At 39.8% G+C, this 126,043-nt stretch overlaps 1 protein-coding gene across 1 annotated transcript; it reads left to right on the top strand.

Moving 5' to 3' along the window:
- The first annotated feature begins 33,976 nt into the window (after positions 1-33,976).
- Positions 33,977-103,893, top strand: MBD2 (methyl-CpG binding domain protein 2). The gene is made up of 7 exons (XM_027575739.2): positions 33,977-34,688; positions 50,798-50,957; positions 67,235-67,372; positions 90,059-90,149; positions 91,609-91,789; positions 96,412-96,550; positions 100,202-103,893. The coding sequence occupies exons 1-6, from the start codon at positions 34,150-34,152 to the stop codon at positions 96,536-96,538; spliced, it is 1,236 nt and encodes a 411-aa protein (XP_027431540.1). The 5' UTR covers positions 33,977-34,149; the 3' UTR covers positions 96,539-96,550; positions 100,202-103,893.
- The last annotated feature ends 22,150 nt before the right edge of the window (positions 103,894-126,043 follow it).

Raw genomic sequence — 126,043 nt, 5'->3', positions numbered from 1 at the left:
CACGTTCTGCGTGGAGCACTGGGTGTTATGCACAAACAATGAATCATGGAACACTACATCAAAAACTAATGATGTAATGTATGGTGATTAACATAACAATAAAAAATTATTTAAAAAATTAAAAAAAACTAATGATGTAATGTATGGTGACTAACATAATAAAATTTTAAAAAATTTAAAAAAAAAGAAAAATCTTTATACATTTGCTTGCTTTTGATGTTAATATGAAGGAAATGAATAAATATGGTCTCAGCATATTTTATTATATGCTTTTATATAAGTTATAAATAAATTATATTTATTATTATATAATAATTATTATTATATTAACATCTCCAAGATTGGAGATGTTAATAATTTCAGTTTAGGGGCGCCTGGGTGGCTCAGTCGTTAGGCGTCTGCCTTCGGCTCAGGTCGTGATCCTAGGGTCCTGGGATCAGGCCCCGCATCGGACTCCCTGCTCTGCAGGAGGCCTGCTTCTTCCTCTCCCACCCCCCCTGCTTGTGTTCCCTCTCTCGCTGTGTCTCTCTCTGTCAAATAAGTAAAATCTTTAAAAAATAATAATAATAATTTCAGTTTAATCAGTAATCTCCATGTACCGAATTTGAGTTTAATATAAACTCTCAAAGGAAAATTATATTTATATGCATAGGAGTTATTTCTTAAAGTTGATTCAAAGACCTCATTAAAGTACCTATTAATCCTAAAAGTACTGCTTGTGCCCCTGATTTTTTTTAAATTATTTTTCTTCTCATCAATTGTTTAAGATTTTCTAGTAAAACAAAAAATATAGGGTATAACATGAAAAGCCTCCATAATCCCCACTGCACCTTGATATAACCACTGTTAACAGAGTTAACCACTATTAATGATGTAGAGATATACTACATCAGACCTTTTCTTATAATGCTCAGTAGAGGGTAGACACAGTGATAATCATTTCTTATTTAGATGAGTGGGCTCCTACCATACAGACTTTCTACACTATGTTTTCTCAATTAGTATCTCTTGAACATCATTTATTTTCCATGTACAAGAATGTACTGCATTCTTTTTAGTGGCTGCATGATTTTACAATTCCATATTGATAGGCACTTATCTCTGATTTTCTGCTGCCATAAACATTCTCGTACATATATCTTTGCCCTTCTTCAGGAGTTTGAACCCACCCTTCCCTAGGACAAATCTAACCTAAAAGTCTAGTAAGGTTATCTTTACCTTTTTAAATTAAGAATACACCATGTGAAAGCACACCATGATACATGAGGCCTGTCAGTTCTGCTTCCGGACATACTCTCAAATCTCTCCCCTCCTCTGAATTTGCACCGATGCACTCCATGTCTAGGCCACATACAGTCATCTCTGGCTTAGTTTACAGCAGTGGCCTCCTAACATCTGCCTTTTACCATCTGTGGGTGCTAAGAGTGATCTTTTAATGATCTATAATTTCATTTTCCTGCTAAGAACCTTTCATAGGCTTCCCACAACCTTTAGAGTAAAAGTCAAACTCCTTTCTTGCCATGGTCTTCACAGCACCACTGGGGCATGCTTGAGCTTTCTTCCTTACTTCTCATAACAGTTTATCATTTTTTCCTTGCACTTGGGCCACACCAGCCCCCTTTCTATTCTGGGGGTTTATAGTAGTCTGCAGTCAGCAAGCTGGAGATCTTGCTAGGAGAGCTAGTGAGATAGTTCTAGTCTGAATCCAAAGGCCTGACAACCAGGAGAGCCAATGGTGTAAATTCTAGTTTGAGTCCAACTCTGAAAGCAGAAGACCAATGTCTCAACTCTATGACAGGTAGAGAAAGCAGACTCTTCCTTAGTTAGTTTTTGCCACTATTCAAGCCTTCAACAGACTGGATGAAGCTATCCACATTGGGAAAAGCACTCTACTTCACTCATTCTACCAATGTGAATGTTAATCTCATCCAGAAACATTCTCATAGACATACCTAGAATAGTGTTTAACCTGTATATGGGTACCCTGTGGCCCAAATTGATGCATGAAATTAACCACAGGACAACTTCCAGCCTCCAGACCACTCTATCATTTGAAAGTTTTTTCATATTAACTGGCTTGTTCTCTTTTTCCAGTTCTCAGTTCAAATGTCAACACCTCCAACTGACTTTTCCAAACCACACTCTCTCAGATGACCTCCCCCAGAATCACGTTCTCTCACAACATACTGAGTATTGTTTATAGCACCCAAATATGTAACTGTTTATTTGCTGTTTACTTGTTTTTAATCTCTGCCTCCTACTAGAATGTCAGTTGTATTAGGTCAGGGACCTAGTATGCCTTGTACTTTACTGATATCTACCAAAAACATATGTGCAATAAATGAATGGCACTATTTCAACATCAGTTGGCTAACTTTAATAATGGTAGATTTTTAAAAGTCCTGTATAGACAAATATTCCTTATAGAAGAATTCTAAATACTATATGTAGATAAGCCCCCTCCAGGAGGTGAAGCTTAATCTCTTCCTCTTACAAGTGGACTAGATGGTGACTTCCTTCCAAAGAACAGAGGATGGAAAGGGAGGAATAGTAAATTTACAGTGGAGAAGCCTGGAGTCACTGACTCAACCCGATGATCATATAGGTATCATACACCACTGCTAAGATGCATTCTGAAGGGCACAACATCACATCTGTGGAATTCTTGCCTAAAATCTCAATGTAATCATAAGAAAACCTCAAGACAATTGAGGGACTTTACAAAACAATTGATTAGTATTCATCAAAAGCAGCAAGGTCATGAAAAGCAAGGTAAAAGAAACTGGTAGAAGTTAAAAGAGACTAAGACCTGACATCTAAATGCAATGTGGATCGAATTCCAGAACAAAAAGAGGACATTTATGGGAAAACTGGTGAAACCCAAATAAAATCTCAAGTTTGTGGAAATACGTCAATGTTGTTTCTTAGGTTTTTTGTTTTTATTTTTGTTTTTTTAAAAGATTTTATTTATTTATTTGAGAGAGAGAATGAGAGAGAGAGAAACAGCATAAGAGGGGAGAGGGTCAGAGGGAGAAGCAGGCTCCCCGCTGAGCTGGGAGCCTGATGTGGGACTCGATCCCAGGACTCTGGGATCATGACCTGAGCCGAAGGCAGTCGCTTAACCAACTGAGCCACCCAGGCGCCCTCAGGGTTTTTTTTTTAATATTTTATTTATTTATCTGAGAGCGAGAGAGTGCGTGCACAAGTGGGGGGGGGGGCGAGGGAGAGGGAGAAGCAGGCTCCCTGCCAAGCAAGGAGCCCAACGTGGGGCTCAATGCCAGGACCCTGAGATCATGACCTGAGCCAAAGGCAGATGCCCAACCGACTAAGCCACCCTGGCACCCCTGGTTTCTTAGTTTTGACCAAAGTACCATGTGAGATGTGAACACCTGACGAAACTGGTGAGGGCTGAGAGAGATCTCTCTTTATTATCTTTGCAACTTTTCTGTAAGTGTAAATTTATTCCAAAATAAAAAGCTTATTTTAAAAAATAGATAATCACAAACTAGAATGTAAATAAACCTTAATATTTTTTTTCAAATCTTTACAAATAAAAGAACACAAGAATGAAAAAGAGAGTCCTCTAGCTCAGCATACACCCACACAAAAAGGGAACTGCCTCTGTGAGGTGATGGTTGTGTTAATTAACTTGATTGTGGTAATCGTTTCAAAATATGTACGTATATTAAATCATGTTGCATACCCTAAATATATATGATTTTTATTTGTAATTATACCTCAATAAAGCAACTTATATAGTTGCTGCTGATATTCAAAAGTGCAGTGAACATTTTGCCTTTTTATTAGTTAACATGTATATAAATTGATAACTACTGTCTTCTGAATCATGTTTACAAAAATTTTTTTTGAAGATTTTATTTATTTGAGAAAGTGAGAATGAGAGAGAGAACACATGAGAGGGGGAAGGGTCAGAGGGAGAAGCAGACTCCCTGCTGAGCAGGGAGCCTGATGTGGGACTCAATCCTAGGACTCCAGGATCATGACCTGGGCCGAAGGCAGTCGCTTAACTGACTGAGCCACCCAGGCGCCCCTGTTTACAAAATTTTTAAACCTCCTAGGTCTCAACAATTGTTTTCCATTTCTATTACCATACTGTAAAATTCCTTAAAAGATGCTATCTATGCAGTTAATGCCCATTTAATTTTTATAATTGGAGGATATTTTTGAACATACTGGCACCCGACAGATAATTACTGCTGTTAAAATCATCACTCCATAAAAAGAGTTTCCACATGAGATGATTCTTACTTGTCTATAAGTTTTAGCTTATATTTCTTTTGAATAAAAGCCAGAGAGATTATCAAGAAATCAGTGGTAATGAGAACCTGAAGTCAGAATTGCTGAATATGCAATCCATCTGAGGTGATGGACTTGGAGTACTACCAACAGATTCTTCTACCAGTATCTAAAATGGTTCTTAATACAAGGTAGTTAACTATCCAGGAGCAAAAGCACTTTGTTACTTTTGTTGTCACTGGGGGAATTATTTTCATTCAGATAAAGGCATCTGCTACATTCACTTGTATAATGACAAATTAATAAATAATCCACTATAGAAAATATCCTGGTTTTGGATTTATATAGCATTACCTAAGAAATCAATTCTTACTTGAGACACTTATAAAAATGTTGACTTTACTTTGCCTTTCTTTCCCTTCACGGAAACAAAAGATCAAAATCAAGAAAGACTAAGAAAGATGAGGAAAGATCACAGATTGGAGGAGACTGAGAAAATGTAACAAATAAAAGAGCTAGGATCCTGGATCAGATCCTGGGACAGAAAAAGGACGTGGGGGAAAAAACAGGCAAATTTGAATCAGTTATGCAGTCAGTTTTGTACCAATGTTTGTCTCCTGCTTTTGATAATTTGATTATGGTTATGTACGTTGTTAACATTAGAGAAACTGAGTAAAGAGGAGACAACAACTTCCTGAATTATTTTTGCAAGTTTTTTTCCAACTTTTGTAAGTCTAAAATTATTTCAAAATAAAAAGGGTTTGTTTGTTTTTTTTTTTTGTAATGGCGTTGGAAAATTCCTCAGGAAGTTGTTACTTCAGAGGGAAACATACTATTGCTCAATAGTTCCAATAGAGCTGGTTTTCCCTCCAGGTTTGAAACAGAGCATTGTTTCTTTAGCTGAGCAGCAGATAAAGTACAGTTATTGACCTGTGCTTTAGGAATATTTTGTACAGAAATATACATTTCAAGATGCCAGAATTATGCTCTGCACCACGAAATGTCCGTACTTTGAGAGGCACATTGGAGGCAAGACCAACTGAGAGAAAGAGCCACATTTCTCATCTTGTGTTTATACAAGAGTATTGGCTCATTGAGTGGGCTATTGGGCTAAACTGCCTAGATAATTTAAAATTGGGGAAACTTTTTTCCTCTTTCCATTTTTTTTTCTTTCTGGTCAAGTGCATGTAGTTGATTTTGCTTTTTTTTTGTTTTTTTTTTTAAGATTTTATTTATTTACTCATAAGAGACAGAGAGAGAGAGAGGCAGAGGGAGAAGAAGCAGGCTTCCCACCGAGCAGGGAGCCCGATGCGGGACTCGATCCCAGGACCCTGGGATCGTGACCTGAGCCGAAGGCAGATGCTTAACCATCTGAGCCACCCAGGCACCCTCATGTAGTTGATTTTGAATAAGTAAAATGTAGATATCATTTGACTTCATAGTGGTCCAGTGAAAGAAGTAAATACCCACAAATTTTGCTAATCGAGTCTGGGGGAGTTCACTCTTTGAGATCATCTTGTAAATGATAATCATTAAAAGTAAGTCCTTTAGCAGTTCAACAATAATACCATTTTATAATTACTATTCAGTAATCACCTTGCACATGCTTGCCCATTTGTCTCTCTCTAGTCTAATACATAACTCAAGAAGGAAACATCTTTATTTCCCAGAGGAGGGGGAATGGAGGGTCAGAAAAGTAACTGGCCCGCTCTAGCTTTGACCTCAGATTGGGCTATCTCTAAATGTCTCACTATTTGTATGGGTTGACCTAACCTGCAACAAATTCTACCCTTAGTGAAGTTGTGTCATTGTGAGATTTCAGTAATACAAGTCCTTTGACATATTTGAAATATTCTGCTAATTTTAAGAGGAAATGTGATACTTGAAAATGGTCTTATATAGGGGCGCCTGGGTGGCTAGGTTGGTTGGGCGACTGCCTTCGGCTCAGGTCATGATCCTGGAGTCCCGGGATCGAGTCCCGCATCGGGCTCCCTGCTCAGCAGGGAGTCTGCTTCTCCCTCTGACCCTCTTCCCTCTCGTGCTCTCTATCTCTCATTCTTTCCCTCTCAAATAAATAAATAAAATCTTTTAAAAAAAAAGAAAGAAAATGGTCTTAAATAATTACATTTTATTCAATATTTAGAAATATATGAGAAAATCCAACATCTTCTAGTTATTATTAGGTTCTATTAGTAATGGAATGTATTAAGCTAATAAAGTACATATTTCATAAGTACATTAACCTAACTATATCAAGATCCTAGAGTACTTCTTAATAATGTATAGTATTGCAGTATAATAAATGTGTTTTTTAAAAGCCAGAAAAGAGCTCAGTGATCTAAAAGAACTAACTCAATGTTTACTTTGAAAGTCCACTGCTGGGGCACCTGGGTGGCTCAGTAGTTACATGTCTGCCTTCGACTCAGGTCATGATCCCAGAGTCCTGGGATCGAGCCCCACGTCGGACTCCCTGCTCCTCGAGATGCCTGCTTCTCCGTCTCCCACTCCCCCTTGCTTATGTTCCTTCTTTCGCTGTGTCTCTCTCTGTCAAATAAATAAAATCTTAAAAAAAAAAAAAGTCCCCTTCTTTGGCCCTTTATTTACCATTCAGAACTATAGTGAAAAATTTATGGGTAATCTCCTTGGCACAAAGTTACCATTTCGAAGCAAAGATAAATAAATAACCAATCTTACTCTGATCTCACTGAGAGTTCCAACTAAAAATTTTAATTATGGACTTTGGACATGGGAAATATTATCCAGTTGAGCTTTTATTCTAGAATACAGATGCTCTATAATTGGATTGGTAGACAGAGATCATTTACTTGATAAAGAGGGAAGGAAAACATTGTACCTGTTGCTGCTTTCACCTTACAATTAAAGCGACATAATTAGACACTATACTTTCGCACCCTGTTCTAAGACACAGGTTTAAACCTATCCCTTGCATCACAAAAACTAACAAGTTTCATTCCCTGTGCATCAGCAGCCCTTCTCAGTGAAGTTGAAATGCAGTAAAGGAGGGCGCCTGGGTGGCTCAGTTGGTTAAGCGACTGCCTGCGGCTCAGGTCATGATCCTGGAGTCCTGGGATCGAGTCCCACATTGGGCTCCCTGCTCAGCAGGGAGTCTGCTTCTCCCTCTGACCCTCTTCCCTCTCGTGCTCTCTATCTCTCATTCTCTCTCTCTCAAAAAAAAAAAAAAAACTAAAAAAAAAAAAAAGAAGAAATGCAGTAAAGGGGTTCTGAGATCCTCATTGCCTGATCAGACAACGTTCTCTCCAAGAGATGTAATAAACAAGGAACACCAGCCCTTCTTACCTGAGTTTTCAGAATACAGTGTGACCTGCATGATCATTGTTTCCTCAACTTTCCTGCGCACAAGAATAATCTAGATGGCAACTTAAAATACCTTTTCCTAGGCATGTCTTCTAGAAATTCTAATTTAATAGATTGCAGTGGAGCCCAAGGTTCTGAATTTTAGACAAATGTCACAGATGACGAGGCATATTTAAGACACAAATTTTAAAAAATAAAATGAAGCATCTGGTGCTCCTAGGGGGTGTTATCGGAATACTGGAAACAGAAGAGCTTTGCTATTTGTCAAATTTCAATTTTCCTCATTTATTAATTTTTTCAACCTCTCCTTCAATGTCCATTTTAAAAGGTAATAATAATATCTATCTCTTAAATTTATACTAAGTATTAAATATGAAGGATCCAGGCTCTTGCTCAGGCTCCAGACTCTTTGGTGTGGGCATCAGCAGCTAGCAGTCACTGAGAACTTGTTACAAATGCAGAATGTCAGGCCCGGCCCCAGCCCTGCTGAACCTGAACATGCTTGTTAAGAGGATGTCTTGGATGATTCATATGCACGTTAACGTTGGTGAAGCGCTGACCTAGCCGCTGAGTGAGTGTTCAGGAAATGCTAGATTCTTTCCTTCTCATTATAGTCGTTGTACCAGTAATTCAGTTCAGCTGGAGCTCAGTGACTGTCACCACCACTTCTTATTGCTGGTTTCAGCCCCCTCTCTTGCACAGTGGGAAGGCGGCCATAAATAAACAAATGTATGGGGTGGGCATAACTCTGAGGATTTCTGCCTTTGCTCCTTCACACTGCCCCAGACATGAAGCTGACAACACTGATTTTACAGTCTCTTTGAAGGATTATTTCAGAGCCTCTCTACGTGCCTCACTGAGAGTTCCCTGCACAGCTTTTGCTACCATTTAGCAACTGTTGGTAGCAGGGGAGGTGTAGAGTTAATGATTAAACTGCTCCTTGCTTGAATACAAATTTGGGGAAGGTTTCATAAAAGGGTTTTGGGGCTTCCTTTTTTTTTTTTACTTCCAGATTTGTCATTGAACCCTGCAGCGCCAGAAGAGGAGAATTAGGTAGAACCTGTCTTACTGCATCAAAGACATTTTCAGTAATTGCCTACATTAAGATGTGCAGCCACACATGTTAGTACATGACAAATGAAAATGAAGACTATATTTTAAACGTCAGGGGTGCTCTCAGCGAACAATGGAGAAGGTTGGCTGCGACAATGAACAATTTTAGCTGGAATGCTTCTATTAAAACTGCAAATAAACTTAGTTTAGTGTTTAAAAATAAATAGGCTAATTTTTGGATTTATAGATATTCTAGCCACAAAAAGAAAGTCTTCTTCAATGCTTTGTGTTTCTTAACGAGTTTGCTTCCCAACAGAACTTATTGAAGTCTGGTCTTTGTTAGTGTCCTATCACTCCTATGTTCCTTATAAAAATAGTCTTTTTGATTTTCCCTTTGACACAGGTGAATGGCCATCCTCGGAGGCTTCTGCTTATGCTATACTCTGTAGCTAAGCCAGCAGACTGACTTCAACCACAACCACACCTCTCATATTTTCTAGGCTCTGCAGAGGGTGGTAGATTCATTCTTACCTTTAGTTCCTAAGTTCTTGGGGAAAGATCTGTATATTGAAAGGCTGAACACCAAGTTGAGTATGCCTGAATTCCACATGTAGGTCTTTGAACTCACTACCCATCCTTTGCAGTGTTGTGGGGGGCAAGCTTATCGGCTCTTTTCCATTTTGGTTGGATAGATTCAGCAGTGAAAATGAGACATGCCTCGAAGTTGAGAAAGAGAGGGAGCACATCTTTCACTAAGATCAATGGGTCACCAAAGAATTAGGTCTTCAACAAAAAGGATTTTGTACCTAAATTCACCAAATAAACCATCCTTCATGGTATAGGTTGAATTATATTGTCCCCAAATTCTTTTGTTGAAGTCCTAACCCTCAGTACCTCAGAATGTGACTTTACTTAGAGATGGGGTTTTTACAGAGGTAATCATGTTAAAACGGCGTCGCTAGGGTGAAACCTAATCCAATATGACCAGTGTCCTTAAAAGAAGAGGGAATTTAGACACAGACACTCACAGAGGGAAGACTGTGAAGTGACATGGGGAGGAGATTGCCATCCATCAAGCCAAGGAGAAAGGCCTGGAACACATTATTACCTCAGAACAAACAAACCCTGCTAAGACTATGATTTGGGGCTTTTAGCCTCAAGAACTGTGAGACAATAAATTTCTTTTGTTTAAGCTACCCAGTTTGTGATACTTTGTTGCGACAGCCTTAGCAAATTAATACACCTGTGTCACTGGGAAGAGCAAACAGCAAGGGATGTTGCATCTATCAGGATTAAGGCAGCTAAACTGTCTATAATGTGCTTATAGTGTTAAACAACAAGACTACTGATATGATTTTTTTTTCAATTTAACCTTGGCTTGTTTTTAGCTGAGTAACAACTATGTCTATTATAACTATAGTATCTGTTATAGTCATATTGCCTGCCACAGTTCAGGAATGCTTTCACTTGTATTATTTCATTATCATTACAAAATACTTTATTTGTTAATTCTTTGATGTTCACAGAAACCTTGAGCCACACAGGAGCTTAGCACATCACCTTCCAGAAAGGGGCCAAGTACCAGCAATATTGCTAATACTTTCTGTCTATAAGCCCTGTTGACCTCCCATATCCTTGTGGAACTGGGTAGGATTTCCCCCCCCAGTCAGGAATAATTGTGTCAGATAGCAACAGAAAGCAGAACGTATCTACTCTGGTTTGTGCAGAAATTGGTTGTCTGGAAAATCAAGGGAGAGGTGGACTTAAGGCCATCTTTTTATGGAAATGGTGAGATCTGAAGGGCACTACCTAAGGATATCACACCCTCTCACAATTCCACAGTACTACCGGTGCCTGAAATTCCCACCCTGGAAAAGGGTTCTGGTAGAGCCCTTTGTACAGTACAAATATCCCTTGGGGGAGTTATAGAGTTGACAGTAGAATTTCCTTTGGGTGCTTGTATGGGAAAAGGCAAAGATTTGTGGGAAGGGGCAAAGATTAACTGTCCAATTACAACCAACCTAAAAATGACACCTATAATGCAGGGATGAGTAAATGCAGCTTATTGTCACCTCCCGATTGAATTAAAGGGTTTGCCCCAGTTAATCTAGCTGTCCTAAAAGGCCACTTTCCTTTTGAACTGAATACACAGAAGTCACTGAGTTTCCTGAAATTTATAATCTATACTGGTTTTTATACAACACAGGAGCTGGCAAACTTTCCCTATAAGGGCCAGCTAGTAAATATCTAAGTTTTTTAGGTATAAGGTCTCTGGTGTCTATCACAACGATTCAGCTCTGCCTTTGTAAGTGAAAGCAGCCATAGACAATATATAAACAAATGGACATAGCTATATTCCAAACTTTATCTATGGACTCTGAAATTTGAATTTCATAATTTTTAAAAAGATTTTATTTATTTATTTGAGAGAGAGAGAACACAGAGTGAGCAAGCGAGAGAGAGCACGAGTAGGGGGGAGAAGGAGAGGGAGGACTCCCCACTGAGTAGGGAGCTCAACTCGGGGGATCACGACCTGAGCCGAAGGCAGATGCTTAACCAACTGAGCCACCCAGGTGCTCCAGAATTTCATAATTTTTATGAGTCATAAAATATTCTTTTTTTAAAAGCCATTTTAAAATGTAAAAACCATTCTTAGTTCTGGGTCCTACAAAAGCCATCTGTAGGCTGGATTTGGCGCATAGGTCCTCTTTGTAAACCTCTTGATACAATACAGCTTCCCCCAAAGAGTTGAAGTCCATTAATTCATAATTGAAATCATTTTTAAAGATCAGCTGGTTTGGTAGTTTTGGGAGAAAAATTTTGTATTGAAGAAGGGGGGAACCATATATCACCTCCTTTACCCCTTAATATTCCAGTGTCTATTTCCTAAATCCTGTAACTCATTTTGGCATATAATTTTGTATTCACAAATCTTTTTTTACTGCAGTCTAACCATTGAGTTTATATCCTTTCCTAATCCTTTTTTTTAAAGGTTTTATTCATTTATTTGACAGAGAGAGAGACAGCGAGAGAGGGAACACAAGCAGGGGAGTGGGAGAGGGAGAAGCAGGCTTCCCACTGAGCAGGGAGCCCGAAGCGGGGCTCGATCCCAGGACCCTGAGATCATGACCTGAGCCGAAGGCAGATGCTTAACCAACTGAACCACCCAGGCGCCCCTTATCCTTTCCTAATCTTAATTCTTTCTAACATGGTTCATATTTTATGTTTTTCATATGCTTTTGCTGTTCAAATACTTTTTTTTTAAAAGATTTTATTTATTTATTTGAGAGAGAGAATGAGATAGAGAGAGCATGAGAGGGGGGAGGGTCCGAGGGAGAAGCAGACTCACTGCTGAGCAGGGAGCCCGGATGCGGGACTCGATCCTGGGACTCCAGGATCATGACCTGAGCTGAAGGCAGTTGCTTAACCAACGGAGCCACCCAGGCACCCTGTTCAAATACTTTTAGTCTATGAGTTTTCCCATTTTACCTAGCTGACTTGAGGGTTTCCCAATTCCTTGTCTTTGCTCATGGCTTTGTTTCCCTACTGCCTCCTATGGCTTATCTTTACGTTTCTGGTAAGGATTGGCCATAACTGAATCATAACTTTGCTTCACACTGCCGCCTCAAACTTACCCACCCAGAGCACAGCTGTTACCTCTCAATCTCTTGTAATTACCCCCATATTCATATCAAATAGAGCACTGGTGATTTTGTTACTTTTATTTCTGTTACTTACATTTACTTTTAGCTTAGCATGGTCTTTGTAACTAAAGACAGTATCAGTAGAAGTAATTCATGCATATAATTAGGGATTCCAAACAGTTATGCTTTCTCTTATGTTTTTTTGTGGCCTACACAGAAATTTGTGGGAACTGGAAGACCTGCGCTCCTGTTCTAGTCCTGCTATTTATCACATAGGTAATCTCTGCTGATCACCAAACATCCCACAACCTTAGTTACCTCATCTAAAATGATACCCATTCCTGGGACACTTGGGTGGCTCAGTGGGTTAAGCATCTGCCTTCAGCTTGGGTTGTGATCCCAGGGTCCTGGGATCCAGCCCTGCATTGGGCTCCTTGCTTAGCGAGGAGCCTGCTTTTCCCTCTGCCCCTCCTCCATTTATGCTCTCTCTCTCTCTCTGACAAATAAAACTTAAAATAAAATAAAATAAAATGATACCCACTCTTCTATCTATCCTCTAAAGACCTTCTTTGTCTACTTTAGGGATTCTTTTGAGGACAAATGATAAAGTATATGTGAAAGCGTTTTATAAGAAATGCCAGAATATTTTATTTTTTTATTCTTTTTTATTTTAGATATAAGGAGCAACACTTAACTGGTTTTATTTCTAACTTTTTTCCTACTTTCATCTTTGCTTCTCTTATTTTTAAAAATTTTTAAAACTTGAATGAATTAACATATAATGTATTATTATTTTCAGAGGTAGAGTTCAGTGATTCAAACAGTCTTATATAATACCCAGTGCTCATTACATCACGAGCCCTCCTTAATGTCCATCACCCAGTTACCCCATCCCCCATCCTCCTTCCCTCCAGCAAACTTCAGTTTGTTTCTTATGATTAAGAGACTCTTATGGTTTGTCTCCCTCTCTGATTTCATCTTGTTTTATTTTTCCCTCCCTTCCCCTATCCTATGATCCTCTGTTTGTTTCTTAAATTCCACATATGAGTGAGATTATATGATAATTGCATTTTTCTCTAATGGACTTATTTCGTTTAGCATAATACCCTTTAGTTCCATCCGTGTTGTTGCAAATGAATGCCAAAATGTTTTAAAACTGTATTTGCTCAAACATTCAGAGTTGGGAGAGATCATAGAAATTATCCAGTCCAACTGGGTCATTTTACAGAGAAGGAAAGTAAAAACCAGAAAGATTAAATAACTTGCTTGTGGTCATTGAGCTGTTTAGCGGAGCCAGGTTTCCTGGTTCCTAAACCAGTGCTTTTTTAATCTCAGCAAACTCTTCCTAGACAGAGTGTACCTCTCAGGTTGCTCAGCTCTATGTTTTGGTGGTGTGAAAAGCACAATCCCAAGAGCCAAGTACTTTTATTTTTATTTTTTTAAAAGATTTTATTTAGGGGCGCCTGGGTGGCTCAGTCGGTTAAGCGACCTGCCTTCGGCTCAGGTCATGATCCTGGAGTCCCTGGATCTAGTCCCGCATCAGGCTCCCTGCTCGACAGGGAGTCAGCTTCTCCCTCTGACCCTCCCCCCTCTCATGTGCTCTCTCTCTCATATTCTCTCTCTCAAATAAATAAAATATTTTATTTATTTGACAGAGAGAGAGAGCAGAAGCAGGGGGAGCAGAAGAGGAGAAGCAGGGAGCCCAATGCGGGGCTTGGGCTCCATCCCAGGACTCTGGGATCATGACCTGAGCTGAAGGCAGTTGCTTAACCAACTGAGCCACCAAGGCACCCCAGCCAAACACTTTTAAAGCATCAATTCTGCAGAGTATAAGTAAATATACAAGTTTACAAAGGGCAAGACAATTTATTTTTTTATTTTTTTTAAAGATTGTATTTATTTATTCATAAGAGACAGACAGAGAGAGAGAGAGAGAAAGAGAGAGAGAGAGGCAGAGGGAGAAGCAGGCTCCCTGCTGAGCAGGGAGCCCGGTGTGGGACTTCATCCCAGGACCCTGGGATCATGACCTGAGCCGAAGGTAGATGCTTAACCATCTGAGCCACTCAGGCGCCCAAAGAGCAAGACAACTTAAAGATAAATGCATAAGGATTATAGATGACTTAGAATTTTATTTGACATTATTTGAAATATCTGTGTGGAAATGATTCTTGCTCACTGAGGTGTAGGTTTTGTAAAAACTTTAATAATAAGGATTTACGGGGGCGCCTGAGTGGCTCAGTCGTTAAGCGTCTGCCTTCTGCTCAGGTCATGATCCCAGGGTCTTGGGATCGAGCCCTGCACCGGGCTCCCTGCTCAGCGGGAAGCCTGCTTCTCCCTCTCCCACTCCCCCTGCTTGTGTTACCTCTCTCGCTGTCTCTCTCTCTGTGTGTCAAATAAATAAATAAAATCTTTAAAAAAAAAATAAGGATTTACATTAAGCTTAAACAGATTAGCCCTTCCTTCAGGGTCAATAAGTGGATAACATAAGCTGTCAATAATCATCATTTTCAAATGATTTCATTACAAAGATGCTAACATGGAATAACAGGTTGATAGGAGAACGGTCCTGCCTAAAGTTTAATTCAAATTGATGTAAAAATTTAGACTTGGAATTATTGAAGAGGATATTGACATAATTTTTAGATGAAATAGACAACAGATTAATTTGTTTACAAATTTTTTGGAAGAATACTCTCTTGGACATTGGGTTGAATTCACTCTTTGTCCATTCGAACAGAATTTCACTCATAGAATTTAAGAAAGATATAGCTGGGGGTGCCTGGGTGGCTCAGTTGGTTAAGCAACTGCCTTTGGCTCAGGTCATGATCCTGGAGTCCCAGGATCGAATCCCGCATCAGGCTCCCTGCTCAGCAGGGAGTCTGCTTCTCCCTCTGACTTTCTTCCCTCTCATGCTCTCTCTCTACCATTCTCTCTCTCTCAATAAATAAAAATGTTTTAAAAAAAAGAGAAAGATATAGCTGGCAAGCCTTGAAGTTCATATATCTCAGATCTTTGGACTGTTCTGATTGCAAAAGTCTTCTCTCTATACCCTATTTAATTCTAACTTTTTATTCAAGTGAATAAGGAAGTCTTACTAGGTGTCAAATTAGAGAAAAGCCTGCAGTGGACAACGTTCAGGACAATTGTCCTAGGATATTAGAACTGAGAAGGCCTCCCACATTTTTGTCAGAGTTGGGCTTCTGTAATATGCACCAGCGTTATTCCACTATCTTAACTGGTTTTAATGGCCAGATCCAGGATTTTATACATATTTTTATAAATAAATTCATAATAAAAATGAAAATTTTTGAGTTCTCAGACGGCCTCATTGGAGTCTGGGCCTCTAGCTGGCTCACTAGTCACAGAAGTTTAAACATGAGAAGGATAAAGTCAGTTTTAGGTTGCTATTGATCTGTTTTTCTATATCTGAGGCAAATTTCAAGACATAATAGAATTTGAAAGCCCATGACTTTTGATCAGGCCATTTAATAAAGTATTGCTACAATCCTGATCACAAAGAACACACAGCATGAGGAGAAAATGCATGCCATAAAAATATTACGTATGTGTTTAACTCAAATAAAGTAGAATGCATCTGCTTTAGCAGCAAACCAGACTTGCTGGCATTAAATACCTTCTCCAGTAGGATCACCTTTGCCCTGCCTCACCTTTATCCACTGTTTAGGAAAAATCGCTAAGGTAGATTCTCACATTAACATCATGTTATCAGACTGTAACTTTATTTAATGCTTTCGAATCAGCCCTTTCCACCTTGAAAATCCTTTTACTTATGTTTTCCCTTGTTTTTTGTAAGTCTCTGCAAATGCTTGCGTAACACACAGCCTTTTTACAAAGTATCTCAATACTCTAGTATTAGACAGGAGAAGAGTATATACAGAGAGGGTGGGGCAAAAAACAGAGCTCACCATGAACTGCATCATGTATGTGTTCTTTGAATTGCGCAATGGTTCCATGAAGAGAACAGAATTGAGTCACACATTTATATGTCAATTCAAGCTTTTTTTTTTTAAATCTCACAGCCGATAGCTCAAATCCCCCAAGTCTACTAACTCAGAGATAGACCCAAGCAGAAAGAAGATGTTTTCATTTTCAACTTGATTAGTGGCAAAACTAGGTTGTTTTGTTGTTGTTGTTGTTGTAAAGATTTTATTTATTTATTTGAGAGACAGCACAGCTGGGAGGAGAGGGAGAAGCAGGCTCCCCTGCTGGGAAGGGAGCCCAATGCGGGGCTCCATCCCAGAACCCCAGGATCATGACCTGAGCCGAAGGCAGACGCTTAGCTGACTGAGCCACCCAGGCGCCCCACAAAACTAGGTTTGAAGGAAAAAGTTTTTTTCCCCTCTACCTCCCACCTCACCCTCCCCACCATGAATTGAAGATAAATAGCCCCATGTGAACAGCCAACCTGACTTTCCCACCCAGTAACAGGGTAAGAAGCTAGTTTTGAGGCAGCAGAGGCCTGTCCAGGCATGCAGGAGGCCCAACTCACCTGCCAGTTGACTGATTAGAACCTGGAGGCAAAGCAAGCCAGCAATGCCTCCAGGGAGGCGATCCGGGAGGGATTCTGAAGGCTGAGCCACAGCATGTTAACCCCACCTGGCCTTATGATTGTCAGGCCCTCCTCCTCACTAATTAAACAAATACCTGTTCTGGCCTGGGGGAAGAGCAAAGAGAGGATAAAGAATGAAAAAGAGATAAAGAGAAAAAGTAAATACATTGCCTCTGGGGGAGTACAGCAGAGGTCCTTTTCATTACTAAAATATTAAGAGCAAATGTTTAACACCCCCCCCATCTACAATAGTTGGAAAAATAGATAACCACGATTATTTTGGGTGTGACTCCATTCTTTTACCTGCATTTTATCCAGCAATATTGATTTCAAAGTCCAGTTATACATACAGCTTTGGTTGGAGACAGCTATTCAAGCTCTTTAGAGTGTGGTATCAGTCACTGTCTATAGAGTCCAAAATATCTACCCTGAGGATGGTAGTGAGCAAAGAGAGCTTAACCATTTTTTCAAACAACCTCTCTTGTTTTAAATAGGTAATGCTAAGTCTAAGGGTAAATATAAGGTTTCCCTTAGATTTCTAATTGCAATATCTCATTTATTTACTGAGATAGTTAGAGAAAAGTTTTCCATTTAAGTTGACATGCTCTCCCTGGAAGGATAATCATAAATCAAGACACAAAAACCCTTCTCCCAATTTACAATGATTGTAAGGAGGCTTTCAATAGCTTCTGTACCAATTCTAGTGCTCATATCTCCAAAAATAATATCTGCCACAGGGTATGAAAGATATAAATTGAGAAAACTCAAGTTCTAAAAACTAACTATCCCAAGTGTAGATGAGGATGTGGAGCAACTGAAACACTCATACTTTGTTCATGGGAATGCAAAATGATATGATGACTTTGGAAAGCAGTGTGGCAGTTTCTTAAAAAGTTAAACATAGCATTGCCATATGTCATTCAATTCCTAGCTATTTGCCTTAGAGAAGTGAAAATGGATGCCCACACAAAGACCTGTACGTGGAAGTTCTTACCAGGTTCGTTTGAAATAGTTGAAATTGGAAACAACCCAAATGTCCATCTGTAATGAATAGATAAACAAAACCAGTACATCCATACAGTGGAACACTACTCAGCAGTAAAAAGGAATGGACAACTTATGTTCATCACAACATGGATGAATCTTAAAAATGAATAGCTGAGTAAAAGAAGCCAGGCAAAAAAAGAGCAATTAGATGATAATGTATATATAAAATTCTGGAAAATGTTAATTAATCTATATTGACAGAAAGTAGATCAGTGGTTTTCTGTGGAAGGGCGTGAAGATAGAAAGGGATTACCAAGGGGCAAAGGAAGCCTTTAAGGCTGATGGAAATGTTCATTATCTCGGTTGTGGTATGTGCATATGTTACGATGGATCGAATTGTACTCTCTATAAACATGCGTAGTTTGGTACACTTCAATTACACTTCAATAAGATTAGGGGGAAGAAAAGAAAACTAGCACTTTAGGACATTTAGATTTAGGTCATTTCCTGGCCCCATTCCAGGAGAGGAAATCTTAGTCACTTAGGAGGCATATACCAAGGACTCTACTGGGTCTGAAAAATTGTGTCATAGACTTTATGCAGCCTACAGTTAAGTAAAACTATAGGTGACCATTAAAAGAACTGGCCTTGTCTGATAAAATGCATATAGTCAGATGTTGGTGGTAGGAGACTTATTTATTCCTTTATAAGGCTTACCCAGGGACACAAGCCGGGCTATTGTAAATCTCTATAGGAGAGCGTGAACAGGGTCTTCCCGGATACAACAAGCCCTTTGCTGGAGCAGGTGACATCGGTAGTCCTCTTACATTGGGTGGATATAAAAATGTCAAATTGGGGGCACCTCGGTGACTCAGTCATTAAGCATCTGCCTTCGGCTCAGGTCATGATCCCAGGATCCTGGGATTGAGCCCCGCATCAGGCTCCCTGCTCAGCGGGAAGCCTGTTTCTCCTTCCACTCCCCCTGCTTATGTTCCCTCTCTCACTGTGTCTCTCTCTGTCAAATAAATAAATAAAATCTTTTAAAAAAATGTCAAATTGGGGCACCTGGGTGGCTCAGTCGTTAAGCGTCTGCCTTGGGCTTGGGTCATGATTCCGGAATCCTGGGATTGAGCCCAACTCAGTGGGTAGCTTGCTTCTCCTTCTCCCACTCCCCCTGCTTGTGTTCCCTCTCTCGCTGTCTCTCCCTCTCTCTGTCAATTAAATAAATAAATAAATAAATAAATCTTTAAAAAAAAAAAAGAATCCTAAATCTTTAAAAAAAAAAAATCAGTTGCTCTGTTAATCATTGTTTAAAAAAATGGTCAAATTATATAGCAGCTCCATAAGTCCTATTAAAGAAATAATTGAATTAAATTATTACTTGATAAAGCTCTGAATTTCCTGGATTCATTCACTACTTGTAGATCCAGCTTTTTTATTGCTATTTTGTTCAAACTTCTTTGTGAATTTCAAACTCTTTTTTAAAGCAATAAACTCTTTAATCAAGTAAAATTTCACCCAAAACACCCACCTCAATCATTGTCTCTGCTGTAGATTAAAGTAAACTTATGGCTCTGTTTATTTTATAAGGTTATGTTTTTTAATTCTTATCAATAAGTGCAATGTAACTAGAGAATAGTAACCATAGATTTGCCATATAGGTTTGTGGGTGGTTGTTGTTCATATATCAACCTCAACATCTATTTCTTCATCCTGTTTGGATTACAGAGTTTTCAGAAATTCCAGAATCATATAGATAAGCAATTTCAAATGGGATATATATTTTTTATCAGTGCCCATTGTAAACTGAGTATGCTCTTCAGTTGAACTGATCCAGAAACTGGAGAGGATGTTAATAAATGTTTGCCTCTAATTGGCATCACCAATAATATCTAACAACCAATTTCATTCCTTACCAAAAAAAGTAGGCAAGAAGCACTAAACATTTACAATAAGTGTTAAAATTATTTACTATGAAAGTATCACAACTCAATGAACTGTGCATTTACTTATTATTGTACAACTTTTATTCTGTGGTGAGCACATATAAAGCAGACACATTCAAGTCTCGCCTGATATTTCACAATGGCGGACACATGTTACAACAGTGTTTTTACTTGCACACTTTTATGTGTTCAGACATGCGAAACTCTAAATTAAAACTGAAAAAGAGAAAAAGCTGAGTCAGAACTGAGTGATAAAGTCAATAGCCAGTGAAGTAACACAAGAAGTTCAAGTATCTAATTCAGATGGCAAGGATGAAGGGGTTTTGCAGGTGTAATGAATGTCCCTGATTAGTTTATTCTGAGTTAATCAAAAGGGAGATTATAATTGATAGGCCTGACTTAACCAACTGAACCCTTTATTTATTTATTTATTTATTTATTTATTTTTTCGAGATTTTATCTATTCACTTGACAGAGAGACACAGTCAGAGAGGGAACACAAGCAGGGGGAGTGGGAGAGGGAGAAGCAGGCTTCCCGCTGAGCAGGGAGCCCAATACAGGGCCCGATACCAGGACCCCGGGATCATGACCCGACCTGAAGGCAGACGCCCAACGACTGAGCCACCCAGGCGCCCCACCAACTGAACCCTTTAAAAGAGTGTCTAGAGATCAGAAGCAGAAGTCAGAGACTCTTCTGTCGGTCTTGAAGAAACAGGCAACTCTGAATTCTATAGCTACAAGGAATGAATGCAGCTGCCAACCAAGTGGGGCTTGGAAAAGAACCTAAGCCTCAAATTGAGAATTTGGCCCCAGTCAAGGCCTTCAATGCTCCCTAGAGCAGAGGACCCAGCTCAATTGTGCCCAGACTCCTGATCCATGGAAACTGTGGGATAATACATGTGTTGTTTTAAGATGCAAAACTTGTGTTAATTTGTTATCCCACAATAGAAAACAAATGCAGATGCTTTATTCCCAGGCAGTTAAATACTATGAACATGTCAGGGCTATCACTCAGTGTTAAAAATTCTTTAAGCTCAGAGGTATAGTTGAGAGTAAACTCACGTCAGCTCAGAAAACTCATATCAACTAAAGAAAAAAAATATGAAGAGGCAATCAAAATTATATGGTAGGAACCTGAGGGAGATAGTATGCAACACCCTAAGCTCTATGTAAAAATGAGTTAAGCCACAAACTTGAAATGGCCTCCAATAAATTCAAAGTTGATTTATAACATATTCAAGTGTGTTTTATTATCATTTAAAAATTTTAGTTTACATACTTAAATATATATAAATTACAAAGGTTAAAAAAATGTACCTTTACAGTGAAAGAGCTTTCCAGATGCCACCTTAGTCAAGTGATCAAAGTGAACATCATCAGTAATGGGACAAAAAGAAGTCCTGTATCCCCTGATAGGCTGTAATGAGAAGAACACAGTGTCACTTCTGTGATGTTCCTACCAAAGATGCACATTACTTAAATTTAATCATGAAGAAACATCAGACAAACCCAAACTGAAGGACATTCTACAAAATAACCTGCCTGAAATCTTCAAAAGCTTCAAGATCATGAAAGTCGACAAAAGACTGGAGAATTGTTACACAGTTGAAGGAAACCAAAAAGACAAGAAAACCAAATGTGCTGTATGATTCTGGACTGGAGGACGTTGTTGGAACAACTGGTAGAACTTGAATGACGTCTGAGGATCATGGTTGTCTATCAATGTTAATTTCTTGATTTGATGGTTTCATTGTGGTTGTTATAAAGGAGAACGTCCTTATTTGTTAGAATTACACATTAAAGTATTTGGGGTTATAGAACATTATGTTAGCAGTTTACTTTCAAATAGTGAGGAAACAAATGTTCTTAAAATTTTTCTGGAAGTTTGAGATTGTTTTAAAATAAAAGGTACACAGAAAACTATATACTTGGACTTTTAAGAAAGTATGCATTTGGGGAATCCCTAAAGTGCTTCTCCATGGAGTTCTGGTTTTAAAAATCTGTTTTTTCTCCAAAATGGATGCAATATTAAATAAAACTATCTCTAATCTATATGGCAACCATACAATTTTTTTCTGTTTATTTTAAAAAGTATAAAATTTATTATTTTTCTGTTCTGTGGTTTTGCTAATTGCTTAATTTTGTTTCCTTTTTAATAGATCATGATTTGCATAATCATAAGCTTTGAAAATTTGCAGGAGATTTTGCTAGAATAAAAACAAATTTCTCTTGGGGGACCTGGGTGGCTCAGTTGGTTAAGCACTCGACTCTTGACTTTGGCTCAGATCGTGATCTCAGGGTCGTGAGATTGAGCCCCACGTGGAGCTCCATGCTCAGCATGGAGTCTGCTTAAGAGTCTCTCTTTCCCTTTCCCTTTGCCCCTCTCCCCTGCACTCTCTCTCTCTAAAATAAATAAATCAATCTTAAAAGACCCCACAAATTTCTCGTATCATATTTTCATGCATTAGTTCTCCACTTCTCTATAAAATGTAATGTAGTTTGGGATTTTTTCCTTATTCATCCTCTAGTGCTATTTATTATTCAGGACCAGTTATTTATAGGATTCTGCAAGTTGTGGCAGCTAATAGCAAATCTATCGTAGATATTCAAATGTTATTTTAGTGTAAACCACAAAAAATATACAGTTGGAAAACCATTTCTTTCTGACATAAGCTTAGATGCTAAAAAAATCAATATATAATTATTTTTATTCTTAACTAGATTCCAAGAAATGCCTTCTTCGTATATAATTATTAGAGACAAGTTACATGTGTAGAAAAGTTCATAAACATTTTCGTGTTTACACATCTTTTAAAGGAAAATATTTCCCAATAAATTTTTTAAGATTTCTTTAATGCTTTCATACATTTTTACTGTCATGATACCCCTACGTTGGAATAATTATTCCCTGATTAAGAGATAGAGATGAGTAAGGGAAAGAAATGAGATCAAGAGAGCAAGCTTTACTCTTTCTCCTGAGGCTGCCACTATAATATTTGATCCTTTTAGAGAGGGAGCCTACAGAAACTCTGATTTTCAAGGCACAGCTCACCTTCAACTATCACTTTTCTTCCCCCTACACCAAGCAGTCATACTGGCGAACCAACACTGAACAGTTCAGGGCTATCATGCTGTGCTAAAAATGTCTTTAAGCTCAGAGTTAGAGCTGAGAGTAATCTCTGAAACTCAGATCAGCTAACAAAGAAACAATATGAAGAGTTATTCAAAATTATATACTAGGAAACTGAGGAAGGTAAGTAAGCTACATGCTGAACATGTCAACTTAAGGAGTGACAGTATAATGAGCAACACTGACCCACACATACATAAAGCCCTCACCAGGAATCATTAATCAACATGTGCAAAACTTAAAATTAAATGTTCACAGAGGTGAAGCTGTAGTTCACCACAATGTGTAACTGAAAGAGCCCAGGTTTTAAAACTGCTTTATTTTTTACCAGTTAGGTAAACTCTAATGGATAATTTATCCTTTTAATGGCTTAGTTTTTTCATCTATAAATTGGAGGGCAAAATGGTAAAATATCCAGGAAAAAATGGTAATTATCCTTAGTATCAATGAGATTGTGAGTGAGGTACCAAAAAGTAGCCACATTATAATTTTAAAAAATGGTTATATTCTTACCAAAATCATACAAGCACATCATTAAAAAAATTAAATACTGAGAAGTATAAAAAGAAAATATGCAGTACTACCCTCACCTCTCTCTCTGTTCCTCAGTCCCACTCCTCAGGAGGCAACAATTTTCTGCTTAATTAGCTGCTTCCTCTAATATAGGTTCACCTCCCCAATTGGTGGTTAAATCAACAAAAAAGTTACTACATATTACATAGTATCACAATATTATGAACATGATTATATTTCTTTTCTTTTTTTCCCAGAAATTAATGATGATCTCTTTCAAAACTTCTCTGTGTTCTGTGTAATTTTCACTGATTCCCCCCCCCCCCCCCCAGTTTCCAAGGGGTTTTTAATATAATTTTCGACATAGGCATCAGCATAGATAACCAATCCTCTTTCTGCACCGCACCCCACCCCCGACGTGTGCCTCCTATAACCTCTGTCCTCTCCCTGGAATATTGCTCTCTGGGCACTTGCACAGTTCTTAGGAGCTCCTTTCCCATCATCCTGGACATTCTTTGCCCTTTCTCCTGTATCACTGAAATCCTTTCCTGGATCATTTTTCTCAGTCTTGTTTTCCTTCCTTGTTCTGGTAGAGCACATCCTTCATTGGTTTCCTGGGAAAGACCCCTTAGAAATTCATGTTTTGATACCTATCTTGCAGTTCTGAAAAATGGTTTTTGACTAGGTATAGAATTCTAGTTTGAAAATACTTTTTTAAATTTAAATTCAATTAGCCAACATATAGTACACCATTAGTTTCAGATGTAGAGTTCAGTAATTCATCAGTTGCATATAACACCCAGTGCTCATTACATCACATGCCCTCCTTAATGTCCATCAGCCAATTACCCATCCCCCCACCCCCCCCCTCCAGCAACCCTCAGTTTGTTTCTTACAGCTGAGTCTCTCCTGGTTTGTCTCCCTCTCTGATGACTTCCCATTCATTCCCTCCCTTCCCCTATGATCCTCTGTGCTGTTTTATTGTATTCCACAAATGAGTGAAACCATAGAATAATTGTCTTTCTCTGATTGACTTATTTCATTAGGCAAAATACCCTCCAGTTCTATCCACATCAGTGTAAATGGTAAGTATCAATCCTTTCTGATGGCTGAGTCATATTCCATTGTATATATATATATATACCACATCTTTATCCATTCATCTATCGATGGACATCTCAGCTCTTTCCGCAATTTGAAAATAATTTTAAAAAAATTAAAGGCATTTTTTTCTCCTTGTAGCTTTCAGTGTTGTTGAGAAGTTCAGTGGTATTCTTATTGTCAATGCTTTGTATGGGGATTTTCTTCTCTCTGGGAATTTTTAAGACCTCTCTATTACTGATGGTGTTCTGAAATCTCATGACGCTCTATCTAGAGGGGAGTTTGTGTTTTTCTTTATTGTGCTGGGGCCTGTCAGCCTGGAGACTCATGACCTAGGAAAGTTCTTAAATATATATATTTTGATTATTTATACCTCTTTGGTTTTTCTATCTTTATTTCTGAAATTCTTATTGGTCAGAAGTTGGACCTCCTAGTTTTTTTTTTTTAAGATTTTTATTTATTTGACAGAGAGAGACACAGCAAGAGAGGGAACACAAGCAGGGGAAGCGGGAGAGGGAGAAGCAGGCTTCCCACTGAGCAGGGAGCCCGACGGGGGGGGGGGGGGGGGGGGGGGGGGCGGGGCTCGATCCCAGGACCCTGGGATCATGACCCAAGCTGAAGGTAGACGCTTAACGACTGAACCACCAGGCACCCCTGGACCTAGTTTGATTTTTTTCAATATTTTTCTGGAAGAATTTCTTAAATTTTCAGTACTTCTATTGAGTTTTTAAAACATTCTGCAATCATAGTCACATTTCTAAGGGCTCATTCTTGTTCTCTGATTTTTTCTAATATCATCTTGTTTACCCTGAAACATCTGAGTATCTTAATCTCTAAAGTATATTAATTCGATTCTTATTTATTTATTTTTAAAGATTTTATTTATTTACTTGAGAGAGAGAGAGAATGAGAGATAGAAAGCACGAGAGGGAAGAGGGTCAGAGGGAGAAGCAGACTCCCTGCTGAGCAGGGAGCCTGATGTGGGACTCGATCCCGGGACTCGATCCCGGGACTCCAGGATCATGACCTGAGCCGAAGGCAGTCGCTTAACCAACTAAGCCACCCAGGCGCCCCTTAATTCGATTTTTAAAAAAGTTTATTCAATTCATTTCATTGCTCTGTTTCTTTCAAAGTTACTTTTTTCTACTTTTTTTTCTCTGTTTTTCTATGTTAAGGGCTTTCTTCAAGTGTCTAGAGATTCTAGGCTGCCCGTATTAAAGAGTAAAACATGAGAAAGCTATTTGGAAGCTCTGTGTTCACGGACAGGAAAGATTTTAAGACTGTCCTGATAGAATAAAGAAATAGTGTAATACACAGAAAGCAGGGCATTTACATACTTGGAAGAAGACTTGGGGATAAGTGCTGAAGAGTTAAATAATATCTTTTGAGAAGAAATAGGATAGACAGAAAACAGGTTGGGCTTAGACCAACCTGGTAAAACAGTTGAAATGTAATCAGTTGAAGGATCTTACCTGATTAAGATGCAGCGAGAAAGAACCATAAGAACCTAAGAATGGGGTGGTCTGGTCGAAATGATAGTGAGAGAAAACATTTGGAAGTGAGTTAAGGATAGGCTGTTATGCTGAAGAATCCAGTGATGGTATTATAACCTTAGTGCAAGAAAGAAAAGTCAGTAGTCTGGGCATTGTACTGCTTCTGTGGGGGTGGGAATGACATATGGCATGGTCTTCCTCTGGTTGGGAAGACAAAACTAACACCAAAGTACAAATAGAGTAAAAGGAATATTAACATTTGGTATTCTGATTATCTCTCTATATTCTACAATCCAATTATCTCAGCAAAGGACGTGCAAAAAGTTCTACCTGCAAGACCCTCTATTCCCCACCCCCATTCATATGTATCTTTGAATGATTAAATAGCATATACTCTAAAATGATATTTCTCTGGCAAAGAAAATTCACATTCTCATGCTGGTCACAAGAGGCTTACATTTCAAAGTATGGTTAGAGATTATTCCCTTATCTGTTTCATGATAAAGCAAGATTAGGCAAAAACTAGACCTGAATAAAATCACATTTCTTTCCTTGCATTCCCCCTACTCCTGCAATATACATCCCCGGGAAATAAAGAACTTGCTTCCCTTTACAGAAATATTATGGCAGTATCTTGTCCTTCTATCTTTTTTCTTTTTAAAGATTTTATTTATTTATTTGACAGAGAGAGACACAGCGACAGAGGGAACACAAGCAGGGGGAGTGGGTGAGGGAGAAGCAGGCTTCCCACTGAGCAGGGAGCCCAGTGCAGGGCTCGATCCCAGGACCCTGGGATCATAACCTGAGCCGAAGGCAGACACTTAATGACTGAGCCACCCAGGCGCCCCCCCCTTCTAAAGATTTTATTTATTTGACAATCTTATCCTTCTATCTTATTAGACCATTCAGATTTTGTAATCTAGTCATTTTTCTAAATTTAGGGCTAACTCATTTGAATATTTTCCAAACTTCTCAGAAAAAAAAAACCATATGATTTTGAAACGTTAGCATTGAAAGGGACAATTTTCAGCACTTACAAATGATACTATGTTAGAAGGAAATGCCTCTTTAGTTTTTAAACAGAGAGATGTTCTTGTTTTGTTTTGTTTTTCCTAAACACTCTGGTCTCTTGCTTCAATTCTCTGAAGAAATAGAATGAGTGGGGAATTTGGGGGAAGGAATAGAATCTTTGCACCTCAGCCCCTTGTTCTCTCTCTCTTCCTCTTTGGCATTTTGCTGCCTGCCCAGCTCATTTGTTCTTGATAATTCTTGGCCATGTTATAAAGATGAACAGTAAAGACAGTACCCCCGGTGAGTGGAGGGAGAGACTATATAGTCTGGTCCTAAGCTCACAGGTTAGTCTATTAAATTTTGGGTTCAGTAACAAGCCCATTCAGCTCTCACAGTATGATGTGTCCTCTGACCTAGACTTTCTCAGGGAGAAAGGAGTTTTGTTTTTGGACATCACCTTTTTTATTCCTTTTCTTATTTCTTGATTAGTTTTTCTACTCAAGAATGATAGATGGGGTGCTAAGCTTTGGATCCCTCAAGACCTCAAAAGTAGCCAACAAGTGTGATTCTCTTTTTCATCTGAAGAACTACTATAAGGTATTTATAGTAGGATGATCTTTTTTTTTTTAAGATTTTATTTATTTGACAGAGAGCAAGAGAGTGAACACAAGCAGGGGGAGTGGGAGAGGGAGAAGCAGGCTTCCCGCGGAGCAGGGAGCCCGATGCGGGGCTCAATCCCAGGACCCTGGGATCATGACCTGAGCCGAAGGCAGACGCCCAACACCCGAGCCACCCAGGCGCCCCCTATAGTAGGATGATCTTGCCAATTGTGCTAGCATCACAGGGTAGGGTTCAATTCCTGTGGTGAGTAGATGACATTGCCAAGGGAGAGCATGTCGAATGAGAAGACAAGAAAAATTAAAGCTGAGGTAGAGGTGGTCCCTTGGAATGCTTTTCCTTCCAACAGAGTAAGAAAGGGAGATTGTTTGTGATCTGCTACTGCTGGGGCATGGTTGACCAACTATGCGCCTTTGCTCTTTTGCTCATTCCCCTTCTGACTCTCTCTTTCACTCTTTGTAATCTTTTGCCCAGGGGTTTTAAGCTTGGGAGCTGCCTGGTTTTCAGTAAGATATACACATTGAGGGAAGGAATTGTATCTCAGTAAAGAATGCTTTCTGCTGCAGTTGTCTAAGAACCCAACAGTGGCTTAATCCAAAAATGGTCTAGTTTGTCATATAATACAGCAGCCTGGAGATAAATAGTTGCAAGACTTGGTTCAGCTGCTCAGGAAGTTCATTCAAGTTATCCATCCTCTGGCTCTCCTATTCTTAATGGTGCTTGCCTTTTATCTTTGTGTTCCCTGCTTCATAGTTGTAGGATGGCTGTCACGGCTCAAGAAATCAAGTCCACATTCAAGGCAGGAACACAGGGGAGAGGAGAGAGCTAACCCTATTTTGTTTTGTTTTGTTTTGTTTTAATAGAGAAGTAAAAACTTTTTTCAGAATCACTCCCAGCTCTCCCCTGCTCTCACCTAAAGTAGCCTGGGAGGGTGAGTATTTAGATTTCCTAGTCTCTACATAGTGAAGTTGGTAATGGGTGTTGGATTAGACTAAGCAATGTGTCTCTCACAGTTTGTGACAGAGAATGTGGCCTGATCACTGCTCTTCCCATTTTCCACCCCAGCAGACAGACTTCCAAGCTATGCAGAAGAATATGTGACATGAATAGTAGATGCCTAGAATTAAGCAATGTGAGGACTCCAGATTAACTGTATAACTGTGATGAACTTGTTGGGAAGTCTTGAGGTAGACAAAGAGTTGGGATATAAAGTCTGAAAGTAATTCAGAATGGGATCATTAGGCCAAATTATGGGCTCGCTATTAGCTTTTTTTTATTTTTTATTTTTTTTTAGATTTTATTTATTTATTTGAGAGAGAGAGAGAGAGAGAGAGCACATGAGAGAGGGGAGGGTCAGAGGGAGAAGCAGTCTCCCTGCTGAGCAGGGAGCCCGATGCGGGACTCGATCCAGGGACTCCAGGATCATGACCTGAGCCGAAGGCAGTCGCTTAACCAACTGAGCCACCCAGGCGCCCCCCCCCTTTTTTTTTAAAGATTTATTTATTTATTTGAGAGAGAGTGAGTGAGTGGCTTGGGGGAGGGGCAGAGGGAGAGAATCTTCAAGCAGACTCCCTGCAAGTGCAGAGCCTAATGCAGAGCTGGATCTCACGACCATGAGATCATGACCTGAGCTGAAACCCAGAGTCAGACGCTCAACCGACTGAGCCACCCAGGCGCCCCTATTAGGTTTTTTTTTTTTTTTCAAAGCCACGCTAAAACCACAGACTAGGGGTAAATTAGAAATTAGCAAAACCAAAAAGAAAATACTCTGAGGAAAACTTTGTAAAGGATTCCACAATAAACAAAAGACAGTGAAATATATGTGTGTGTACATTATTTTAGAGAATATTAGGAATCAACTTATTTGTAGTCAAAGAGCAGAAACATAAATGTAGATAAATACACAAATTCAGAAATGGTTGTTTAGAAGTACAGTCTCATTTTGTGATTAAGTCTTTTATGGTACATATTCCACAACCTTTTTGAGGAACTGACGAATAAAATTACTTTCAATTCATGCAGAAGAGACTACTGTAAAGACAATGTTATAACTATCTTACAATCAAGCATGTTTGTAAAGTGAATTTAAGCCCACCTTTAATTAAGTCAAATTTATTGTTAAATATCTCTTGGGACATGGAAACCTAATCACATTTTCTGACTAGAACAGCTGTTATTACTCTGCAGGGGGATGCCATGGTGAAGATGAAGTACGGCTTCCTAGGTTGGTAGAGGGAAAGACAATGAAACAACTAATTACAATAAATGGAAGGGGGAAATACCTAGTGGTAGCACACAGCCCAGGGGGTGCAGGAGTGAGGTACTGGGGAGTCAAGAAAGGCTCCTTGAATGAAGTGATGTCTAGAAGAAAGGCACTGAGGTGGGGGTGGAGGTGGAAACAAAGGAGCAAATTCCAGGGTGAAGAAGGCAGAGATAATACGGCAGTTTGAAAGCAGCTAAGCACACAAGACTCTGAACTTGGGGTCAAGAGACTTGGGCTTTAGTTCTAGCTCTGCTACTTCCAGAGACATAGGTGAAAGCCACTTACATCATGAAATCTGCTGGCAAGAAGCATTTCTCTATTTACTTGGTTTGCTGTCCCTCCCCCTCTGGTGAACACCACCCACATTCAGCCCTCATTTCTCATGGATCATGTGTCCCAGCATTCTGGTGTTTTGCAGCCAGAATTAAGGTTAAGAACCACTGTTTAGCGTGTTAAGTGGGACCCTGGGGCTCTGAAACCTAAAGCGTATTTTCTTTTTACGGGTAGCACGGTGTTTTCTATTTTTAGGAAGTTAAATCAAATAAGCATCTCTCCATCTCTTAATCCTGAACACTTAATACCAGCCACTTACCTATAGCTAATGTAACAAGGAGCAGAACAATTTTAAAGTCCCGGACACCATCTTCTGAAATAAATTTCCTTGGTTCATAATTTACCTCTCCTTGTTTTCTCTTGCCTTTCAAGTAATTAACTCTTCTCTTTTTCAGTTTGAACTCTGCAGTGTAAGATTCCTCTGTAGTCATTCCAAGTGGAAAGCAATTAAAAAAATCTTTATTTATCCTGCATGTACTTGAAAGTGTCAATCGGCTTCCTGACAGGCCAGGCCAGCAGCATTTCATTTTGCTTGGGAATTAGGTGAACAGTAGTTGGGCCAAGTCAGTGAATCATAAAACCTGCTAATTGGAGTTGGAAAATGTTTTTTGGCTATGCTCTCGCTTGTATTTAATATCTTGATAAATTCTGACCATGCTTCTTGAACTCTGTAAAAGAGGAAAGTGATGCCCCTGTCGTCACTTGATCCAAATATGCTCACGGGAAAAAGCAAGGATTTTCCAATGTTTAAATCAGTCTTTTACTGAGTATCTTATTACACTCATAAATTCAAATGTAGGTTGTATATTTGTCAATAAAATATATAGATCTCAAAACAGGCATCACCTCCCAACAGGTCTTTTTAGTTTCATTCACTGAATTTGTTCTATTTTTCTTAATAAAAACATAAACTAACAGGTACAGTGTTTTTCTTGGCAACTGCTTTTTCTTTAAGGGCTTAACCTCAGTTTTACCAGGTAAACAATAAAGGAGAAAACACTTTAAAGAATGGATAGTTTTCCAGGGGTGACAGTTGGTGTTTCAGCACCTGCTTTTACACCTGGGAAGCAGAGATCAGAGGTAGTTAAATCTCTATTGTTTGTTTAATGGACCAGATTTCATACTTAATTCTCCCTCGTTGTTTTGCACTTTTGAAAAGGTCTTACTAGACCTTTTCCACTGTAAGAGAGATAAAACTGAAAAATTTGGTCACAACTCTACTGCTTGAGAAAAACATTGCCATTCATCAAGGAGTGATATAAAATGCATTTTCCATAAGTGGTGTATTATTTGTCCAATATTTTAAGGGAAACAAAGTGATCTATCTTTTAAGTATTTAGCACCTTTTCTCAATACCTTTAGGGTCTCAATCCAGGCCCTGTAAGAATTTAATGTTTAATTAGATTTCTTTGTTCCTTTAGTGGGAGAATAAAAAAATAAAAAAATACGGGTGCCTGGGTGGCTCAAATGGTTAAGTGTCTGCCTTTGGCTCAGGTCATGATCCCAGGGTCCTGGGATTGAGCCTCACATCCGGCTCCTGGCTCAGCGGAGAGCCTGCTTCTCCCTCTCCCTCTGCTTCTCTCCCTGCTCATGCTCTCTCTCTCTCTCTCTGTATCTCCGTGTCTCAAATGAATAAATAAAATCATTAAAAAAATAAATAAATAAAAATTGTACTTTGCTTTATGGTATCACAGCAGAAAAATTCAACTGTGACCCAGAAAGCCTTTTGAAATACCTAAATGGGATTTTTTTCTTAACGGAGGGAACATTAAACTATGATTTAGTAAATGGAATCTGGTAGTAGAAGTCAAAGTAATTACCTTGAATTCGTAGTAATTTATTCCTTTAAACATGCCTTTTATATCCATTATACCCCTTGATCTATATAGCCTTTCCATGACAAAGCATGGAAAAATAAAAACTTCCAAAAGTATTATCCTTTCCCATGTATTTTCTCAACTATCATTTTTACTGCGATTTTTGTTTTGTTAGGTGTGAAAATCAAAACCCTTTCTCTTACAGAGTGTTTGTCATCCAAACTTTGATCTCATTTTTCTCTGACCTTAACTCATTCACCTGAGCCGAATTGTAGGTGTTCCTTAACATTTAATTCTTGGTCCAGTTTTTATTTCTATTATTTTTAAATTACTATTATTATTGGGGCGCCTGGGTGGCTCAGTCGTCAAGCGTCTGCCTTCGGCTCAGGTCATGCCCTCAGGGTCCTGGGATCGAGCCCCCCCCCACCCCCCCCACCCCCGCATCGGGCTCCCTGCTCAGCGGGAAGCCTGCTTCTCCCTCTCCCACTCCCCCTGCTTGTGTTCCCTCTCTCACTGTGTCTCTCTCTATAAAATCTTTAAAAATAAATAAATAAATAAATAAATAAATAAATAAATAAATAAATAAATTACTATTATTATTAGCCATATATGTTTTTCCTTGGAGATCTTGTTTGCTTGCAGAGTTTCCTTCAGTTATCACTTTCACAACATGACTTCTAAAAACACAACTCCAGAACTGACCACTCTCCTGGGAATTTGACTTGAATTTCCAACTCTTTTGCTGAACACATTCCTACATTGTTTTCTTGGAGGGAACCTATAACTTAATGTATCTCAAATCAAAGACATCAAAAGCGATCTAAGGTTAAGCTCAGAGTCAAATTTGTGTGTATGAATTAGTATTTGCATATACTGCAAAGGCAAGTCAAATAAATTTTGATTTTCTATTAGTCATTTTTTTCTATACATTGAACTCGGCCCTCAACTTTTAAGTCCTATGTGTACAAAGACTGAAATTTATCATCATTCTGATAAAATGTGCATTACATTTTTCAGTCTTCCAAACAGTTCTTCCCCTATCATCTTGAATTTGGATAGCACATTTCTGTAAGTATTAAGCATCCCATAGAAAATGTGCTTCTCCGGAATTTAAATCAGTTTTCTTAATCAGTTTGGCACTATTCTTTAAACTCAATCCTGAATGAGTTGGCAGATCCGAATGAATTCCACACAGATTCCAGGAGGTTGTCACAGTGGGTTAGGTTAGTCTTTCAAGGGAGTATTTACCAAGCCAAAGGCCACTGATAATTGTCAAAGACCATTACACAAGGAAGTCTAAATTAAGAAAAAAATCTTCAGAAATATGGTAAATTCTAGGGGGACTCAGGGGTTCTGGTCATTTTAGGAATTTAGGGGCAAACCCCGTAGAAGTGAAGGGAATGTTCCAGGTTGCCATTTTTCTTCTTACAGCTTTGCAAAGTTTCTGGAGGATAATCAATCCAGGGACCTAAACCCAGAAGCCAGACTTTCGAGCATAGTGATACTCTATTCATTAAGGGACACTTTGACCCACTTCTTCAATCTGAGCTCCCTGGCAAGTTTTGGTAGAGAGAGGCGGGAAACGGGGTATTGGGTATCCATTACCTCCTTAAATGAATTGTCGAGTTAGTGAATATAAAATGAGATATTTTGTTATTCATTAACTGGGAAGCAAACGTGGATAAAATCATATAGAGAGGGAAGTTAACCCTACAGGAAATAAACTAACCGCAGTCCTTCTGACATTCCTCTACAAACGACTCCGTGCCCGACCCGCCTTCCGGGCTCTGCGCAAACCGTGGGGGTGGGGGCCGGAAGGGCGCGGCCGGGGGTAGAGAGGGTGGGGTCGGGGGCGTGTCCTCGAGGAGGTGGAGACAATATGGCCGCCCCGAACTCTTGGAGGACCTAAGAGGCGGTGGCCGGGGCCACGCCCCGAGCGGGAGGGCCGCTCTGTGCGCGTCCGCTCTATGATGCTTGCGCGCGTCCCCCGCGCGCCGCGCTGCGGGCGGGGCGGGTCTCCGGGATTCCAAGGGCTCGGTTACGGAAGAAGCGCAGCGCCGGCTGGGGAGGGGGCTGGATGCGCGCGCACCCGGGGGGAGGCCGCTGCTGCCCGGAGCAGGAGGAGGGGGAGAGCGCGGCGGGCGGCAGCGGCGCTGGCGGCGACTCCGCCATAGAGCAGGGGGGCCAGGGCAGCGCGCTCGCCCCGTCCCCGGTGAGCGGCGTGCGCAGGGAAGGCGCTCGGGGCGGCGGCCGTGGCCGGGGGCGGTGGAAGCAGGCGGGCCGGGGCGGCGGCGTCTGTGGCCGTGGCCGGGGCCGGGGCCGGGGCCGTGGCCGGGGACGGGGCCGGGGCCGGGGCCGCGGCCGTCCCCCGAGTGGCGGCGGCGGCCTTGGCGGCGACGGCGGCGGCTGCGGCGGCAGCAGCGGTGGCGGCGGCGCCCCCCGGCGGGAGCCGGTCCCTTTCCCGTCGGGGAGCGCGGGGCCGGGGCCCAGGGGACCCCGGGCCACGGAGAGCGGGAAGAGGATGGACTGCCCGGCCCTCCCCCCCGGATGGAAGAAGGAGGAAGTGATCCGAAAATCTGGGCTCAGTGCCGGCAAGAGCGATGTCTACTACTTCAGGTACCGCCCTGGGGGCGGGGTGGGGTCAGCGGGGTCAGGTCGGGGTCAGGGGTCAGCAGCTGACCGGGGCAGGGGATGTCATGATGAGAGCGGGACCCGAGGGAAATGGCAAAGACAGGCTGGCCTCTTAGTGGAAGGTCCCTGAGCCCTCGGGTGAGAGTTGACCCCAGAACAGTGACAGGACAGGCACAGTGTCTGAGTGGTGAGAACCCGGAGGAGGGCGTCTTACTGTTGACGGTGCTGGGGAAAGTGGTTTGTGGAAAAAAGGGTACTCTGGCAAGGATGGTTAGTCCATAGAAGGGTTAAAAGAAGGTGTAATTCATCGAAACTGTAAAACCCAGTCACTGTTGGCTCCTGTCCCAGCCTTTCCCAGATTCATCATCATAAGAGTGTTTAATCATGCACATGTGGAAGAATTCACTATCTGCAGTAATAAGGCTTCGGTTACTTTGTGAGATCCAGGAAAGTTTGGTATAAAGTAGCCACTTGGAATGCCTGAAGTTTCTTGGAACTCTCTTGGTGTTGCAGAACATATTTCTGAAAAGTGAAACACTGTAATATGTTGTTAGACTCCTAGACCAAAATTTGTCCCCCAGGGGATGTTTGGCAATGTCTGGGGACATTTCTGGTTCTCATACCTTGGGAGGGTGTGCTCCTGGCATCTAGTGGGTAGAGGCCGGGGATGCTGTTACATATTCTATAATACACAGGATGGTCCCCACAACAAAGAATTATCAGGCCCAGATGTCACCAGTTTGAGAAATCTTGGTCTAAATGATTCAGGTTTTCACCCTGATGTGATCTTGCAATCCTGTGCTCATGCTGTCCATGTCATTGGATGATCCAGTAAGCTCAGGAAAGTGCCTGTGGCTATTGATATCAGTGGAATTTTCTTATCAACAAATTTACAAATTTTTTAAAAATAAACCATCCTCGGCGCCTGGGTGGCTCAGTCGATTAAGCGACTGCCTTCGGCTCAGGTCATGATCCTGGAGTCCCGGGATCGAGTCCCACATCGGGCTCCCTGCTCGGCAGGGAGTCCGCTTCTCCCTCTGACCCTCTTCCCTCTCGTGCTCTCTATCTCTCATTCTCTCTCTCTCAAATAAATAAATAAAATCTTTAAAAAAAATAAACCATCCTATTTATAGAAGAGAATATAAATATGTTATATTCAGTGGTGTGGAGGGCCATTTTTGTGGGCTGTTTGAATCATTTTTCAGGGAATACATTCTGGTGTTGGAGCCAGTTATTGCCAGGCGTTTAGCCATTGGAATAATGTTCTGAAGGATTTACTTTCTTCATCAAGTAGGTTAATACATTGCCCCTGAGCGGGGGAAGGGGAATACATACACATACACTCTACAGTGTTTATGAATTGAGAGTACTTTTAAATAGTCTTGAAAGGTTAAAAAAAAAATACAAACATTTGTGTGTATGTGTTTATACACACAAGAATGTGGTCACCCCTGGAAAATACGTAAATGTGAACATATTCTTGATGGTTGCTCAAATATATGGAAAAATAGTTTCTGTAAATTTATTTCACCTCTTAAAGGAAAAAAAATGAAAGTGGTGTTGCATTAGAACTTATTTTGTCACTTGATCTGAGACCACTTACTTTGAAATCTTAAATGATAAAATGGCAATTTTATTTTAAACAAAGGTGATAATCTTATATTTCCCCATTATTAAATACTAAATTTACTTCAGTAATACCAAAAAGGTTATTGTGGAACAAATTGTTACTCCTCTCAAGTTCACTTGTTGTCATTTAGTGCTATTCACAATTGTTCACTTTTGCACATTCTTTCATTAACAACTTATGTTTTCTTTCTAAGCAGGTAGTATGCTATCTTCTTTCTGTGAACTATGTATTAATGTCTTGTAGCCAGTTATATTTTACAAGAATATTCTGTGTCTGGGATTGAACTCCTTGAGGAATAGGTGACTATTCTCAGTAGAGCATCTTAGACTTTGAATTTCACTCTCGATGGCATTTCTCCTGGGATATAATTTGTTTGGATTTGGGATGACGTATTTGTTCAGACTAACTGGGTTATTGCGGAGTGTTTTTTGTTTTCCTTGCAGTAGCTGGAAAAGTTATTTCAAAAAGGCATCTTGCTGTAGTGCTCATTTTGGTTTGTGGTCACTTAGTATTAATTTTAAATGTGTTGTAAATTTTTCAATGTTAACTTTTTTTAATATTTTAATGAAAGTTCTGTTTTTTTTTTTAAAGATTTTATTTATTTATTCATGAGAGACAGAGAGAGAGAGAGAAAGAGAGAGAAGCAGGCTCCCAAGGAGCAGAGAGCCCGATGCGGGACTTGATTCCAGGACCCTGGGATCATGATCTGAGCCGAAGGCAGACGCTTAACCATCTGAGCCACCCAGGCGCCCTCAATGTTAACTTTTTAAATACAAACTCAATAAATATTTTATGGTAGAAAAGCTGATATAATCAATTTAAAAAGAACTTTACAAACAAATTCATCTTACAATAAATGAGAAACCAGTATAGTGATACTTTCCAGAATTTAAGTCTTTTTATTAGGGGCACCTGGGTGGCTCAGGTCATGATCCTAGGGTCCTGGGATTGAGCCCGGCATCAGGCTCCCTTCTCAGCGGGGAGTCCGCTTCTCCCTCTCCCACTCCCCCTGCTTGTGTTTCCTCTCTCGCTGTGTCTCTCTGTCAAATAAATAAAATCTTAAAAAAAAAAGTCTTTTTATTAGTGCAGCATGATTTGCTTTTTACTTGTTTATACAAAATGAAGACACTTGGAACAGATTTGTGCCACATGTGTTTAGTTCAGGGTTGGAAGGAATGTTGTCTAATTGTTTATTGACTACCTACAAAATGTTAGTTACTTTGCGGGATTGTAACATTCACTCTTGATTCCCTTCTGAGAGGTTACATTCAGAGGTTGTAGGACACGGTAGCATGATGTGGTATTTGTAATACAGCAGTTGTTCTGACTTTGACTTCCGTTTGCAGTTATGAATGATAGAGGGCACCTACTCATAGTGAAGGTGAACACATTCTTTTTCAACCAAACTGTCACAGCTTTGCATGTCAGTATCCCCATATATGCCTCACCCGTTAAAAAACCAGTAGCTCACAAATACCAGCCATCTCTGTTAATAGGCGGGTTAAGAGTTAACTCTCCCATTGGTAATATGAACACCTGCACCCATTTGTTCACACAGATTCTAATAACGCTAACTCCTGAATTAGCCTGCCCCTGGGGAGATTAATTTAAACAAATCTGTGCCTGTTAACGTAGGGCGTGGCTTACCCTTATTAATTGGGCTGAAATTAAGCTCATCGGGAAAGCCTCAAATTTTGGTAAAATGGTGTTTTGACTGTTTCCCGAGACTGCCAAGTTCTAATAGGAAGGCGTGCCTCGAGTTGCCAGTTAAGCAATATAATTACGCCTTCTGTCAGGATTACTGATAGTGTTGTGGCAGTTCATATATTATCATACAAAGTGTGTTTTTAAAAAAAAGTATGGTTAGATAAAGTGCTGGATCCATTAGTAATAGTTTCTGAAAAGTTTGTTGCCATCATATGAACCCGTTATGTGAAAAATAGTTTTCTAACTGGTTTACTTTGACTCCTGTCATTTCTAGTTTTTGGTTCCCTGCAGTTGCTGACTGATATTTTTGAAATATTATTTTCCTCTGCATAGGACCCTACAGGAGCCAACTTGTCCTTTTTTTTTTTTATCAAGTCTAAACTTGTTGGTTTCTAGACTTTCAGTTATAATTAGGGTTAAAGATCTGGGAGTCATGGTAAACTGTTAAGCTGCTGCCATAAAATATGTGGTTGGATTTTGGAAACATAATAGTAAATACTTTTGTTTCTTGTATCAAAATTATGATGCATTTGTACCTGATCACTTCCCTGAAAAAAGGATATAGGGAACCAGAGAACAATTAGAATAATCGTAGGGAGCAGGTGCATGAAGAGGGACTGAAGTTATTTCACCTTGATCTGGAAAGAAGAGGACCCCGAGGCAGTGTAACCGAGGTCTGTAAAGTCATGAGTGATGTGATAAAGGTAGAAGTGTCTGGGGAAGGCAGCAGCGCGCAGGGGTGAAGAGGTCAGGAGCCCGACTTCTAACTCTGCACTTAACCGTTTGGTGCAGCCTTGAGCTTGTCACTACCCTTCCTGGTCCTGTGGTTTGTCGGTTTGTAAAGGGCATGTGACTTTACCTGTACCTCATAGTGTCACAAGGATCCAATTTCAGATCACTAAAATAAATACATAGATCTCTTGAAGCTTCAGATATGTTTAAGGACTAATTAAGTAAAACAACTCAAGTTGTGTGGGCTAAACATATAAATAGGTTTAAAAAAAATGTGTAGGTATATCTGACTTGTTACCAAAAGCTGGTATGCTGCATCGAGGGCATGAATTCTGAATCATTGAGCATGTCAGAGTTGAACCAGGCCCTTCCTTCTTTTTTTTTTTCTTTTGTCTTAAAAAAAAAAATTCTGCCATGTAGTCTTTGTTGGAAAAAACTAACAGAATGGACCAGGGGAGAGATTCATTGTCACAGTTCTTAAATATTAAAGTCTCTTTGGCTTTCAGTAAATTGTCTTTTCCCCTAATACGGCTTTCTGGCCATCCCTATGTAGTTCAGCCTGGTGTCCCCTGTGTTACTCTCAAGTTCATTTACATAGAACCTATGGCACTCTCACATAGCTGTCTTTCCCCCTAGGTACAGTGCTGAACACGTAGATGCTAAGTGTTTACCAGTTGATGTGACTCTTAAAAAATTTGTGAAACAAGTCTTAAATGACCTGTTAGCCTTTGCTTTATATCATCTAGTGGTGTGCTGGGATGAAATTGGTTGAGATATTAAGTCCAAACATTTTCCAGTTCCTTATTTTCATCATTAATGTTGAGGGTATTATAGAAGGCCAGAAAGCATTTTAGAGATACAGTGAAAATGGTAAGTAAAATGCTTATAGTGCAAAGATATGTGAGAAATCAATATTTGAATTCCATTGAGACTATAGGTTTTTTTTTTTTAGTATAAGGTCTTACGTGTCTTAATTCTGTGTGTGTTTTGTGTCACAGCTCTCATAGTTCTGGCAGCTATTAGTATTTTGCTAAATGCTTTCCATGTATTATCTTATTGGGTCCCTGTTAGCTATAGGTACAATTATCTCCATTTTACAGACGGGGACTTGGGACAGGGAAGTTAAGTAATATGCTTGAGGTTGTAGTGTTGGTAAGGGCCGAGTTAGAATCCTGATGCAGGGGATTTAACCCAGAACTTTTATTTTATTTTATTTTTTTTAAGATTGATTGATTTATTTATTTGAGAGCGAGAATGAGAGAGAGCACATGAGAGGAGATAGGGTCAGAGGGAGAAGCAGACTCCCCGCCAAGCAGGGAGCCCGATGCGGGACTCGATCCTGGGACTCCAGGATCATGACCTGAGCTGAAGGCAGTCGCTTGACCAACTGAGCCACCCAGGTGCCCTAACCCAGAACTTTTAACCACCCTGCTACCTCCCATAGAGATCCCTACTTGTAATTCTCAAATATTGCAACATTTCATGCCTAATCTACTTTATTGAGCTTGGCAGGCTACTAAAACCATGTAATTAGTTCCTATATTTACACCCTCAAGTTGACAAAGGGTAAATTTTAAATCATCTTTGGTAGTGAAGCTGTTGTACCAAAAGATGATCTTCCAGCTCTGTGTAATATTGGAGAGGAAAAAAAAAAAAAGGAAAAATTGTGGTAAATTAACATAATTAAAGCAGTTTTATTCTAGGTAATAGAAATGATCATTTTGTTCAGAAATGTTTCCCACCTTCTCTCTTACTCTCTCCATATATATATTTAATTTAGGATTGACCCTATTATTTCTCAGATATTCATATAGGCAACATGTTCCCTAAGGAGCAAGCTATAGATCACCATCATTTTATTTTTATTTTTTTTTAGATTTATTTATTTATTTTTATTCGAGACACAGATATACAGAGAGAGCACAGAGAGCATGAGCAGGGGGAGAGGGAGAGGGAGAAGCAGGCTCCCCGCTGAGCCAGGAGGCCAATGTGGGGCTTGATCCCCAGACCCTGGGATCATGACCTGAGCTGAAGGAAGTTGTCCAACCAACTGAGCCACCCAGGCACCTGGTCACTGTCATTTTAAAAGCTTTCACTTAAATTAGAAGAAATAAAATTGTAACTTTTGAGGGTTAAATGTAGCTTATTGAGATAGTTTTATGTGTTTCCTGCAAAAAGCTCATGTGCTTCTTTCAGAGTTGAGGTACAATTGAAATGTGCTCTACAGACCAATTAAAAAAAATCTCTTTAGTTGGAGGGAGGAACTAAATGTGATGTTTATTACTAAGTGCTTATTGCATAATTGCAAGTTTGACTTGCTTTAGTCTTTTTTCTTTTTTTTTTTTTAAGATTTTCTTTGAGAGTGTGAGAGTGAGAGAGAGCATGCGCTAGAGTGCACAAACGGGGAGGGGCAGAGGGAGGAGCAGACAGGGAGCCTGATGAGGGGCTCAATCCCAGGACCCTGGGATCCCGACCTGAGCCGAAGGCAGACGCTTAACTGACTGAGCCACTCAAGGGACTCTTTTAGTCTTTTTTCTTGATGTTACCTGATTGAAGCCTGGATCTGGAAATAAAAGATACATAGCTATGGTGGAAATTGTGCTCTGGTAATTCTTTCTCAGCTGTACCATCACAGCTTTTTGTGTTGTACCAGAGGAAATTTTGTTAGGGTACAGCATTGCCATCTGTCCTACATCTGATTTTTAAAATCTGACATGCAAAGTCTCACCTGCCAGAACCCCCACAATACCTATAATAGAGGAAATACATAGCTCAAAAGGAACCGATACACATATATTCTAAAAATAATCTCAAACAGAAATTGATGATTTTTTTCAAATTGCTTTTAAAATTTCATTTGTGAGATATAAAGTCATGATTTAATTTTTCATAATTTTAATTAATGGAACAGAAGCTGGTGATTTGTAGGAGGTGATACTTTGTGGGTTTTTTTTTTTTCTCTTTTCTTAGATTTCATAATGGTACTAATAGAAATCCATAACTTTTGAGCGCCTGGGTGGCTCAGTTGGTTAAGCGACTGCCTTCGGTTAAGCGACGGCCTTTGGCTCAGGTCATGATCCTGGAGTCCCAGGATCTAGTCCCATGTCCAGCTTCCTGCTCATCGGGAAGTCTGCTTCTCCCTCTGACCCTCCCTCCTTCTCATGCTCTCTCATTCTCACTCTCAAATAAATAAATAAAATCTCTAAAAAAAAAAAAAGAAATCCGTAACTTTTTAGCCTGTGTTTGAGATCTTTTTAGATCTGCATGATGAGTTAGAAATAAATCACCAACTCTTATTTTATAGAGTTACTGTTTGGCTTGAGTTATTAATACCCTTTGCAGCCTTTTTATTGGTCTTTTATGCTGTTTGCCATTTCCACTAAGAAATGACTAGGCAAATTGTAAAGTGAAGTTTTGTTTAACTTTATCAGAACATTTTAAAAAATATTTTATTTATTATTTGTCAGAGAGAGACAGCATGTGAACGCACAAATAGGGGGAGCGATAGGCAGAGGGAGAAGCAGGCTCCCTGCTGATCAAGGAGCCCAGTCTGAGACTTGCTCTCAGGACCCTGGGATTATGACCTGAGCCGAAGGCAGCCGCTTAACTGACTGAGCCACCCAGACATCCCTTTAGCAGAACTTCTAAAAACTAAAACTTCCCAAAGAAGAATAAAAGTATGGAATAGAATGAAATTTGAGTAATATCTGTGGATCTTATGATTTTGCTTTATCTTATAATACAAATTCAAACTTACTTGTTTGGGAATTTGATTGCATAAGCTGTATGTGAATATAAATAATAGTAAATATACCTTAAAATTAGATTTTAAAATTGATCATTTCTCATTTGTCAGGAACAGTTATGAGTTATTTACAAATGAGAGGAAGAGGAACATACCCTCTTTTATTAAAGATTTTTGAAATATATTTTGGTGTTCAACTGGAAGAATCCATAGGTTAAAGCAAGGATGAATGTCTTCAAATTATTTTTCACATGTATACAGTGATGTATGCATCTCTTTAAAAAGGACTTTTCTGGAGGCCTCTAGCAGAAATGGGCAAGTCCTATGGCCTTTTGAGCATAAGTCTGTTCACCTTTACCATATTTGCTGTAATAGTTGGCGGTCTTGTTGACCACCAGATTCTTAACCTCAAGGTCAGTGGGTGAGTTTGATTCATTTTTAAATCTCTAGTATCCACCACAGTCCCTGCTATGTGGAAAGCTCTTAAGAATTGCCTGCTGAATGAAGCAAGTAGTTAATACATTTTTTCTATTGGATGATCCAAGAAATTTCTGGTTAGTGCTGGCTGTAAATAGGCCTGCACTATAGAGGTGGTCTTGTGTCTCCTGCTGTACCCAGCATCCTGTCTTGTACTATACTAGGTATGCATATTTTGAATAGCTGAAGTAAATGTTCATATTTTTCTTTAGACTTGTATGTTTGTTTAGTGTTTGTGTATATATTATATATAGATTTTTAGACCTATGGAGGGCTACAGTAGACCTATAGTAGGGCTTTTGATTTCCCTTTTCATATTAAAAAAATCCTTTTATCCTTTGCTTTAAACATCTACCATCAAAAATTGCTTTTGTATCATGAGAGGATAATATATTTCTACCTACTTTTAACTAATTTTTTATTTCTTTGTGCTATAACTGTGAAGTTGCTTTAGTATCTGGTAGGAAGTAGTTTATAATAAAAAATAAAAATAATGTAAAAGTGGACATACAGAATATATGTTGCAACTTTTTACTGTTAGATCCTACAGTCATAGACTTACCTGTCAGTTTACCATAGCAGTTTCTAAATGCTTTTTCTCCATTCTTATTTGAAGACCAGTAATCTTGTCAGTAGACCACACTTGTGTTGCACTGGTTTAGAGTAAGAATGGAGACTTTTGAGTCAGAAGATTGGAACTTGAGTCTTGAATCTTGCTTGACTGTTTTAACTTGGACAGATTTATAAGTTTCCATAATATAAGCCCCCAATTTCTTATATGTAAATCAAAGGTAAGAAGTCTACCTCATGGAATTTTTTGAGATTAAATGAAAGTACATGTAAGGCATTTGGCATGTAGTAGATGGTCAATAGATCAATACAATGGTAGTTTCTTTCCCTTCACTTAATTAACCAACATAAACAGAAACATGTGCTTGTTAATTATGTGGAGATTCACAAATATTTTGTTTTATTTTGAAATGTGATGATGGCAGATCTTATGTGCATCAGAGTTTCTAGAAATATTTTTTCCCTTGATTATAAAAGTAATCCATGCTCAGTTTTTTTTTTTTAAGATTTTATTTCTTTATTTAACAGAGAGCACAAGCAGGGGGAGCAGCAGAGGGAGAGGGAGAAGCAGGCTCCCGGCTGAGCAGGGAGCCTGACATGGGGCTCGATCCGATCATGACCTGAGCTGAAGGGCAGATACTTAACCAAATGAGCCACCCAGGCGCCCGGTAACCCATGTTCAGTATGGAAAATTGGGAAAATACGGAAGAGTGTGGAGAAGCAGTGACAATCAGCATTATAGTCCTAACGAGAATCAGTGTTAAGATTTTGACATATTGCCTTCCAGTCTGTATGTATACGTGTTTATGTTCTTTTATTGTTCTTTTTATACTGAAAGAATCCATAGATGAGATCAAGGATGAATGTCCTTAAAATTATTTTTTAACATGTATGCAGTGATATATGCATCTCTTTAAAAAGGTCTTTCCCAGAGGCCCCTAGCTCTTTTTTCAAAATATAGTCTGTTTTTTCCTGCCTGTTTTTTATTATGGGAAAATTCAAACACACGCAAGAGGAAAAGTAGTTAGAAAAGTATAATGAATCTCCCATGTGCTCATCAATCAGTTTTAACAACTATCAACTCCTGGCCAAGCTTGTTTTAGCGATATTCAGCCCCCTTTTCCTCATTATGTTTTGAAATAATTCCCAGATGTATTTAATTCTTGACATTTCCATAAGTGTCCAGTCCCCAATTCAACCAAAATAACCAGTGTTTTTCCTTTTTCCTTTCTCAAAAAGTGAGTACGTTAAGGCAGTGGGATGAGAGTAGGTATAATTCTACATTCATTAATTTTTTATTTTTTAGTGGATCACCCTGGCTTTTATATGATATAGAGATAATAGAATTTGCTATCAGTAATATACTGTTTGCATGTAATTTTTTTTAACATAAATGCTGGTTTATGGAATGAGAATGATTGGTACAGAATTTGAATTATATTTAAGGTCTTTTATACCATTTAAAATTGTGTTGGTGATTCCTTAAACATATATGCCAAGGGAAGGTGGAATGCTGTCACATTTTACCAGCAGCCAAATTGTAAATAATTTTTTTCCTTAATGATCCTTTAAAAATAATTCTCTACTCCTCCCCCAACTGCTAAGGAAATTCTTTAATGCTCAGATTTGCCCAAACTCCATATTCCTCAAAAAGTTGAAAATAGAGCTACCATACGATCCAGCAATTGCACTACTGGGTATTTACCACAAAGATACAAATGTAGGGATCCGAAGGGGTAGTGCACCCCAATGTTTATAGCAGCAATGTCCACAATAGCCAAACTGTGGAAAGAGCCAAGATGTCCATCGACAGATGAATGGATAAGGAAGATGTGGTATATATACACGATGGAACATTAATGCAGCCATCAAAAGGAATGAGATCTTGCCATTTGCAATGACGTGGATGGAACTGGAGGGTGTTATGCTGAGTGAAATAAGTCAATCAGTGAAAGACATGTATCATATGACCTCACTGATATGAGGAATTCTTAATCTCAGGAAACAAACTGAGGGTTGCTGGAGTGGTGGGGTTGGGAGGGATGGGGTGCCTGGGTGATAGACATTGAGGAGGGTATGTGCTATGGTGAGTGCTGTGAATTGTGCAATACTGTTGAATCACAGATCTGTACCTTTGAAACAAATAATGCAATATATGTTAAGAAAAAAAAAAGATAGCAGGAGGGGAAGAATGAAGGGGGTAAATCGGAGGGGGAGACGAACCATGAGAGATGATGGATCTGAAAAACAAGCTGAAGGTTTTAGAGGGGAAGGGGTGGGGGTGGGTTAACCTGGTGATGGGTATTAAAGAGGGCACATACTGAATGGAGCACTGGGTGTTATGTACAAACAATGAATCATGGAACACTACATCAAAAACTAATGATGTAATGTATGGTGATTAACATAACAATAAAAATTAAAGAAAACAAAAAAACTACTTTTCAGTTTTCAGGGGGTATATTCAGTTTGTATACTTTAATGTTTATGTTCTAAACATTTCAGTATAGAAATTTTCAAACGGATATACAAAAGTAGAGAAAATCATATAAGAAAGTACCAAGTACCCAGTTCAACAATTGTTAATCTTATTTCTTCCATACCCCAATCCACTACCCCTGATTCAACCTTCATTATTTTGAAGCAAATCTGACATTAGATAATTTCATTAATAACTGCGTCAGTATGCTGTTTGTGAAGGTAACACTTAAACTTGTAGAAGTTTTATAACCATGCAGAATTCAGTATTTCAAAATTAGAATACAAGAGGGTTATTTACCTGATACTGGCAGCAATTGCTCTATGGTTCAGAGGAAGGAAACATTCCACTACTTCATTCGGGGAAGGCTTTATGGAAGAAGTATAATGTGAATTGGTATTTCTGGGCTCTTGGGATTAGGGTTGGAGCCATGCATTATAGATCAGGTAAAAGGTGTGGTTTGCAAAGGGCCGAAGAGGGAAGCCATTCAGCCTTTCGGAATAGAGTGAATAAACCAATATAGTTGGAGCAAAGGTCATTTGGTCAGAGGAGGGGAAAGTAGGGTGTAAAGGTGCGGAGGAGGCTAGATGAAAACGGGTCCTACGCGCAGGGCTAAGATGTTTGGCTCCCATTTGCTAATGGGCTAAAGTCATTGAAGGCCTTTAAATTGGAACTGTGGTCAGAGTGGTGTTTTGGGAAGAGTAATTTGAATAGGTGAGAATGCAGAGACAAGCAAATAGTCACTTAGCCTCTCCTGGTAATTTAGACCCAAGGTGATAAAGACTTGATTTAGGCAACAACAATGGAAAGGAAGGATGGATTCAAAGGTGAGTATGAAGGAACTGGATTTAGTAACTGATGGGAGAAGAGAAGTAAGACAAGAGGAGATAAAATCTGCAGAGGAGGGCTGAGGATGCATGTTAAGGATTGGGAGGAAAGGAATTAGAGAAGGGGGATGATTTGTAGGTAGATTTCTTTGTGTGTGTGGCGTTCAGCTTTGAAGCAATGGCATATATTATTTGAATTAATTGATTTGGCAGTTTTCTGATTACATGTTTTTGTACTGAAGTACAAAAAGTTAATTTGAATTTCAGATCTTAGTCTCAGCCAAAACTTGACTTGTGGAGACAATTAAAGTTAGAGAAATTTTTTTCAATATGTACTCTGTAACTAACAAGTAAGCTTTAACATTTATTTATTTTTTGAAGATTTTATTTATTTATTAGAGAGCACATGAGAGGGGGGAGGGTCAGAGGGAGAAGCAGACTCCCCGCTGAGCAGGGAGCCCGATGTGGGACTCGATCCCGGGACTCCAGGATCATGACCTGAGCTGAAGGCAGTCGCTTAACCGACTGAGCCACCCAGGCGCCCAAGCTTTAACATTTAAAGGAGTAGAAAACAATAGAAAGTTGATGTTTCTTTATTCTCAAAACTTTTCCAGTGCTGTAGTTTAGAGGATTTTTAGTGTGGAGGTTTTTATTATTCCTCACAAAGTACTATTGGCAAGTGATGCACTTCTGAACATGATCTTCAGCCATATAGCTACCATCTGCTGTCCACAGTGCTCCTTGTCACTCATAGGCCAGTTTCACCTTATTGCACTCTGATTATTGCCACCCCCACAGTTCATCCTGTTAGAAACTGGTTTGAAGATATACTTGTGTTTGCTCAGACTCTGGTCTCATAATGTTTGACTAAACGTCATGATGATCCGTGTTACCCAAGTAACATGGAAAAAGAGGTTCTGCTCTTTTAGAGGAGTGTTTTCAGAGTGCAATTGCACAGGCAAGCAACGGGTTTTCAGAAGAATTAATTTTTGTATGGAGACTGGCAGGGCATGTTACAGTTGTCTAGCTCAGGGAATGATGATTACAGGTGAGTTTATAGAGTGATAAAATGTGAATACCACTAAATTAAGACGATCACAATTTAAGTAGTTTCTGGTGTCTCAGTGAAGTTTTTTTAGAGTTGAAAGTCAGATGCCAAATAAAATTTCTTTCTTTTTGATAATCTGTAGTTAGAAACCTCCAAGACAGAGTTAGGCTTAAGAAGTGCTTTAAACAGTTTAATCAAAATGAAAGCAAAGACAGTTCAAATGATGAAGTGTTCTTAAAAAAAAAAAAATCATGTCTTTGATTTTAGTTTAATCATTACTTTAGGGTATTTGGAGGGTAGGAAAAGTTAAAGGTGAAATCACAAGTTGGTTCAGGGCTGGCATATCTAGGGGCAGTTGGTAGGGAATTTTTTTTGTGGTTGAAAGTGAAATATTAGTATTTCATTACTGGGATTAGAAGTAATCACTTTGGTTAGAAACTGAAAATGACTAATATCCTTCACTAGTCTACTAGAATTTTTTTTGAAAAAGTAATTTTCCTAAGTTACAGTTTGGTGCTTTTAGAATAAAAGCTTAGTCACATTAAGTTCTGGTGTGTGTGAGACTGCAACCTACCGCAGCCATCTTAGAGGGCAGACTAATAACGTAGTCTGGGTTGTAGTCTGGGTTAAGACCGGAGCTTAAGTGACATGCAGTCTTTTTGTTCATCTAGCATTATTTCGCCTGCCACTTCCAGGGTCATTTTGGTGCTGTGCAAATATTTTATATCTGATGGACAGAATTCTTACTTAACCATTCCCTTGGGCCTTGCCTTTTCTATATGCTTACCTTCGTCCTGTGCGGAGGAAGGTCCCTTGTTTAAAATCTCCTGGGGCAGCCAGGTTGACTTTCCTTAAAGCACCAAGCGCAAGCTGTAGCAGTTACAGAGAAGAAAATGGCTTGTACCACTGTTCTGAAGGCCACAGTGTGTATGACGGGTACTTGTAGCTATCCAGTATAAGTGCTTCGTAGAATTCCATCTTACGACAGAGGGCAGTGAATTTGGTATGAATAACTGTAACCAGTTGATACTCCTTTTTTGGGATATGTTAATAGTTAAAACCTGATTTTCGCTTTCTTACTTCATCGCTGATTTAGTTTATCAGTGGAGTGTCTCAGGCCTTTTAGTTTCCATTTGTTTTTTAAAATCAATAAACGTAGGAACAATTTAAGCCAATTAAATTGCTAATCTAGATCATGAACTAGGCAGTCACATTTTATGACTATGGCTTTTTAACTGAGTTCTTAAGTATTTAGATTTCCTAAATTTGGGGAGGAGTGTCAAACTGATCTCTAAGGAGTTTTGTTCTAAGGAGGAATGCTGTAGTGAGACTCTAGTATGCTTTCAGCTGCAGTAGGTAACTGGCATTTCAACTGTTCCATAACGAGTGACTCATTGCAGGGCTCATTTGAGAAATTAGTCAATTGATTTCTTAAAAAATGACTTTCTAGTTGTCTCTAAGCTATATCCTTAAAAATAATAGTGCTTATCTTTTTGGTAGAAGTTGCTACCTTAGTATTTTCATCTTCTGGAACACTAGTCTGTCGAAACTAAGTCCACTTTTAAGTTCAGCTTTTATTGCACTGATGAGATGTCTCATTAGAGAGATACCTCATTGAGAATGTCGGTTGTTACCTCCATCTGTAGGTTGAATTTTAGAACTTGAATTGTGTTTCAGGAATACTTATATTATGTGATTGTGGGGAAAAAATGCTGATATGATCATCTTTTGGTGGCAGAATACGATAGAATTTGTGACAAAGTGCGATGTGTTGGTTTGGATTTGACCCAGAGAAAAGTTTTGCTCTTCCAGGGCAGTATTTTATTGCTTGGTTTTCCCAGCCAGAATTCTCTTTTGTCTTCCTCTTCAATTATTTTTCTTTTATTGTGGTCAGTTCATACAAGGTTAGGTTCTAAATAGGATAGGTTCGCTTTTTGGAGAAATATTTTAGAATTCTTACAGTTTTCTTCTGGTAACATATCTATGCTGACTTTTAACAGTTGATTTTTAGTATATTTGGCTCAGAAAATTTGTTACATAAGACGGGGGCATTCTTCCTATAAAAATTTTCTTATAGATTAATGCTGTATAGCAAAAAAAGTTTTAGGAAAGACTAATTTAGCTTTCTGTATAATTCTGGCACTTTTATAATTTTCCTTCAACAATATTTCTTATGAGAAGTAAGTTATTCTTGATGAGCTTGGCTAATAAAACTCATGTCAGCAATATACAAACACATTTGCAAATGTTTGCCTCAGTTTCCTCCTTTGAGTAGTTACATTAGGGAGCATTTAAATATTGTCAGAATTCAATATTTTCTTTTCTGTTGTAAATGTTGTGAGTTCAGATTGGTAGCCCAAAGAATACATGGATTCCAAGTGTTTTTGTGTGTGTGTTTTTAATAAGAATTGTTGACTTCAGAAGAATTTTTTCTGAAGTGCTGATCACTGCTGACATTGTGTATATGTAATACTTACAAAAAAAACACTTCAAAAGTCACTTTGGAAATAAGTTTGTAATATTGAAGACATTTGCAGTGTGCGTATTGTGCTGTGCGTGCAGTTTGTACAGGGATTCTGTCTGTGGCTGCTGATTGACCAGTGGGATAATCTGCAGTAACATCTGTTATGTACTCCAGTGGTGTAGCTAGTGGAGTGTAATATTCAGGGGTTTATCATCTCTTCTTACAGAGAAGTTATGAAATTACTTTAAAACTTTGCCATTTCTTTGGAAAAAAAATAAACATGTAAAATTGCGGGGTGGTAACAATTGGATATGGGGTGGTAACAATTGGATAGAAAGATGTGAAGAAAGGTTTATGTAGAGATCTAGGGGAAATATTGTTATCTTTTGTACAATGAATGTTCTCTTTCTTGTAGTCCAAGTGGTAAGAAGTTCAGAAGCAAACCTCAGTTGGCAAGGTACCTGGGAAATACTGTTGACCTCAGCAGTTTTGACTTCAGAACTGGAAAGATGATGCCTAGTAAATTACAGAAGAACAAACAGAGACTGCGGAATGATCCTCTCAATCAAAATAAGGTTGGTGAATTTACTTAGAGCATATGGATGCTATTTCAGAAGCTCTCCACAAAGTATCTTACATTGTAATTATGTCACTAGAATTTTGACTGTCTGAACATCCCAGTCTCTTCCCCCCCCTCCACTCCACCTCCCCCCAAAGCATTTGGACTTACAAATCTGATTAATTTTCTGGAAGTTGGCGGTACATTGCATAAGTAAATTGTGCACAGTTGAAAACAGTATTTCAGTATCTGTCTAGGCCAGCACATTTTTGGCCCACTGGGACTGTTTACAAAAGATTTGTGTTGATGTTAATTGTCTATTTTTTTTTCTTAAAATAGTTCCTATTGCCCAAAAAGAGGCAAAATTTTAATATGGCAAGTATCCTTACCACATAGTTTATACTTACCTATCAATTTTCAGAATTAGGATTTGCAAAAGGGCAGTTTTTATTTTGACTTTTGAAGATGTTGAGGATAATGACTTTTAGCAGTAATATTCTCATCCTAATACTGTGATTGGAGATTTTTCCATTGGCTCTTACTTTTATTGAGCTGCTTAGTTGATGGTTTATTGTACAGGAATTTAAACAAGTAGCATTTGAATTATTACGGTAATTTGATTGTATCAGAGCACCCAATATCTTTACCAAGAAAGCCCCCCCCCCACCCCCCGCAAGGGCAGCTAATCTTACATAACCATTTTGTCTCAATTTTTCTTCCTCTAAATTTCAGAGATCTATGTGTATTGCCACCACTGTCATTTCACACCGACTGTGTGAAAATAGGGGAGGGAAAAGTAAGGGCTTTTCTTTCCAGGGTATATATGACCTTGATACAACCTCGCATGCTGCTTGGGGGTACTGTGTTCCTTTTGGGAACCCTGAGGCAGTGTGTAGATGGGATGGGCTTTGGAACCAGGCCGGCTTGGTTTGATGTATTGGCTCTGCCACTTACTAGCTCAGGCAGTCATGGGTAACTCTTTTTAACCTCTGATGGTCTCAGATCTCTCATTTGTAAAACTAAGGTAGTGAATTCTTTCCCTGCACATTATTGCAAGGAGTAAATAGGAATTTATATGAAAACATCTAATAAAGTATTTGACCCATGTGAATTCCTTTCCTTTCCCCGCTGCACCTTCTTAAGCACCAAGCTTCCTTGGTGAACACAGTGTTGCTTGGTGGCCAGCGTACATGGAAATTTTTTGACCCAAGATCTCTTCCTTTGTATCTTTTTACTTTTCCTGAAGGATATGGGTCTCTGCTTCATATCTCTCTTTATTCATTCAGAATTCAGCCTAATAGTTTGTTAATAATAGTTTAATTTCCAAAAATTGGTATACGGGTCAGAGTACATTGTTTCTTCATCTGTTGCATTGGTTCCCATGCATCCATTTACCGTAGGGACATTGTCAGGTACCTTGTTTAGAGGTGGAATGGGAACAGAAGGCTGAAATTGCTTTCTCTATTGCTTAAAGTGGGATTACTGTGGGTTGATAGCTATGAAGGTGTTAAGGGTAAAAGACAGTGGTGGTAGAAGGAACTCAAAAGAAAGTGAGGACCTGTAGTGTGTACAGCTCTGTGATTCAGCTTAAGGAAACCCTTATTTTAGGTTGATTTTGCTTCTTAAATATACAGAGCAAAATTAAGATTTAGTTTTATTAAACTGCCTTTTTAAAAAAACTAACCACAGTGCTGGGTACCTATCAAAAGGGGTCGAGTATTTATAAAATGAGTGGAATGCTTTCAAGCTATTGTTCTTAGAATCACAGTTGAACTACACTAAATATAATACGAAGATATGTTCCTGATAGCTATGATTCACTAAAAACCAAAAACTAATTCGTCTCTTTAGTTTGTGTGCACCTTTATGCTCTAGCTGCGCTGGACTGCTCATCATCCTGCACCATGGCATGTGCTTTCAAGATTCTGCTTGCTCATGTGCTGTTTCCTCTGCTTGGAATGCGCTTCCCCCCTTCCCCTCCATCTGGTGAACTCCTACTCATCCAAGGCCCAGCTCCATTGTCTCCACCTCTGTGAAGCCTGCCCCTGCATTCTCCAGGCAGAACCAGTCCCTTCTTCCATAATGCCTCCCTGGTGCTTTGCCATTGTATTTGTGATTGTCTGCTTCAACTAGACTGTGAGCTCCATGAGGGCAAGGACTATGTCTTTTTTTTTTTTTTTTTGTATAGGTAGTCCAAAGCCTAGCACACGGTAGGTACTTAGTAAATGTTTACTTCATGTTTGAGTTAATATCCACCTCATTCCAGAAGTTTATAGTGGTCATAAATATTGAATAAATTAATATACCATACATTATTTTGAAAGTGCCTTTCATTGTCATTGTTTTCTGAAGTTCCTCTCTGAATTTGGGGGGGCATAGTCTTATTTTTGCACCTGATTTTATTTTAATTAAGCAGTCACAAAAATGGAGTTTTGCAGTTTTAAAAATAAGCTCTCTTGGGGCGCCTGGGTGGCTTAGTTGTTAAGTGTCTGCCTTCGCTCAGGTCATGATCCCAGAGCCCTGGGATCAAGCCCCGCATCGGGCTCCCTGCTCAGTGGGAAGCCTGCTTCTCCCTCTCCCACTCCCCCTGCTTGTGTTCCCTCTCTCGCTGTCTCTCTCTCTCTCTCTGTCAAATAAATAAAATCTTTTAAAATAAAAAATAGGCTCTCGGAGTAATGCCAACATTGAATATCTCTATAAAAGCAGAAAATGTATTCGTGGCTAATTCTGTATTATATCTTTTTAAAAAATAATACAGTATGGAGAACACTGGGAGATATAAATTGGTAAATAGGAATGTTAGCTAGTTTTGTTAATATAGTTATAAACCTGGCTGAAGTGCATTATTGTGTTGTTTTTGAGGTTTTTAAAAACCCTTGAAAGAATTTGAAATGTAATTAACAAACTTTGATACAGGTTAAATTGTAGTTTATAATGACTGATTATAAACTGAGATCTTAATATATGTTCCATATCAAAAGTGAGTTTCCTGGGTGCATAATACTTAAGGTATCGTTGAAAAAATATCTTTTGAAGATCTTTGCAAAGTGGCAGTTATTTTAGGATGAGAGGGTACAGTGGAATGGGCATTGTCTTTGGATTACTATTTGCTGTTTTTGCAGTACGTATTCCTGCTTGTCTCAGTCTCAGGCTTAACCTTACTCTGAAAATCTCTTCCATTCTTCATCATATTGTGCCTTACTGATTTGCCACTACCATAATTATTTCTAGTTGCTACCTCCGTCTTTCTAGTTGATAAAGTGTATCCATCAAGTAGGTTGCTGAAGATATTCCATTAGGTTGATGGAAAAGACTAGACAAAGATATGGAAGTCATCAATACAGAGTTTGAAGTGATGAGCAGCTTTCTCAAAGCTTACTCAAAGGGAGAATAGTTTATGTGATGATATTGAGAGCTATGCCTCAACATGCAAATAAGACGACAAAACCTTTGCTTTGAAAGCTAAGTATTTAGGCATTCATCCAGGCTTTGGTCTTTTAAAGAGGGGTGGTGTTTTAAGGTTTCAGAGATATGACCCTCAACATTTTAAAAAGGAAGCATATTTCTTAAAAAGGTAAGTTTCTTTAAAAATGTAATTAGAAAGACTAGGCTGGGATAAAAAAGAGTACAGTGATTCTGGGTGCAAAATATGTTTTGGGAACTCCCGTAGTTTTGTTTTGTTAGCAGTTCCTTTTGTTTCAGTGTTTCAGATGTGTAAACATTAAACTGAATTTCTTATGTTTCTAGTTCTTAACACTGAAATGTGTATAAATTAAAGCTAAAAACTAATAGTATCCAAGTTCTCCAACATTAATGTGACATATGTATTTTATAAAATGCTCACAATATGAATTGTTATGGAACAAGTTACTTTTTTAGAGTGGCTTGTCAGTGCTGCTAATACCTTGGAAAGACTCGGTTCTTTCATCACATTTCTCTATTCACACAGATTTGATACATTTGGAAATAAAGAGCATCATGTTGTCTTGAATGGAATCAGTTGTATAAGTCTGCCATTATTCATTTCTCATGAATTACTTTGGTTTATGGTAGTATGCTATTGTGATTTTGTAAACACAGTCTTGGGTTCTATATGGCTGTGTCCTAGGTATATAACCAAATGATGTAGAATGTCCTTGTTTTAATTATCCTCAACAAAATAATAAAAATTCTTGTAGAGAGCTAATATATCTTGGGGGCAGTATCTGCAGTTTGAGAAACTTAAGTGAACAGGTGGTGATAGTAGGAATCAGATTGGGTATTGGATATAGAGTGGGTGCAGTGTAGAGAATGGATTTGGGAAAAGGTGAAACTGGAAGTAGGGAAGTGCTTGGGCTGCTGGCTAGAAAAGGAATGATGGCTGCTAACGCTATAGCAGGAGGTGTGGAAGGGTGTGAGAGTCAATTAAGAGAAATCAGTAAGTCTAAGTACTGATGATTGTAGAGAGAGCTGTTCATGCCTGCTGCAGTTTTGGCGTGAGTCACTTGGGGTGAAGGTCGATAAAGAATAGGGGAGGAAGAACAAGTTTGGGGAGGGGGTGAAGAAGATCAAGTTAGAAGTTCTGTTTGTTGGAATTCTGAAAGGATCTGGTGCATGCCTAGGAACTCTGAGGTCATGCTTTGAGAACTCCTGTCATTGTAGATTGTCATAACTTTTAGGATCGCCTAACAGAAGGCCAAATAGAAAAGTATCTTGTCACACTATTGGTAGTGAATAAATGAATAAATTAGTCTTGTGGAGAGTACGAACGAACTTCCAGAAAGGTAGTAGGAGAATTAAGAAAATGTGGTGTTCTAAAAGCCTAGGAAAGAAAATTTTTGTTAAATGACATGACGAGATCAAGGAGTATAAAGACTTTGTAGTATCCATTGGATTTCCAAATTAGAAGGCATCTGATGACCTTTTATAACCAATTTTGAGGGACCAGAAGTCTTTCTTAAAATGCTAGAAAGTTTCTGGGATTTGAGAAATTAGAAGCAAAATGTAGCTGCTCATTTAAAAGTTTTAAAATTTTGATTTGTTATTATTTGATTAGGTAAATTGTACACAGGGTGAAAGGATACTCAATAAAAAAGTCTCCCTCTCTCTCCAGCCTCTCGTATGCTGTCTTCTTCCTGAGAAGTTATTAATTGGTTTTTTTGTATGTCTTTCCAGAGCTTCATTTACAAACGTACATATATGTGCATTTTTACTCCTCTCCCCATAAAAATGGTTAGACTGCTCTTACAGAGCTAGAATGAGAGGTGGAGGAGAGAGGACAATATTTAGAAGAGAATGCATGACCAAGGAACATTATCATTATTGTTATTTTTTCCTTCAGTGGATGAAAGAGGTCAATAGAGAATTCAGGCAGGTGTCCAACCTGAGAGTACATTCTTCAGGAGGCCCTCCAGGAATCTTTGAACTGAGTGCCGTATTTTCTGTTACGCGTTTCTCTGAGGAGAGAGTCTGTTATCTTTATCAAATTCTCAAAGGAAAATGTAGCTAAGAAAGCTAATAACGACTGTTTTAGAAGCAGGAAAGGAAGCAAGGCCTTGGCAAAAGATTTGAGGGACCAACTCACTTGCTGTAGCTCAAATTAGACCTTTGTTGAACAGATGACTTAAGTTGTTGAAGTAGTACCTTAGTGGGCTGACTTAATTGTGTCCTTGGGACATGGTCAGTTAACCAGTACTAACGAGCTCTGTGGTAGGATCAATTCTGATGACCAGCTCCTGGTAGAGCACACTGTGTGGTAAGAACTGCCCCTTGGATTCTTCCTAGAATCTTTCCATCCACACTGAAAACAGTGACCTCATTCTTTCTACCAACAATCCTGACGTATAAAGTAACTAAAATCTTTTCCAAAGTTGCTGGTGTCCTCTTCATCAGTGTATTAAGCATTTGTTGAATAGTGTCTTCTGGTATCTCTCTAGTGAATATAGTTGGGGGTGGAGAGGGGGAGTAAGCAGATCACAGGTGATAAGTTAGCGTTTGTATGCCTTGAAGTCTTAATAAGCTATTGCATCTCCCTTAAGTGTGGGCCACTGTTCAGTTTCTGTTAATTTGAAATGAAATAGACAAAAGTGGAAGTGAACAGCAAGTAGCTATTATAGTAGTCTGCTGATAAATGATGATGGCCTGGATACGTGGTGGTGGAGAGAAGTGGGCAGTTTCTAGATCTGTTTTGAATGTAAAATTTATAGGATTTGCTAATGATTGGGTGGGGAAGATGATAGAAAAGACTCAAGTGTGAGACCTTAGTTTTTAGATGAGTGGGTGGATTGGGTTACCATTTACTGAGGTCACCTTAGGAGAGTTTCTGTGGATGGATAAAATAAATTTTGAACATGCAGAGTTTGTGTTGCTTATTAAACATCTAAATGGAAATGTCCTGTATGCAGTTAATATGGTAATTGAGAGGTCTCAGCTGGAAAGTCATAAGCACATAGGTAGTATTCTAAGTAATGGGACTAAAGGAGATTACCTTACCCAGACATAAGGATCCAGAACCAGCATCTGAGAAAATCCAATAATTAGAACTTGGTTAGAGTAGAAGGAATCCACAAAGTGGGTTGAGAAAGAATGGCTAGTAAGAAGGAGAGACATGGGAGAGAGAATGCTTCAAAAAGAAGAGTGGTCAGTTATATTGATGCCATTGAAGGGTTGAGTGGAGGAAGACTGAGAAACTTCCATTGAATTTGGCAACATGAAGCTAATTAATAACCTTGATTTTCAGTGGCAACAGAAGCCAGATTGGATGGGGTTGAAAATGAGAGAGAGAGAATTAGCATGGACAAATCTTTCACTAAATTTTGTTTGGATGGAGAAAAGAATCACTAGATGGTAGATGAAAGAGATGCTCATTTGGTTACTCTCCCAATTTAGAAGACTGAAGTTTAAGAAGAATGGGGTCTGTAGCACAAGTGGAGAAACCAGAGAGGTCAAGAAAGTTAAGCACATTTGCAGCATGATGATGATGGACCATAGAACCTGTACTGGGTAGGGTAGAATGTGAAAGTGGTTAAGACTGAGTGAGAAAATAGGACAGTCAATGGATAGGAGATACTGCTGGGGTGAAAGAAATGCAGAGGGCGGTTCTGAGAAAGTGAGCTGCAAGGATAGGAAGTAGGAATTGGGAGAACTGGATGCTTGGTTGAGGTACTGGAGATGGCGTAGTTACTAGTGTTGACAAGCCTGTGGCTATAATGTTAGGTGAGTGAGGGTGGGCAGAGGAATAGATCAAAGGACCCGGCATGTTGGGTGAGTTATCCACATGGATATTGAGGTCTCCCAGAATGAGGACAAGAGTTGGGATGGAGAGAAAGACTGAAATGGAAACTAAAGTCTCGCAAAGGAAGGAGAAAGGGAGGAGAGGAAGAGGCAGGATAGCCGGATACGAGCTTCAAAGAACTGGTGTTTTTTTAAAGGATCAAAAATGGAGAAATTATTTGAGAAAAATGGGAGAAAGAATAAAACCTATACCACCTTTTGGCCCTTGGATATGCAGTTGAGAGTGAGAAGGAAGAAGGGAGGAAGGAGTGGGGGGAGGGAGGGAAAGAGAAAAGTTTCATTTGAGAGAACCTGAGGGGAGATAGTATCTTCAAGGGATGACCAAGTCAGTAAGTGCGGGAGCTGGAGGGAATGTTTAGAGAAAATACTGAGGACGTAGGAAAGCCTAGTCGGTCATTCAGGAGCGTATAGTATAAGGATTGGGGGAGGGACGGGTCAGAAAAGTTTGAAAGCCACTGAACAGTGGGGTAGATGAGTGGATGTACAGACTGGCGATGAGTGGTGGGTGATAATGTATGATCAGAGGGACTTGTCTATGGTTACTACTGAGATAGGAATGTGATGTGCAGTGATACTAATTTTGATAAATGTTAGAGCAGAGGACACAATTGAAATACGGTCCTGACTGTGGGCTGTCTGTGTGACTCAGAGGAAGACACTGGCCAGATACCTATAAGTATGTGTTAAATAGTAATAGATGGAGTAAGTCTTGGGACTATTTCTCTTACACTAATCTCAAGGCAGGTAATACAGATGAGACTCTATTCTTTACATAATAAAATTGAGATGGATATTGTAGACTGCATTGAATTGTATTTTCCACCTATTTAGCATCTATAAGTTTAAAGCAGAAAATGAGAATATTGAAGGGTAAGGTCTGCATAACAGAAGATTTTACATATAATAGACATTTTATGCATCCATTTATCCCACAGAGATTTTTTTTAGCACATTCTATACTTAGGCATTATTGCAGACTGGGAATATAGCAAAGGAAGTTCCCTGTCATTGTAGACTGTAGGTCAGCAAGAGAATTAAGCCCTACAGAAAATAATTTGTGTGACTATTGCCACAATTCTCCCAAGGTTGTGTACACACAGCTAGTATCAGCCCAGATGTAAAGGAGACAATGAGTTTCACACAATAGCTGCCTTAGTTTGAGTAGAGCTGCTCATAAGCATTGGGTTGAAACTCATTCCCATCTTTTGCCATAAGTCCTTTAATGACCTGCTATTCACTAAAGCTGCAAGAAGTTATTTTTCAAGTAGAACTCTTCAAAACTTTTAGTGTTGAATTTCAATCTTCCACCTTTTCAATTAACTACAAGTGCTTTTTAATGAGCTCACAGTGTTGTCCACCTATTTTTTTTAAATATCCCATTGATCTCCTTAAAAAAAAAATCTTGTTCCTCACTTGGGATTTTACACTAAGTGGATTTTCAGTACAAAATCATAGATCCCAGATATTCTTTACCTTTTGCAAAAGCTACGGAATTTCCACAACTTTATGAATATACTAAAAAAACACTGAATTGTATGCTTAAAAATGGTGAATTTTATGGTATGTGAATAATATCTCAATTTTAAAAAAATCTGAAAGATTTAAAGTGCTTTGCATTGTTGGTTTTTGATTTTGTGAAAAGGCATTAACTGTAGGCTACTGTACATATTCTGGAACAAATCAAATTATTTTTTTGACGATAATACTGGTTTGGTCTAAAGATACCACTCAGGCTCCCCTCTTTGTGAACCAGGGGTTAGCTTTCCTCCTGGAAAAGCTTAATAGGTTTAAGTCCCTAAATTTCAGTAGCATGGTCAAAAACATGTTAATGCTGATAATAGAAATAGCAGCTATCTATTCAGAATTTACATGCCAACATGACTATAAAATACAAGCCTATTTTGTTAATTGTTGTCTTCCCCCCCCATCCCCCAGAATGTAAGCTTTGAGGCAGGGACTTTTTTGTTTTGATGATGACCATATACCCAGCATGTGCCTGCACATAGTAGGCATATTTGTTCAGGATTTGCTCAGTGACTGAATGAAAGCTGCATCATACATGCATTATCTTGTTTGATCTTCGTAAGAATCTTATGAGTGGTTATTGTTATTCTCATTTATAGATGAGAAAAATGACCTTAGAAAAATAAAGTATCTCTTGGGGGTGATATGGAAAGCCATAGAATTAAAATGATACTTGAATGATACTTGGAAGTGTCAGTTTTATTTGAGCATTTTTGATAAGCAGAGCAGCATTTCACATTAAAACAAACATGGCTTGGGGCGCCTGGTGGCTCAGTTGGTTAAGTGTCTGCCTTCAGCTCAGGTCATGATCCTAGGGTCCTGGGGTCAAGCCCTGCGTCTGGCTCCCTGATCAGTGGGGAGTCTGCTTTTCCCTCTCTCCCTCCCCCTGCTCACGTGCGCTCTCCCTCTTTTTAAATATTTAAAAAAAATTAAACATGGCTAATTTTTAAAATACAAAGTACAAAATTTGCAGGATTAAAGATAAAAATGAGTCCTTTTGGCTCTTGTCATAGAATATGTACAATTCCAAACTGTCATGCAGCTTTAATTCAAAGCCAGGCTGGGAAAAGTGATATTAGAATAAAAAATTAAATTCCTGCTGTTCAAACTATGCTGTGTGAAGGCTTACGTGGTATACACAACAGGGATGATTTTGAAAGAGTGCTCCTGTATCCTTCTGTGTATACTCTTTCCTGCAGTTGATCTGAGCATGCACCTGAGATGGAGGTACAGGCTCTTTTTTTCCCGTTCCCCTTTCGTAGTCCACCTTCTCTCATTTTATAGAAGAGCACACTTTTTACTTGTCTGCCATATTACCATGGTGCAAAATGTTTGATCTCTAGTAAAGGAATAATTTGAAATACTGGTGTTGGATGCCAAGAAAATGAATTACTTGGTAACAGTCAAGTCTTTCTGCCAGTATAATTCTTTGTCTGAAATTTATAGAGAACTTAATTATTATTATTAAAATTTTTTGATTGTTCACTATGCAGTATTTTGACATATAACTCAAAAGAAGTTCAAGGGCGCCTGGTTGGCTCAGTTGGTTGGGCGACTGCCTTCGGCTCAGGTCATGATCCTGGAGTCCCGGGATCGAGTCCCGCATCGGGCTCCCTGCTTGGCGGGGACCCTGCTTCTCCCTCTAACCCTCCCCCCTCTCATGTACTCTCTCTCTCTCTCATTCTCGCGCTCTCAAATAAATAAATAAATCTTAAAAAAAAGAAGTTCAAAGATGGACAATAAACCCATTCTATTTACTCATTTATGTGAACAAGCTTTCTTGGCGTTACATCTTTAAAAAATGAAGAATAGGAACAGAATTGGTACTAAATCTTGGCACATTCTAGCAGCTAGTAATATTCAAGCCCATGAAGTTAGTTTTAAATTTAAAAAAAGCTCTTCTTTAATATAATTTTTATTTCACTTATGTGTAATTTACTGTTTTGGGGCAGTTATATACTACTGATGTAGTAAACCAGAAATTTAGTTTTTTAAAAAAATCAGTACTTTATGAAAGAAAAAGTTTAAAAAAATCTCGATGCATAAATGATCAGTGAAAAGTTTTCAAGTTTAAAATAGGAAATAACTTTGGGAATGGAATTATTCAAAGAGAAAAAGGAGTGAAGTAAAATAACTATTGAAGAGTTTATTCATGTGTAAGTGGTTGGTGGGTATATTTAGATTGTGTTAGATACATCTTAAAATGATACGTTTATTATCGAAGTGTCAATATTTAAAATACTGTAGTAAGTGCATTCTTTGCAATTACTTACGTTAAAGTTTGAAATACTCTTTTTTTTTTTAAAGATTTTATTTATTTTATTTGAGAGAGAAAGAGAGAGAGCACATGAGAGGGGGGAGGGTCAGAGGGAGAAACAGACTCCCTGCTGAGCAGGGAGCCGGATGCGGGCCTTGATCCTGGAACTTCAGGATCACGACCTGAGCCGAAGGCAGTCGCCCAACCAACTGAGCCACCCAGGCGCCCTTGATGTTAGCTTTGAAATGTAAATGAGGTATTTTCAGATATTTTTTAGCCAGTAGGAATGTAGAAATGTTTGAAAATCATTGCTTTATGACACATGCTCTTCATCCACCGCTTTAATTATCCTTTTTTCTAGCCTTAGTCAAGTTAGGTCAACTGAAAGGCTACATTAAAATTAGAGTGTTTAGTTCCTTTAAGAATCACCGTCTCCAAGTTTCCTTTAAATATTACGTTCTTGGCTTTTGAGGAAGGTCACTGAAAAAAAAACATTTGAAATTTGCTTAATATTTGATGTTAGTGACTTTAATTTTTTTCTAGATTTAATACCAGGACAGCTTTGTTTTCCTTATTAATTGGTATGTTTCCTCCTTTCTGACCTGGTATCTATATGATTTAATGTTTCTCTTTTCACCCAGACTCCTAACAATTTCAGACCCACTTTTGATGCTCAGTGCTAGTATTGGTGACTATTAATCTTTTCAAAAGGAAATTTGTTTTCCCCTGTCACTGATTCTCTGTTTTTAAAAATTAATTTTTATTGCATATTTGTTCTTTCTGAGTGTACAAAGATCCACCTCAGATATGTATTGGAAAGAGGTGAAGTAAACTTTTTAAAAAAAATTTAAAGATTTATTTTTGTATTCCTCCCAGCACCTAAGGGGATAGAATAGAGTCTGTCTCAAAATTATTTGAGTTATTTGAGTACTTCCAGCCTAATATACACATTAATATAAAATACATTAAATTTTGATTTGAGGGCTACCCTATATACCGAGATTTATCAAGGCTGGAAACTTTTCTTTCTAATATTAAAATGTGCGTGTTTGCTATTTTAACTTTGTGATATAAGAAACTTCTGCTTTACTTTTTCTTATACTGAAAGGGAAGATTAGAACTGTAAGAATAGCTTTGGGCGCCTGGGTGGCTCAGTCATTAAGCGTCTGCCTTCTGCTCAGGTCATGATCCCAGGGTCCTGGGATGGAGCCCATCATCATCATCATCATCATCATCATCATCATCATCATCATCATCATCTCATCATCATCTCTAGGCTCCCTGCTCAGCAGGAAGCCTGCTTCTCCCTCTCCTACTCCCCCTGCTTGTGTTCCCTCTCGTGCTGTGTCTGTCTCTGTCAAATAAATAAATAAAATCTTAAAAACAAAACAAAACTATAAGAATAGCTTTAATTTTGTCCCATTAAAAAAGTGTTTGCTTTATAATTCCTAAGTTTATGGTGGATTGGTAGTTATTTAGAAGGATCCCGACACACAATTGGACATGAACAGTGACTCTTTGGCACTCCTCAGGTGAGAGTGGTAATAAAATTTAGTGTTTCTGTAACAGTTTCTGAGAAAACCAGTTAGTCCAGTTTTTCAGATCACATGACACTTTTGGAATACAAAATTAATTAGTAAATTTGTCTTCAGACCTTTCAAGCCAGTTAAAGGGAGAAAACAATAAAAATCAAAATAAGATCAAGAGAAACGTAACACAGCATCCTCTTGAGTAATCTCTTACTCCATTCCACTGAGGAATGCACTCTTTATCAGACAGTGGAATTGTGTATCAGACAGTGGAAGAAAAAGCCAGCTTTTTCTTCTAATTTTTACTTAGTGCACCAAAAACATAAGTTAATGAAAAAAAAAAAAGTCTTACCATTGTAGCTCCAATAATTTTCTATGTATGAAACATAGAAACTTCCTTCCAGTCTTTTTGGATTCAGGATTCATTTAGAATAGCCCCTCTAGTCATCCTTTGTAACAACGAGAATCTTAAAAGAGTCTCCACTGTTTGCTCATACCAATAGTTGCAGTATTACTGTGTCCCCTGATGCCGTCTTGTTCTAATACCAGCAGAGTATATTGTTTTTTTTTTTAAAGATTTTATTTATTTATTGGACAGAGAGAGCAGCAGAGGAAGAGGGAGAAGCAGACTCCCTGCTGAGCAGGGAGCCCAATGTGGGGCTCGATCCCAGGACCCCGGGATCATGACCTGAGCCGAAGGCAGACGCTTAACGACTGAGCCACCCAGGTGCCCCAGAGTATATTGTTCTTTAATAAGGAATGAAAACATTAAAAACCAAATGAGGTATTATTTAGTGATATATTCTAATTATAACTAATGACAGGAAAAGTTCTCTGTAAGCTTTAGGATTGAATATTCACAATTTTAGAGTTTGGGTAGCTTCACTTAGGGCCTCAGAATTCTCTAGATGTCATAAATCAGAGGTATCCAAACCTTTGCATCACAGAATTACCCGGAGAGCTTTTTTTTTTTAATTCATTTATTCATTTGAGAGAGAGAACACGCACCTGTGTGTGTGCACATGAGTGGGGAGAGGGGCAAAGGGAGAGAAGCAGAGAAGCAGACTGCTGAGCGCAGAGCCCCATGTGGGGCTCAATCCCAGGACACTGAGATGATGACCTGAGCCGAAATGAAGAGTTGGATGCTTAACTGACTGAGCAAGCTAGGTGCTCCATCCAGGAGAACTTTTAAAAATACACATTCCCAGGCTTCACACTTTTAAAGATGGCATTCTGAGTGGTTATTTTGCAGCCTGCCAGTCAAATTTGCTCACTTCTAAATAATCTTTTTAAAATATAAAAATAAGGAAGCTAAATACTTAAGAGATATTATTAGTCTTAATTAAGATGAATATATCTTGGGGCGCCTGGCCAACTCAGTTGGAAGAGCAGGCGATTCATCTCAGGGTTGTGAGTTTGAGCCCCATGTTGGGTGTAGAGATTAACTAAAAAAATAATAAACTTAAAAAAGATGACTATCTCCTAAAGGTAAGCACTTACATTGGAGGAAATTGAGTGAGATAGAGGAATGACAAGCATGCCCAGTACATACAGAGAAGAAGGGATGGGGGGAAGGGGGTGTGTGGAGAGGATGGTGATGGAGACATTTAGTAGAGGGTCCAAGAAATACCATAATTGTGCTAATTGTCAGTTTAATTTATTCTGATGCTTACCTTTCTAGACATTGGTAACATTCTTTAAGAAGAGGTCACAAACTCAACACCTAGGGCTCAGGTAATGCAAACATGAGTTGTTGAGGAATTTTGCTAAAAGAGAACCCTTGACACCTCTTGTGAGCAGCCATTACTAATTAATTATGGCCTGTTGTGGCCAAATCAAGTCCAGAGTTTCTAGATCTTTTGAGTTTTTTTTTTTTAAGATTTTATTTATTTATTTGAGAGAGAGAGAATGAGAGACAGCACGAGAGGGAAGAGGGTCAGAGGGAGAAGCAGACTCCCTGCTCAGCAGGGAGCCCGATGTGGGACTCGATCCCGGGACTCCAGAATCATGACCTGAGCCGAAGGCAGTCGCTTAACCAACTGAGCCACCCAGGCGCCCTAGATCTTTTGAGTTTTTAAGAGAAGCTAGAATCTGGATTTTATGTGAAATCTCCAGGTTTGTGGATGTTCGTTCATTTTATTAGACACTAAAAACTGGACAAAATACATCTATGGGTTAAACTTGGTTCTCCTGCCACCAATTTGCAATCTTTGTTTTAGAGTAGTGGTTCTCCAAGTGGTCCCTGGATCAGCAGCATCAGCATCACCTGAGACCTTAATAGAAATGGAAGTTCCCAGGCCCCACCTCATCTCTACCGAATCAGAATCTCTAGGAGGGAGGCCCAGGAATCTGTGTTTTAATAAACCCTCTGGGTGGTTTTGATGTGTGCTGAAGTTTGAGAACCATTGTTTTGGAGTCTGTAAGTTGATAGCACAATTTTTATCTGAGGATAGTTAACAGAAGTTCATTGAATATCCTGTAGATTTATCAAGTAATCAAAAATATCAGATGTATATTGTTTTCAGATACAGATGACCTTTTATATATATGTATTTTTTTGCCAGAATTAGAATATACAATGATTAAATCACATTTTGTTCTTTTTCTTTTTTTTCTCCTTCCTTGCCCCCTCTGCCTGTCCACCCCCCATGGCTATTAGAGCATTCATTGCAAATGAACTTAACAGCAACTCTGCCACATTTTGAACACATCTTAGATTTTATTTATGGGTTGATTAAAATTAGATAAGTTTATTGCTAAATTGAGTTCTGTTTGCTAGAATTAGAACTTTCATTTCTAATTGTCTTTTTATATGGGAGTGAAATTTAACTTACGTGGTAAGTAAGCCTGGCCTCCTAATAGCTGACCAGTTAACATTTTAATGGCCAAGTGTGCCATTATTTTCCTCCATTCTCAAGTGTTGAGATGATTGCTATCCTGATTGTTGTTCTGAAAACTCTTTTTGTGTTACCCATAAATACATTTGTTCATTTAACAGTCCTGAGTATCATGCTAATCAAATTAATTATGAATTTCATATAATTTTCTTACATTTTAAAGTACACAGCTTTTAAATGAGAAAATGTCACATACGTCTTGCATAATGATGTGCTAAAGATGTGCTGTAGAGTATTTATAAGGCTTAGATTGAGAAGTTTGGAATAATCTGATTTAAAGTAATGGATAATGGTATTTGTCTTTCTCTGGCTGATTTATTTTGCTTAGCATAATAATCTCTAGCTCCATCCATACGATTTCACTCCTATGTGGAATTTAAGAAACAGAGCAGGGGCGCCTGGCTGGCTCAGTCAGAGGAGCATGTGATTCGATCTCAGTCCTGAGTTTGAGCCCCACACTAGGTGTAGAGATTACTTAAATAAGTAAATAAACTTAAAAAAAACAAACCAGCAAAGGGAAAAAAAAAAGACAAACCAAGAAACAGACTCTTAATTAAAGAGAACTGATGGTTACCAGAGAGGAGATTGGTGGGGAGATGGGGGAAATAGGTTATGGGGATCAAGAAGGACACTTGTGATGAGCACTGGGTGATGTATGGAAGTGTTGAATCACTATATTGTACACCTGAAACTAATATTACACCGTATGTTAACTAACTGGAATTTAAGTAAAAACTTTAATGGATAATGAATTAATTCATCAAATTACATTTATATGTAATATTTACTAATGAAAACATGCTTATATTCACAGGGTAAACCAGACTTGAATACAACATTGCCAATTAGACAAACTGCATCGATTTTCAAACAACCAGTAACCAAAGTCACAAATCATCCTAGTAATAAAGTGAAATCAGACCCACAAAGAATGAATGAGCAGCCACGTCAGGTAAGGATCTAATTGGTTCTCCAATCTTACCTGTCAGAAAATTCTGGTATGTTTACCAGACATAGTTCAAGTAAACTGGTTAAAATGGAAAATATTTGGAAAGAAAACTGTTTTATGTTGTAGGCTATTGCATAAATGCTGGAGAATAATAATATACTATTTAGTAAAATGTTTTAGGAAAAAAGTTAATTAAAAATGAATCTAAATTAATATGGACTACTTTTTTATGTTTTTGTGTGGTAATGTACATCAGATTTGCTTTTGCTAATCTTAGTTTTTTTTTAAAGATTATCTTTCCAGGGGATAATATTTCCCAAGGGGACGAAGCATGCAGTTTGTGTTGCTTAGTTTAAAAATATTTTCTTTTATATAGAAACTACTTTTTGTTCTGATTTCTTATTATATGAAAGCTGTCCCTCCCCTTTTGAAAAACAGAATTAAATAAACTTTGTCAATATGGTATATTGTCCTGTGACTTCCATTTTTGCAGAAATTGAGTTTATATTTCTCTTTCTTTATTGCTTCAAGCTGTATTGCACCAGAATCTGTTCTTAGAAAAAAGTATTATCTGAGAGGCCTCCCTGCTGCTTAATAATGTCACATAGCCCGGGGAGGGAGACTTGACAAAATGCTTACCTTTCCAAATAACCTTGTTTATTCACTCCCTAATTGTGGTCAAAAAGTTTAGGTACTTCAGGAATTTTTAGTAGCAACTGGGGTGAGGGAGTGGAGGGAGAAACATCTGTGCATATTTTTTCTCTCCTTTCTCTGCCTCCTCCCACTTACAGATTAGAAATGCTGATTTACCTACGACGATTATCTTTTGCTCTCATATTCCCCCGTTTAGATGCCTCATTCCACCTTTTCATTTGAATTTTGTTTTTCACTAGTCCCTCAAGTGTCTCATCTCCAGACTTCATAAAGGATTGGGCCAAAACTTTCAGACAGTTGCTCTAGAAGAAACTACATAAAGAAATTCAGTTCCCACATCCTCTGTAGTGTTTTTTCCTCTTCAGGTGAGCCAGGAAAACAGAAGATATTTGGAGCCACATTGGATCAGCATCTTGCTATAGATGTCTCAAGATTTGAAGTTCTAAACTTGCTTTACTGTTGGTCCCCAAGAGATTCAACAGGGGCCATGTAAGTGTATCACATCCAATATAAAAGATGCGTACCTGCATGTGCCTTTAGGCTCTTGTCACCACTTAGGTTTTCTTTGGGCCATTCAGCATTCTGTACCAGGCTTTTCCCTTCTGTTTTACTACTGCACCCAGTGATAGTCACCAAACTGCCAGTAGTTTTAATATATTCATGACAACAGGGAAGGAATTCTGCCATTCTGAACTTTGCCCACCTTGATAAAGCCATTCCCTGATTGTATTCTTTCTTAGATACTGTCTAAAGTCTTGAACATCTTGTCCTTTTGCTTTTTGGTGATTTTTAAATCGTTTCCTTGTAAAGTTTTTTTATCAATTGAAATTTTTCAAAGTGTGTAATTGGGTAAGACAGTTTGCTTCAAAAAGCCCAAAAAGATAAAGAAAGTGGAATAACTAATAATAATAGTTCCATATTGGAAATTTGAGTTGTCTTACTGAGAATAGGTAGTAGGTGGATTTTATCCTCATCTTTTCTTTGTCAAATCATTCTCAATATAGTCTATAAACCCAAATATTTTACAGATCAATTGAGTAGCAAATTATGGTGATTTAAACAGTAGTTTGTTTTCTGTACCTAAGTTCAGTTACAGATTTGAACAACTGTAGTAATTGTATTTACTGGGTCTTTACCTGGCTGTAGAGACACTGGTAATGGAGATTTTTAAAGCTGAAGTAGTCAGATCAGTTGCTCCTTATTCACTCATACATTGGGTAGTTTTACATTTTCCTTCTTTTATTAAAGTTTATGACATTGTTTTCAAATGAAAAAAATATGTCAAAAAAGCTAAATCCCCCTACCCCTCCCCGCCCACCCCCACCAAATCTTACGTCATTTTAACCCAGATCTTTTGAGGGTTTTATCTTCCTTTTAACTTGCACAGACAGGAAGTGTTAAAATTAGTTAGGAGGTTACTTCTCCAAAAGTTTGAACTATTTTTCCCTTTATCCTCATGTCGCCTGACATTTTTTGCTGTTTTTGATTATACCAAGACATTAGTTGTCTTTCCCCTGTCTTTATCTTCAACATAAGAATTGGGGTAATATATGACTACTGTCTCAGTAATAGGATTTCAGAATAAAGGACAGGGCATTGGGCAACTGTAGGAAAATAGCAGAGACAACTTTTATATTAATGTTTTGAAAACCATAATGTCATTCTGACTATTGCAGTATAAATTCAGGTTTTTAAGTAAAGGAAAGATGTTGATTTAAATTATATTTTGACATATATATGTCATATATGTGCTTATCAGCTCTTTTTGTTGAGGAGATAGTTGACCAAAAAAAAAAATAGGCAAAAATAATTCTTCCAACTGTGCTTTTCCACAGCCTCGTTGAACCAGATTGGCAGTATAAATTGCCAGATAGTCCATTTGGAGAAGTTATTTTGATCATCCAGTAAAAAAAATAGACAAAGAGGTTTCTATTTTTGAGGTTCCTGTGGATATGAAGGTTTTTATTCCTTAACCACGTCACAGTCTTTTAGTAAGGTACTCAATCTCCTGGTATTGTAATTCTTTTTAGAGGGTTGAATTTTGAGACCTAGAACTAGAATTAGATTTTTGGATCTTAACTAGGTTCCACCTTGAATAGGCTGAAGCGATTAATTTAGATATGAAGCAATCATAGAAATTAATAATTCTGTCTTATATAACAAACATCCTATGCCTGCGTCATTATATGGCAGTCTGATTTGAATTCTGTAAAATATGTGAATTATAAATTTCTAATGTATTGATTCCTTGAAACTGCCTTAGCTTTAAAATTGCAAATTAGGGCATGTAAACAAAAATGCATTAAACAGAATTCAGCAGTGATTTCTGCCTATGATTAAAACTATATGGTAGAGATGGAATTTGTAAAACCTGGTTATGATAGGGTGAATAGCTAGATATTTATATATATACTATCAGCATATTTGATAAGTGCTTGTCTTTTCATTAGATTAAAAAAGAAATCTGGAGTGGGGTGAAGGGTACTCTACCAGCTATAAGACTATTATCCCAAACAGTAAGATCAGGGGCGCCTGGGTGGCTCAGTTGTTAAGTGTCTGCCTTCGGCTCAGGTCATGGTCCCAGCGTCCTGGAATCGAGCCCCGCATCGGGCTCCCTGCTCCGCGGGAAGCCTGCCTCTCCCTCTCCCACTCCCCCTGCTTGTGTTCCCTCTCTCGCTTTCTCTCTCTCTCTGTCAAATAAATAAATCTTAAAAATCTTCAAACAGTAAGATCATTGAAATGTCCTTTTTTGGTCAGATGTGTAAAACGTGTCCGACATCTTTTTAACCTAATTGAATAATGATTTTGCTGTTAAGGGTGTCTTTCCCAGCTTTCTTCCTTCAATATATGAAGAACTCACGTTTCTGTTTCTTATCTCTTTGATGCTGTCATCTTTGACACTTTCTGGTCTCTTGCTTTTTCTTTTATCCTCAACTCAAAGAAACTTCATCGTTGAACCACTACGTCTTCGTTTTAATTATTATATTATGGGATGCTCATAGGCTATGGGTGTTTTTGATAATCTTTGAATATTAATTACATCTTACAGAATATTCACTTTTTTTAACCAAAAAATAAATATTTAAAAATCAGCGAAATGGATTTAAATGTTCTATTTGATCCTGGATTTTTTCCTTGTATTTGCTAATTCTTCTCTCAAAAGATAAGAAACTTTACTCTCTTCAGAAAGTCAGCCTTTTTTTTTAGGATGATTTTTTTCCCAGTTTTATTGAGATATAATTGACATATAACATGTAAATTGGAGGTCTACAATGTGATGATGATTTGATACACATATACATTGCAAATGATAACTGCAATAAGGTTAGGTAACACGGCCATCACTTCACACAATTGCCATTTTTTTGTAGTGGTGGTGAGAATAGTTAAGATCTTTCTTGGCAACTTTCAAGTATACAATACAGTATTGTTATCGACATTCACTATGCTGTACATTAGGTACCCAGAACTTATTCATCTTATGACTGGAAGTTTATATCCTTTGACCTCACCTCTCTATCCACCCCCACCCCTGGCCACCATGAGTCTTCTCTTTGTTTCTATGAGTTCAGCTTTTTTAGACTCCACATGTAAGTAAGATCATATAGTATTTGTACTTTTTCTCTCTGACTTATTTCACTTAGCATAATGCCCTCAGGGTTCATCCGTGTTGTTATAAATGGCAGGATTTCCTTCCTTTTTATGGCTGATAATATTTCTTTAACCATTCGTCTGTTGATGGACACTTAGGTTGTTTCCATGTCTTGGCTATTGTGAATAATACTACTGTGACATGGGGTTGTAGATACCTCTTCAAGGCAGTAATTTAATTTCCTTTGAATATGTACTCAGAAGTGGGATTGCTGGATCAAATGAGAGTTCTATTTTTAATTTCTTGAGAAACCCCCACACTGTTTTCCATAGCAGCTGTACCAATTTACATTCCTACCAACAGTGCTCGAGGGTTCGCTTTTCTCCACATCCTTGCTAGCACTTAATATCCCTTGTCTTTTTTATAGTAACCAAGAGTGAATATTTTTAAATATGTTAGAAGAAACTTTTAAGATGAAGTTAAATTTTAAAAATATGCACATTCTAAAGACATTGCATATTAAAAGTTTGTAAAATAGGGCGCCTGGGTGGCTCAGTTGGTTAAGCGACTGCCTTCAGCTCAGGTCATGATCCCGGAGTCCCAGGATCGAGGCCCACATCGGGCTCCCTGCTCAGCAGGGAGTCTGCTTCTCCCTCTGACCCTCCCCCCTCTCATGCTCTCTCTCTCTCAAATAAATAAATAAAATAAAATAAAAAGATTTAAAAAAAAAAAAAAAAAAAAAAAAAAGTTTGTAAAATATTTCAGTATTTATTATAACCCATAAAATTACTCTTCATTCTAGACATTCTAATAACATTTACTTCTTCTGAACCTCAGGAGGTTACTGCTAGAATAGTCTTATATTAATGTTTTTATGATTGAGAAATAGACAAGCTAAAGCAGAGTTCCATGGAAGATATTATATTCCTTTTCTCTCGATAGAAAAATTGGCTGCATGGGCAGAGGATATAGATGACATGTTGTCCTGTACTACTTAAAAGTGTTATTCTGGGTGATGTAGGAAAGATGCCATGTACAAAGGGTCAAATAAATAGTACAGACACGTGCTATAGGTGTTCAGAAGGGTGATTTTACTGTGGCTAGGAGGGTTGGAGAAATCTTTGGAAAAGATACAGGACATGTGCTGGACTTTGCAGATTGAGTGGGATTTAGAAAAGCAGATGGGAGGGCGAGGACATTCCAATTAGGGAGAATAGTGTTAGCAAAGCTCTTATAATGGGAATGTGCAAGGAATGAGAAGATAAGTTGTTTGGATATCAGGGTTTTCATGGGAAGTAGTGGGAGTTGAGAATGTTGTAACAGGTTTCCTTAAATGTCTATCTTTACAATTTTAAACGTTATTATTTGCTATATTTATAAGAGAAAGAAATTTGGGATAGACAAAAGAAAAAATTTCTCATCATTCCTTTTATATAATGCAATTACAATAGTATTTTAGCATTTTTAAATATTCTTTCAATATTTTTAAAAAATATTTTATTTATTAGAGAGAGAGAGCATGAGTGGGGGGAGGGAGAGGGAGAAGCAGATGCCCCACTGAGCAGGGAGCTTGATGCAGGGCTCCATCCCAGGACCCTGGGATCATGACCCGAGCTGAGGGCAGATGCCCAACTGACTGAGCCACCCAGGCGCCCCTATTCTTTAAATGTTTTAATGCATCTTTTGATAGTATCTTTGATCATCTTTTGATGATCATAGTATATATACATATATATACATACTTTAATATGTATACATACCATTATATTATATACATGTTATCCATGTTTTATATAATTTATGTGCTATGATTTTATAATTAATTTATATTGCCCCAGCAACTGTGTATTATGCTAGCATATGATTTACTTGACCATTTCCATAGTGTTATTTCCAATTTTTCACCATTATAGGTAGTACTCCAGTGAGTATCTTTATATATATAAGTTCTTTCCTATATTTTACATTGTTTCATCAGACTACATTCCCAGAAATACAATTAGTGTGAGTATATATGATTTCTGATACATACTGGCAAATTGATTGCCAAAGGGTTGAGCCAATTTAAAAGTCTGTGTATAAGTTATGTGCATTCCAGTTTTAGCTTACCTTCATTGCCATTGAGTATTATCAGTACTTTTTCTTGTTGGTAACTCAATATATAAAAATAGTATTTCATTGTAAATTTGCATTTATTTGAATACTCATGTAGTTGAACAAACTAAAGCATTTGTGTTTAACTTTGCAAATGAGAAATGTTTAGAGGATTTTGAATAAGGGAGTAGCTTTTTTTATAACCCCTCTGAACTGAATGTAAACATATCTTCTTGTGGCCTAAAGCTAATTCCAACATCTGTGCTCCCCAAATGCATTCCCTCCTACCTTCTCAGAGATCTCAGTCAATGGATTATGTCAACTAACTTTCACCATCGACTTCTTCTAAATGGCTTCTTCCCCAAAGCTTTTAAATATACACAAATCTTCCCTATCTTAAAAAAAGTATTCATTTTACTCTGTGTCCTTTTTAAGATTTGTTTTCTTTCTTTTCCTTTTACAGTCAAACTTCTTGGAATTGTGTGTATTGTGTATATCTACCTTATCTCTTAGTTTTTATATCTCTGAAATACCACTTTTGTTCCTGCTCAGCCATTTGAATGGCTCTCATCAAGATTGCTGGTGATCCCTATTAAATTGGATGGACAAATTTCAGTCCTTAAATTGTACTACTTGACCTGCTTTAGCATTAGGCACTGTGACTACCCCTAGCTTCTGAAATACTCTTTTATCTGTGACACTGTTCTCTTGGTTTTCCTCCTTTCTTGTTTTTTCTCATTCCCCTTCTTAGGTTTCTTTTTCTCTATCCATCTCTTAAAATCATGGGGTTTCCCAGGGAATACTGTGCATTCTCTTCTATGAAAAGCCTGCACGGATGATTTCATTCATTCTCATGGCTTCAGTTATCATCTGTATGTTAATGACTTTCAAATTTACGTCTTTATCCTGGGCTTCAGTTGTTTGTGTCAATGCACCTCCTAACATTGTTTGCTTGGAAGTCTTACCAGCACTTCTAACTCATCTTATAATCTCAATCATCCTATGAAACTGGCCCTTTCTTCTCTGTGAAAGTACCACTGTCTACCTGGCTTCTAAGCCAGAACTTTGAGCATCATCCTAGACTCTTCCCATTGTTTACCTCACACTTCTAATTAGCCAGCAAATCCCATTGACTTTGTCTCCATAGATACTCACTTGCTCCATCTCTAAATCAGGTAAATGTCATTTCATCTCATCTCTCTGCTTCTTGTCTTATTCTCTTCAATTCATTCTTCATATTGCATTCAGAAGCTCCATCTGACATGAAGATCTGATAGTGCCATTCTTCTGAAAACCTTTCAATGATTCCTGTTAAATTTTAGGGGAAAAAACCGCTAAATATGACGTACAAAGTCAAAACACCTGACATGACTTACAAAGTACTTTATAATTTGGCTTTTGCTTATCTCCTTGGCCTCACTTTCTTTTCTTGTTCTACCCTTGAATCATATGAAACTTTTTGCAGAGTTTTGAATGGCTATTCATCCCCCCCAAACTCCTTGCCCACATTCCGCCCTTGCATTCCCTGGTCATATTTCATGCTGTTTTCTTTCCTATATTAAATTACCTATTTTCTATTCCTCCCTCAAGTCTGAACTGAGATATCACTTTACCTGTTCAGAAAACCTCTGATTTATCAAGTCTGGTTTTAGAGATCCTCCTTAGCATCTCTCCTTTCTCCTTTTCTGCTCTAACTGTATTAGTTATTCATTGCTTTATCCACAGTATCTCCATTATGTCAGTGCTTATATGTGTTCATTGAATTATGAATTAATGAACTTTTTAAATTAAAAAATCTTTAACTGAGCCTTCAACCTGTGCACTTAACCTAAGTAGTGGGGATACTGCAGTGAACAAAACAACAGCTGCTGATCTCATGGATCTTATCTCCTGCTGTAATAGGGAGAGAGACAGACAAATACATAATTATCATGGTATGATAAGGGCAATAAAAAAAAAGCAAAGGAGAGAATATATGGTCTTCAACAGCAGAGAAATATGGGGAGAACATTCTAGACAAAGGTCTTAATCTGGTTATTGTATGTAGGATGAGGAATGACTTAAGGCTGGGAGAACACTGAAGAAACTATAGGAAATTAGGGCATAAATGATAAGATCTGTTTCATGCTAGTCATAAAGTAATTGACAAAATTTGTTGACTTGTCAGCCATGCCTGTGAGAAGGAGTCTCAGAATTTAGGTAACTGGGAGAATGATGCCATTGACAGGAATATGGAAATATTGAGGGGTAACTCAGGTTTTTTTTAATAATAAAATATGAATATGAGTATTAGAAAATTTGTACCCTTAAAGCAATCATGGGATCTCCAGGTTGTAAAAGATGATGGGTTAGAGCCTGGGCGAGAAAACTGGTTTGAAGATTTATCAGTCTTTATGGAGGGAAGAGTTACAGCTGAGAGGTTAGAGGTAAATTTTTTTTTTTAATTAATGAATCCATGGGCTATTCATTCATAATAACCTCTAATCATCATGTATTTTTGTAGTCCATCTAAAAATATTTCAGCTATCATGTGGGGAGATCCATGACATTTTTCAAAATTTTAATATTTAGGTAACAGGAATATAGAGAAAAGAATACTAAAAATTTTGTTTCAAAAGAGTAGTTTCCTACTTTTTATGTCTTCTAGTCTCATTTCCAGAAGGATTTATTCTTAATTCTGGCCGTTTTCCTTTATAATGACCTCTTTGTTTCTGAATGATATACTTATTCTGCTATTTTTTGTTAGTTTTTGACTTTGACATTATTTCTTGACTTCTCACAATGGTAGATGAGTACATAGTTCTCTCTCTCTGCTCTCATGTTCCCAACATAATTGTGTCATGTTTTTGGTTAAATAGTGAGGGTTCACATTATTTTGACTGAAAATATTCATGGGTAGGGATCATCATCATCAAAATGGCTTTCATAATTTGTTGTTGTTGTTGTTAACCTTAACAATTGTATGCTAGGTTTCTTTATAATTATAGTTAATCTTTCGTAATGCTTTAATATTTCTGCCTCAGGCCCATCAATAATATTTTTCCTATGCTGAAATCCATGGGATTCCATCTTGTGTTTTTCCTGGAGTCACCTCGACTCCCCTTAGTCTGGATTCGTTCTCTAGTCCTGCTAGACAAAGGTCTTAATCCCTAGAGTTGTGGCTCTAGGGATTTCCTGTGCTGTATTTCTGCACTGGACTTTCCTGGATTTCTGTCTTCCTCTGGCTCAGTATACACCCTGAATTGTAGCTAATCCTCCAGTACCTTTCTCATAAAATATAGTGGGAAGTACAGTTTTTGAGAACCTGCACATTAGAAATAACTTCATTCCTCCTGCACACAATCAGGTTTGACCCAGCATCATTCACTGAAAAGAGCATTCTTTTTCATTGCTCTGCATTGTCATGTATGTCATAAATGAAATATGAAAGGGTGGAAGTCTTAGGAAGGTCAGTTTTTGGGCTCCCAGTTCTATTTTTTGTCTATTTGTACATGTGAATCAGTTTCTACACTCAGATCTATTTCATTGGTCTGTTTGTCTTTTCTTTCCTAATACCTCACTGTCTTCATTACTATAGTTTTATAAAAAGTCTTGATATCTGGTAGTATACATTTCCAGGTTTGTTATTCTTGGTTCAAGATTATCTTTGTTAGTTTTGGCTGTTTGCAGTTCCACATAAATTTTGGACTCACCTTGTCCACTCTTCTCCAAAACCTGCTAGGATTGTAATCTATAGGACAATTTGGGGAATAATTACCATTTTTACGATGTTAAATCTTACAATTCACAAATCTTATATATCTCTCCATTAAAACATAAAATTATATTAAAATTATAGTTTTCAGCCTAATGATCTTATATATCTTAAATTGATTTCTAGATATTTGATATATTTTGATGCTACTCTAAGTGATTACATTAATTTTTTTTTGTTTTCTAGTTGTCTGTTGCTAATATGTAGAAATAAGTTGATTTTGTAGATTGTACTCATTTATCTTCCTAAATCCACTTATTAAAAGTAGTCAGTGAGCCTCTTCAACTTTATACATGAACAAACAAACCTGTCACCTGCAGATGAGAGTTTTATTTCTTCCCTGCTGACCCTTCAACCTTTTTCTTCTCTTGTCTTGTTTTGCTAACTAGGACTTCCAATACAGTCTTGAATAGGAGTGATAACAGGTATCCCTCTCTCATTCGTGTTACTGGGGAATAATTTTAATGTTTCTCCATTAAATATGATACTTGCTGTAGGTTTTTTTGGGGGGGGTAAATACCTTTTTTAGATTAAGATAATGAAATTCACTTCTATTCCTCATTTACTAAAAATATTTTTCATGAATGGGTATTGAATTTTATCAAATTCTTTTTCCCTACCTAGTTAAGTGCTGAAATGGTTTTTATTCTTTATCCTGTTAATATAGTGAATTACAGTGATTAGCTTATGTGGTGGATTGTACTGCTTGATTTTTTTGAATGTTACTCAAGCCTTGAATTCTTGGATTAAGCCCAATGTGGTCATGATGTATTATCATTGTTATTGCTGTTTAGATTTGCTGTTATGTGGTTTAGGATTTTTTACATTTATATTCACTAAGAGATTGACTTGCATTTTTCTTTCCTTGTAATTTTCTTCTCAGTCTTTAGTATGGAGGTTTTGCTGGCTTTGTACAATAAGCTGGGAGGTGATCCTTTATGCTCCCTGGAAGGGTTTGTGTAAAATTGGTACTTTTCTCTATGTGTTTGGAAGAGTTAATTGTGAGGCATCTCCTCCCCCCACTTTAAATGGGAAAGCTTGAAATTAGGTTCAATTTATTTGATAGGTATGTGGATGAATATTCATATTTTCTATTTCTTCTTATATCAAATTTGAGAATATGTTTTTCTAGGAATTTGTAGATTTCATAATTTTCAAATTTAGTGGTTTAAGATTGTTCCTAACATTTTGACAAGTATTGCCTGCCCACTCTATGTAGGTTAGATAGTGCTCATGACAAACTTTAGACAAGCAGCTCTAGCAGATGGTACTGTACCTCCGTCCCCCTCAACTCTGAGTTTTGCTGTTTGCGTCATTCTTCCAGCCTCTTTAGCCCAAATTGTTATCTTTTGCCTTAACGAGAGATCTCACTGTAGTTTGCACAGCCACATGAGTCAAGCTTTTCCTTGATTTACATAGTAATTTTCTTGTCATGATCTTGCCCTTTCTTCCTGGGCCACTCTCACAAAATAAGGAGGTAGCTAGGGTTTAACTCTGATGTTTGCAGGCCATGGTATTTAAGTTAAGTTGTTTTTGCTGACCAGAACTAGACAACTCAGATGTCACGTGGGGTTGATTTGAAATAGAGCACTTTATGAACGGGACAGTGAATTCCTTCTGGGCAGGAAACATCATTCCTCTGTATAGCCCTAACCCAGTGTCTTGCATATTTAGCTTTTCATGAGTCAGTGAATATAAAGTGCACATTTTCTCGGTTTTGCTTTAGTCTACAAATACCTGACAAGGCCCTTTGTTCTTTGATTAGATTTAGCAAAAGCCTTGGAAAAGTGAATCAAATATTCATTGAATGTATGAAATTCTAACATTAGAAAATGAAAAATTCAATAAAAATTGTATATTTTCAAAGAATGTGTATATAATTCAAAGAATTATATTTCATTTTTTTAAATCAGTGTTTTGATGACCTTCTGAGATGGATAAGACAGTGATTAGTATTTCTATTTTCCTGGTGAAAACACATCCAAAGAGATTAAGTGACTTGTGTAAGTCAGGCAGCAAGTCTATTTAATAGTTGAGTCAGGATGAAAACATTCAGCTCCCAAACCAGCATCTTTCTGTTACCCTGTAGTCCTTCTACTTAGCCACAGATTCATCTCTAAAACATTTGAGTGCCAACACTGTGTCTAACATCATGCTCTTGACAGAGATGAAGACTGTGCAGATTAAAACTCTTAAAATGGTGAGATTCTAAAGGTAACTTTTGGTTCTTCTATTTTACAAATTATTAACAGACACTTTAAAAGGTATATCACGGGGCACCTGGGTGGCTCAGTCTGCCTTCGGCTCAGGTCATGATCCCAGGGTCCTGGGATCGAGCCCCACATCGGGCTCCCTGCTCCGCGGGAAGCCTGCTTCTCCCTCTCCCACTCCCCCTGCTTGTGTTCCCTCTCTCGCTGTGTCTCTCTGTCAAATAAATAAATAAAATCTTAAAAAAAATAAATAAAAAATAAAAGGTATATCACATTTATGCATTTTAAATATTTGTTTTTGTTAGAAGAAAATGCTCATAGTCTTATTTTTTTGACTTTTACCATTAGTTTTAATTTGTTGCTTAATAGTAATAGAAAATACAGAAGCATACAGAGAACCATCATAAAAGGCAGACTTTCATAGGTCTTCTGACAGCATGCGATTCCAGCAGTGAGGTAGGGCTTGAATCAGGAACTGGATTTGGTAATTACAAGGTTACTGTGACCTTGGGCAGGTCAATGTTAACCTAATAATAGGAGTAGAGTTTAGAAGGAAGAGAATAAATGGAAAGTGAGGCCATAAGAGGGGAAGCTTCTCTTTTTTTTTTTTTTTTTTTAAATTTTTAAAGATTATTTATTTATTTATTTGACAGAGAGAGAGAGAGAGAGTGAGAGCAGGAACACAAGCAGGGGGAGTGGGAGAGGGAGAAGCAGGCTTCCCGCCAAGCGGGGAGCCCGATGCGGGGCTCGATCCCAGGACCCTGGGATCATGACCTGAGCCGAAGGCAGACGCTTAACGACTGAGCCACCCAGGCGCCCCGGGAAGCTTCTCTTTTAGTAGAAAGAGGAAGATAGAACTGTTTGAGGGAGAAGTAGTGTGCATAGGGTCATTTTTTAGGTGATCAGTGTTGGAGTGTATCAGTCTCTTCAGGGAAAGAAACCCAAGGAGAGGAAGAGGGAAGGTGGAAAATGTAGGAGGAGAAGTTGGGCAAATTGTTGGGGCAAGAGCAGGAGGAGGCAGAAGATACGACCAAGAGCCGAGCATAGAAATAAGCTTAGAAAAGCAGCAGGATACTTACTCCTCTGAGACAGAGATAAGTAAAGAAAGGGTACATGGCCCTGAGTGGGTCTGTTGTGGAAGGGATATTTGAAGCGGTGCAGGGCCCTTAGGCTCGAGTTCCTGGCTTTCTGGTCAGCGCAGAGTCTGCTGTTAACAGCTTCTTGGCATAGGAGCTAATGTTCAGCTTGTGGTATGTATTTAGAATAAACAATGAGAAGTAGTTCAGCTATATAGGAGTTTTAGATAAACTTAGTTTCATTATTGAAATTTCAGTGTGTTTCTGTATAATTAGTTTATTTTTTTTTAGTGGAGATTATAGTTTCAAAAGGTAAGGGAGGATGTATTTTCAAATAATATATGAGGGCTAAAATCTGTTTCAAGTTTTTGTGTGGCTCAGTTTGGTGAGATGCTTTTTCTCTGGGCTTTTAGTTTAGAATTGCTCAGGCCCTAGTAGCTACACATTAAGAGCTTATGGAAATTAACATGTTCAAGATCAACCTTTCGTTCTATTTTGTTGGTCTACCTATACTTGAATACCTAAAATCATTCTGCATAGAGATGTGCCTTTCTCAGCAGTCAGTGACAGATTTGCACATGCATGTGGTCTCTGATCCTTTGGGAATAACAGAGAGCTCCTCCTAAAATCTGTACATACAAATTCTTTCTAACTTATGGGGTGGGATATAAAAGGTCATGTTTCAGTTGTTTGAAATCTACGGCTTCCCGTAGAAATGATATTATAAATGATTCTAGCATCCCAGACCAGCCTATAAAAGACCATTTAATCTTAGGCGTGTCTGAATTATTTAAAAATAATTACTGTTTATAACCATGTTTCTATCTGGAAGTGCCTTAAATTTCAACTCTTAAGGTAAGAAATAGTTCTCCCACTTTTGCTTTGTCTTACACCCTTGTCTGGCAGTGACAGAAGACGCACCCAGCTCCAAGCTACTTGTTCTTACAAGGCCCAGGAGTGAGAAGCTGGGATAGAGACTCTTGAAACTTGAGAAAGGACCTGGCTGCACTCATGGCATCTACCAGTGGCTGGCTCTTCTTTCTGCTTCAGCGATGAGATTTGGGCCCCTAGCATTGTAAACCTCCTGCCTGTTCTCTTTGTCTTTCTCTGAACAAGCGGTTCTCAACCAGACCTGATTTTGTACTGTCTTCCCCCATATACCCAGGGAAATTTGGCAATGTGTAGAGCCATTTTTGGTTGTCACAACTAGAGTAGTGCTAATGGTAAATAAATAGTAGGTATAGGCCAGGGATGCTGTTAAATATCCACAACAAAGAATCATCCAACCCAAAATGTTAATGATGCCAAGATTGGCAAACTTCTTTAAGCCATCGTTCCTGGTTCAAGTTTGTTTTTTTGTTTGTTTTGTTTTTCTTTTTCTTTCTCTTCCTGCTTCACTGCAGAACAGAAATGTAGTTTGTTTGTGTTCCCTGATTCTCTCCTACCTTCTGTTCTTGAAATAAGCTCAGAGCCCTTTTGAGGTTTTTCTAAGGGCTTTAACTATCATCACAACATGGAAATAGATGGAGTAAAAATAACAAGAAAATTACAGTTTCAGGAAGTCTTAATTAAAAGCTACCCATGTTATCCACTGGACTTTAAATAGAACACAATTCTGATCCTTCTCTGGGCTCCCGCCGTTAGCCCCCATGTGGTTTCCTCATTCCCTGGGTTCCCTCCTTCCTCACTCATACTACCTCACCGTGGAGAGCCTCGGCAGCGATCCCGTCACAGTCCTCCAAATGAGCAGTGTGCAGGAGGGACGAGAGATCCTTGCGTTGTTTTAACAGGGAGTTATGGGAAGGTCCAGCCAGAACTATTTTCTGTCATCCTCTTTTATGAAATTCACAGAATGAGATGATATCACTGCACTTCCCTACGGCCTACTGCACGGCACAGGGGTCTCCTTTCCCTCCTAGTTTCTCTTCTCCCCCTGCACTGTTTCCCACCTTCGTGGCTGTCATGGGCGCGCAGGTGCACAGGCCCCATGCTTAGAACGGCCCATGCCTGGTTGAATGCTCACTGTTGCTATCATGAGATTCTTAATACTTTTTGAACAAGGGCCTCACGTTTTCATTTTCGTTTCACTGGGTCTTGAAAATTATGTGGCCGGTCCTGCTCACCAGAGTTCTCCCAACCAGCTTTGGTCTAGGTGAGAGGCAGTCTGGCTTTGGATGAGAAGAGGAAAAGGAGGAGTTTTAAGATATTTGTAGAAAGAAAACCCCAGGGGCGCCTGGGTGGCTCAGTCGTTGAGCGTCTGCCTTCGGCTCAGGTCATGATCCCAGGGTCCTGGGATCGAGTCCCGCATCGGACTCCCTACTCAGCAGGAAGCCTGCTTCTCCCTCTCCCGCTCCCCTTCCCTCTCTCCCTGTGTCTGTCTCTGTCAAGTAAATAAATAAAATCTTTAAAAAGAAAGAAAGAAAGAAAACCCCAGCTGAAAATCTGGGAGGGAAGGGCAGATTCAAATGCATGTGCTTAGTCTTCATGTATGAATACTCACCTTTCAGAGTTGATTATTTGTTGATTTGTTTATATTTGTTAATTTTAATAAGATGATCAATTAATTATTGAATGCTATTGTATGATCAGTGTGCCGAGAAATGTAGTAAAATGATACTTGTTCTGTACTGGGCATGTTCAAGTGTTTGAAAAACCTCCTCATTTAGTTTCTATAACTCTTTGAGGTTGCTTTTATTGTCCCTTTCCATAGAGTTGGAAACTGACATCGAGACAGGTTAAATTGTTTAACTTATAAAATTGTTAAATGACAAAGCAAGGATTTGAACTCAGGCCCACTTCCAGTCACTCTGCTACTCAGAAGTCAAACCTTCCTACCCTTGACAATTGACTGTCAAGTTGATGTTATGAGTATGAATAGGTCAATTTCTCTTCATCAGTGAATTTTTTTTGAACACTACACAGACACATCAGTGCTTTTCAAATTAAATGTACGGGTGGATGAAAATAATACTGGTATATTTGATGTACATGCTTTTTAATGTTTCATGAGAAATAGATACTAATATAATTAACCTAAAACAGTATTTTTATAGAAAAATTCAAAAGTCTTCAGTTTTGTATGCTCAGTAAATCACTCCCCTTCTCCTGTTTCATGAAATGTCTGCTGTTAGTGGGACTCATCTGAAAGCATTTTCTTGGATTAGGGGGTCTCAGACTTCAATTTCCATCCACCAAATAAAAATTTGATGTTCAATGGGGTCGATATTTGCAGTTAATTCTAAGAAAGCTAATTTCCAGAGAATATATATTATGTCAGTTCTTTGGTTTTTTATCAGGTAAGCTACCCCAAATTATGATTTGCTATCTTAAAACTCCATGCTAGCTTTAGTCTAAACATTACAAGCCTGGGCCTCGGGTGCCTGGGTGGCTCAGTTGGTTAAGCGACTGCCTTCGGCTCAGGTCATGATCCTGGAGTCCCGGGATCGAGTCCCGCATCGGGCTCCCTGCTCGGCGGGGAGTCTGCTTCTCCCTCTGACCCTCTTCCCTCTCGTGCTCTCTATCTCATTCTCTCTCTCTCTCAAATAAATAAATAAAATCTTTAAAAAAAAAAAAAAATTACAAGCCTGGGCCTCTTATTTCTGGCCAAGGAGGAGGAAGGCATCAGCACAAATTGCCTACAATTGACGACTTACACAGTATTACTTCGTAGGCAAATGGGTTCAGAGTAACTTGACAATTTTCTTGGCATTTATTGAACTTTCGTCAGCCTTTGATTTCATGAATGGAAAAGTCTGAGGCCTGTTACCTTGTGATCTAACATAGAGCCAAATATGTAAATGCTCTTGCAGAGCTGTTATTGTTAAGATCAGGACCATTTAATCACACTGACCTGAGTTTTAATTCTAGCTGCACCACTGACTAGTTATGCAACCTTTGGTAAGTGACTGTACGTGGGACTAATAATGTCTTCTGCAAAATGCTGTAGGAAAGATTAACTGGATTTCTGTACATAAAGCACTGAGCACAGTGCCAGGCCTCTGGAAAGGGCTTGGTGGGTAAGTGGTAGGTTGTCTTCTTCCTCCTCCTCTTTCCCACCAAGAGAACGTGACTGGGCATCAGCAGAACTTTGGGTCGGCCCTTTCTCTATTTATGCCTAAGCAATTTGGTATGCTCTTAAATAGACTTTGACACATGCCTTCCTGCAGTGAAAAAGAGAAAGGCAAATATCTTCCTTCAGCCCTCTTCAAGGACAGAATAGAATAATATATTTTTTTACTCTTCTGGTGTAATCGGGAATAAAACTCAGAGATCTTGGTGATCAGTATACACCAGCCCTATGCGTGCAGTACCATTCTGTCAACACAAACCAAACCAGTCTTTCTCAAACTGAGATCCCTGAGCCTGCATCAGAATCACCTAAGACACATGTAAAATAAATAAATAATTCTGGCCCCATAACCCAGACCTACTGAACAGAATCCCTAGGGCTGAGACCTTGGGATATACATTTAAAATAAGCCACTGTGGTTATTCCTCTGCATGAGAACACTTAGAAATTCTGACCAGTACTCTCTCTCTCCCCTCCTTGCCTGCTTAAGTGATTTCGTTGGCTTGCAGTAGTCTTTGCTGCTTTGTAGAATTCTTACACATTTTTTTCAAGAACTGCGTCTTTCTGAAAGCCTTCCCAGATTCTCCCAAGTTGAAGTTAATTTTGTATCTTCACTGTTGTGGTTGTCATAGTCTACTTTGTAGCATTTTCCTAGTTTCCCACCAAACAGTAAGCTCCAAGAGGGCAGCGATTGCATTAGCCTAGTAACTATCCCCAGTGCCTAGCAAAATACTTCACACATAATAGGGACTAAAAGAATATTTATTGAATTTGGATCGATCCTCTAATTATTTTTTTCCAGTAAACCGTCTTGTTCTGACTTCCACAAAAGAGCACAAATTCCTTCACAGCACATATGATCAAGCTTGGGGTGTTGGAGGACCGTGCCATCACCATAACTATCCCAAGTCCCCAGTGCATCGAAACAGGGGTGTGTGGTTGTGAGCAGTTGCTTTGCAGTCCCTGTTTCCTCCTCATCCTCTTCTTTGGACATCCTCTGGAAGACAAGTTGAACCAAGCCCCCAAAGTCCCAGTTAAATCCATGGCAATTAAGAGAAGAAAATGCTACTATAGTTGTATCTGGGTTGGTTTTATTTTCAGAAAACAGATTGATCATCTCACTAAAGAAGCAGCTTTCATAACACACCACCCTGTCCGTCCCTGGGGACTCTGAGATAGATGAAGTACACGCATCCCTACTTCCACTGATGGCATACAGGTACTTCCTACCTCCGTGTGAGGAGCAAAGGTGTGCAGATGAACGCCAATGTCCAGTAAGGTGGTTCCTCCAAAGCCGTGCCACCCCGTCACTGATATTTCAGACACTGTTGTGGTTTTGGATGACCTTTAATCCCAGCTTCTGCTTCTCCATCAGCTAGTCAACTGGATAAGGCATTGCTCAGATTTTTGGCAATATAATGTGATGCTCCAAAATTGGAGCTATCCAATTTTCTTGTGTGCTGGAGGGTGACAAAAGAAACCAACGAGGTATTAGAGGCACCTGGAGGGTCTAATTAGGGGGGATTAGAAAGAGATAGATTAACTGAGGGTGATAGCACATTTTGGGATTTTCTCCAAATATTAAATCGCTGCTCCTTAAAAGTGTTACATTGGTTATTTGGCCTCACACTGGGCAGCAGGGTTACACTGATAATATCATTGGATTTGGCAGGTGAAATCAGATTTTTCGGTGGGTAGGTTAGGATTTGTGAAAGCCATAGTGCTTCTGAAGGTGTGATGGAAGAGACTGGATAGCTATGGTAGAGGGAGACTCCTTACAAATTTAGGGGAAACTCTTCTTTTCTTTCTTTCTTTCTCTCTTCCTTCTTCCCTCCCTCCCTCCCTCTCTCTCTTTCTTTCTTTCTTTCTTTTCTTTCCTTTCTTTCTTTTTCTTTCTTTCTTTCTTTCTTTCTTTCTTTCTTTCTTTCTTTCTTTCTTTCTTTCTTTCTTTCTTTCTTTCTGTCTTTCTTTCTGTCTTTCTTTCTTTCTTTCTGTCTTTCTGTCTTTCTTTCTGTCTTTCTGTCTGTCTTTCTGTCTGTCTGTCTGTCTTTCTGTCTGTCTTTCTGTCTGTCTTTCTGTCTGTCTTTCTGTCTGTCTTTCTTGTCTTTCTTGTCTTTCTTGTCTTTCGGCTTTTAATGGCTGGAGAAGTAATGTAAAAAGAACTCCAGATGGCCACAACTTGTCACCTAGTAAAAACATGGAATTCATAAATGAGCAGATCAGGAAAGTTTAAATTTAGGCAGAGGAAGACTTCTCCCCTCCCTGTATCTCTCCACAGCATGCAGGGTTATAAAATGATCAGAGATAAAGAGAAAAGGTCATTGAATTTGGTGAGAGGAGCTGACTGCCTCCTAGAGTAAATTTGGTGAAGATTTATGAGGAAAGGGATGTGGTAATCAAGTTGATATGGGCCTGGGGGATGGAGTCAGTGCATATTGGTCATTCCTTGAGGAACTGGCTTGGAAAATAAAGAAAATGGTAATTGCAGCAGCTGGATAAAGTTCGTATTTATTAAAAAACAGAGAACAATTGTAGTACCCCAAAGAATTCCCTTGTGCTGACCCTTTGTAGTCAGACTCTCCCTCCACCCCTAATCCCTGGCAACTATCCTTATAGTTTTTTTCTTCCTCAGAATATCATATAAATGGAATCATATAGTATGTAAAAGACTAGCATAAATGGAATCATACAGTATGTAAAAGACCAGCTTCTTTCACTTGGCATAATGCCTATGTCAATTTAAAAAATATTTTAAAATGCAAAGAAGCCCCTGGCCCCCAAACAAACAAACAAAACAGGTGGGGCCTGAGAAGATGAATGTAGGGAAGGTGAGTTAGGAACATATGGATTTGTAAACAGACATTTATCTCATGAAGACTGTTTCAGTTCTTGTGAAAATTGGGTGAGCTGATCAGTGTTGAATGAGCGAGCGGTGGGAAGGATGGAGAGCGCTGGTGACCTGTACCCACCATGCATCATCTTTGAACAGACTAGCCTTTTCTTCCTTCTCTGGCCTTTCCCACATCCCCCACCTCCTCTGGGGCGTGTGAGTGGGGGTAGAAATACACATTCAACATACACACACGTAAATCCATGTATCTCCATTTTCATGGCAGAAGCATTTCATTTATAGAGAAGTCACGGGCGCATACCTGTTTCAACTTCAGACTTCGTTGAGGGTTGTCAGATGGCGTGTGATGACACCAGGACTTGTAATCTAGAGCCGTACACTCGTTTCTCAGTCCAAGGTTTATTTTGCAAAATTGTCCTTTCTAAATTTTGTATCATTTTCCTTTGAGTTAATAGGAGTTTAAAAATTGAGAGTGAAAAATTATAGAATGTAAAAAATTGAACTTCTGATATCTAGAATTGGAATTTTATGTAAAATATTAGTAATTAGTAATATTTGTACATAACTTCTATACTTTGTCTTTTGGTAGTGTTGATTTATTTTGCAAATTAAGTTATAATTTTATTATAAAAGCACTTACTAATCTCATACTCACTGATTCTTCTGGATACTTTTTCCTTTTTCATTAGGAATTAACTGGCGTTTGTTTTCCTTGTTTTTTTCCTTGGTGTGATATCAATGCATAGGTGATACCATTTCCCACAAAAAGGAAATAGCAGGTGGGGTTTCTTGGGACATTTATCACATTTATCAACTATTACCTTCACCTAACTATTTTTCACCCATGATGATTAATGTGTTCATGTCCTCATATATGTTGACCACATAGTCTGCTGATGACATAATTTATAGGGAGATGTAAGGGGTTGTTACCATATACCAAAGGTCTTCAAAAGAGAGTGAAGCATTCTATTGCAGGTTACTGTTGGTACTAGCATGGGAGTTATTAGAGAGCCAACATATTACTCTTCTGCCATAAAGAGATTTTATTGTATCTTGCATTTGTCTGGAAGGCAATTACCTGGTACTTTTCATATATCTAGAAGTCAGAATATAAGCCCTCAGAGTGGTCAAAATTTGCTAAAGTAAATATGAAGAACCTTGTGCCTACTCCATGACAGGTGCTTTATATATATTGCTTTATTAGACTCCACATTAATCTTATGTGGTCCTCATTGCTGTCACATTTTACAGAAGAGGCAATTGAAGGTTTAGACATCTAGAGCTGGGGTTTCAGCTTGGGTTTGTGTGTCCCTCAAGATCCTCATTCTGAGTCCTGTTACTCCTATATTCAGGCATTCAGTATTTTTTTCAGTACCTACTTCTGACAGGCCCCAGGTGTCCAGGATTAAAGACAGATATACAGAGTCCTAAGGAATTCCTCTCTCTGTTTTTTTGGGCTGCAGTATATAAGAAAGAGCCTAAAAGAGATACGGCTTGATGACAAAGACACAGTATATCTCATCTAGTGCTGTGTCCACAGGGCAGCTGCTAGCTGGAGCTCAGTAAATACATGTGGAACAGATGAATGACATTACTGAGACGTCAGTAGCTTAACTAGGAGAGAAAATGAAGTACAGAAAAGATATAAAAGGAAACAGAACTGTCTTGGACCATTTAGTGTTTGACTAAGCAATTGCATTCCTCCAGTGGCCCCATGGAGCATGAGGAGCCTTCAGTGTGCCTGCTCATGCCCAGAATGAGGATGTAGGGCCGCTGAGTGACTCAGGTGACCTGGGCTCTACTTCATAGGGGGAAAGTCGCCCATGAACGGGACACCCTTTTTAAAGAACAAGGAAGTATGCAAAACATTTTAGAAACATTTCCATTAAAACTGGCTCTTTACCCCTTAAAAGTATGCCAAAGGCTAACCTTCAGTAGTGTGGAAAAATCACACAGGTGGAGGAGCTCTTTCCCTAATGATACTGGATAAAGGGATATTACATAATATAATTTGTTTTCTTTTCCCTGATAAATTTTAACATTAAATTTTCATACCAAATGAATCTTTAAAAATTCAAGTTATATTCTTTGGGAGATACCTTATAAAGTATTCTCTGTAGTAGTATATGGCATATAAAAATCTGTAGTACTGGAACAGCTGGGTAGATTGCATAAAATAAGAAAATGTTTTTTGATTAATTTCATTTGAAAGAGTTATGATGTGTTGAAATAATTCATATTTGGAGTGTCATTTAGTATCTGTAAGGAAAAAAAATGGAGAAATTAGGAAACTATTGAAATGATTTCAATTTCATCATTCAGCAGCATCGATGCGCTACTTTCTTGTTCCAAGTATGTATATTAACAGTGATGTTTTGCCTTACAGCTTTTCTGGGAGAAGAGGCTACAAGGACTTAGTGCATCAGATGTAACAGAACAAATTATAAAAACCATGGAACTACCTAAAGGTCTTCAAGGTATTATCCAAATCCAGTTGAGCAGTACCCTGTGTGCCAGGCTCTGTGTTAGATGCTGTGGAGTCAGAAATGATGAAGACAGGGTCTTTACTTTGGGGGATTGTATGCCTTGCTGGATGATGTCCCTTTTGTGTTTTAATAAACCCAGGGAAAACATATCTGAAAAGCTTGTGTGTTTCAGGGATGTTTCAGATTTTTTTCTGTTTTAAAATTTTGGCTTTAGGTTGGGTTCATCATATAAATTAACCCGTGTGCTGCTTTTAGAACCAAATGCAGCTGAGTGGTGCAGCTGAGTGGCAGTTTCTTAAGCTCCCCGCTCAGAGCAGTGTCTGGCTGGAGCACTTGGCTTTTTCACTCTTCATCTTAGCGAAAGGACAGCCAGCAACTCTTTTGCCTCTCCCTGCACAAACTGCTGTGGCCTGTAGCTGTGGGAACAGGTGCACCTTGGTCCAGTAACAGTAGCAAGTAGGGTCTGGGGTGTAGAACTCAGTTACCTAGGGTGCCTGTTGTGTCACATGTTAATTCCAATTCCAGAGCAGCGTTATTTCTCAAGCATTAGAACTTCGGCTTCTAAATGTTGATAGTGTGGATTGCTCAAAAATTCTCCTCCTTCATGGTTAGAACATTGTGTCATCCCTCTGTGTTCTTGAAAAGTATTGCTTTAACTGGTTTAGTTAATTTAGGACTTTAAGCAATGCATTTAAATGTGGCCATGTTGCCAGTCTCCTACAAGTAGTCAGCCATTATTAATTCTATTAACTGGGATTTTTGTTTGGTATTTGAAAAATGATGTGAAAGCTGCAGGTAGAGCATGCTTGCATCGGCTTTTCCTTTGAAGTCCCAAAACAAAGAAAAGTGTTGAGATGTTGCTAGAAATTAATGTTAAAACCTACAAGAAAAACTATTCTGGGACTCTGGGGATCCATTAATAGGGAAACTTGGGTATAATGTGACTTTAGAACGCCTTTAGATCATTAAAATAATTGACCTTGCTTGAGGAAATTAGCCAACTTTAAAAAAGTTTCGTACCTTGGAAAATGTATTTTGAAGTTGTGTTAAAGTTTTATTAAAATGCTCGGCCATTTTGTTACTATTTTTTTTCTTTGGCGAGTGAGGGGCAGAGGGAGAGAGAGTGAAGCGTCTCTGCGCCAGGCTCTCGGAGCCCACATGGGGCTCCATCCCACGACCCTGAGATCGTCACCTGAGCCGAAACTAAAAGCCAGATGCTTAACTGCGCCAGCGAGGCGCCCCTTGTTCTATTTCTTTTAATGTTAATTCTTTGGTGTAGAGTAACTATGAAGTAGATCCGATATTATCCTTTACTTCTTTGGCTTGTATCAGTTTTAAATATATGATCCCAAACAAACATAAAAATATCAGTTGTTTTAGGTTACGTAAGATTTGCTTAGCCCATCCTGAAATTTCCTAAAATTTAGCTGGTGTGTATTTCTACTTGCAGGAGTTGGTCCAGGTAGTAATGACGAGACCCTCTTATCTGCTGTTGCCAGCGCTCTGCACACGAGCTCTGCACCAATCACAGGGCAGGTTTCCTCGGCCGCTGTGGAAAAGAACCCGGCTGTTTGGCTGAACACCTCTCAACCCCTCTGCAAGGCTTTCATTGTCACAGACGAAGACATTAGGTAAGGCGGTTTAACGGAACTTCAAAAACCTGTTCATTCCATTGGATACGTTGTATACTGCCTCTTCCTTTCTGTGCCACATCTAGTAAGTGATACATCAGTCAGTAAGTTACACTTTTTTTTTTAACAGATCTTTTGTGAAATTAACAGAAGGTGTTATAGAACGTTTAAAACAGATACATGCAGGGCGCCTGGGTGGCTCAGTCGTTGAGCGTCTGCCTTCGGCTCAGGTCATGATCCCAGGGTCCTGGGATCGAGCCCCGCATCGGGCTCCCTGCTGCTCAGGAAGTCTGCTTCTCCCTCTCCCACTCCCCCTGCTTGTGTTCCCTCTCTCGCTGTGTCTCTCTTTGTCAAATACATAAATAAAATCTTTAAAAAAAGATAAAATAAAACAGATACATGCTTGGAAAAAGGAGGAGGTATCATGGTTGTATCTGAAGGACCCATCAGTTGTACTCTGTCCACATTGTTACTGAGTGTCTTTAAGCTTTGGCGTTCTCTGCCTTTCTGCTCTAAAGAATCCCTTTCATTCAGTGATGCCTTTTGTGACTGCTTCCTGCATTGGTTTGTCTGCAAACCAATCTCTCTTTAAAGCAGATCACAACCATGCTGTTTTAAGCTGAGCTGTGTTTTTAGAGTTCAGTTTGCTTATCTCGATTATGTTGACTCTCTTAAGCTCAGTTTAGAGATTTATTTATCTCTGCTTCATCTTGCTTTAAGTAAAGATTTAAGGTGGCTTCAAAGACACACACATGAGCGCGCGCGCACAGACGCGCGCGCACACACACATTAAAGCCAGATGAGAAGCAAATAGCAAAGGGTAAAGCATAAAGCAATAAAGCAGAGTCAGGAGTAAGGAGAGGACACGAGCTACATCTCTTAACATCTTTTGCTTTCTAAGACTGGGCCACAGATTTGGTTTTTAGTAGCAAATAGTGAAAAGAAAACATACAACTCTGATAATGCCTAGAAAAATATAAGCAAACCATTGCTCGAAAGAAGCAAACTATTTCAGATATTAAGACCAGAAAGAAATCCTTATATGGGATTAATGAACTTGAGTATCATTACCTTATAATGAGACTGTAGTGTATTGTATTTTCTTTAAAAATAGGACAGTGTGTATACTTCACTATTTCTACCCTCTGAATGTTAAATCAAGTTTTACTGGAGTATTATTCCTAGACAAAACCAGCAGGTGGCACTTTTGAATCATAATTTTAAAATATGTTTTATATTTGCATTTTTTTCTAAATCCATAAAAAGTTGGCATGAAAATGTTTTTAAATGAATGAGTCTAGCTAGGTTTGTAATTGGAAAGCCCTTCCTGGGTTTTAAAGTAGTTCCTTTCGCAAAGATGTAACATGGCTCAAAGTTGTATTCATGTGTATTGATTGTATGGAATTTATGATCAGTTTTATTTTTAAGGAAAAAATGTAAAATCAAGGGGAGGAATCAGCTTGCTCTTTGGCTTATTCTTAACCTCGAGGAAGGAAAGTCCTCTGGAGACAAGTTCTTACCTGTCTTGGAATGAATACCCAGTTAATCAGCAGGGGGTCTGCCAGGTCATCATGGGTGTTGACTGAGGGCTTCTGAGTGATGTCATGGGAATGCTGATGGCTTCAACAGCAGATCTTTTGATAGTAGAGGAAAATATCTCAAAGCCAGATCTGCATGATTTCCTTTTAGGGTAAACTTGTTTAACAAATTGTCCATTTGATTTAATTGTCATAACAGAAATTATTAAGCAAACATTTCTTGTTGAATTAGTGCAGGTTCAAAATAAAAATTACTGCAAATGGAATTGTTACCCTTTCTGTAATTGTGCAGCCAATATTCTGTTTGTATTAAACCTTCAACTAAAGATCTCAGTATTAAGTATATATATTTTTCAGCATATTTGATAATATTTTCATCCATAGATGTATTTGGGGTTTTTTAAAGTAGTCTCCATGCTCAGCATGGAGCCCAAGGTGGGGCTTGGACTCATGATCCTGAGATCAGGATCTAAGCTGAGATGGAGTCAGCCTCTTAACAGACTGGGCCACGTAGGCACCCCCTGTATTTGTTTTTGTTTTTTAGATTTATTTATTTTAGAGAGAGAGATAAAGTGTGCGCACACACTCTTGCATGCACAAGCAAACGGGAGGGGTAGAGGGAGAGGGAGAGAATCCAGAGCAGACTCCCTGCTAAGCTGGGAGCCAGAGGTGGGGCTCGGTCTCACAACCCAAGATTAAGATCTGAGCTGAAATTAAGAGTCCGTCTGAGCCACCCAGGTGCCCCTATATTCGTTTTTTAATACAAGTAACAAGTTCTCACAAACTTAACAGCCTAAAGCAACACCCAACCACTCACAATTCCATAGGCGGGAAGCCGGGGCCAGACACCACTGGATTCTTTTCCCAGGGTCTTACGAGGCTGAAACCAAAGTGTCAGTTGGACTGCATTCCCTTCTGGAGCATAGGGTACTCTTTAAAGCTCTTTTGATTGTTGCAGAATTCGTTTCCTTTTAGTTGTAGGACTGGGGGCCTCTGGGTATCTTGCTGGATGTGGGATAGGGCGGTTCCCAGCCTTTAGAGGCGCATAGCAGTTCTTTGCCCTGAGGTCTCCTCCACATTCCCTCTCCAACTTCTTTCAGGAAGGACATAGCCCCTTTTAAGAGTTTTTCTTATTAGGTCAGGCTCTCTGGGGTAACCTCTTTTGATTAACTCAAGGTCCATTGATCAGTAACCTTGTCATGGAGGGACCTCCCAGTCCATTCACCAGTTCTGCCTGCTCTTGAGGGGAGGGAATTATACAAGGAGTCTATCCAGGGCCAGGAAGGTTAGAATTCTGCCTGCCCCGATGGGCAAATGCTTTAATTTCAGGTTCCATAAGTATGGGAAGTACAAATGAGAATCAAGGCAAACTTTAGAGTTTTAGGACATACCTCTCTAGCCAAAAGCACCATTTGCTCTCTTTTTTTCCTAACGGGATTACTCTAGGGCACTTGTGCAGATTCTCATACTCTCTTATCAGGAGTGAGATTGCTCATGAGACTGATATGCCATTTGTCATAGACCTTGAGTCATGAGGCCAGAGGCAAGACTAACTATGTAAGAAATAAACAATGTGTTCTTGACCCTGGTCCAGCGACATGAAAATCTGTTCATCTCCAGGTTCTTTTAATATGACAGAGGCTAGACTACTCCATGACGGCCCCCCTCTTTGTTGAAGAGTGGAAGCCTATACGTTTTAACTCCTTGTGCTGTTTTGGACTTTGGTAAAGACATCAAACGTTTTTGTGGCTCTACAACTTATGTTAGCTTCTCATCTTGGATATGGTCTCATGAGATACACAGATCGGCTGGAATCTAGTAAATGTAACTTTACAAGTGGCTGAGGACACAAGAAGTACATACTCAGTGAATCTCAGCATCGACTTCCAGAATGTTGCCCTCCCACTGTTCCGTGTTCCCAGGTTCGAGGCAGTGCTGCGCTCTGTTTTCCTCAATATTGCTAGAGAAAATGACTTTTTTCCCCCACTTTGGAGCCCTCAGTATTCCCTGTTGTGTCTCTTATTTGTCACTGGGCTGTTCCGTTTCCCACTCTACATCCATCCTGTCCGCCTTTCCTCTGGTCTCAAGAGGCGATTTGTCCCGCTTTCTAGCCAGGGGTAACCCTTCCGCCTGTACCTCTGCTTCTTTCCCTTTCTTGTTTTTATCTAAGACTCTTACGTTCCCGTGTTCTCCCTTCTCTTGTGTTTCTTCTTGGCCTCCCCCCTTGGCTCTGGATATGAATTGCTATTTACCATCTTGGCTCATTAGAACTATTTTAGGAATCCCTCTCTTGTACTGTCTGGGAGCGACTCTGAATTTTTTTCTGATTTTTAAACTTAAAGTACATACCAGTAGACTTTTTTTCCTGTGCTTTGTTTCCCATCAAATGGTTCAGAACCTTTTTTTTTTTTTTAATGACTTGGCATTATTAACTTTCACTTTTGAGGTTCCACTGCAGTCCCCAAGACAGAAACTTGTGGCATGTTCTTAACTACTCCGCTCATCTCAAAGAGATGCTGTTCAGTTTCTCTCCTTGGGACATAGGATCATGTGGTCTTGGCTTCTCCAGGATGGCTGGCTGCCAGCACGACTGGGAACCTGGGAGAGAGCTCTGTCTGTCTTTCCCCAACATAGCCATAGAATGCCAAACTCAATCATGCCCCCACTTCGTCCATCTCTCTGCTTCGTTGAAAAAAATCTCTTCTTTATTTTCCATATAACTTCTTTCTTTTATCCCTGCTTTCAAGTTATTTCTAATATCCTTTAGAGCAAAAACCCCAAATCTTTACGTACTTGAAATTTTTGAAGTTGAAGAAAAAGTCACTGAGATAAATCTACTCCTACCAGAATTCTCTGAGAGGTGTGGGATACCTGCCTGTCTGAATATTCCTGTTTTTGGCAAGGCTCACCTCCTGTGCAGTTTGGTTTTTTGGGCATAGGAGAAAGTCTTGCAAAGTCTCAGGAGAAGGAAATGTATTCTTCTCAGGAATTTTCATGATTTTGAACTGAAGATAGACTGTAGTACCAGCGGCACGCTTCCCTTACTTGCCAGATTATCAGTGTATGTTTACTCTTTTGTAAAAGGAAACAGGAGGAGCGAGTACAGCAAGTACGCAAAAAATTGGAAGAAGCACTGATGGCAGACATCTTGTCACGAGCTGCTGATACAGAAGAGATGGATCTGGAAATGGACAGTGGAGATGAAGCCTAAGAATATGATCAGGTAAACTGAGAGCAGAGAGGGAGAGACTTGCAGCTGAAGGTGTTTTGTTTTCTTGCTTTTGCCCTCGGTCGCCTGCCTCAGCAGAATATAAAATAGCTTCTCCACTGAAGAGCTGGGCAGGTACTGTTGTTTGGTTTCCTCTCTATTTGGGAATTCTGCCCTTTGGTTCTGTTGATGTGAAGACATTCGCAGCCCTGCAGCCACTTGCAAGGGATCTAACCTCCTTCTTTAGTGCCAGGTGGAAAACCTGCAAGGTGTCCTTAGAAACAATCAGGGGAAGAGAAAAAGGACTCTGCCAGGTAGGGGGAGGTGGCTGCAGGAGATGAAGGTGCCTGTCATCCCCACCACGCTGTCTTTCTGGCGTCTGTTGTCCCCTCTTTAAAGTTACGGCTGTAAAGTAGGCAAAGTCCCTTTCTTTTTCTAGGTTCTCTCTAGCACGGGCTTGATGCAGAAAGAATGGGAAGGGCATTTTATAAGACAATAAATACTTTACCACATACAAACTTGGACCCTATTGTGAACTCACATGAGTGTCATAGGCTCTGTCCTGATGGCTCTATTTTCTCTTTAGGTGGTTGTGGTCAAGTCCCCAAGGGCTCGTGCAGCACCTTGCTTTCCAACTGCCATCCTGCTTTGTTTTGGCAGGTCTTGTCTTACTCTGTGCCCCACATAAGCCGATTATTTATTTGTGTCCTTTGAAGCCAAAACTGAGGGGCCTCAGGGAGAGAAAGAGAAATAGAGAACGAACAGAGTGAGTTAGAGTCCTAACTCCTAGTTGTTTTGGAACCTGTCTTCCCTGTCCCTTTCAGTCTGGGGACCTGCCCCTCATCCCACTAGTCATTCTTGCATTCAGTGCTAGTCCTGGGGACACAGTGGTGGCACGGTCACACAGGCCCTGTGCTCACAGAACTTACCGTATAGTTCTATTGGCCAGATGCTCACTAACTCCATAATTGCCAACTGTGATAAGTGCTACAAAGGAAAAGCAGAAGTGCCCGGAGAGGGGAGCAGATATGATGTGAAGGGTGTCCACAGCCTCTCTGAGGAGGTGACATTTAGGTGGAGCCTTGAGGGCAAGCAGCAGTAGGCCAAAGTTTGGGTAAAAAGTGTTCCCATCAAAAGAAACAGCAAGGAGAAGTTGCTGTCTTTAGGGAACAAAGAAGAGATCTTCACAGTTGGAATGTAATCTGGGGAGGGTTGGGAGAAAGTGTGGAGAGGTAAATCTAATCATGCTGAGCCTTGTGGGTTACTGGTTAACATCAAAGCCAGTGGGAATCCACTGAAGGCTGAGGAAGGTGATCAGATGTGCTTATTTATAAGATCCTTGCAGCTGCCCCCTGAGACAGAGGATGGGGGCAGGGAGAGCCTGGAAGCGGGGTGACCACTGAGGAGGCCGTTATAGTTTGGCAGCGAGAGGGACAGTGGCTTCACAGGGGTGTTGGCAGTGAGTGCAGAGAAAAAGAGGTAAAGCAAAGGTCCATTGGAGATGTATTTGGAGATAGAATCGAGTTGATCAGGTGACTGATTAGAAGTGATGGAGAGAGTGGCCGGGATGACTCCAGTTTTTCACTGGAGCCACGGAGGGGACGGCCAGGGGCCTGTTTGGTACAGGCACAGACAGGGTACTGTGTGCGGGGAGGCTGAGTTCATGGTTCACACAACCGTCCCTCCCCATCAGTGCCTTTGTGGGAGTTCAGGGAGCGGCTCATGCTGCAGGGATAAGAAACTAGGTAATAATTTGAATGCCTCACATTATATATTCAGTGACAGCATCACCATTTGGTGACCATTTCCTGAACACACAGAACTGTTGGAGTCCAGTTCAGTGCTATTTTAAGTTTTTTTTTCCCCCTTATTGAGCACAGGAAGGCGCCATGTTGATCTCGAATCTTGGTTTCTACTCTGGCAAGGGTGTGTTTTATGGGCTCTGACGAGTGTGCTTGCTCTGTGTCAGGTCCTTCGGGGGGAAACCTGAAGCGTGTTTCTTCAGTCGGGGGGCTTCAGCCTCGCTGTCCCTGGGGCGCGGGCTAGCCATCGGGGTGGGGGGGGGGCTGTGTCTGTGCTGCTGCGGAAGCGACTCTAGGGAGACCCTTCTCTTTTCAGAGCTTTTTAGCTTTTTGTTGTTTCTCAGACTTTTCTCCTGAAAACAGTTTAAGATAATCAAGGATCATTTAACTGAGGTTTCACTAGACCCTTGCTTACTTCACAGATTGCTTTGCAGATGGATATCAAGGCAGCACCCTAATTTATGTGAGCAAGCCTGGGTTTCAGGGACTAGGCACTTTGCTCATCTAAAAGCCGGCATTGCTCACTGCCTGGCACAAATGTGGTAACAGGTGGGAACAAACTCACTAACATGGAGTGATTAGAGTTTTGTTTTTGTTTTTTTAAAGATTTTATTTATTTATTTGAGAGAGAGAGAATGAGAGATAGAGAGCACGAGAGGGAAGAGGGTCAGAGGGAGAAGCAGACTCCCTGCTGAGCAGGGAGCCCGATGCAGGACTCGATCCCGGGACTCCAGGATCACGACCTGAGCCGAAGGCAGTCGCCCAACCAACTGAGCCACCCAGGCGCCCTGGAGTTTTAATATATACTTAAAATGGCCATTATTTTGGCATGTTGGGTAGAGAGAGATTCATAGTATGTGTATCACATTCTAAACTTGAGAATGGTATTATTAGACCAGGCTAGTAGACTTGAAGGTTGTGGAAGAATTAGAAGCACTTCTCAGTTATCAAAATTAAATTTGCCTAATTGACTCACTTTACACCTAAAGTCTAAACCAGAGCACTGCCGTTTGACTTAATTAAGTGTTCATAATAACCTGTAGAATAGACAGGACTTGGCTTGACCAAAGGGTAGGCCATGGCCAACTTCATATGGCTAGTGAGAGATGGAACTGATACCACGTGGTTCCGTTTGGTTCTGTCAGCCTCGTCATGCAATGGCTCTCTCTCACGTTCCTTATTAGCAACGTGGGCCTTAATTTATTTGTTTTATGTATGTCCTCAATAACAGGTTGAGATTTACTGTGTTAGTTAAAATTTTACAATCATAGAGGGGTACCCAGGTTATCAAAATTTTAAGAGTGTTTGCAAGAAGAAAACTGTAAAAACAAAGGTGTCAAAATATTTAGCTACAAATGAGATACAGGATCAGAGATATAAATAGTTCTGTCTGCAATTGCACCGTATCACTTCAACCAGGTTAAATAATGAGAAAGCTTCAGTGCCTGTCACTCATAAATGCTCCGAAGTAAAATAAATCGTGGTTAGTAGATGTTTTCCTAAATTTTCTCAAAAATGTTTGGGTTTGTCTGTGTCTATTACGGTTTTCTTTTTTATTTGTATGCCCTATGATTTCTCTTTTTGTGCAGGTTTAATTATAGATAGAAGATATTTGTGTTAGCATACAAAGCTGTCCATACGATTTCTCTGAAAATGAAATGAGTATAAATTTATTATTAAAGCACTTGAAATAATGAGGGGATATGTTGAACATTTTTTTTATGTACAAAGTGTCGTAACTAAATATTAAGGCTTTAAAAATGTGGTTCTAAGTAAAATTAAGCTTCTAACTACTTTTTAAAGTTCTGCTGACCTCACCTGAGAAATCATCACACTACTTAAGTTTGTTTGTTTTTCCTTACAGGTAACTTTCGACCAACTTTCCCCAAGAGCAAATTTCTAGAATTGAACAAAAAGCGTTTCCACTGGGTTTTGCCTGTAAGAAAAAAATGTACCCGAGCACATAGAGCTTTTTAATAGCGCTAACCAATGCCTTTTTAGATGTATTTTTGATGTATATATCTATTATTCAAAAAATGATGTTTATTTTGAGTCCTAGGACTTAAAATTAGACTTTTGTAATATCAAGCAGGACCCTTAAGATGAAGCTGAGCTTTTGATGCCAGGTGCAATCTACTGGAAATGTAGCACTTAACGTGAAATATTTGTTTTCCCCCCCGTTTTAATATGAACCGATCAGGAGTACCAAATAAATCTCCCAATTAAAGATTATTGTGACTTCACTGTATATAAACAGATTTTTATACTTTATTGAAAGAGGACACCTGTACATTCTTCCATCATCACTGTAAAGACAAATAAATGATTATATTCACAGACTGATTGGAACTCTTTCTGTTAAAGAGCACACATAATAAATAGCCACCCCCCCATTCCCCCCTCCCCCACCCTCCCCCCAGGATTCCTGATTTACAGTCAGCTGTGATCCCTGGGCCTTAGGTTTCAAATGGAGGTGGTGGAGAATAGCTCATCCATTTGCAGTTCGCCTCCGGAAAGCGAATTCTAAGTTGCCATCTAGCATGTGTGATGTTTTTTTTCCTTGCCCGTGACTAGTACGTTTGTTAGTTTTATAAAAATAAAGCGTTTTCTTCCCTTGGGCATGAGTGAGGTACATAAGTACCCTTCAGATGGTACTGGAAGGTCCATGTCTGTCGTTTTTTTCTAGGACACTTTGCATTTTCTAATGTCCACTGGCCCTACTGAGTTAACAGGTGCAGCTTAGACCCCTTGCCACAGAAAGAGGCAGCTTTCTAGACAGAGTTGCTTCATGAGCCAGATTGTAATACTACTCATCAGTACCCAGCCTCCACAGTATTAACGTTTTGTTGTCGTTGTTGAAACTCTTAAGTGTAACTTCATTCCCACTTAAATTCCTTGATACCTAATGACTAAAACTGGCACAACATTATTAAATGAGTTTTAAAATCAAAACATACTTAAGTTAATCTGATGCCAAGGAAAGGAGGGGGAGTGTTCATAAGCAAATTTAAACACATTTTGAGAAATAGTATCTTTCTATGGGAAGGGTTTATGTACTTCTTCACTCTGAGTTCTTTTAAAATTAGACCCAGAAATGATGTGGTCACCAGTGTGACCAATTCCATGTAAATGTCACCTGTACATTTTATTACGGCTACCTCCAGCACCCTTCCCATTCCTGAGGAAGGGAAAGAAAATAGTCAAAGCAATACAACTGGCTAGGTTGGCACTCTTGTCTCTCTGGATCTTATGCCAAACTACGTAAATAACACCTTTTTGGAATTCCTGATTTACGTCCAACCTGGGTCTTTGGGCCTTAGGCCACTAGTATCCTCCGAGTGGTCTCGCTGGCAAATGAGGTGGGGTGCTTGCAGACTCTGAGCAGACGATTGGCCTAGGAGGCCTGCTCTGGGCCCATCAAACTGCCCCAGTGGGGCTGGCAGTGGGAAGTTAATATTGATTTCTTTTTAAAAACTGGTGTGACTACTTAGAATGGATGTCCAAAGGCTTTTCTTAGACTCCCCCAAGTCCATGAGTTCTCTTTTGTAATCAGGCTTGGGGTAACTTCACCTTGGTGATCATATGTTCTTTTTACAAAGCTATCCAAGATAGACATGCTTTTATAAACAGCTTTTGTAAAAGCAAAAACACAATGTACACACATATACAACTTTGATTTTTGTTCCTATATCCTTTGCTCAGGTAGAGAACAAGGTATGAAAGCCATTACATGGTGTCCAACTGGGACCATCCCATAAATCCAGGTGTTCCCAAGATACCCACAGGACGACATGTCCAGAATTAAATTCATTATCTTAGCCCCCAAATCTATCATCATCTTGCATCCCCTAACTAGGGTAAAAGCAAGTCATCTGACCCAATTGCTCAAGGCAGATGCCCATGAGTGATCCCAGATGCCACTCTTTCCCTTGCCTCCACTGTTCCATCAGTCCTGTTAGAACTACTAAATGCACTTCTCACATCCATACCTCTTCTCTATTCCTGCAACCCACTGCCTTCCTACAAGCTCCTTTCCTCTCCTCTGGACTTTCAGTGGCTAACTTCCTTCCTTCCTTCCTTCCTTCCTTCCTTCCTTCCTTCCTTCCTTCCTTCCTTCCTTCCTTCCTTCCTTATGGTCCTCAAAGCAAATGTGACCATATCATTTCCATACTCAAAATTTCTCACTTCTCTCTGTAATTTTTAAGAATTATTTTAAGAATAATATTTTAAGAGTGAGCACTTTCCAATGAAGAAAACCTGTGTTTGAACCCTGATTTTGCCATTTGTGTGACTTGTCAGGTTACTTAATCTCTTTGAGCCTGTTCCTCCTCAGTGAAATAGGAATAATAATACCTACCTCATAGAGTCGTCGTGAGGACTAAGTGAGATACTGTTTATAAAGTGTTTAGCACAGTGCCTAGTGCATAGTGAGTGCTCCCGTTGGGGCTTGCTATTGTTATAACCCCTGCAGGTGTCTGTTTTATGTCACTTCCGAGAGGCATTTTCTAATAACTGTAACTACTCTCCACCCCCCATAATACTCATTTCCTGCCTCAGCACTCTGTTTATTTCCTTTGTAGAAATCTTCTAAATCTGTATTTATTTGTTAACTTTTTGTCTATCTCTCTACTAGAATGTAAGCTCCACGAGAGCGAGGATGTGTCTGTCTTGTTCCCTGTTACAACCCCAGCACTTAGCCTAGTGCCTGGCACATAGTAAGCACTTAATAAATGTTTGTTGAATAAATGGATGAATGATCAAAAGGCTCTTCATGATCTGATACCCGCCTATTTGTCTGGCTCATCCTGCCACTCTCCCCATTGTAGCTTCAGCTCAAGAAAAACCGCATTACTTGGTCCTTCGAAGTGCTCCTTGGGCCTCTGTGTCTTAGCACCTGTCATTTCCTTTGCCTGCCTGTCTACATGGCAAATTCCTGGTTACTGGTCAAGTCTCAGCTCAGTGGCTACCTCCTCTGTGAAGCTGTCCCTGATTTCTCCAGGCAGATGTTCTTCCCTCTTCCAAGTTCCCACTGCACTTTGTAAATACCTCCATGGAAGCACTTTACTGTATTGTATTGTAAATTTGTTTGCATGTCTGTTTCTACTTTTAGACTGTAAGCACCGTGAAAGCAGAGATTGCATCTTTTCATCTTAATGTCCCCAGAGCCTAGCACAGTGCCCAGCACATAACAGTTTTGTCAATAAATATTTGTTGAATGAATTTGTCAATGAACAAAGAGTCTTGCAGTTGGACAGGTGTTGCGAGACGTATGTATTATCAAGGAAAGGAATGCCCCTGGTGGCTTCCAGTGTATTTCTTTGTTCTAGAAAAGAGATCTAGAAAGCATTATGTAATCTCTCTGAATATAAGATTACTTGTTTGAATTTTAAAGATAAGTTGAATAATATAGATCTTCATAAATGATTGCAAACGATATCAAAATGCTTTGTGATCTCTCAAATGCTACAAAGTCCAAAACAAATATTTGCACTATTAGTATTTCCATAGTAAATGCTATGCGAAAATGTACAGCAATAAATTTTGAAGCTTTAAAAATGTTTGTGTAAGTCATCTTCAATGACTTAATCCATGAAGGACTTCTCTGGCCCATGCTTCCTGGACACAAGGGGATTTAGACTGGGGTTTAGGTCTCCAGAGCTTTCGGAGCTTATTCAGTGACCTTACTTTCATTTGCTGGGGCAGTTGCTCCATCACAGGCGGGTATGTCTGCTGGGCAGAAAGGACTGGAAGCTTCTCCACAGAAGCAGAGGGAGGCCACACTGGACCTTGTGAGGCCGTAGCCTCAACGCCCCTCGACAGCCAGAGCTGTCACAGATTCCCCATCCCGCCTGCCTTCACTTCGGGGATGCGGATGTGACCTCTGTACAAAATACACTCCACGGGCCCCTACTGAAGTTGCAGGTCCACAACGGCAGTTCCATCAGGTAGTCCCAATAGGATTTGCTGGGAATGGCTGTGGGATTGGGAACTGGAACAGTGAGCTATCATCCGTATGTCTCAGAGGGTCTGGCGTGGGCCGCAAAAATTTAAGTTACACACTGATTTCTCTAGAAGGGCCTATCATATGTAAGTTACTTTGTCAGTTACTCAGCTTTTGTTTTTATTGCAGAAAGACAGAAGTTTTGTTTTGTTTTCAAGATTTTGTTTATTTGGGGCGCCTGGGTGGCTTAGTCGTTAAGCGTCTGCCTTCGGCTCAGGTCATGATCCTGTGGTCCTGGGATCGAGTCCCGCGACAGGCTCCCTGCCCAGCCCTGCCTGCCACTTCCCCCTGCTTGTGCTTGCTCTCTAGCTCTGTCTGTGTCAAATAAATAAATAAAATCTTTAAAAAAAAAAGATTTTATTTATTTGACAGAGAGAGACAGCGAGAGAGGGAACACAAGCAGGGGGAGTGGAAGAGGAAGAAGGAGGCTTCCCACTGAGCAGGGAGCCCAACGCAGGGGTCAATCCCAGGACCCGTGACCTGAGCCAGAGGCAGACGCTTAACGACTGAGCCACCCAGGCACCCCGAGACAGAAGTTTTTATTTCTTTTCTATAGCATCTCATAATTTATAGAACACTTTCACCCCCATTAATGTCATGTTTGAATTTTAACTTACATTTAAGGTATGTTATACGCACATGTTATCCCCATTTAAGAGTTGAGGAGTCTAAGAAGCAGACAAGTTAAATGACTTACTCAGGCCAGAAAGGTGCAGAGAAGGGAACTAGTATGCAGAGGTCTTCTGTTTCTAGAATGCCCTGCAACCTTCCAATGCTCTTCCTCACTTGGGTTTCAAGCTGCATTTCTTTCTGTAACAGAGAACAACACAGTTTGGTTTATTAAGTACAGTGTGACTCTGGCCTGAAAGCTTATATAGGGCAGAGTGCTTTTTTATAGGAAACCTGCTTCTTTTATGTGGGAACAGTCAAAGCTTTTCCATTGATCTCTTCTGCTGAGCAATCTTTACTAGGATTAATTCTCTTTTATAGGAGGTGGGAACAGGTGCAGTTTCTTACTTAGTCACAGAATGTTGGGAGTTATTTTTCTCGGGGGGGTTAGCATTTTCCTTCTGCTCTAGTACGTTCAGCTTTTTGCTTCATAAGCTTGATGCTGTGAGAAGTCCAGCAGCAAGATGCAACTGGACCGTAGGCCCTGGGGAAAGGGGCTTTGAAGTGGGGGGTGTCTACAACATGCATCTTGGGCATGAATAAAAGCATTCACCAGGGGTGGGAAAAATATCTGACCTTTTGTTATTTGTTTGTATCTCATCCTTTTGAGATTTAAGTTTTTGAGTGTTTTATTATATGCATAATGTATTAGTAGAGTAGTACATGTATGTAATTTATAAGTAAATACCCGAAAATAATTGGGATATATGCTTTTGTTTTTGAAAGGGATTATTATTTTTTTAAAGACTTATTTATTTTGGAGAGAGAGAGTGTGCGAGGTGGGGAGGGGCAGAGGGAGAGAATTTCAAGCAGACTCCCCACTGAGTGGGGGGGCCCTATGCAGGCCTCGATCCCATAACCCATGAGATCATGACCCATGAGATTATGACCTGAACTGAAACCAACTGTCAGATGCTTAATGGACTGAGCCACCCAGGCGCCCCAGAAAGGGGTTTATTATTTAATTTTTTAAAAAAATATTTTATTTATTTGTCAGAGAGAGAGAGAGCACAAGCAGGGGGTGCGGCAGGCAGAGGGAAAAGCAGATTCCCTGCTGAGCAAGGAGCTCGATCCCAGGACCCTGAGATCAGGACCTGAGTCGAAGGCAGACGCTTAACCCACTGGGCCACCCAGTTGCCCCAGAAAGGGTTTATTATTAAAGGAGTTTTGAGACCACTACCTCAGTGTGGGACTCTTCATCTGGGCTTCATGCACCCCTGGAGTCAAGGAACCTCCTCCTGCCATTGGATGCAAAGGTTTGTGATAACATGCCCCTAGCTCCTGTAAAATTCTCCATAGAGAATATGTATCACAGTGCCTGATATATGGTAAGCATTTTACAAGTGGTAGCAACCCCTTCCCTCAAAACAAGCCTAGTGACTTTTTGGGGGACTAGAATCTGCTTTTTGAGGAGCTACTGTGAATTTTGATGACTGGACAAATACTCCTTGGACCAAGAGAGAACCAAAGCGGGGAGTTTTGTGTGTTGGGCGATGGGGGGTGGGGGGGAGATAGATGATGAGCTGTCCCAGTGCCTTGTTAATCGCAGCATAATTTATACTGAAAGCCCTGGGACCCAACAATAGCTAGTTGTGTGAAAATAGAAACATTTGGAAACTTAAGGAGAAAGATACAAATGGCAACATGGTAGAAAATGCTGTTTATGGCTGGCATGAATGCCTTCTTTGAAAATCTTTCTTTCCCTCCCCTGCTTCCCCCAAAACATAGTCACTCAGTATAATGTTACAAGTGAGAAAACCAGAGCTGTATAGCTGTAACAGTTATTTTTATAAACTGTGGTGCTGCCTTGGAGCAAAGCAGATTTGAGTTTTCCTGAAGCTGGTATGAGAAGGGATGGATTAGTCACCTAACACTCGGCTCGGGGGACACACAGGGACTCAGTGCTCAAAACCCATTCCGCTTTCCTGGAACTTTCAATTCATTTAGGGGATAGTCACAATCTTTGTTCTTCTATTTTTTTTTACATAAAATCCAGTAGGCTCCACCACCATATCCTTAAAGACCAGTAGAGAGGCAAGAGGAAATGGGAGATGGGAGATCCCTACCTGATACGGAGGAATCTGGGGAAGAGATAAATGTGAAAGGAAGCAATCTATACTCTCACAAACATGTCCACTTAGTGCGCTCTCTTGTTAATTCAGATGTCCACACCTAAATTTAGATCATATCCTCAAATAGAAAAGGAAACCTCTTATCTTTTCCATTTCCTTATTTAACCATCTGTGGCAGGCACAGAAGGTTGGTTAACCCGCTAGCCATTCACAGATGTACTGGTGCGGCCCTTATGCTCCTAATTAAGATCTGATGCTTAGATCTTCAGCAACTATCATGTGACCTTGAGGAGACAAATATGAAGATGAAAAACCAACTCTGCCAGGAAGGTGGACTGGAAAACCAGCAAGAGCCCAGATTCTCAGTGATAATGTTAAATTCTTGGACCAGCTCTGATAATGTTAAATTCTTGGACCAGCTCTGATAATACCTCTTCTGGGCTTTTTGTTAAATCAATAATACCAACATGCAATGAATGAATCAATCTCTTTCTCTCTCTCTTTAAGCTATTGCTAACTGGTACATGCCCAAATTTTGACTTTGCTTTGCGTGCTAATATTCAATTAGTCACCGGGAGTTCTGTCAAGTCTTCTTTCTCATTATCATTTTTCTTAGGTTACTCATGTCAGGCTTTTGTTAACCCTGTCCAGGTTACTACAGTGACTTCTATTTGCTCTCCCTGCCTCTAACTTTTCCAGCCCCATGCCATTTTAAATATTGCTGCCGGGTCTTTCTCAAATGCCTTTAGATTATCTGATGTTCTGAGTCACATTTATAGTGGGTTTCTATTCTTTTGGACCAGGTCTGAATTCCTCAGATGACACTCTTGTCCTTGGTCTACACAGCTTACCTGTGGACACTCCCAGCTAAAACCCTTAGTTAAAGATAGAGACACTCCTATCAAGTATGGCGTACATTACCTCCCACAAGCTGAAGGCCGTTGTTAGTCCTTTTTTTTTTTTAATAGGAACTCTTTTAAAGATAATATTATGTATTTATTTGAGAGAGAAAGAGAGAGAGAGAGAGAGTTGGGTGAGGGGCAGAGGGGAAAGGAGAGGGGGAGAATCCCAAGCAGACTCTGCACTGAGCACAGAGCCCAACAGGGGGTGGGGGTGGGGCGCTTGATCTCATGACCCTGAGATCATGAGCTGAGCCAAAACCAAGAGTTGGACACTTAGCTGACTGAGCCACCCAGGTGCCCGTAGTCCTTTTTGATCAAGGTCAAATTCTTTACCATAGGCTTTGTGATAAGTATTTTGGTAGCAGATACTAACTTGGTTATTACCAGGACCTTGAGCAAAGTTCTGTTGATAATCAAGTTAATATTTAGGTATTCTAGAATGATCATACTTAAAGAGCAATTAGCATTTAGTGCCATTCCACTAAAGCCTTATTTTTCAACTTTTATTACTACACAGGAATACTTCCTTGCACTCATCACATAAAATAAGCAAGCGACTCTGTCTGCTGCTCTTTCTTCACAAATTATATAAGATAATTAAGACATAATTGCTTTCTTTTTCCTTAATCTGGAGCAAATAAATGGTGTAAGAATAAACAACAAGGCCTCAGACTGAGTAATCTTGCAAACACTTTGCCTCCTGGAAAGAAAAAGTAATAATCTCCATTAAACTTTAGCAATAATAATTATTGCAGCGATTACATAGTCATAGGTCTTTCCTACTTTTATTTTAATACTCTTTAAACCTTTTAAAAAATCCATCCTTTTAAATAATCCATCTCTATCATATTAGAGTTTTTTTGATTCTAAACTTAGGATTCTAGTAAAAGTGGTAAACCAACTCAGAATGGAGTTACCATATCTGGGGAGTCCTGAGGTTCCAAAGTCATCAAAGAAAGTGAAAATATATATAGTCAAAATTACCCTCAAAAACTCTAAATCGCCTATATAGTATACCATACATAGTTTGACATATACAACTCTATAAAGTAATTCTAAACATTAGTCTAAAGCAGTGATTCTCAATCTGGAGTAATTTTGCCCGCCTCCCCCGCTCTCTCCACCAGGACATATGGCAATGTTGAAACATTTGTGGTTCTCACAAAGAAGGGAGAGGGTGCAGTTGCTACTGACATCAAATGAGCAGAGGACAGGGATGCGGCTGAAAATCCTACAAGGCACAGAACAGCACCCACAAATGTCCGTGGTGCCAAAACCTTGGTGTGAAGAAAGAGACTTAAAAAAAAAAAGGGTTTATGCAGATATCTGAGCATTTTATTTTGCCTTTCAGGTAAATGTTACTCACCAGAAGTGAATGGGAGTGGGTGGGTAGAGAATTCTTAAGTACTCCTGCATGCCTGAATGATTACATACATTCTGTTTTTTTTTAAATATTTATTTCTAAAATCATATGCACTAAAATTCAGCTTTTTTGATCTATAGGCCTATGAGTGTTGATTGATGAATAATCATATGTTGCCACCATAATTAATAGGGGAAAGTTCTATCACCACCATCCTCCCAGATTACCTTGTGCTACCCCTTAGCTGTCAATCCCTTCCCTACCATAGACCCTTGTCAGCTACTGATCTGTTCTCTATTCCCCGTAGTCTTTGTCTTTTCTAGAATGTCATATGAATGGGATCATATGTTATATAGCTTTATGGGACTAGCTTCCTTCACTTAGCATAACGCATTTGAGAATAAGTCATGGTTCATTTTTTTATTGCTATGGATGTTTATCTATTGTTATCCATTCATCTGTTGAAGGGCATTACTCCACTGTTTCAATTAATGAAACTTGATAATCTTAATATATCTTTTTAAAATTTAATTAAATTATTTATTTATTTGACACAGAGAGAGAGAGAGCACAAGCTGGGGGAGCAGCAGAGGGAGAGAGAGAAGCAGACTCTCTGCTGGGCAGGGCTGGATTCCAGGACCCCAGGATCATGACTCAAGCTGAAAGCAGACGCTTAACCAACTGAACCACCCAGGCGCCCCAACATAGCTTAATACATCTTAACACATCTTAAAGGATTTGTTTATTGTTGAGAGGCTCAAACAAAAGAGTAGCCTCGTATTCTGTGCATAAGGAAGTTCTAAATTCAATGTAAGTCAGATACACATGCGAATCAATCACTGTTTTTAATCATTCTGTATTTTTCTTCAGAGAGTTGCATCCATTCACCTTAATGTATATGCTCAGGATTGTACTGGATACAATAATGAAAATACAGACTGCTCTCCAAATGCAACACATGAGTTAGATATCATCTTTGTCCTCTGGCCTAATCCAGTGTAATGTGGAAATGCTGTTTGCGTGGTAATCACAATCTTTGTGGAAGAGGAAAACCCTATCATATAATCTTTTTTTTTAAAGATTTTATTTATTTATTTGACAGAGAGAGACAGCGAGAGAGGGAATACAAGCAGGTGGAGTGGGAGAGGGAGAAGCAGGCTCTCCCCTGAGCAGGGAGCTCGATGCGGGGCTCGATCCCAGGACCCTGGGACCATGACCTGAGCTGAAGGCAGACGCTTAATGGCTGAGCCACCCAGGCGCCCCTATAATCTTAATGATATTCTTATGGATTCATAACTCAATCCTGATATTCATTTTAACATCTTTTTTTAAAAGTATTTTGAATAATTTCTTGTCTTTTGAGAAAGACACTAAGCTCTTTCACCCTTAGTGATGAGAATTTCTTTGGCTAGCCTAGCATTAAACAAATATGGATAGGAGGGCTTTCTGGCTGCAACATCTACCATACGGCTGACGCACCGAATAGATCCAGCTGATCTGTCTGGAAAAGGGCACGTTGCCTTTCTCATTTATCAGCATGTGAGCCTCCTGAAGCTTTGCGAAGAGGCCGACTTTCCGGGTAGATCTTGGTCAGTGTTGGTCAAATGAGGAACTTACGTTACTGTAGCATCTTCCTTATTGTAAATTCCAGTTTTCAGTTTCTTTCCTTCCTTGGTGGCTGACTCATTTCTTTGTTTTGTTGGATGGCATTGGTGACAGATTTTGGTTAATTCCTAAAGAAAAAATGCTAACATCTGACTTGGTCTTCTATGGTGATGTTAAAGAATAGAAAATTGGCTAGCTGGATTAGCAAACTTAGTAAATAGCTAACCCTTTGACCCAGTGGTGTGCTTCCAAACAATCCAACTACTTTTAGAACTCTGTGTAAAGATACAAATGACAAGGGGAAAGGATCCATGGGGCATAAACCCAGGGTCACTCTTGGGGTCACATTAATTAAGGTGCCACACGAGAAAAGTGGTTTGATCTCTGCAATGACTAGACACTCCCCCGCCTTAAACTTTGTGCTAGTGCAGAGAGAAGTGACATGGATCAAATACTTCCAGGATAGAGCCTTTGTTTCCTATGACAGACTATTTTTATTTCCATGGAAAAAGCATAGCAGTTATTATTGCTATATTCATAGCAGAACTTCCAGAGGATATCTCGTATATAATAAACCACAATGCCAGACATACATCTCATCACATTCCAGATTCACCATACCCCCGCAAGAGAAGGGTTACTATCCCCATTTTGCAGATGAGAAGACGGAGTCCTAGAGGACCTTCAGCAAGACCCCTCAGCTGGTGGACACCAGATCTAGGGCAGAGCCCAGGTGCCAGAGTGCATGCAGGACAGCATCTGCCCCTGTCCCTTCTGGCTGTGGGGACAAAAAGAACATTCACAGAAAGAACAGCACGAAGGACCACCACGATTCTAGAAAGGAATGGTTTTGTGAAAGTGAGAGAACAACCTTTCCTTGTGAAAATCCCAGAACTGAGAGAAATAACATGACTTCTAATAAGTGGAAAGTGGGGAGTCTGAGGGGAGCAGAGGATCTGGGAATGAGAGAAGAATGAGAAAGTGAGAAAATAGGTCTTGTAATAGAAATATATATGTTTTAAAACAGGGAATGATAAAGAAAACTGTAAAGAAAGGGCTTATGTCAAAGTCCAAAGTGAAATAGGCTCACTAGTCCCATGTTGAAAGAAGCCACATTTAGATATTTTAGAAAATATTGCTTCTTCAGCATTTCGCATCTTTGCTGAAATGGCATACTTTATTTCTTTAATGCTTCATTTTCCCTAGCTTTTGGTTGGAGAGGCAGCCTCATTACCTTCATTTTTTACTGGCTGTCAAGATAGCTCACGTTCAGATGGGCCACACTGAGGTAATGACCCAGGCAGGGTAAATGGGGAACTTTCTGTACTCTTGGGAAAAAGTCATCAATTTCATATATTTTCTGAATGCTACATTCTTTCTAAAAATAGCAAAAAAAAAAAATGTATGCAAGCTAGCTTCTGAATTGTTTTTATTCAAGAAAACTTAAGATGAGCATTGCCAGCTCATTCCTCAATGTCCGTGAAGTACTTAAAATGAAACGTGCTCCACGAAGCAGGTGTTGAAAGTCAGTGCTGAGTTTCTAAGATAACCCTTCGGAAGTTCTATTTACCACGCTTTCGCTCTCCCATAACCTTGTCCTGATTCTTTCCCAGAGCTAGTATGTAACCCTAGCCGGGGCTAGATCAAAGGCAACTGTTTCCATGATGAGGCGGCTCTTCCTTAGGCGTCCCTCTTCTTTCTCATCAGTCATTACCACAGCATGCGGAGCTGCACCTCAGGATCTGCTCTAAGAGAGGGAAAAACAGGCAGGGCTGGCTCACAGAATGGGGCTATTATTTTCCTAGAACCAACATTTGGTGTTAACATTCATGTCCTATCCGCCTGCAGACTCAGCCTTGCCATTACCCTCAATTATGAATGGCGACAGCAGAAGTATTGTACAGGGAGATGCAATCTCGGCTCTCTGGCCAAGGCTGACTGGTGTGTTTGACACCGGAGAGCCACAGTGCCCCCCATCCCCTCCCCCCGCCAACCCCCGCCCCACCCCAACACCGACATCCACATCATCCGTGCTTGTATGCACTTGCCTCTCAAGTCTTTCTCTCTCACCACATAATTAAATCCATCTGGATCTGAAAGCTTTGTATTTATTGCCGGCTTGTTTGGACACTCTTCTAAGGTCTCACCATTGTGACAGTGGAAGAATTTCAAAAGAGGTGGTATTTTGAAACAAGGTCTCTGTAGAATTCATAATAGCAACTGTTTTTCTTCACTTCTTTCCAATATCCCCACATCAAAGTGTCAAGAAATAAATGTCCTTCCTCTTTTTTGCAGCCCTCTCAGCTCTTTGGTGTGGCCTGGGCCGTTGTTCTCACTGCTTCTATGACCCTGTGTGTTGGTTTGCCAGGGCTGCTGAAAGAAAGTGCCGCAGACCCTGGGGGCTTATGCAACAGTTTATTTTCCTACAGTTCTGGAGGCTGGGATCCAGATCAAGAGGCTGATAGGTTTGATTTCTCCTGAGGCCTCTCTCCTTGACCTGTACGTGGTCATCTTCCCCTCTACATGTCCGAGTCCAAATTTCTTCTTCTTACAAGGGCACCAGTCAGATTGGACTAGGATCTACCCCAAAGACCTCATTTTAACTCAATTACCTCTTTAAAGATCCTCTCTTTAAATAGGTCACATTCTGAGGTACTGGGATTTAGAACTCAACATGGGAATTTTGCGGGGGATGTAATTTGGTTCTTTACACCCTAAATACCTGATACCACATCTTAGACGTTGACATTTGTTGGAATTTATATTAATGTTCATTGTGCCACCATATTTTCACCATAAACCTGATTTCAGTTTAATGCAAGCCTCCTTATCTAGAGCCCACAGACTACCTTGGATCCAGAAACATGCTGAAATTTTATGCCAAAGCTTACTGTCATGCGTTATGAGCATGCTCCTATCAGACTCTTAAAAAGTTCACAGTGCACAAAAAAATGTTAGCATCTAATAGCTGATGGAAAAGACGTTGTTGTTCATCTCAAAATATTTTTCCAATAAATAACAAGCACCTTTCACCATTGTGTTTGTATTCCATACACAGAGCATTGCACAGCCCTTACAACGTACCAAACACTGTCATAAGTGCTCCACAAATATGAACTCAGTTAATCTTCACAGGGACACTACGAGGAGGGTAATATTTATTTATTTATTTATTTAAAGATTTTATTTATTTGACAGAGACACAGCGAGAGAGGGAACACAAGCAGGGGGAGTGGGAGAGGGAGAAGCAGGTTCCCGCAGAGCAGGGAGCCCGATGTGGGGCTTGATCTCAGGACCCCAGGACCATGACCTGAGCCGAAGGCAGACACTTAACAACTGAGCCACCCAGGCGCCCCAGTAATATTTATAGATGAGGAAATGGAGGCACACAGAGGTTAAGTGACTTAGATCATAAAGTTAGCTACCAGCAGAGCCAGGATTCAAATCCAAGTAGCCTCGTTTAAGAATGCTAACTACTACTTTCCACTAACTCTCTTTTCCCAAATCTTGTGATGCCAAGCCATGGTATTTGCATCCAGAGAATCAATTATCTTCACAACCCTTGACATAACTTACATTTTTACCCCAAATCTATATTGGAAGGATTTCAAAGTGATCAACAGCCTTTGCAGTGCATATGTGTCTCTTTTGGCAACTTGCCGTTTTAACATCCTCAGCCTCCATTTAGCCAATAGTTATGTGTTTCTACAATCACACATTCAAGCAACTACTATCCCTCATTTAAGTTAAATTGTTTGACTCAGATGTATGGGCAGTGGTAATTGCTCCTAAATTAAGTAACAATCAACACTTGCATAATACAAACAATAATCTTTAAAACTCTACCAGGCTTTCTACCACATCGTAATCATTCTATAAGGACCCAACATTTGGAGGGAAAAGGAAGACATTCTCAATAGAGTTTTTAGTTTTCTGTAGACTCTGGAAGAACAATACTGTTGTCATTGAGCTTCTTTAAATGAACCTGTTGGAGAAGGTCATTGAGAGGACGTAACCCGCGGTTGACCCTCTAGCTGCACCTGGAGCAATGGGAGGTGTCTCGCCCTCTCCCCTGTCCTTGGGATGTACATTCTAAGAGCAGTCATTTCTGGGATGCAGCCTTGAGAGAGTAAGGGGTTGCTGAGACCATCTGAATGCTCTACGTGGTGGCAGAACCCTGGTGAGGCCTCTGTGTCAACTCTGAAGATTTTAAGAGGCGGTGCAGAGATCTGCTGGTTTTGGGGAGCTCAAGATGCGCCTCCTGTAGTAACTTCCCTTGCTTGTCGAACTGCCGCCTCCCGATCTGCGGTGACATGTCTGTCGTCTCCCCTTGCCCTCTGCATATGGGCCTGATTTCGAATTTCACCCAGGAAACTCCTGAAGTTGAGAACCAACAACATTCTATCATTCCCAGGCCAAAAGATCCAATGAAAGGAGTAGTCAGCTTTCTGGGCTGAGTTGGGAACAGGAGTTATCCTGCAGCACCTGCTTTCACACCCGTCCTTGATTGCTTTACTTCTGTCTTCTACCCTCCAACCCCATGGGGCAAGAAGAAATGCCTCCTTTGCTTGGATGAAAGGTGCTTAATGAACAAAACGGTAAAGGAAAGTAAGTATAAATCGCATCTTTTTGTCATTTGTAAAGATTTGTATTCTCCCAGTTTTTCAGAGATTATAAATGTCACTGGGAAGCTTTATAACTTGGTAGGAGTGTTTGCTCTGGTACTCCTTTGAAACTCAAGTGTGTGGGGGGAAAAAGAGAGGTATTTGAAGGTACAAGCAGTACTATGTGTATTAGGACTGACTGTCAGGATTCCCTGTGAAGGAAAATGGGAGCCTCAGACTAATGGTTGCCAACAGTCAGGTGGGTACATGCAGTTAATGGTTGCGTATTTATGTATTTCTTTTGCTTAGCTTCTTGGCATACTTTCTGAGGGACAACTACAGTGGGAAGCTGGAAAATTTTGTGAGTAATTATGATGCTCTTGAATCTATTGAAGGAAATGCATGAGATCCTAATGGGCGAAAGATGGTGTGTAACCTCCTCATCTGTGGAAATTGTCAATCCAATTATTTCAGCTAAGTCACCCGTCAAACCAGATCACTGCCCAATCAATTACTGAATTATCAGTAGTAAAGGCAGCCTGAAATGCCAAATGAATCATGTCTGGGACAGTGTCGAAGGCACAACTGTAATTTTCATGAAACTGGCAACTGGTTTAGCCACAGGATATGGGTTGTTTAATGACATTCCATGTTTTTATTTTTGGTATCAAATCTTAAGTGTTTAGGCTATAAATCACGCCTCCCCCATCTCATTTTCCCTAACCCCTGTAGGTATTTATTTTTAAAAAGAAAAAAAAAATTCACCCATATATATACAGGCTTAAAATCCTTCTTCCAGAGTTCATAGGGATAAAGAGATTTATCCCTTTAATAGTTTTAGAACTGTTGTGTCCAAAGACCCTTACGTTTCTCCTTTGTCCCTATTTGTGACACTTAATAGATTTCCTGACCAAAACTGTGGATCATTTGAATTTTAGAGCCCATATCCCAGCCGCTTTTGGACGGATCGACTTGGACTGTCCGCCCTGAGTGGGGTTGACCCCTTACTGCAACCCGGGAGTGCACCCTCAGAATCCACCGGCCCCCAAAGTCAGACTTGCAGACGTAGCATCTCAGCTCCCCCGTTGTGCCATGTGCTTGATTTCCTGTCTTCTTCCTCCGTATGGGGACAGATCCCCCCGGTGGCCTGCGTGGTAAAAATCAAAATTTCAGCTGCCGGAAGTATGTCGTTAAGATTCTTGGGAGAGTGTGGCACGCCACAGTTTTTCGCTGCCGCGCGCGTCCCCATGACAGCGCGGGTAATGACTTAGGGCGACTCTACCTCCTTTCAGAGGGAAAGGAGGCAAAGGGAGAAGCAAGGCTGGTGGTGCAGACAGACATCCGGGCCGCTCGGTCCTCGGAGCAGGAATACAACTTTCCGCCGCCTCCCTGTATCGGGAGGGTACCGGGAGCCGGATTGGCTGGCGGCTGGCCTGGGGTCTCAGCTGCCACATGGGGCAGGAAACCGGAGAGGCACGTTTAAAATGCAAGCCCTTGTTTCCAATCTGTGTAACATTGCAGCAAGCTTAACTGCCGGCGCTTGGAGCATGAGAAATGCCCTGACAAAGTTTGCTTCTATTAAGGCGCTTTTAATTGATGGCACTTAGCAGTGAGATCCCCTTTTCCTCTTTTCCCCTGCTCCCCACACCCCTTTTGATTTTAAGAAAGTAGAGCCGCATTTCCCATTTATTTATTTATTGATTGATTGATTTAATTTCCCCCTGGGCCAGATGCCTAGCACATTCTGAATGAAAGGGAGAACCTCTAGGGGTCAGTGCAGCGTAAAAAAAATGGCCCAAGCTCCGCCGGGGAGCGGAATCCTTGAGGTTTCAATCACAGCTCTGTCCCTTTTTCATTCTAATGAGGGAACAGTCCCATTCCTTCAGGCAGAGCCTGGCTCCAGAAGCAATCCCCTCGATGGCCATTTTCCTTTAATATGAGTTTAAACATTTGCAATCAAAGGCAGCTTTAATTTGAAATTTAGGGCTGTCTTCACATTTGTTGCATTTCACCTGGTCTGCTGGAACCCAGAAGGCTGCCCCCCTCCCACCGTCCTTTCGAAGCTCCGCCCCAGGGTGGGCAGAGGCCTGGGGCCTTTTCACCTTTGGTTCCTTCCCTTTTATTTATTTATTTTCTTAGCGGAAGAGCGCGCATGCTCGCATGACTGCATCCTTTTGTATACAGATGTCCTTTCGGCCTTGGTCTTTCAAATTTGAAAAGTCCTAATTTCTTTCTTTCTTTTTTTAAAGATTTTACTTATTTATTTGAGAGAGAGAATGAGAGAGAGAGCATGAGAGGGGGGAGGGTCAGAGGGAGAAGCAGACTCCCCGCCGAGCAGGGAGCCCCAGCGGGACTCGATCCCGGCACTTCAGGATCAGGACCTGAGCCGAAGGCAGTCGCTCAGCCAACTGAGCCACGCAGGCGCCCGAGAAGTCCTAATTTATTTCATAATGTTATCAAAGGATAGTTAAGCTTTCGGGCATGGTGTGGGGGTGTGTGGGGGAGAGAGTGAGAAAAGGGGGCACTCATTAAAATGGTGGGTGGGGATGGAGCACTGCGATCCCTGGGCAGACATTGCAGGAATGGGAAGAAAGACTGGGGATTTCCTGGGGTACGGTTTCCTCAGCTTCCTCTTGTTGAGGTAATTTCAGCTCCTCCCGTTTACTCCTCAACTCTCTCCATCACTGAGACAGTCCAGCTTCCACCTACCTTCTCCAGCCCTTGATTCTGGGTCATCTCCTGAGGCACTTGGCCCTGTTGAACATTTCTCGCTGATGTGCTTTTTGCTGTTTGTTTGCACTGCTGGGTCTCACAACCTCCTAAATCTAGGATATTGGTGCCACTATGTCTAGACCTTCTCTCACTCTACTAACAGCCTTGTGAGTCTGAATGTGGCCCTAGAATCTTTCTTGGTGGCTCCAAGGAGACACTGCCAACAGATCAAAGTTGACACGATGGATGTCCCCCTGCCCAGCTTACCTTAATTGTATCTCTCCTACAATGAAAAGAATTTCATTTTGATATCCATCCTTCTTCCCATAGTTCCAATGAGTACTATATGCTGAAAACACCCCAGGCTCTAGCTCCAGAACAAGTCTTTCCCTGGTCTCTAACACTGATAATTCTATAACCTATTAGATTCCTCCATCTGTAACTCCTACCAACACTTCTAATGTCACATGTCTAAATCCAAGCTCATCATTATACTTCCCCAAAATCTGGGTCTCCTGTATTCTCCAACTTTGTTAGTGGCATCACTCTCCCATCCAGTTGCTCAAGCTAGAAGAAGCTGCTTTTCCTTTCTTGCAATCTTCTCCTACCCCCACCTCTGTATCACCACTGCTTTCCCCTCAAAATTCAACCAGTAACAGAGAGTGGCCATGAGGAGCACCAGATGAGTGGAATGAATATTTGGTGGAGAAAACTTTAGCATCTTCATAATCTCCATTGAACTACCACTCATATCCAGCCATCCCATGTAAACATACACTAAGTGTAAATGGCATATTTACTCGGCAAACACAGCTTCCCCATCCAACCTCTCCTTACAGGAAAACAGCCTGTAACCTTCTGCATGTGAATTGTGGTGTTCTCTGCAAGGGCAAGCTTTCTGAAGCATAAATCTAGTTGCACTATTTTCTAACAAACCTTTGCTAGTTTCTCTTTGCCTATGAGATAAAGCCCCAAACTCCAAGCATGTTTTCTGATGCTCTGTCTGGCTCCAGTCTATGTTTCCAGCCATATTTACTGTCCTTTCCCCTTCCACATTCCAGCTCCCTTGCCAGGCATGTTTTTTTTTTGCATACTTAATTAGTTCCTGTTTCCAGGACATGTTTCTTGCAATTTGTCTTCCAGGTGTACCTTTTCTTCCTAATTCTTTATTTGGTCACTCAGCTCAAATGTCATTTCTGTGAAACCTTCCCCAACTCATGCAAGTAGACTAATTAGAATTAGATACTCTCTGCTGTGTGCTCCCCTAGCACATGATGCATTTCTTAATAGCATATGTTATGCAGTATCCTGATTGAGTGCCTTTCTTTGCCACCAAGTTCTAAGTTCTTACAGGGAAGGACTCTCTGCCTGTTTTTTGTGTCTCCAGCACCTTGCATGGTAGCTAGGACATAACAAATGCTGATTAATTGTTTTGTGAATGAAGGAGGGAGTGGATGTGCTAAAAGAAGGAATGAGCATCATTGATGACAAACTGTTACAATTTTGCTGCAGAACAGCCCCCAGTAAGAGCATTTAAAATCTAGAAGTGCGGTTCTGGGCTCTAGAAGGCGCAAGAGAGCCCAGCTCCTGGCCCCACCCACTGGGAATGAGGAGCACAATAAAGATGGTGCTTGTGGAAGAGTGTGGATGAGTACTCGGGCCAGACTCTGTGGGGGGGGGGGGGGGGCGGGGGAGGGTGGTGGGGAATAGTTTAGGTAATTCCCAATAGAATTATCTGTTGGGTAGACTGTTTATAAGCAAGATAAACATATCCTGTGCCTACCCATTGTCAAAGATAACAAGACCAATTGATTTTCAAATGTTATTTGAGCTGCTACTATGGGCAAATGCGCAGCAAGTGCAGATGGGTACAGAGGAATGTGATAAAGTTGCCATCACTGAGTCATTTACTGTCAGCTAAGGAGGTGAGATTTTTGCAAAGGTGGGTTTAATAAGTAGAGTGATCTCATTTTATCATCCAGACTGGGGTGTTTTTGAGTGGGAAAGGGGATGCTATTAAGTATTTCACCGAGAATATAGGTGCAAACCAGGACAGTCCCACCAAAACCCGGACAGAGAGTCACCCTAATGGAGACTGTCCTGTGCACTACAAGTGTCCTGGTTTCAGGGTAGAAAGTCATCACTATGAAGTTGGGGGTTCACAGAGAGAGAGAGAGAGTCCGTCCCTGACGAGGGGCACCTTGATGTAGGCGTGAAAGAAGGAGGAGGATTGGTGGGGTGAGAGGAGGTAGGAGAAAGTGTTCAGTGGGGAAAAGGGAGCGAGCACGAATATGATGGTGGCACATCCAACAATTTGTATAGAGGACTGGGAGCAGACCCCTTTGTTTGGTGATGGGTCAAAACCCAAATGACATCTGGAGATGGTTTGCATTTGAGAGGCAAGAAATGGGGTTAAGGAGAATCCAGGAAAGTTTGAGGCTTTGACACTGTGTGGCTGGGAGGGTGGTGGCCCTAAAAAAGTAGATGGAAATGGTTTGGGGAAAGATAATTAAGTGGGGGAAATTTAAAATATTTTTGCCTTTTGATTTTGAAGTGGCACATGCTTATTTTAGAAAACTGGGATAATGCGGGAATTATGCGTGAGAATTTAGGAATGATATCCCATTCCTAGAATATTACCAATGTCATATTCATTCTGAAGGAAGAAATGGAAACAGCAGGAGGAGTGAAGGTGGAGTCTGGTTTCTGTGTGAGTTTTTCAAATGGTTTGCCTTCTGTGTTTTAGACAAGTTTTCACTCATAAAAATATGTTTGTTTAAGACTTATTGGTCCCTTACTCAGTGCCAGGCACTGTGGAGGAAATGGCATTTTTTGGGGGGCGGAGAGAGATTGTGCATGAAGGGAGGGAGCTGGCAGAGGGAGGGGAGAGAGAGAGAGAGAGAGAGAGAGAGAGAGAGAGAGAGAGAGAGAGAGAAACTCAAGCTGATTCCTCCCTGAGCGTGGACCCTGATGCGGGGCTCCATCTCACAACCCTGAGATCATGACCTGAACTGACACCAAGAGTCTGACGCTCAACCACCTGAGCCCCCCAGGTACCCCAGAAATGGCATTTAAAAGTGACATGGAAAGATTCGCAGGTGAAAACTTACGAACAAGTGTCACATGAATGGTGATGAAGAGTTTGGAAAAGGGAGAGATCAGACACCTGAAAGAAAAGCCCTATTGAAATATAATCCCCAAACATGAATTCTGGTGGTGGGAGTAATAAAATACAAGAGATGCCGACAGGCTTCTTGTGTGTTTGAAATTTAGACCATTGAAGATCTTCTAGGGTTTAATCTCTGTGGAGTTTGGGTCGTTCCATTCTTAACCAAACTAGTTTCTTCTGTTTCCTTAGTTCTTGATCTATCTTCATTCATCAGAGCTGTTGCTGTTTTAGCAGCAACAGTATTTACGTGGCATATTGGTGAGTTGTGACAAGGCTTATCCATGACATTGTCTAAAGGTTCCCAACTGTGCACAAGACTGATGTAACTTTCTCGGGTCACATCAGCTTGATCTGAAAAAGACGCTTATAGTAACAAATCCTCCTTCTTCTGGCTCTTTCCTGTCCTCCGATTTCAGGATCTCCAGCAGCCAGTTATTTCTGGGTTTTCCTAGAGAGTATCTCGGGTTGCTCATGAAAATAACCCTCTCAGTCCCTGCAAGGAAGGCGTTCTTCTATCCCTTTCCTCTGACAACATCTGACATTTTCTTTCAAGGCTCTCGGGGGTGCTGTGGGTTCCAGTGTGGCTCTTTATAGCAACATCTGCCGCCGCTGGGAAGCTCTGCTCTGCCCGCCTGCAAGGGCCCTGCAGCCTTGTGTTAGCGCACTGAGACAGCCGGCCGGCTCCCTTCCCGTGACGGCGCCATGCTGTGCTGACATGGAAAGTGAGGCGACATCTTTTCCCCAGTTTTGTGTCACACCCTCTGGGTTCCAAGGCACTGCTACCTTCTGCCTCTAAAATAACAATGAAGATAGATGTTTCCGTTTTTATAAGTGGCCTTGGCTTCCTAAAACCCTAACATGAGATCGGGGCTCCTTGGGCCAGAGGCTGGTCTGAGGGAAGGATCTCTGCGGTACTGAAAATGCTTCCTCCCCTCGGATTCCAGGACATTGTCGTGGGACCAGGAGTAGGGGCCTGTCAACTTCCTGTAGGATGACCTCTCACGCAGGGCTTCTCCACGTCTCCTGTAACTCTGTCTCTGTGGAAGTGACTCACCTGCTCTGAAGACATCTCTGGATGTGTCTTTTTAACATCGTCAGGATGGAATCATACTCTTCTTTTTTTTTTAATTTAATTTTATTTTATTATGTTATGTTAGTCCCCATACAATACATTGTTAGTTTTTGATGTAGTGTTCCATGATTCACTGTTCTCGTATAACACCCAGGGCTCCATGCAGTACGTGCCCTCCTTACTACTTTTCTGCCCCTTTGATAAAGATAACGCTCTAGTTGTGGGCCAATTTCTGTTGTGGGAAGCAGAACGGTAAGGCCTGAAGTGCTCGTCCCATCTTTCCACCAGAGGGCAGGTATGTCCTATGTCTTGAAACACTCAGGTTATGTTTTACAATAAAGACCATGTTAATAAAAAAGGTGACATAAAAATTATGTTCCCGTGTCCTTCTCTGTATATCTTTAATATTTACAAGCATCTACAGGGTGTATTAGCATATAGAATATTAATATCTATCTTACGTGTGTATGTATATTATTAGAGTGGTTTAACTTACACTTTCACTGATAGTGGTTTCATGGACATGGAAAGGGTAGTTAGCAATAGAAATTGTTTCATGTTATGCCAGATTTCCTTTGAAGCAGAAGACATACATCAAGAAGGAGATTTTAAGAAGAAGTGAATGTAGAATTAATTGGCACGGCATGCCATTTGGCAAGAATGCTGTCATATCCTGCTTTTGTCTAATGTATCTTTGAAACAACAGTTCTGATATACTGATTTATTTCTATGTCAAGATTTTTTTTTTCCAGCTTGGAGAAGAGCTGTCTGCAATTTCTAGGTGGCACTATTTTGATTTTGAGTATCCTTTTAGCTAATTTACTCCAGGGTAAGTCAACGGGAAGTTGGAGAAGAGCTGTCTGCAATTTCTACGTGGCACTGTTTTGATTTTGAGTATCCTTTTAGCTAATTTACTCCAGGGTAAGTTAACGGGAAGTTAAGTCCTGGTGAATGTTATGGCTGCCTTGTGGTTTTAGGGAGTTCTCTAAACCCCATAGAAATGGAGCCTTATAATGGCAATGTGAGGTACATCCTATTATGGAGTTCTCTTTGTTGAGAAAACCAACATGTAGACATTATCCCGAGACCCTCCCTGATAAAGAGAAGTTCTTTATATACCTTTATTTGGGCTATGGCTTTTAAAAAATTGGTGCAATGGCATATCTAGAATTTTTTTAGTAAATATATGTTTCTTAAAAATATCAAACTATTGTCTCACAGTTTCAAAGTTGATACAGCGCTCGGAACCCAAAGGTGTTCTGGGGCTTATGTACTCCCTTTGCCTTAGTTCAAGGGAAACACTTTACATATCCAGCACTATTACAGGGACATCTCAAGAGAGGAAGAGAGCCAGAGTAAAGGCATTGCATTAATTTTGTTGAAAGAGTGAACATAGGGTGGCTCAGTGGAATGATATTGCCTGAGAGCAAAGCTAAAACCTTTGACCATCTCCAGTATGTCCTGCCTTTTCATTGCTGTTAGGCAACAAAGACTGTGGAAAATGTTATGGTAGCTGACTCCCTGTGCCAAACAGCCCCCTCACCCCCTCCCCCACCCCCTTGCAAAAGTGGGGGTGGATGGGAGTGTTGCAATGGAAGAAAACATGAGGAACAGGAAATATTGTCTCAAGGAGTTTCCTTTTTCTCTGTCTTTTCCCCTCACTGATATGGTTTGGAGACCGCACAAAGATGTTGTGCCTGGATATTCAAGTTGCTGACAAACTGCATAGTACAAGATATGCTTCTGAGCATCTATTTCAGGAACTTAGCTTAGCTTCTTGCCACGGAAATATGGTCCGTGGACCAGCAGCATTGGTATCACCCAGCAACTTGTTAGAAATACAGAACTTCTGTGCCTCACCCCAGACCTCCTGAATCAGAATCTGCATTTAAAAAAAATCCGGGTGACTCACATGTGCATTAAACTTTGAGAAGTGTTGACTTAGATCTCTCTCTCTCTCTCTCTGTCTAAACCAGGGTGTTCTAGAGTAGAGTTTCCCCTTTCTTACTCTGCCTAGTGGCTGGGATACTGGTCAGTGCAAGTTATCCAAAAGTAGAACACCGGATGTCATGAACCTAATGACTAGAATGCATATGAACATAGTTTGCCAGTTTATGGCCATTTCCTTTATACTTCTTTTTTTTCTTTGAGCATCAAGTAGAACGTGCAGTTTGCCTTGCATTAAATAAACTTTGACAAAACTCCAACTTATAAGACATAAAATAAGGGAGTGATTATTCACATTGTAAAATGGTCTCTGCTTTACAAGGAAATTTACTAAATTATTTCTTTAAATTGCCCCGGGATACATTTGAAATAGAATTTGACTCAAATGTTGATTCACAGTCCCATTTTTGAGATGACATATAATACATAAATGGAGACATGATTGCACAGATAGTTTTGGGCATATTATTAATAAATTTCTGAAAGAGCTCTTGACCACCCTCCTCATTTCTTTTCCCCATTTCACTCTAATTTCTCTAAGTCTACAACGTGGAATTACTTCTTTTCATTCACCTACCAACTCATATATAACTCAATTGCTTCACATCCCTATGAAACCAAAGACTCCACTGAGCTTGAATTAGAGAAGACACCTAGAGATGAATCCAAGAAAAATGACTCTTTAGCCTGATGAAGAGTAATAGTGGTCTTATGCTTGATCTGAGCCTGTAAAATCCTCTCTGGTAGTAAAACCCTGACAAGGGAAAGTAGATCCATTCCTGCAGAACACTGAACAACAGCATAGGAACATTCTTTAGGTCCCAAAGTATTATCGACAACTGGTAAACCACATTGGAACGACCACCCAAATCACCAAGTCCTTCATGTTCTCATGGACTTTGTTCATATTGCTACAGTGGTACTTAGATTTCTATAGTGCAATCTGTGTTTTTGATTTTTCCTCTAGGAGTTTTTTGGGGGCAGGAACTTTGCTTTTCTCATCTTTAGGCATCCAGTGCCCCGCACATAATAGTATTTCACGAAAGTGTGTTGGGTGAAAGATTTAGTCATTTACTGCATAATTACTGATACCTTCAGCAAGTGCAAGAATTTGACATCTGAACAAAGCATTTACAAAAAGTGGGAGAAACACTGATCAGTTGCCTCTTTTCAGAAAGGCAGCAGTAACGTGGTTCATCTGAAATAGTAGATAATAAACACTAGTATTTGGCTTAGAAATTGTGGCTATATTTGAATAATAATAAGTCTGAAGCACTGGGAACACTCAAAGACAACAAGAAGCAGAAGCAGCACAGGAGAAGGAAGAGAAGGAGAAGTAAAGGGAGAGAGGGGAGGGAGGGGGAAAATGATACCTGTTTCATTGAAAAGTTTTGCGGGGCGCCTGGGTGGCTCAGTTGGTTGGGTGACTGCCTTCGGCTCAGGTCGTGATCCTGGAGTCCTGGGATCGAGTCCCGCATCTCCCTCTGACCCTCTTCCCTCTCGTGCTCTCTATCTCTCATTCTCTCTCTCTCAAATAAATAAATAAAATCTTAAAAAAAAAGAAAAGAAAAGAAAAGTTTTGCCTATCCT

This window comes from Zalophus californianus, chromosome 14 (genome assembly GCF_009762305.2).
Source record: "Zalophus californianus isolate mZalCal1 chromosome 14, mZalCal1.pri.v2, whole genome shotgun sequence".
NCBI classification, from domain to species: Eukaryota; Metazoa; Chordata; class Mammalia; order Carnivora; family Otariidae; genus Zalophus; species Zalophus californianus.
Note: the sequence above shows the minus strand (reverse complement) of the source record. Positions and strands in the feature narration are given on the sequence as shown.

Excerpts from the sequence above, each read along its gene's own strand:
- MBD2 (XM_027575739.2), top strand. The coding sequence starts at position 34,150 with ATGCGCGCGCACCCGGGGGGAGGCCGCTGCTGCCCGGAGCAGGAGGAG. Across the intron at positions 67,373-90,058 it reads TGAATGAGCAGCCACGTCAG|CTTTTCTGGGAGAAGAGGCT; the intron begins GTAAGGATCTAA and ends TTTGCCTTACAG. Across the intron at positions 90,150-91,608 it reads ACTACCTAAAGGTCTTCAAG|GAGTTGGTCCAGGTAGTAAT; the intron begins GTATTATCCAAA and ends TTCTACTTGCAG.